The sequence below is a fragment of the Mytilus edulis genome, chromosome 2 (assembly GCF_963676685.1).
Source record: "Mytilus edulis chromosome 2, xbMytEdul2.2, whole genome shotgun sequence".
NCBI lineage: Eukaryota > Metazoa > Mollusca > Bivalvia > Mytilida > Mytilidae > Mytilus > Mytilus edulis.
In genome coordinates, this window is record NC_092345.1 from 54197022 (window position 1) to 54314692 (window position 117671).

Here is a 117671-nt window from a genome sequence, read left to right on the forward strand (position 1 = left end):
ACTGTTCTGTTGGTATATTGTTCAGATCTGGAGGTAAAAAATTAATGAAAGACATTAATTAACTCCCTGTCTTGCATCATTGTGTAGCAAATGTAGCTTATTTGTCTTTTTTATATTGTGTAGTATCAAGAGTTAAATTAGAATTATCTCCCTTTGAGCCAGTATTTTTCAGAGCAGAGTTATTAAGGCTTTGATGCAGATAATGTTGTAAATAAGCACTTTTCAAGTATTTTTACATGCGAATAATTATTTGGTACGTAGAAATAATATATTTATTTCATCATTCAATGCGTTTCTTCAATTCAAAAAATTTCTGTATAACTTTTCAGTATTACATACCCTGCATCTATAAACTGTTGATAAAATATTTGTTTCTCTAATGTGATGTTTGAAATTTTCTAGTAAATACTGTAAATAGTTGCTTTATCAAATGTAATGCAATATATGATCTTACCCAGTCTTATTTTCATTTTCTGCACATTTTTGTACTTCAGTCTTGGATGCCTGTTTTGGACGCAGAAGCCGCCCTGATGTTGGGTGCATAGGAATTTCAGCATAGTGTTTGATACTAACAGATTTTGTCACAAGATCAAAGTCATCCTTGGATAGTCTTTCAAATTTAATCACAGGGAATACAGGTATTTTAGAATTTTTCAATTTAAGTCCTCTGTTATGTGGAATATTTCCCTTCTTAAATCTGTGTTTTTTTAAGTGTACAGCATAACGTCCCATTTTTTAATTAAAATTTTTATGAAATAATTATTCTTATAACAATATTTGTCACTCTCTGATTTCATTTAACAAAAGTAAGAAGAAGGAAAGTGCAGAAACAGGATAAATTTTATTGCAAAGATATAATTTTTATGGTTGACAGTTGAAGAAAAGTCTGTTTTTTCTCTGACTCTACCAGTATGATAAGACATTCTCATCTTTGATAGAGAATGACCCTATAGCTTATCTGTGTGCACTTTAAATGATCTATACAAGATATAAAAACACAGATTTAGTGTAGGGAAATATTAATGTTGATTTTTTTTTGTATGACACTCATTTAAAAGACTTGGAAACAACTTTTTGTGGTATTTTCAAGGTATACTCATTAAAACTTCCATATATGGAGATATTAATCTCAGAATATAATATGACAGATGTTTCTAAGATTAACTGGTACTATTTGTTCAAACAAACACAAAAAACAGTTCATATTTATTAAAGAATATATTTTACATCATTTTTTATACAACATTCAATTTACAACTTTTTGTACAAAATATACATTGGCCGCAACATGGGCTATAGTACAAATTTTCCTTAAACTTTGACAATTTAGCCACTACAGATCTTGTATTGAATCTGGAACTTTAGAATAGGCTAAATTACATAATTAATATAAAAAAAGTATGATTTGAAGAAGAATTGTCTCTTATAGGGGTAAATTCAGTAAATAAATATACGTCATCAGGGACCGCCCATTTAGGGGAGAGCTTTCAGTATAGAATTGAAGACCTGTGCTGCAATGATTGGTAGATAAAGTTTTCAATAATATCTTTTTTATTAGATGGATCAATTCTGAGGTTAAAAAAAATAATTAAATAATGCTGAATGCATTTATTTTTTTTTAAAACAGGATTGAAAAGTGATGGAGTCATTGTAGGAATTAAGTGCGAAACTACAGTGTTTGTAAACAAAGCCATGTGGAAGGCCCGAAAATGCCGCATGACCCTATGTTTTTATGGTTGCAAAAAATGGGGCTATATTTGTACTTTAATGAATGAAATATGAAAGCTCCTAATTTGTAAAGGTAAAAAAGTTATGAATTTAATTGAACATGTAGGTTTACATTGAAGTTAATGGGAGATTTTTTACTGAATTTACCCCTATAGGGAGAATTTGCACCCTGTCACTGTACTTTTTCAAGGACACCTGAGAACCCCAAAGTTCTTTTCCTGTAAATATTAATGCAATGGAAGCTTTTTGGAATCAAATAGCACTATCTTTAATGCAAAAGTCTATTTTTAATTGCGGTCGGCATGGGTGTACTGAGTGGACTGGTGGTAGAGAGCATGGGGTCTATGGGAAGAAGTCAGTTGTGTGGCCTGATGGAAAGAAAAAAATAGAAAGGGTTCACAGGCTCTCCTACATGCATGCACATCATATTATGAGGGATGAAATGCCAAATAAAAATTCACAAGGGGAGCGGTTAGATGTCTCGCACATATGCCATAACCCCATTTGTTTTAAGCCGGAACATTTAATTCTTGAGCCGCACTCTCTCAATATGGATAGAATGGGGTGTAGAATGAGAAATTTATGTACAAAGGATCACTATCCACATTGTTTATTATAGATTAAGGTGAATATTATTTATTCGAAAGCCTGGTAGACTTGCGGAGTCTGCCATATGAGTGGTCTTTTGGGTACATAGGACTGTTTTTAGTGACCGATAAAAGTTTATTTTTCGTATAATCTTTTTCCTCCTGATGCCGTGCATGTATATCATACAGAGCATGCTTTCTTGCATTTCTGTGATTGATACTGTTTTCTGAGTATTTACAATTTCTCATTTGATCACTATGGTCCTCCAATTTTTTTAGAGATTTTGCCACTTTTGTACCTGGTTGTATTGGACTACCAGCAGCCTCACACAAGATGACGATAGAATTGCCTGTACCATGATTGACTTTGTGACATGCCGTATGTACCCGGCCGGTAAAGTTTCTAGCATAGGTAACATTAACTGGTACAGTGCTACGTATGGATCGATTTAGGGCTTCAACTTTTTGTGTATTTGCACTTTTAGCTGTTTTAGCAAGCATGCCTGGACCCAGACGGTAATTGACACATTGGCGCAGAATATTTTCACTGTTTTCATTTAGCTCAATTTCAAAATTATGTCTCTTTAAATATGCACTTTTGTCAATCCATGATTGAGATTTTCTAGATTTAGAACAAACAAATGAATATAGGGAACAATCTGTGTGATCTCCACAGTAACAGCCCACTATGGCATCTGAAACATATGAAAGTTTGGATTTCATTACGTCAGGGGATTTGTGATATCTAATATTAGCCTGTACGAACTCTGCCTGACAGCGGGCTGCCATGTCAGAAGCAAACAAACTTTGTAGTCTGGTTCTTTGCACCTTTAACCGAGCTGGCATGATGTCACAAACTGTGGATAAATTATTTACAAATTTTCTATGGTTAGATGCTACATGTCTAGTGTCAAGAAAATGGATGGGTGTTGTTGATGTTAGTCCCTCCTGATATAAACACTCTGCTGCCCTGTACGCACTGCTGTCTGGGTCAGTTGTAACTTCATTTATTTCTAATCCATCCTCTTTTAGCTCCTCGAAACACTCTCTTGCCCACCGCTCTTCATTTCCTATACTGTCTTGCATGTTGATATTTGCCGTGCACGGACCAGCATGTTCGCCTACATTTGTACTAACTGTATGCTTTCTCTTGGAACAAAGTTTAGACTTTGGTAATGTATTTATAATGCTATGTTTATAAGTTTCATTTTCAGCAACTGTATACACACACTGGGTTGCTGGTTGAAAGGGGGTCTTCCCAATTCCAGAATAAATAGCATTATTGTATACACAGTCAGATTGAATGTTAACAACATCAGGATTTTCCCCCCGTATCTTTTTTATCCTTTTAATTTTCTCCCTTTGTCGTTGTAAATCTCTCATGTTTTCTTCTTCTATCTTTTCAGATATTGCATTAGCAGTGTGTTGCATACCAGATACAGATGGAGGAGGAATATTTGACGCCATACAGATTTTACGGTAACTTGCTGTACTAATTGGAGTATGGTGTAGACCAACTTGTAATCCAAGATTTATTTTTGCTGCGCGTCGTCCCCTTTTTACACTGGCAACCTCTTCGTACAAGTTAAACATTTTCGATTTGTATGCGCATTGTGTACATTTTGCACACTCTCTCCAAGCTGATCCCCACTTTTTTTCCTTTGACAAGTCCCATTCAAGGTTGCCTTTACAGTGAGGGGATAGATTCTGATGTTCCCTAAACACCTCATTCCACATTTCTGTGTTTTTGCTTATTGTAACTGTTCTGTTGGTATATTGTTCAGATCTGGAGGTAAAAAATTAATGAAAGACATTAATTAACTCCCTGTCTTGCATCATTGTGTAGCAAATGTAGCTTATTTGTCTTTTTTATATTGTGTAGTATCAAGAGTTAAATTAGAATTATCTCCCTTTGAGCCAGTATTTTTCAGAGCAGAGTTATTAAGGCTTTGATGCAGATAATGTTGTAAATAAGCACTTTTCAAGTATTTTTACATGCGAATAATTATTTGGTACGTAGAAATAATATATTTATTTCATCATTCAATGCGTTTCTTCAATTCAAAAAATTTCTGTATAACTTTTCAGTATTACATACCCTGCATCTATAAACTGTTGATAAAATATTTGTTTCTCTAATGTGATGTTTGAAATTTTCTAGTAAATACTGTAAATAGTTGCTTTATCAAATGTAATGCAATATATGATCTTACCCAGTCTTATTTTCATTTTCTGCACATTTTTGTACTTCAGTCTTGGATGCCTGTTTTGGACGCAGAAGCCGCCCTGATGTTGGGTGCATAGGAATTTCAGCATAGTGTTTGATACTAACAGATTTTGTCACAAGATCAAAGTCATCCTTGGATAGTCTTTCAAATTTAATCACAGGGAATACAGGTATTTTAGAATTTTTCAATTTAAGTCCTCTGTTATGTGGAATATTTCCCTTCTTAAATCTGTGTTTTTTTAAGTGTACAGCATAACGTCCCATTTTTTAATTAAAATTTTTATGAAATAATTATTCTTATAACAATATTTGTCACTCTCTGATTTCATTTAACAAAAGTAAGAAGAAGGAAAGTGCAGAAACAGGATAAATTTTATTGCAAAGATATAATTTTTATGGTTGACAGTTGAAGAAAAGTCTGTTTTTTCTCTGACTCTACCAGTATGATAAGACATTCTCATCTTTGATAGAGAATGACCCTATAGCTTATCTGTGTGCACTTTAAATGATCTATACAAGATATAAAAACACAGATTTAGTGTAGGGAAATATTAATGTTGATTTTTTTTTGTATGACACTCATTTAAAAGACTTGGAAACAACTTTTTGTGGTATTTTCAAGGTATACTCATTAAAACTTCCATATATGGAGATATTAATCTCAGAATATAATATGACAGATGTTTCTAAGATTAACTGGTACTATTTGTTCAAACAAACACAAAAAACAGTTCATATTTATTAAAGAATATATTTTACATCATTTTTTATACAACATTCAATTTACAACTTTTTGTACAAAATATACATTGGCCGCAACATGGGCTATAGTACAAATTTTCCTTAAACTTTGACAATTTAGCCACTACAGATCTTGTATTGAATCTGGAACTTTAGAATAGGCTAAATTACATAATTAATATAAAAAAAGTATGATTTGAAGAAGAATTGTCTCTTATAGGGGTAAATTCAGTAAATAAATATACGTCATCAGGGACCGCCCATTTAGGGGAGAGCTTTCAGTATAGAATTGAAGACCTGTGCTGCAATGATTGGTAGATAAAGTTTTCAATAATATCTTTTTTATTAGATGGATCAATTCTGAGGTTAAAAAAAATAATTAAATAATGCTGAATGCATTTATTTTTTTTTAAAACAGGATTGAAAAGTGATGGAGTCATTGTAGGAATTAAGTGCGAAACTACAGTGTTTGTAAACAAAGCCATGTGGAAGGCCCGAAAATGCCGCATGACCCTATGTTTTTATGGTTGCAAAAAATGGGGCTATATTTGTACTTTAATGAATGAAATATGAAAGCTCCTAATTTGTAAAGGTAAAAAAGTTATGAATTTAATTGAACATGTAGGTTTACATTGAAGTTAATGGGAGATTTTTTACTGAATTTACCCCTATAGGGAGAATTTGCACCCTGTCACTGTACTTTTTCAAGGACACCTGAGAACCCCAAAGTTCTTTTCCTGTAAATATTAATGCAATGGAAGCTTTTTGGAATCAAATAGCACTATCTTTAATGCAAAAGTCTATTTTTAATTGCGGTCGGCATGGGTGTACTGAGTGGACTGGTGGTAGAGAGCATGGGGTCTATGGGAAGAAGTCAGTTGTGTGGCCTGATGGAAAGAAAAAAATAGAAAGGGTTCACAGGCTCTCCTACATGCATGCACATCATATTATGAGGGATGAAATGCCAAATAAAAATTCACAAGGGGAGCGGTTAGATGTCTCGCACATATGCCATAACCCCATTTGTTTTAAGCCGGAACATTTAATTCTTGAGCCGCACTCTCTCAATATGGATAGAATGGGGTGTAGAATGAGAAATTTATGTACAAAGGATCACTATCCACATTGTTTATTATAGATTAAGGTGAATATTATTTATTCGAAAGCCTGGTAGACTTGCGGAGTCTGCCATATGAGTGGTCTTTTGGGTACATAGGACTGTTTTTAGTGACCGATAAAAGTTTATTTTTCGTATAATCTTTTTCCTCCTGATGCCGTGCATGTATATCATACAGAGCATGCTTTCTTGCATTTCTGTGATTGATACTGTTTTCTGAGTATTTACAATTTCTCATTTGATCACTATGGTCCTCCAATTTTTTTAGAGATTTTGCCACTTTTGTACCTGGTTGTATTGGACTACCAGCAGCCTCACACAAGATGACGATAGAATTGCCTGTACCATGATTGACTTTGTGACATGCCGTATGTACCCGGCCGGTAAAGTTTCTAGCATAGGTAACATTAACTGGTACAGTGCTACGTATGGATCGATTTAGGGCTTCAACTTTTTGTGTATTTGCACTTTTAGCTGTTTTAGCAAGCATGCCTGGACCCAGACGGTAATTGACACATTGGCGCAGAATATTTTCACTGTTTTCATTTAGCTCAATTTCAAAATTATGTCTCTTTAAATATGCACTTTTGTCAATCCATGATTGAGATTTTCTAGATTTAGAACAAACAAATGAATATAGGGAACAATCTGTGTGATCTCCACAGTAACAGCCCACTATGGCATCTGAAACATATGAAAGTTTGGATTTCATTACGTCAGGGGATTTGTGATATCTAATATTAGCCTGTACGAACTCTGCCTGACAGCGGGCTGCCATGTCAGAAGCAAACAAACTTTGTAGTCTGGTTCTTTGCACCTTTAACCGAGCTGGCATGATGTCACAAACTGTGGATAAATTATTTACAAATTTTCTATGGTTAGATGCTACATGTCTAGTGTCAAGAAAATGGATGGGTGTTGTTGATGTTAGTCCCTCCTGATATAAACACTCTGCTGCCCTGTACGCACTGCTGTCTGGGTCAGTTGTAACTTCATTTATTTCTAATCCATCCTCTTTTAGCTCCTCGAAACACTCTCTTGCCCACCGCTCTTCATTTCCTATACTGTCTTGCATGTTGATATTTGCCGTGCACGGACCAGCATGTTCGCCTACATTTGTACTAACTGTATGCTTTCTCTTGGAACAAAGTTTAGACTTTGGTAATGTATTTATAATGCTATGTTTATAAGTTTCATTTTCAGCAACTGTATACACACACTGGGTTGCTGGTTGAAAGGGGGTCTTCCCAATTCCAGAATAAATAGCATTATTGTATACACAGTCAGATTGAATGTTAACAACATCAGGATTTTCCCCCCGTATCTTTTTTATCCTTTTAATTTTCTCCCTTTGTCGTTGTAAATCTCTCATGTTTTCTTCTTCTATCTTTTCAGATATTGCATTAGCAGTGTGTTGCATACCAGATACAGATGGAGGAGGAATATTTGACGCCATACAGATTTTACGGTAACTTGCTGTACTAATTGGAGTATGGTGTAGACCAACTTGTAATCCAAGATTTATTTTTGCTGCGCGTCGTCCCCTTTTTACACTGGCAACCTCTTCGTACAAGTTAAACATTTTCGATTTGTATGCGCATTGTGTACATTTTGCACACTCTCTCCAAGCTGATCCCCACTTTTTTTCCTTTGACAAGTCCCATTCAAGGTTGCCTTTACAGTGAGGGGATAGATTCTGATGTTCCCTAAACACCTCATTCCACATTTCTGTGTTTTTGCTTATTGTAACTGTTCTGTTGGTATATTGTTCAGATCTGGAGGTAAAAAATTAATGAAAGACATTAATTAACTCCCTGTCTTGCATCATTGTGTAGCAAATGTAGCTTATTTGTCTTTTTTATATTGTGTAGTATCACGAGTTAAATTAGAATTATCTCCCTTTGAGCCAGTATTTTTCAGAGCAGAGTTATTAAGGCTTTGATGCAGATAATGTTGTAAATAAGCACTTTTCAAGTATTTTTACATGCGAATAATTATTTGGTACGTAGAAATAATATATTTATTTCATCATTCAATGCGTTTCTTCAATTCAAAAAATTTCTGTATAACTTTTCAGTATTACATACCCTGCATCTATAAACTGTTGATAAAATATTTGTTTCTCTAATGTGATGTTTGAAATTTTCTAGTAAATACTGTAAATAGTTGCTTTATCAAATGTAATGCAATATATGATCTTACCCAGTCTTATTTTCATTTTCTGCACATTTTTGTACTTCAGTCTTGGATGCCTGTTTTGGACGCAGAAGCCGCCCTGATGTTGGGTGCATAGGAATTTCAGCATAGTGTTTGATACTAACAGATTTTGTCACAAGATCAAAGTCATCCTTGGATAGTCTTTCAAATTTAATCACAGGGAATACAGGTATTTTAGAATTTTTCAATTTAAGTCCTCTGTTATGTGGAATATTTCCCTTCTTAAATCTGTGTTTTTTTAAGTGTACAGCATAACGTCCCATTTTTTAATTAAAATTTTTATGAAATAATTATTCTTATAACAATATTTGTCACTCTCTGATTTCATTTAACAAAAGTAAGAAGAAGGAAAGTGCAGAAACAGGATAAATTTTATTGCAAAGATATAATTTTTATGGTTGACAGTTGAAGAAAAGTCTGTTTTTTCTCTGACTCTACCAGTATGATAAGACATTCTCATCTTTGATAGAGAATGACCCTATAGCTTATCTGTGTGCACTTTAAATGATCTATACAAGATATAAAAACACAGATTTAGTGTAGGGAAATATTAATGTTGATTTTTTTTTGTATGACACTCATTTAAAAGACTTGGAAACAACTTTTTGTGGTATTTTCAAGGTATACTCATTAAAACTTCCATATATGGAGATATTAATCTCAGAATATAATATGACAGATGTTTCTAAGATTAACTGGTACTATTTGTTCAAACAAACACAAAAAACAGTTCATATTTATTAAAGAATATATTTTACATCATTTTTTATACAACATTCAATTTACAACTTTTTGTACAAAATATACATTGGCCGCAACATGGGCTATAGTACAAATTTTCCTTAAACTTTGACAATTTAGCCACTACAGATCTTGTATTGAATCTGGAACTTTAGAATAGGCTAAATTACATAATTAATATAAAAAAAGTATGATTTGAAGAAGAATTGTCTCTTATAGGGGTAAATTCAGTAAATAAATATACGTCATCAGGGACCGCCCATTTAGGGGAGAGCTTTCAGTATAGAATTGAAGACCTGTGCTGCAATGATTGGTAGATAAAGTTTTCAATAATATCTTTTTTATTAGATGGATCAATTCTGAGGTTAAAAAAAATAATTAAATAATGCTGAATGCATTTATTTTTTTTTAAAACAGGATTGAAAAGTGATGGAGTCATTGTAGGAATTAAGTGCGAAACTACAGTGTTTGTAAACAAAGCCATGTGGAAGGCCCGAAAATGCCGCATGACCCTATGTTTTTATGGTTGCAAAAAATGGGGCTATATTTGTACTTTAATGAATGAAATATGAAAGCTCCTAATTTGTAAAGGTAAAAAAGTTATGAATTTAATTGAACATGTAGGTTTACATTGAAGTTAATGGGAGATTTTTTACTGAATTTACCCCTATAGGGAGAATTTGCACCCTGTCACTGTACTTTTTCAAGGACACCTGAGAACCCCAAAGTTCTTTTCCTGTAAATATTAATGCAATGGAAGCTTTTTGGAATCAAATAGCACTATCTTTAATGCAAAAGTCTATTTTTAATTGCGGTCGGCATGGGTGTACTGAGTGGACTGGTGGTAGAGAGCATGGGGTCTATGGGAAGAAGTCAGTTGTGTGGCCTGATGGAAAGAAAAAAATAGAAAGGGTTCACAGGCTCTCCTACATGCATGCACATCATATTATGAGGGATGAAATGCCAAATAAAAATTCACAAGGGGAGCGGTTAGATGTCTCGCACATATGCCATAACCCCATTTGTTTTAAGCCGGAACATTTAATTCTTGAGCCGCACTCTCTCAATATGGATAGAATGGGGTGTAGAATGAGAAATTTATGTACAAAGGATCACTATCCACATTGTTTATTATAGATTAAGGTGAATATTATTTATTCGAAAGCCTGGTAGACTTGCGGAGTCTGCCATATGAGTGGTCTTTTGGGTACATAGGACTGTTTTTAGTGACCGATAAAAGTTTATTTTTCGTATAATCTTTTTCCTCCTGATGCCGTGCATGTATATCATACAGAGCATGCTTTCTTGCATTTCTGTGATTGATACTGTTTTCTGAGTATTTACAATTTCTCATTTGATCACTATGGTCCTCCAATTTTTTTAGAGATTTTGCCACTTTTGTACCTGGTTGTATTGGACTACCAGCAGCCTCACACAAGATGACGATAGAATTGCCTGTACCATGATTGACTTTGTGACATGCCGTATGTACCCGGCCGGTAAAGTTTCTAGCATAGGTAACATTAACTGGTACAGTGCTACGTATGGATCGATTTAGGGCTTCAACTTTTTGTGTATTTGCACTTTTAGCTGTTTTAGCAAGCATGCCTGGACCCAGACGGTAATTGACACATTGGCGCAGAATATTTTCACTGTTTTCATTTAGCTCAATTTCAAAATTATGTCTCTTTAAATATGCACTTTTGTCAATCCATGATTGAGATTTTCTAGATTTAGAACAAACAAATGAATATAGGGAACAATCTGTGTGATCTCCACAGTAACAGCCCACTATGGCATCTGAAACATATGAAAGTTTGGATTTCATTACGTCAGGGGATTTGTGATATCTAATATTAGCCTGTACGAACTCTGCCTGACAGCGGGCTGCCATGTCAGAAGCAAACAAACTTTGTAGTCTGGTTCTTTGCACCTTTAACCGAGCTGGCATGATGTCACAAACTGTGGATAAATTATTTACAAATTTTCTATGGTTAGATGCTACATGTCTAGTGTCAAGAAAATGGATGGGTGTTGTTGATGTTAGTCCCTCCTGATATAAACACTCTGCTGCCCTGTACGCACTGCTGTCTGGGTCAGTTGTAACTTCATTTATTTCTAATCCATCCTCTTTTAGCTCCTCGAAACACTCTCTTGCCCACCGCTCTTCATTTCCTATACTGTCTTGCATGTTGATATTTGCCGTGCACGGACCAGCATGTTCGCCTACATTTGTACTAACTGTATGCTTTCTCTTGGAACAAAGTTTAGACTTTGGTAATGTATTTATAATGCTATGTTTATAAGTTTCATTTTCAGCAACTGTATACACACACTGGGTTGCTGGTTGAAAGGGGGTCTTCCCAATTCCAGAATAAATAGCATTATTGTATACACAGTCAGATTGAATGTTAACAACATCAGGATTTTCCCCCCGTATCTTTTTTATCCTTTTAATTTTCTCCCTTTGTCGTTGTAAATCTCTCATGTTTTCTTCTTCTATCTTTTCAGATATTGCATTAGCAGTGTGTTGCATACCAGATACAGATGGAGGAGGAATATTTGACGCCATACAGATTTTACGGTAACTTGCTGTACTAATTGGAGTATGGTGTAGACCAACTTGTAATCCAAGATTTATTTTTGCTGCGCGTCGTCCCCTTTTTACACTGGCAACCTCTTCGTACAAGTTAAACATTTTCGATTTGTATGCGCATTGTGTACATTTTGCACACTCTCTCCAAGCTGATCCCCACTTTTTTTCCTTTGACAAGTCCCATTCAAGGTTGCCTTTACAGTGAGGGGATAGATTCTGATGTTCCCTAAACACCTCATTCCACATTTCTGTGTTTTTGCTTATTGTAACTGTTCTGTTGGTATATTGTTCAGATCTGGAGGTAAAAAATTAATGAAAGACATTAATTAACTCCCTGTCTTGCATCATTGTGTAGCAAATGTAGCTTATTTGTCTTTTTTATATTGTGTAGTATCAAGAGTTAAATTAGAATTATCTCCCTTTGAGCCAGTATTTTTCAGAGCAGAGTTATTAAGGCTTTGATGCAGATAATGTTGTAAATAAGCACTTTTCAAGTATTTTTACATGCGAATAATTATTTGGTACGTAGAAATAATATATTTATTTCATCATTCAATGCGTTTCTTCAATTCAAAAAAATTCTGTATAACTTTTCAGTATTACATACCCTGCATCTATAAACTGTTGATAAAATATTTGTTTCTCTAATGTGATGTTTGAAATTTTCTAGTAAATACTGTAAATAGTTGCTTTATCAAATGTAATGCAATATATGATCTTACCCAGTCTTATTTTCATTTTCTGCACATTTTTGTACTTCAGTCTTGGATGCCTGTTTTGGACGCAGAAGCCGCCCTGATGTTGGGTGCATAGGAATTTCAGCATAGTGTTTGATACTAACAGATTTTGTCACAAGATCAAAGTCATCCTTGGATAGTCTTTCAAATTTAATCACAGGGAATACAGGTATTTTAGAATTTTTCAATTTAAGTCCTCTGTTATGTGGAATATTTCCCTTCTTAAATCTGTGTTTTTTTAAGTGTACAGCATAACGTCCCATTTTTTAATTAAAATTTTTATGAAATAATTATTCTTATAACAATATTTGTCACTCTCTGATTTCATTTAACAAAAGTAAGAAGAAGGAAAGTGCAGAAACAGGATAAATTTTATTGCAAAGATATAATTTTTATGGTTGACAGTTGAAGAAAAGTCTGTTTTTTCTCTGACTCTACCAGTATGATAAGACATTCTCATCTTTGATAGAGAATGACCCTATAGCTTATCTGTGTGCACTTTAAATGATCTATACAAGATATAAAAACACAGATTTAGTGTAGGGAAATATTAATGTTGATTTTTTTTTGTATGACACTCATTTAAAAGACTTGGAAACAACTTTTTGTGGTATTTTCAAGGTATACTCATTAAAACTTCCATATATGGAGATATTAATCTCAGAATATAATATGACAGATGTTTCTAAGATTAACTGGTACTATTTGTTCAAACAAACACAAAAAACAGTTCATATTTATTAAAGAATATATTTTACATCATTTTTTATACAACATTCAATTTACAACTTTTTGTACAAAATATACATTGGCCGCAACATGGGCTATAGTACAAATTTTCCTTAAACTTTGACAATTTAGCCACTACAGATCTTGTATTGAATCTGGAACTTTAGAATAGGCTAAATTACATAATTAATATAAAAAAAGTATGATTTGAAGAAGAATTGTCTCTTATAGGGGTAAATTCAGTAAATAAATATACGTCATCAGGGACCGCCCATTTAGGGGAGAGCTTTCAGTATAGAATTGAAGACCTGTGCTGCAATGATTGGTAGATAAAGTTTTCAATAATATCTTTTTTATTAGATGGATCAATTCTGAGGTTAAAAAAAATAATTAAATAATGCTGAATGCATTTATTTTTTTTTAAAACAGGATTGAAAAGTGATGGAGTCATTGTAGGAATTAAGTGCGAAACTACAGTGTTTGTAAACAAAGCCATGTGGAAGGCCCGAAAATGCCGCATGACCCTATGTTTTTATGGTTGCAAAAAATGGGGCTATATTTGTACTTTAATGAATGAAATATGAAAGCTCCTAATTTGTAAAGGTAAAAAAGTTATGAATTTAATTGAACATGTAGGTTTACATTGAAGTTAATGGGAGATTTTTTACTGAATTTACCCCTATAGGGAGAATTTGCACCCTGTCACTGTACTTTTTCAAGGACACCTGAGAACCCCAAAGTTCTTTTCCTGTAAATATTAATGCAATGGAAGCTTTTTGGAATCAAATAGCACTATCTTTAATGCAAAAGTCTATTTTTAATTGCGGTCGGCATGGGTGTACTGAGTGGACTGGTGGTAGAGAGCATGGGGTCTATGGGAAGAAGTCAGTTGTGTGGCCTGATGGAAAGAAAAAAATAGAAAGGGTTCACAGGCTCTCCTACATGCATGCACATCATATTATGAGGGATGAAATGCCAAATAAAAATTCACAAGGGGAGCGGTTAGATGTCTCGCACATATGCCATAACCCCATTTGTTTTAAGCCGGAACATTTAATTCTTGAGCCGCACTCTCTCAATATGGATAGAATGGGGTGTAGAATGAGAAATTTATGTACAAAGGATCACTATCCACATTGTTTATTATAGATTAAGGTGAATATTATTTATTCGAAAGCCTGGTAGACTTGCGGAGTCTGCCATATGAGTGGTCTTTTGGGTACATAGGACTGTTTTTAGTGACCGATAAAAGTTTATTTTTCGTATAATCTTTTTCCTCCTGATGCCGTGCATGTATATCATACAGAGCATGCTTTCTTGCATTTCTGTGATTGATACTGTTTTCTGAGTATTTACAATTTCTCATTTGATCACTATGGTCCTCCAATTTTTTTAGAGATTTTGCCACTTTTGTACCTGGTTGTATTGGACTACCAGCAGCCTCACACAAGATGACGATAGAATTGCCTGTACCATGATTGACTTTGTGACATGCCGTATGTACCCGGCCGGTAAAGTTTCTAGCATAGGTAACATTAACTGGTACAGTGCTACGTATGGATCGATTTAGGGCTTCAACTTTTTGTGTATTTGCACTTTTAGCTGTTTTAGCAAGCATGCCTGGACCCAGACGGTAATTGACACATTGGCGCAGAATATTTTCACTGTTTTCATTTAGCTCAATTTCAAAATTATGTCTCTTTAAATATGCACTTTTGTCAATCCATGATTGAGATTTTCTAGATTTAGAACAAACAAATGAATATAGGGAACAATCTGTGTGATCTCCACAGTAACAGCCCACTATGGCATCTGAAACATATGAAAGTTTGGATTTCATTACGTCAGGGGATTTGTGATATCTAATATTAGCCTGTACGAACTCTGCCTGACAGCGGGCTGCCATGTCAGAAGCAAACAAACTTTGTAGTCTGGTTCTTTGCACCTTTAACCGAGCTGGCATGATGTCACAAACTGTGGATAAATTATTTACAAATTTTCTATGGTTAGATGCTACATGTCTAGTGTCAAGAAAATGGATGGGTGTTGTTGATGTTAGTCCCTCCTGATATAAACACTCTGCTGCCCTGTACGCACTGCTGTCTGGGTCAGTTGTAACTTCATTTATTTCTAATCCATCCTCTTTTAGCTCCTCGAAACACTCTCTTGCCCACCGCTCTTCATTTCCTATACTGTCTTGCATGTTGATATTTGCCGTGCACGGACCAGCATGTTCGCCTACATTTGTACTAACTGTATGCTTTCTCTTGGAACAAAGTTTAGACTTTGGTAATGTATTTATAATGCTATGTTTATAAGTTTCATTTTCAGCAACTGTATACACACACTGGGTTGCTGGTTGAAAGGGGGTCTTCCCAATTCCAGAATAAATAGCATTATTGTATACACAGTCAGATTGAATGTTAACAACATCAGGATTTTCCCCCCGTATCTTTTTTATCCTTTTAATTTTCTCCCTTTGTCGTTGTAAATCTCTCATGTTTTCTTCTTCTATCTTTTCAGATATTGCATTAGCAGTGTGTTGCATACCAGATACAGATGGAGGAGGAATATTTGACGCCATACAGATTTTACGGTAACTTGCTGTACTAATTGGAGTATGGTGTAGACCAACTTGTAATCCAAGATTTATTTTTGCTGCGCGTCGTCCCCTTTTTACACTGGCAACCTCTTCGTACAAGTTAAACATTTTCGATTTGTATGCGCATTGTGTACATTTTGCACACTCTCTCCAAGCTGATCCCCACTTTTTTTCCTTTGACAAGTCCCATTCAAGGTTGCCTTTACAGTGAGGGGATAGATTCTGATGTTCCCTAAACACCTCATTCCACATTTCTGTGTTTTTGCTTATTGTAACTGTTCTGTTGGTATATTGTTCAGATCTGGAGGTAAAAAATTAATGAAAGACATTAATTAACTCCCTGTCTTGCATCATTGTGTAGCAAATGTAGCTTATTTGTCTTTTTTATATTGTGTAGTATCAAGAGTTAAATTAGAATTATCTCCCTTTGAGCCAGTATTTTTCAGAGCAGAGTTATTAAGGCTTTGATGCAGATAATGTTGTAAATAAGCACTTTTCAAGTATTTTTACATGCGAATAATTATTTGGTACGTAGAAATAATATATTTATTTCATCATTCAATGCGTTTCTTCAATTCAAAAAAATTCTGTATAACTTTTCAGTATTACATACCCTGCATCTATAAACTGTTGATAAAATATTTGTTTCTCTAATGTGATGTTTGAAATTTTCTAGTAAATACTGTAAATAGTTGCTTTATCAAATGTAATGCAATATATGATCTTACCCAGTCTTATTTTCATTTTCTGCACATTTTTGTACTTCAGTCTTGGATGCCTGTTTTGGACGCAGAAGCCGCCCTGATGTTGGGTGCATAGGAATTTCAGCATAGTGTTTGATACTAACAGATTTTGTCACAAGATCAAAGTCATCCTTGGATAGTCTTTCAAATTTAATCACAGGGAATACAGGTATTTTAGAATTTTTCAATTTAAGTCCTCTGTTATGTGGAATATTTCCCTTCTTAAATCTGTGTTTTTTTTAAGTGTACAGCATAACGTCCCATTTTTTAATTAAAATTTTTATGAAATAATTATTCTTATAACAATATTTGTCACTCTCTGATTTCATTTAACAAAAGTAAGAAGAAGGAAAGTGCAGAAACAGGATAAATTTTATTGCAAAGATATAATTTTTATGGTTGACAGTTGAAGAAAAGTCTGTTTTTTCTCTGACTCTACCAGTATGATAAGACATTCTCATCTTTGATAGAGAATGACCCTATAGCTTATCTTTGTGCACTTTAAATGATCTATACAAGATATAAAAACACAGATTTAGTGTAGGGAAATATTAATGTTGATTTTTTTTTGTATGACACTCATTTAAAAGACTTGGAAACAACTTTTTGTGGTATTTTCAAGGTATACTCATTAAAACTTCCATATATGGAGATATTAATCTCAGAATATAATATGACAGATGTTTCTAAGATTAACTGGTACTATTTGTTCAAACAAACACAAAAAACAGTTCATATTTATTAAAGAATATATTTTACATCATTTTTTATACAACATTCAATTTACAACTTTTTGTACAAAATATACATTGGCCGCAACATGGGCTATAGTACAAATTTTCCTTAAACTTTGACAATTTAGCCACTACAGATCTTGTATTGAATCTGGAACTTTAGAATAGGCTAAATTACATAATTAATATAAAAAAAGTATGATTTGAAGAAGAATTGTCTCTTATAGGGGTAAATTCAGTAAATAAATATACGTCATCAGGGACCGCCCATTTAGGGGAGAGCTTTCAGTATAGAATTGAAGACCTGTGCTGCAATGATTGGTAGATAAAGTTTTCAATAATATCTTTTTTATTAGATGGATCAATTCTGAGGTTAAAAAAAATAATTAAATAATGCTGAATGCATTTATTTTTTTTTAAAACAGGATTGAAAAGTGATGGAGTCATTGTAGGAATTAAGTGCGAAACTACAGTGTTTGTAAACAAAGCCATGTGGAAGGCCCGAAAATGCCGCATGACCCTATGTTTTTATGGTTGCAAAAAATGGGGTTATATTTGTACTTTAATGAATGAAATATGAAAGCTCCTAATTTGTAAAGGTAAAAAAGTTATGAATTTAATTGAACATGTAGGTTTACATTGAAGTTAATGGGAGATTTTTTTACTGAATTTACCCCTATAGGGAGAATTTGCACCCTGTCACTGTACTTTTTCAAGGACACCTGAGAACCCCAAAGTTCTTTTCCTGTAAATATTAATGCAATGGAAGCTTTTTGGAATCAAATAGCACTATCTTTAATGCAAAAGTCTATTTTTAATTGCGGTCGGCATGGGTGTACTGAGTGGACTGGTGGTAGAGAGCATGGGGTCTATGGGAAGAAGTCAGTTGTGTGGCCTGATGGAAAGAAAAAAATAGAAAGGGTTCACAGGCTCTCCTACATGCATGCACATCATATTATGAGGGATGAAATGCCAAATAAAAATTCACAAGGGGAGCGGTTAGATGTCTCGCACATATGCCATAACCCCATTTGTTTTAAGCCGGAACATTTAATTCTTGAGCCGCACTCTCTCAATATGGATAGAATGGGGTGTAGAATGAGAAATTTATGTACAAAGGATCACTATCCACATTGTTTATTATAGATTAAGGTGAATATTATTTATTCGAAAGCCTGGTAGACTTGCGGAGTCTGCCATATGAGTGGTCTTTTGGGTACATAGGACTGTTTTTAGTGACCGATAAAAGTTTATTTTTCGTATAATCTTTTTCCTCCTGATGCCGTGCATGTATATCATACAGAGCATGCTTTCTTGCATTTCTGTGATTGATACTGTTTTCTGAGTATTTACAATTTCTCATTTGATCACTATGGTCCTCCAATTTTTTTAGAGATTTTGCCACTTTTGTACCTGGTTGTATTGGACTACCAGCAGCCTCACACAAGATGACGATAGAATTGCCTGTACCATGATTGACTTTGTGACATGCCGTATGTACCCGGCCGGTAAAGTTTCTAGCATAGGTAACATTAACTGGTACAGTGCTACGTATGGATCGATTTAGGGCTTCAACTTTTTGTGTATTTGCACTTTTAGCTGTTTTAGCAAGCATGCCTGGACCCAGACGGTAATTGACACATTGGCGCAGAATATTTTCACTGTTTTCATTTAGCTCAATTTCAAAATTATGTCTCTTTAAATATGCACTTTTGTCAATCCATGATTGAGATTTTCTAGATTTAGAACAAACAAATGAATATAGGGAACAATCTGTGTGATCTTCACAGTAACAGCCCACTATGGCATCTGAAACATATGAAAGTTTGGATTTCATTACGTCAGGGGATTTGTGATATCTAATATTAGCCTGTACGAACTCTGCCTGACAGCGGGCTGCCATGTCAGAAGCAAACAAACTTTGTAGTCTGGTTCTTTGCACCTTTAACCGAGCTGGCATGATGTCACAAACTGTGGATAAATTATTTACAAATTTTCTATGGTTAGATGCTACATGTCTAGTGTCAAGAAAATGGATGGGTGTTGTTGATGTTAGTCCCTCCTGATATAAACACTCTGCTGCCCTGTACGCACTGCTGTCTGGGTCAGTTGTAACTTCATTTATTTCTAATCCATCCTCTTTTAGCTCCTCGAAACACTCTCTTGCCCACCGCTCTTCATTTCCTATACTGTCTTGCATGTTGATATTTGCCGTGCACGGACCAGCATGTTCGCCTACATTTGTACTAACTGTATGCTTTCTCTTGGAACAAAGTTTAGACTTTGGTAATGTATTTATAATGCTATGTTTATAAGTTTCATTTTCAGCAACTGTATACACACACTGGGTTGCTGGTTGAAAGGGGGTCTTCCCAATTCCAGAATAAATAGCATTATTGTATACACAGTCAGATTGAATGTTAACAACATCAGGATTTTCCCCCCGTATCTTTTTTATCCTTTTAATTTTCTCCCTTTGTCGTTGTAAATCTCTCATGTTTTCTTCTTCTATCTTTTCAGATATTGCATTAGCAGTGTGTTGCATACCAGATACAGATGGAGGAGGAATATTTGACGCCATACAGATTTTACGGTAACTTGCTGTACTAATTGGAGTATGGTGTAGACCAACTTGTAATCCAAGATTTATTTTTGCTGCGCGTCGTCCCCTTTTTACACTGGCAACCTCTTCGTACAAGTTAAACATTTTCGATTTGTATGCGCATTGTGTACATTTTGCACACTCTCTCCAAGCTGATCCCCACTTTTTTTCCTTTGACAAGTCCCATTCAAGGTTGCCTTTACAGTGAGGGGATAGATTCTGATGTTCCCTAAACACCTCATTCCACATTTCTGTGTTTTTGCTTATTGTAACTGTTCTGTTGGTATATTGTTCAGATCTGGAGGTAAAAAATTAATGAAAGACATTAATTAACTCCCTGTCTTGCATCATTGTGTAGCAAATGTAGCTTATTTGTCTTTTTTATATTGTGTAGTATCAAGAGTTAAATTAGAATTATCTCCCTTTGAGCCAGTATTTTTCAGAGCAGAGTTATTAAGGCTTTGATGCAGATAATGTTGTAAATAAGCACTTTTCAAGTATTTTTACATGCGAATAATTATTTGGTACGTAGAAATAATATATTTATTTCATCATTCAATGCGTTTCTTCAATTCAAAAAAATTCTGTATAACTTTTCAGTATTACATACCCTGCATCTATAAACTGTTGATAAAATATTTGTTTCTCTAATGTGATGTTTGAAATTTTCTAGTAAATACTGTAAATAGTTGCTTTATCAAATGTAATGCAATATATGATCTTACCCAGTCTTATTTTCATTTTCTGCACATTTTTGTACTTCAGTCTTGGATGCCTGTTTTGGACGCAGAAGCCGCCCTGATGTTGGGTGCATAGGAATTTCAGCATAGTGTTTGATACTAACAGATTTTGTCACAAGATCAAAGTCATCCTTGGATAGTCTTTCAAATTTAATCACAGGGAATACAGGTATTTTAGAATTTTTCAATTTAAGTCCTCTGTTATGTGGAATATTTCCCTTCTTAAATCTGTGTTTTTTTTAAGTGTACAGCATAACGTCCCATTTTTTAATTAAAATTTTTATGAAATAATTATTCTTATAACAATATTTGTCACTCTCTGATTTCATTTAACAAAAGTAAGAAGAAGGAAAGTGCAGAAACAGGATAAATTTTATTGCAAAGATATAATTTTTATGGTTGACAGTTGAAGAAAAGTCTGTTTTTTCTCTGACTCTACCAGTATGATAAGACATTCTCATCTTTGATAGAGAATGACCCTATAGCTTATCTTTGTGCACTTTAAATGATCTATACAAGATATAAAAACACAGATTTAGTGTAGGGAAATATTAATGTTGATTTTTTTTTGTATGACACTCATTTAAAAGACTTGGAAACAACTTTTTGTGGTATTTTCAAGGTATACTCATTAAAACTTCCATATATGGAGATATTAATCTCAGAATATAATATGACAGATGTTTCTAAGATTAACTGGTACTATTTGTTCAAACAAACACAAAAAACAGTTCATATTTATTAAAGAATATATTTTACATCATTTTTTATACAACATTCAATTTACAACTTTTTGTACAAAATATACATTGGCCGCAACATGGGCTATAGTACAAATTTTCCTTAAACTTTGACAATTTAGCCACTACAGATCTTGTATTGAATCTGGAACTTTAGAATAGGCTAAATTACATAATTAATATAAAAAAAGTATGATTTGAAGAAGAATTGTCTCTTATAGGGGTAAATTCAGTAAATAAATATACGTCATCAGGGACCGCCCATTTAGGGGAGAGCTTTCAGTATAGAATTGAAGACCTGTGCTGCAATGATTGGTAGATAAAGTTTTCAATAATATCTTTTTTATTAGATGGATCAATTCTGAGGTTAAAAAAAATAATTAAATAATGCTGAATGCATTTATTTTTTTTTAAAACAGGATTGAAAAGTGATGGAGTCATTGTAGGAATTAAGTGCGAAACTACAGTGTTTGTAAACAAAGCCATGTGGAAGGCCCGAAAATGCCGCATGACCCTATGTTTTTATGGTTGCAAAAAATGGGGTTATATTTGTACTTTAATGAATGAAATATGAAAGCTCCTAATTTGTAAAGGTAAAAAAGTTATGAATTTAATTGAACATGTAGGTTTACATTGAAGTTAATGGGAGATTTTTTACTGAATTTACCCCTATAGGGAGAATTTGCACCCTGTCACTGTACTTTTTCAAGGACACCTGAGAACCCCAAAGTTCTTTTCCTGTAAATATTAATGCAATGGAAGCTTTTTGGAATCAAATAGCACTATCTTTAATGCAAAAGTCTATTTTTAATTGCGGTCGGCATGGGTGTACTGAGTGGACTGGTGGTAGAGAGCATGGGGTCTATGGGAAGAAGTCAGTTGTGTGGCCTGATGGAAAGAAAAAAATAGAAAGGGTTCACAGGCTCTCCTACATGCATGCACATCATATTATGAGGGATGAAATGCCAAATAAAAATTCACAAGGGGAGCGGTTAGATGTCTCGCACATATGCCATAACCCCATTTGTTTTAAGCCGGAACATTTAATTCTTGAGCCGCACTCTCTCAATATGGATAGAATGGGGTGTAGAATGAGAAATTTATGTACAAAGGATCACTATCCACATTGTTTATTATAGATTAAGGTGAATATTATTTATTCGAAAGCCTGGTAGACTTGCGGAGTCTGCCATATGAGTGGTCTTTTGGGTACATAGGACTGTTTTTAGTGACCGATAAAAGTTTATTTTTCGTATAATCTTTTTCCTCCTGATGCCGTGCATGTATATCATACAGAGCATGCTTTCTTGCATTTCTGTGATTGATACTGTTTTCTGAGTATTTACAATTTCTCATTTGATCACTATGGTCCTCCAATTTTTTTAGAGATTTTGCCACTTTTGTACCTGGTTGTATTGGACTACCAGCAGCCTCACACAAGATGACGATAGAATTGCCTGTACCATGATTGACTTTGTGACATGCCGTATGTACCCGGCCGGTAAAGTTTCTAGCATAGGTAACATTAACTGGTACAGTGCTACGTATGGATCGATTTAGGGCTTCAACTTTTTGTGTATTTGCACTTTTAGCTGTTTTAGCAAGCATGCCTGGACCCAGACGGTAATTGACACATTGGCGCAGAATATTTTCACTGTTTTCATTTAGCTCAATTTCAAAATTATGTCTCTTTAAATATGCACTTTTGTCAATCCATGATTGAGATTTTCTAGATTTAGAACAAACAAATGAATATAGGGAACAATCTGTGTGATCTCCACAGTAACAGCCCACTATGGCATCTGAAACATATGAAAGTTTGGATTTCATTACGTCAGGGGATTTGTGATATCTAATATTAGCCTGTACGAACTCTGCCTGACAGCGGGCTGCCATGTCAGAAGCAAACAAACTTTGTAGTCTGGTTCTTTGCACCTTTAACCGAGCTGGCATGATGTCACAAACTGTGGATAAATTATTTACAAATTTTCTATGGTTAGATGCTACATGTCTAGTGTCAAGAAAATGGATGGGTGTTGTTGATGTTAGTCCCTCCTGATATAAACACTCTGCTGCCCTGTACGCACTGCTGTCTGGGTCAGTTGTAACTTCATTTATTTCTAATCCATCCTCTTTTAGCTCCTCGAAACACTCTCTTGCCCACCGCTCTTCATTTCCTATACTGTCTTGCATGTTGATATTTGCCGTGCACGGACCAGCATGTTCGCCTACATTTGTACTAACTGTATGCTTTCTCTTGGAACAAAGTTTAGACTTTGGTAATGTATTTATAATGCTATGTTTATAAGTTTCATTTTCAGCAACTGTATACACACACTGGGTTGCTGGTTGAAAGGGGGTCTTCCCAATTCCAGAATAAATAGCATTATTGTATACACAGTCAGATTGAATGTTAACAACATCAGGATTTTCCCCCCGTATCTTTTTTATCCTTTTAATTTTCTCCCTTTGTCGTTGTAAATCTCTCATGTTTTCTTCTTCTATCTTTTCAGATATTGCATTAGCAGTGTGTTGCATACCAGATACAGATGGAGGAGGAATATTTGACGCCATACAGATTTTACGGTAACTTGCTGTACTAATTGGAGTATGGTGTAGACCAACTTGTAATCCAAGATTTATTTTTGCTGCGCGTCGTCCCCTTTTTACACTGGCAACCTCTTCGTACAAGTTAAACATTTTCGATTTGTATGCGCATTGTGTACATTTTGCACACTCTCTCCAAGCTGATCCCCACTTTTTTTCCTTTGACAAGTCCCATTCAAGGTTGCCTTTACAGTGAGGGGATAGATTCTGATGTTCCCTAAACACCTCATTCCACATTTCTGTGTTTTTGCTTATTGTAACTGTTCTGTTGGTATATTGTTCAGATCTGGAGGTAAAAAATTAATGAAAGACATTAATTAACTCCCTGTCTTGCATCATTGTGTAGCAAATGTAGCTTATTTGTCTTTTTTATATTGTGTAGTATCAAGAGTTAAATTAGAATTATCTCCCTTTGAGCCAGTATTTTTCAGAGCAGAGTTATTAAGGCTTTGATGCAGATAATGTTGTAAATAAGCACTTTTCAAGTATTTTTACATGCGAATAATTATTTGGTACGTAGAAATAATATATTTATTTCATCATTCAATGCGTTTCTTCAATTCAAAAAATTTCTGTATAACTTTTCAGTATTACATACCCTGCATCTATAAACTGTTGATAAAATATTTGTTTCTCTAATGTGATGTTTGAAATTTTCTAGTAAATACTGTAAATAGTTGCTTTATCAAATGTAATGCAATATATGATCTTACCCAGTCTTATTTTCATTTTCTGCACATTTTTGTACTTCAGTCTTGGATGCCTGTTTTGGACGCAGAAGCCGCCCTGATGTTGGGTGCATAGGAATTTCAGCATAGTGTTTGATACTAACAGATTTTGTCACAAGATCAAAGTCATCCTTGGATAGTCTTTCAAATTTAATCACAGGGAATACAGGTATTTTAGAATTTTTCAATTTAAGTCCTCTGTTATGTGGAATATTTCCCTTCTTAAATCTGTGTTTTTTTAAGTGTACAGCATAACGTCCCATTTTTTAATTAAAATTTTTATGAAATAATTATTCTTATAACAATATTTGTCACTCTCTGATTTCATTTAACAAAAGTAAGAAGAAGGAAAGTGCAGAAACAGGATAAATTTTATTGCAAAGATATAATTTTTATGGTTGACAGTTGAAGAAAAGTCTGTTTTTTCTCTGACTCTACCAGTATGATAAGACATTCTCATCTTTGATAGAGAATGACCCTATAGCTTATCTGTGTGCACTTTAAATGATCTATACAAGATATAAAAACACAGATTTAGTGTAGGGAAATATTAATGTTGATTTTTTTTTGTATGACACTCATTTAAAAGACTTGGAAACAACTTTTTGTGGTATTTTCAAGGTATACTCATTAAAACTTCCATATATGGAGATATTAATCTCAGAATATAATATGACAGATGTTTCTAAGATTAACTGGTACTATTTGTTCAAACAAACACAAAAAACAGTTCATATTTATTAAAGAATATATTTTACATCATTTTTTATACAACATTCAATTTACAACTTTTTGTACAAAATATACATTGGCCGCAACATGGGCTATAGTACAAATTTTCCTTAAACTTTGACAATTTAGCCACTACAGATCTTGTATTGAATCTGGAACTTTAGAATAGGCTAAATTACATAATTAATATAAAAAAAGTATGATTTGAAGAAGAATTGTCTCTTATAGGGGTAAATTCAGTAAATAAATATACGTCATCAGGGACCGCCCATTTAGGGGAGAGCTTTCAGTATAGAATTGAAGACCTGTGCTGCAATGATTGGTAGATAAAGTTTTCAATAATATCTTTTTTATTAGATGGATCAATTCTGAGGTTAAAAAAAATAATTAAATAATGCTGAATGCATTTATTTTTTTTTAAAACAGGATTGAAAAGTGATGGAGTCATTGTAGGAATTAAGTGCGAAACTACAGTGTTTGTAAACAAAGCCATGTGGAAGGCCCGAAAATGCCGCATGACCCTATGTTTTTATGGTTGCAAAAAATGGGGCTATATTTGTACTTTAATGAATGAAATATGAAAGCTCCTAATTTGTAAAGGTAAAAAAGTTATGAATTTAATTGAACATGTAGGTTTACATTGAAGTTAATGGGAGATTTTTTACTGAATTTACCCCTATAGGGAGAATTTGCACCCTGTCACTGTACTTTTTCAAGGACACCTGAGAACCCCAAAGTTCTTTTCCTGTAAATATTAATGCAATGGAAGCTTTTTGGAATCAAATAGCACTATCTTTAATGCAAAAGTCTATTTTTAATTGCGGTCGGCATGGGTGTACTGAGTGGACTGGTGGTAGAGAGCATGGGGTCTATGGGAAGAAGTCAGTTGTGTGGCCTGATGGAAAGAAAAAAATAGAAAGGGTTCACAGGCTCTCCTACATGCATGCACATCATATTATGAGGGATGAAATGCCAAATAAAAATTCACAAGGGGAGCGGTTAGATGTCTCGCACATATGCCATAACCCCATTTGTTTTAAGCCGGAACATTTAATTCTTGAGCCGCACTCTCTCAATATGGATAGAATGGGGTGTAGAATGAGAAATTTATGTACAAAGGATCACTATCCACATTGTTTATTATAGATTAAGGTGAATATTATTTATTCGAAAGCCTGGTAGACTTGCGGAGTCTGCCATATGAGTGGTCTTTTGGGTACATAGGACTGTTTTTAGTGACCGATAAAAGTTTATTTTTCGTATAATCTTTTTCCTCCTGATGCCGTGCATGTATATCATACAGAGCATGCTTTCTTGCATTTCTGTGATTGATACTGTTTTCTGAGTATTTACAATTTCTCATTTGATCACTATGGTCCTCCAATTTTTTTAGAGATTTTGCCACTTTTGTACCTGGTTGTATTGGACTACCAGCAGCCTCACACAAGATGACGATAGAATTGCCTGTACCATGATTGACTTTGTGACATGCCGTATGTACCCGGCCGGTAAAGTTTCTAGCATAGGTAACATTAACTGGTACAGTGCTACGTATGGATCGATTTAGGGCTTCAACTTTTTGTGTATTTGCACTTTTAGCTGTTTTAGCAAGCATGCCTGGACCCAGACGGTAATTGACACATTGGCGCAGAATATTTTCACTGTTTTCATTTAGCTCAATTTCAAAATTATGTCTCTTTAAATATGCACTTTTGTCAATCCATGATTGAGATTTTCTAGATTTAGAACAAACAAATGAATATAGGGAACAATCTGTGTGATCTCCACAGTAACAGCCCACTATGGCATCTGAAACATATGAAAGTTTGGATTTCATTACGTCAGGGGATTTGTGATATCTAATATTAGCCTGTACGAACTCTGCCTGACAGCGGGCTGCCATGTCAGAAGCAAACAAACTTTGTAGTCTGGTTCTTTGCACCTTTAACCGAGCTGGCATGATGTCACAAACTGTGGATAAATTATTTACAAATTTTCTATGGTTAGATGCTACATGTCTAGTGTCAAGAAAATGGATGGGTGTTGTTGATGTTAGTCCCTCCTGATATAAACACTCTGCTGCCCTGTACGCACTGCTGTCTGGGTCAGTTGTAACTTCATTTATTTCTAATCCATCCTCTTTTAGCTCCTCGAAACACTCTCTTGCCCACCGCTCTTCATTTCCTATACTGTCTTGCATGTTGATATTTGCCGTGCACGGACCAGCATGTTCGCCTACATTTGTACTAACTGTATGCTTTCTCTTGGAACAAAGTTTAGACTTTGGTAATGTATTTATAATGCTATGTTTATAAGTTTCATTTTCAGCAACTGTATACACACACTGGGTTGCTGGTTGAAAGGGGGTCTTCCCAATTCCAGAATAAATAGCATTATTGTATACACAGTCAGATTGAATGTTAACAACATCAGGATTTTCCCCCCGTATCTTTTTTATCCTTTTAATTTTCTCCCTTTGTCGTTGTAAATCTCTCATGTTTTCTTCTTCTATCTTTTCAGATATTGCATTAGCAGTGTGTTGCATACCAGATACAGATGGAGGAGGAATATTTGACGCCATACAGATTTTACGGTAACTTGCTGTACTAATTGGAGTATGGTGTAGACCAACTTGTAATCCAAGATTTATTTTTGCTGCGCGTCGTCCCCTTTTTACACTGGCAACCTCTTCGTACAAGTTAAACATTTTCGATTTGTATGCGCATTGTGTACATTTTGCACACTCTCTCCAAGCTGATCCCCACTTTTTTTCCTTTGACAAGTCCCATTCAAGGTTGCCTTTACAGTGAGGGGATAGATTCTGATGTTCCCTAAACACCTCATTCCACATTTCTGTGTTTTTGCTTATTGTAACTGTTCTGTTGGTATATTGTTCAGATCTGGAGGTAAAAAATTAATGAAAGACATTAATTAACTCCCTGTCTTGCATCATTGTGTAGCAAATGTAGCTTATTTGTCTTTTTTATATTGTGTAGTATCAAGAGTTAAATTAGAATTATCTCCCTTTGAGCCAGTATTTTTCAGAGCAGAGTTATTAAGGCTTTGATGCAGATAATGTTGTAAATAAGCACTTTTCAAGTATTTTTACATGCGAATAATTATTTGGTACGTAGAAATAATATATTTATTTCATCATTCAATGCGTTTCTTCAATTCAAAAAATTTCTGTATAACTTTTCAGTATTACATACCCTGCATCTATAAACTGTTGATAAAATATTTGTTTCTCTAATGTGATGTTTGAAATTTTCTAGTAAATACTGTAAATAGTTGCTTTATCAAATGTAATGCAATATATGATCTTACCCAGTCTTATTTTCATTTTCTGCACATTTTTGTACTTCAGTCTTGGATGCCTGTTTTGGACGCAGAAGCCGCCCTGATGTTGGGTGCATAGGAATTTCAGCATAGTGTTTGATACTAACAGATTTTGTCACAAGATCAAAGTCATCCTTGGATAGTCTTTCAAATTTAATCACAGGGAATACAGGTATTTTAGAATTTTTCAATTTAAGTCCTCTGTTATGTGGAATATTTCCCTTCTTAAATCTGTGTTTTTTTTAAGTGTACAGCATAACGTCCCATTTTTTAATTAAAATTTTTATGAAATAATTATTCTTATAACAATATTTGTCACTCTCTGATTTCATTTAACAAAAGTAAGAAGAAGGAAAGTGCAGAAACAGGATAAATTTTATTGCAAAGATATAATTTTTATGGTTGACAGTTGAAGAAAAGTCTGTTTTTTCTCTGACTCTACCAGTATGATAAGACATTCTCATCTTTGATAGAGAATGACCCTATAGCTTATCTGTGTGCACTTTAAATGATCTATACAAGATATAAAAACACAGATTTAGTGTAGGGAAATATTAATGTTGATTTTTTTTTGTATGACACTCATTTAAAAGACTTGGAAACAACTTTTTGTGGTATTTTCAAGGTATACTCATTAAAACTTCCATATATGGAGATATTAATCTCAGAATATAATATGACAGATGTTTCTAAGATTAACTGGTACTATTTGTTCAAACAAACACAAAAAACAGTTCATATTTATTAAAGAATATATTTTACATCATTTTTTATACAACATTCAATTTACAACTTTTTGTACAAAATATACATTGGCCGCAACATGGGCTATAGTACAAATTTTCCTTAAACTTTGACAATTTAGCCACTACAGATCTTGTATTGAATCTGGAACTTTAGAATAGGCTAAATTACATAATTAATATAAAAAAAGTATGATTTGAAGAAGAATTGTCTCTTATAGGGGTAAATTCAGTAAATAAATATACGTCATCAGGGACCGCCCATTTAGGGGAGAGCTTTCAGTATAGAATTGAAGACCTGTGCTGCAATGATTGGTAGATAAAGTTTTCAATAATATCTTTTTTATTAGATGGATCAATTCTGAGGTTAAAAAAAATAATTAAATAATGCTGAATGCATTTATTTTTTTTTAAAACAGGATTGAAAAGTGATGGAGTCATTGTAGGAATTAAGTGCGAAACTACAGTGTTTGTAAACAAAGCCATGTGGAAGGCCCGAAAATGCCGCATGACCCTATGTTTTTATGGTTGCAAAAAATGGGGCTATATTTGTACTTTAATGAATGAAATATGAAAGCTCCTAATTTGTAAAGGTAAAAAAGTTATGAATTTAATTGAACATGTAGGTTTACATTGAAGTTAATGGGAGATTTTTTACTGAATTTACCCCTATAGGGAGAATTTGCACCCTGTCACTGTACTTTTTCAAGGACACCTGAGAACCCCAAAGTTCTTTTCCTGTAAATATTAATGCAATGGAAGCTTTTTGGAATCAAATAGCACTATCTTTAATGCAAAAGTCTATTTTTAATTGCGGTCGGCATGGGTGTACTGAGTGGACTGGTGGTAGAGAGCATGGGGTCTATGGGAAGAAGTCAGTTGTGTGGCCTGATGGAAAGAAAAAAATAGAAAGGGTTCACAGGCTCTCCTACATGCATGCACATCATATTATGAGGGATGAAATGCCAAATAAAAATTCACAAGGGGAGCGGTTAGATGTCTCGCACATATGCCATAACCCCATTTGTTTTAAGCCGGAACATTTAATTCTTGAGCCGCACTCTCTCAATATGGATAGAATGGGGTGTAGAATGAGAAATTTATGTACAAAGGATCACTATCCACATTGTTTATTATAGATTAAGGTGAATATTATTTATTCGAAAGCCTGGTAGACTTGCGGAGTCTGCCATATGAGTGGTCTTTTGGGTACATAGGACTGTTTTTAGTGACCGATAAAAGTTTATTTTTCGTATAATCTTTTTCCTCCTGATGCCGTGCATGTATATCATACAGAGCATGCTTTCTTGCATTTCTGTGATTGATACTGTTTTCTGAGTATTTACAATTTCTCATTTGATCACTATGGTCCTCCAATTTTTTTAGAGATTTTGCCACTTTTGTACCTGGTTGTATTGGACTACCAGCAGCCTCACACAAGATGACGATAGAATTGCCTGTACCATGATTGACTTTGTGACATGCCGTATGTACCCGGCCGGTAAAGTTTCTAGCATAGGTAACATTAACTGGTACAGTGCTACGTATGGATCGATTTAGGGCTTCAACTTTTTGTGTATTTGCACTTTTAGCTGTTTTAGCAAGCATGCCTGGACCCAGACGGTAATTGACACATTGGCGCAGAATATTTTCACTGTTTTCATTTAGCTCAATTTCAAAATTATGTCTCTTTAAATATGCACTTTTGTCAATCCATGATTGAGATTTTCTAGATTTAGAACAAACAAATGAATATAGGGAACAATCTGTGTGATCTCCACAGTAACAGCCCACTATGGCATCTGAAACATATGAAAGTTTGGATTTCATTACGTCAGGGGATTTGTGATATCTAATATTAGCCTGTACGAACTCTGCCTGACAGCGGGCTGCCATGTCAGAAGCAAACAAACTTTGTAGTCTGGTTCTTTGCACCTTTAACCGAGCTGGCATGATGTCACAAACTGTGGATAAATTATTTACAAATTTTCTATGGTTAGATGCTACATGTCTAGTGTCAAGAAAATGGATGGGTGTTGTTGATGTTAGTCCCTCCTGATATAAACACTCTGCTGCCCTGTACGCACTGCTGTCTGGGTCAGTTGTAACTTCATTTATTTCTAATCCATCCTCTTTTAGCTCCTCGAAACACTCTCTTGCCCACCGCTCTTCATTTCCTATACTGTCTTGCATGTTGATATTTGCCGTGCACGGACCAGCATGTTCGCCTACATTTGTACTAACTGTATGCTTTCTCTTGGAACAAAGTTTAGACTTTGGTAATGTATTTATAATGCTATGTTTATAAGTTTCATTTTCAGCAACTGTATACACACACTGGGTTGCTGGTTGAAAGGGGGTCTTCCCAATTCCAGAATAAATAGCATTATTGTATACACAGTCAGATTGAATGTTAACAACATCAGGATTTTCCCCCCGTATCTTTTTTATCCTTTTAATTTTCTCCCTTTGTCGTTGTAAATCTCTCATGTTTTCTTCTTCTATCTTTTCAGATATTGCATTAGCAGTGTGTTGCATACCAGATACAGATGGAGGAGGAATATTTGACGCCATACAGATTTTACGGTAACTTGCTGTACTAATTGGAGTATGGTGTAGACCAACTTGTAATCCAAGATTTATTTTTGCTGCGCGTCGTCCCCTTTTTACACTGGCAACCTCTTCGTACAAGTTAAACATTTTCGATTTGTATGCGCATTGTGTACATTTTGCACACTCTCTCCAAGCTGATCCCCACTTTTTTTCCTTTGACAAGTCCCATTCAAGGTTGCCTTTACAGTGAGGGGATAGATTCTGATGTTCCCTAAACACCTCATTCCACATTTCTGTGTTTTTGCTTATTGTAACTGTTCTGTTGGTATATTGTTCAGATCTGGAGGTAAAAAATTAATGAAAGACATTAATTAACTCCCTGTCTTGCATCATTGTGTAGCAAATGTAGCTTATTTGTCTTTTTTATATTGTGTAGTATCAAGAGTTAAATTAGAATTATCTCCCTTTGAGCCAGTATTTTTCAGAGCAGAGTTATTAAGGCTTTGATGCAGATAATGTTGTAAATAAGCACTTTTCAAGTATTTTTACATGCGAATAATTATTTGGTACGTAGAAATAATATATTTATTTCATCATTCAATGCGTTTCTTCAATTCAAAAAATTTCTGTATAACTTTTCAGTATTACATACCCTGCATCTATAAACTGTTGATAAAATATTTGTTTCTCTAATGTGATGTTTGAAATTTTCTAGTAAATACTGTAAATAGTTGCTTTATCAAATGTAATGCAATATATGATCTTACCCAGTCTTATTTTCATTTTCTGCACATTTTTGTACTTCAGTCTTGGATGCCTGTTTTGGACGCAGAAGCCGCCCTGATGTTGGGTGCATAGGAATTTCAGCATAGTGTTTGATACTAACAGATTTTGTCACAAGATCAAAGTCATCCTTGGATAGTCTTTCAAATTTAATCACAGGGAATACAGGTATTTTAGAATTTTTCAATTTAAGTCCTCTGTTATGTGGAATATTTCCCTTCTTAAATCTGTGTTTTTTTAAGTGTACAGCATAACGTCCCATTTTTTAATTAAAATTTTTATGAAATAATTATTCTTATAACAATATTTGTCACTCTCTGATTTCATTTAACAAAAGTAAGAAGAAGGAAAGTGCAGAAACAGGATAAATTTTATTGCAAAGATATAATTTTTATGGTTGACAGTTGAAGAAAAGTCTGTTTTTTCTCTGACTCTACCAGTATGATAAGACATTCTCATCTTTGATAGAGAATGACCCTATAGCTTATCTGTGTGCACTTTAAATGATCTATACAAGATATAAAAACACAGATTTAGTGTAGGGAAATATTAATGTTGATTTTTTTTTTGTATGACACTCATTTAAAAGACTTGGAAACAACTTTTTGTGGTATTTTCAAGGTATACTCATTAAAACTTCCATATATGGAGATATTAATCTCAGAATATAATATGACAGATGTTTCTAAGATTAACTGGTACTATTTGTTCAAACAAACACAAAAAACAGTTCATATTTATTAAAGAATATATTTTACATCATTTTTTATACAACATTCAATTTACAACTTTTTGTACAAAATATACATTGGCCGCAACATGGGCTATAGTACAAATTTTCCTTAAACTTTGACAATTTAGCCACTACAGATCTTGTATTGAATCTGGAACTTTAGAATAGGCTAAATTACATAATTAATATAAAAAAAGTATGATTTGAAGAAGAATTGTCTCTTATAGGGGTAAATTCAGTAAATAAATATACGTCATCAGGGACCGCCCATTTAGGGGAGAGCTTTCAGTATAGAATTGAAGACCTGTGCTGCAATGATTGGTAGATAAAGTTTTCAATAATATCTTTTTTATTAGATGGATCAATTCTGAGGTTAAAAAAAATAATTAAATAATGCTGAATGCATTTATTTTTTTTTAAAACAGGATTGAAAAGTGATGGAGTCATTGTAGGAATTAAGTGCGAAACTACAGTGTTTGTAAACAAAGCCATGTGGAAGGCCCGAAAATGCCGCATGACCCTATGTTTTTATGGTTGCAAAAAATGGGGCTATATTTGTACTTTAATGAATGAAATATGAAAGCTCCTAATTTGTAAAGGTAAAAAAGTTATGAATTTAATTGAACATGTAGGTTTACATTGAAGTTAATGGGAGATTTTTTACTGAATTTACCCCTATAGGGAGAATTTGCACCCTGTCACTGTACTTTTTCAAGGACACCTGAGAACCCCAAAGTTCTTTTCCTGTAAATATTAATGCAATGGAAGCTTTTTGGAATCAAATAGCACTATCTTTAATGCAAAAGTCTATTTTTAATTGCGGTCGGCATGGGTGTACTGAGTGGACTGGTGGTAGAGAGCATGGGGTCTATGGGAAGAAGTCAGTTGTGTGGCCTGATGGAAAGAAAAAAATAGAAAGGGTTCACAGGCTCTCCTACATGCATGCACATCATATTATGAGGGATGAAATGCCAAATAAAAATTCACAAGGGGAGCGGTTAGATGTCTCGCACATATGCCATAACCCCATTTGTTTTAAGCCGGAACATTTAATTCTTGAGCCGCACTCTCTCAATATGGATAGAATGGGGTGTAGAATGAGAAATTTATGTACAAAGGATCACTATCCACATTGTTTATTATAGATTAAGGTGAATATTATTTATTCGAAAGCCTGGTAGACTTGCGGAGTCTGCCATATGAGTGGTCTTTTGGGTACATAGGACTGTTTTTAGTGACCGATAAAAGTTTATTTTTCGTATAATCTTTTTCCTCCTGATGCCGTGCATGTATATCATACAGAGCATGCTTTCTTGCATTTCTGTGATTGATACTGTTTTCTGAGTATTTACAATTTCTCATTTGATCACTATGGTCCTCCAATTTTTTTAGAGATTTTGCCACTTTTGTACCTGGTTGTATTGGACTACCAGCAGCCTCACACAAGATGACGATAGAATTGCCTGTACCATGATTGACTTTGTGACATGCCGTATGTACCCGGCCGGTAAAGTTTCTAGCATAGGTAACATTAACTGGTACAGTGCTACGTATGGATCGATTTAGGGCTTCAACTTTTTGTGTATTTGCACTTTTAGCTGTTTTAGCAAGCATGCCTGGACCCAGACGGTAATTGACACATTGGCGCAGAATATTTTCACTGTTTTCATTTAGCTCAATTTCAAAATTATGTCTCTTTAAATATGCACTTTTGTCAATCCATGATTGAGATTTTCTAGATTTAGAACAAACAAATGAATATAGGGAACAATCTGTGTGATCTCCACAGTAACAGCCCACTATGGCATCTGAAACATATGAAAGTTTGGATTTCATTACGTCAGGGGATTTGTGATATCTAATATTAGCCTGTACGAACTCTGCCTGACAGCGGGCTGCCATGTCAGAAGCAAACAAACTTTGTAGTCTGGTTCTTTGCACCTTTAACCGAGCTGGCATGATGTCACAAACTGTGGATAAATTATTTACAAATTTTCTATGGTTAGATGCTACATGTCTAGTGTCAAGAAAATGGATGGGTGTTGTTGATGTTAGTCCCTCCTGATATAAACACTCTGCTGCCCTGTACGCACTGCTGTCTGGGTCAGTTGTAACTTCATTTATTTCTAATCCATCCTCTTTTAGCTCCTCGAAACACTCTCTTGCCCACCGCTCTTCATTTCCTATACTGTCTTGCATGTTGATATTTGCCGTGCACGGACCAGCATGTTCGCCTACATTTGTACTAACTGTATGCTTTCTCTTGGAACAAAGTTTAGACTTTGGTAATGTATTTATAATGCTATGTTTATAAGTTTCATTTTCAGCAACTGTATACACACACTGGGTTGCTGGTTGAAAGGGGGTCTTCCCAATTCCAGAATAAATAGCATTATTGTATACACAGTCAGATTGAATGTTAACAACATCAGGATTTTCCCCCCGTATCTTTTTTATCCTTTTAATTTTCTCCCTTTGTCGTTGTAAATCTCTCATGTTTTCTTCTTCTATCTTTTCAGATATTGCATTAGCAGTGTGTTGCATACCAGATACAGATGGAGGAGGAATATTTGACGCCATACAGATTTTACGGTAACTTGCTGTACTAATTGGAGTATGGTGTAGACCAACTTGTAATCCAAGATTTATTTTTGCTGCGCGTCGTCCCCTTTTTACACTGGCAACCTCTTCGTACAAGTTAAACATTTTCGATTTGTATGCGCATTGTGTACATTTTGCACACTCTCTCCAAGCTGATCCCCACTTTTTTCCTTTGACAAGTCCCATTCAAGGTTGCCTTTACAGTGAGGGGATAGATTCTGATGTTCCCTAAACACCTCATTCCACATTTCTGTGTTTTTGCTTATTGTAACTGTTCTGTTGGTATATTGTTCAGATCTGGAGGTAAAAAATTAATGAAAGACATTAATTAACTCCCTGTCTTGCATCATTGTGTAGCAAATGTAGCTTATTTGTCTTTTTTATATTGTGTAGTATCAAGAGTTAAATTAGAATTATCTCCCTTTGAGCCAGTATTTTTCAGAGCAGAGTTATTAAGGCTTTGATGCAGATAATGTTGTAAATAAGCACTTTTCAAGTATTTTTACATGCGAATAATTATTTGGTACGTAGAAATAATATATTTATTTCATCATTCAATGCGTTTCTTCAATTCAAAAAATTTCTGTATAACTTTTCAGTATTACATACCCTGCATCTATAAACTGTTGATAAAATATTTGTTTCTCTAATGTGATGTTTGAAATTTTCTAGTAAATACTGTAAATAGTTGCTTTATCAAATGTAATGCAATATATGATCTTACCCAGTCTTATTTTCATTTTCTGCACATTTTTGTACTTCAGTCTTGGATGCCTGTTTTGGACGCAGAAGCCGCCCTGATGTTGGGTGCATAGGAATTTCAGCATAGTGTTTGATACTAACAGATTTTGTCACAAGATCAAAGTCATCCTTGGATAGTCTTTCAAATTTAATCACAGGGAATACAGGTATTTTAGAATTTTTCAATTTAAGTCCTCTGTTATGTGGAATATTTCCCTTCTTAAATCTGTGTTTTTTTAAGTGTACAGCATAACGTCCCATTTTTTAATTAAAATTTTTATGAAATAATTATTCTTATAACAATATTTGTCACTCTCTGATTTCATTTAACAAAAGTAAGAAGAAGGAAAGTGCAGAAACAGGATAAATTTTATTGCAAAGATATAATTTTTATGGTTGACAGTTGAAGAAAAGTCTGTTTTTTCTCTGACTCTACCAGTATGATAAGACATTCTCATCTTTGATAGAGAATGACCCTATAGCTTATCTGTGTGCACTTTAAATGATCTATACAAGATATAAAAACACAGATTTAGTGTAGGGAAATATTAATGTTGATTTTTTTTGTATGACACTCATTTAAAAGACTTGGAAACAACTTTTTGTGGTATTTTCAAGGTATACTCATTAAAACTTCCATATATGGAGATATTAATCTCAGAATATAATATGACAGATGTTTCTAAGATTAACTGGTACTATTTGTTCAAACAAACACAAAAAACAGTTCATATTTATTAAAGAATATATTTTACATCATTTTTTATACAACATTCAATTTACAACTTTTTGTACAAAATATACATTGGCCGCAACATGGGCTATAGTACAAATTTTCCTTAAACTTTGACAATTTAGCCACTACAGATCTTGTATTGAATCTGGAACTTTAGAATAGGCTAAATTACATAATTAATATAAAAAAAGTATGATTTGAAGAAGAATTGTCTCTTATAGGGGTAAATTCAGTAAATAAATATACGTCATCAGGGACCGCCCATTTAGGGGAGAGCTTTCAGTATAGAATTGAAGACCTGTGCTGCAATGATTGGTAGATAAAGTTTTCAATAATATCTTTTTTATTAGATGGATCAATTCTGAGGTTAAAAAAAATAATTAAATAATGCTGAATGCATTTATTTTTTTTTAAAACAGGATTGAAAAGTGATGGAGTCATTGTAGGAATTAAGTGCGAAACTACAGTGTTTGTAAACAAAGCCATGTGGAAGGCCCGAAAATGCCGCATGACCCTATGTTTTTATGGTTGCAAAAAATGGGGCTATATTTGTACTTTAATGAATGAAATATGAAAGCTCCTAATTTGTAAAGGTAAAAAAGTTATGAATTTAATTGAACATGTAGGTTTACATTGAAGTTAATGGGAGATTTTTTACTGAATTTACCCCTATAAGGGAGCACAAATATGTTAACTTGTGTAACTTTTGTACGCGGCATGAACGATCATAAACTGCCTGCACGGAGTTCTTAAAATTAAAAGCTATCGCATGAAATCACAGGCACTTGTTTCTGTCAATATGGGGTTTACTATCCATGTACGGGTATGGATAGTAAACCCATATTGACAGAAACAAGTGCCTGTGCATGAAACATCTTGATGTTCACCTCATGCAATCTTTTATTCGATGCAGATACAAAAATAGACTTCGCGATATGGGTAAATTGACTCAAAATTTTATTTTTATTTTGCATATAAAGCAGTGCATAAAATTGAACGACTTTTGTCTTTTCTTTGGACTTAATGGAGCAAGTTGCAACGGACTTGACATATCACGGAATATTTACTGAAACTATCCGTCAATTATTTTGATTTTACAATAAGACTTTTCTGACAAAGTATACTTGATGTTTTATAACAAAAAAACATAGAATATAAACATATACAAACAAAGTATGTGGCATATATGTGCACTTTAATTGAAAATATGTGTATATAATAGCGAAAAAAGTAGTAATTTCATATATCAGTTGAGAGCAAATTATTGACTAATACACAAAATGTGACGGGAGGCAAGTGATTAAGTTCCGTGTTAAAATTGAAGTTTTTAGTCCATTCTTTTTTCATTGATTTCTTAAGGTTTTTTTTCATATTGTGGTTCCGAAATTTTTATCATTTATTAGTTTTATGAAATAATATATGCTTAAAATATTATGGGATAATTTTTATTACTACTATGAAGAAGAAACTAAAGTTCGTGTCTGAATTTGCAATTAACATTACCTCAATTTTAAACTGGCAGTCAAAACTTCGCAAAGTTTATAGATTGGAAGAAAATAAAATACTTAATAGAATATTTTTACATATAAAAATGGCTTCAGGAAAAACTGTTTCAATTAAATGTAAGCAAACATACACAATTTTTCATTTTGAAAAAAGGGGGTTGAAACTCTCAAATATACTATCTGTCATTAAAACGACTTTTTAGAAAAATGTGACCTTACGAAATTCTGACGACAGGGCAAAAACTAAAGAAGACATATTTGTCTTTAAGTTAAGACCATTTTTAGCCGTGTGTTATTTGGGGAGATTAAACTCGCGATCTAGACGACTTTTTACACTTCTGTCACCGCACTACCGTGACCTACAACAAAAACAACATGCCAAATTATTCACGGTTGTCAAATAAGTAAGGAAAAGGATATTATAACCTAACAAGTTTATTGAAGTCCGTACAGTGATCTATATTTTTCATTATTTCTACGTCATTTTGGTCTCTGATAGTGAATTGTCTCAATTACAATTGTTCCACGTCTTCTTATTTTTATATATTTTAAACAGTACATCAGAAAGTTTAACAAATTAACGTATTTTACTTAAATCCGGTAGCATGGGTATTATTATTATAAAATCTACAAAATACAATCGAAATTGATATACAAATTATTTGTAGTATCCAGAAATGTCTGAGTACGTATATTTTTTGCAGGTTGCAAGCTGTAGGTTGCAATATGCAAGTCAGTTGAAAATTAAGGAAGGAAAATAAAAGTTTTTTTCCCACCAAAGCATATTGTTAATACCGATACAAGTTTCTCTTGAAACTATGGAAAATAGTGTATTATTAATATTCATTATTTACGCACTTTTAGGGAAATATTGCTGAAAATGAATTTGCTTTATCTTGTACTATTTGTATCATTTATAAATTATTGTCCAAATATATATAAAATAAAAGTACAGAATATTAAAACAGAGTTTCTGATCAAATGTCACTTATTTATTTACAGTGCTGTTTCTACTTTCTTCGGTTTAGATTTGAGAAGAACTAGTTTAAATAATAAAATTATATATTTTTATACAAAGAAATGTTACAACTTGGACGACAGAGACGGTTTAAGAATCATAAGCTATGAATGTCTTGTTATCCTTACCCCCCTCTTTTTTTTTAAAGGTAAATGGTCGTTCCCTTTTTTTTCTGGGACTGTCACTGTTTTTACTTTCATATGCACGTAAAAGATTTTGCATGCGGACTTCTAAGATACCAAATAAAAATGATGTTCATATGATGAAATCATAATCTTTCAGTCAGTTTAATTGAAGTCTGGAGCTGGCATGTCAGTTAACTGCTAGTAGTCTGTTGTTATTTATGTATTATTGTCATTTTTGTGGACTGAATTTTAATGTGCGTATTGTTATGCGTTTACTTTTCTACATTGGCTAGAGGTATAGGGGAGGGTTGCATTGAGATCTCACAAACATGTTCAACCCCGCCGCATTTTTGCGATTTCAAAACCTTTAAAACACGATGTTATATCTTCATCATTATATATTTGGCCGGACAAATAGCGAAAAACAGTAAAAATGCTATTTGTCCGGCTTGCCGGATGAATAGACATGTTTGACTATTTGTCCGGCTAGCCGGACGAATAGCCACTGCCTATTTTAAACGAGGGATTTATGTCCTTTTGTCCAACTTATTGTACAAACTTAATGAAAATACGATCTGATAGTTGAGTACAACTCAGCATCTTTATGCATATATGAAAAGACGTTTAGAAGGCGTTCATTCTTATAAAACATTTATATGATAGTTTTTTAACGAGTACCAACGTTTATAAAAGAGAAGCCATAGATCTCACAAAACATGTTTAACCCCGCTGCATGTTTGTTTTTTTAGTTCATTTATATGTTTCGGAGTTAGGTGTGACATTCATTTTCATTGAACTAGTGCAATGTTCGTTTAGAGGCCAGCTGAATCCCGCCCTAGGTTGAGGATTTTCACGCTGTGTTAAAGACCCATTGGTAGCCTTGGACAGTTTTCTGCTTTCTAGTCAGGATGTCAAAGATTTTTTATATTATCATCTTTCTCATTCCCTTAAAAAACTTTCACATTCCATTTGCAGAACTGTCAGTACAATGTTTCGGCTGCCTCACTTCTTTGCTCTTGGAATAAATTATTCTTGAACTACGAGGGGTTTTTCTGTAAAAAAAAAACCAGGTCAATTCGGTCATACGCATAGCAGGTACGAAAAGGAAGAAAACATGACAGACTGACAGCTATACTTCATTTGATGTATATTCGGATAATGAATATAGTTCACACTGGGTTAAATCAGTTTGTCAAAAAACTATTTTTTTCTATAAAAAGGAAAAATAAAACTGCTTCAGAATGCAAACAAGATCATCTGAACAAAAATCACATTAAAGGAGAAGATGAATAAAAAACAGATGTTATTCGGGATGTTGATTGTGGCTTTTGTTGATTGTGGCTTTACTGTTGGAAGTCGTAGCTGCTGCACGAGGAGGTAAGAAAGTTCTTCGAAGTATAACTTTATTCTTTGAAATGTTTGCTTTTAATTTTACAAATTGTTTTCTTACTTGTAAAATTTGGTTGATTTTCAGTAAATGTCTGTTTTAACTTTAATTGCTCAGTTTCTGCTAAAGTTATGTCCCTTGGACAAATTAATGTAGGATTCAAATTCCCTCATCACTATTCCATCAAATTGTATTAGAAGCACATATTTTAAGCAAAACATAATCTCGTTTGAATTGTTTTACATTGTCTTATCGGGGTCTATTGTAGCTGACTATGCGGTATGGGCTTTGCTCATTGTTGAAGGCCGTACGGTGACCTATAGTTGTTAATATCTGTGTCATTTTGGTCTTTTTGTGGATAGTTGTCTCAGTGGCAATCATACCACATCTTCTTTTTTATATAAAGAAAACAAGCGAATTTATTAGTGTATATTGGTTTGTCTTATTCGTTTGAATATTTTTAAACCGTTTGATTCTAAACAAACGAAATCAAAGAAAGCACCCGGTTTATACTCATATTGTTTAACTACTTTAATATTTACCAGATGTGTAATAACATAAGCAACACGACGGGTGCCACATGTGGAGCAGGATCTGCTTTCCCTTCCGGAGCACATGAGATCACCCCAAGTTTGTGGTAGGGTTCGTGTTGCTTAGTTTTGAGTTTTCTATGTTGTGTCTTCTGTAATATTATTTGTTTGTTTGTCTTTTTATTTTAAGCCATGGCGTTGTCAGTTTACTTTCTATCTATGAGTTTGACTCTCCCTCTGGTATCTTTCGTCGCTCTTTTTTAAGATATGTAATATCTTTTTGTGTTTTATATATCATTCTAAAATTCTAATAAAACATTTTTTTGTAGGAGAGGAAAGAGAAGAACGTAGAGGAGGAGGATATCGACCTCGTTATAACCAACGACGTGGACCACCTAAACAAAGAAGGAGATTTAGGAAAAGTATAAGTTACTTCGTCATAAGATGATCATTTTCACCATACCACTTTCTTCTTACTTCTTTATATTATAAATCTTAATTAGGAGTTCATTAGAAGAACTGTTGCCACGATTTGTACCCTACCAAAAACAAATGCACCGAAGTAAAAGAAAATGAAATGTTTGAAATGCAACAAATGTGTTGCGTATTATGAGTCCCTTTTCTAGTCGATGCTTCCTTGCAGTCGTTTGATGTAGATAAGATAAGAACTGCATAGAATACATATCATGTAATACATCTAGAGAGTTCATGTTTCCTTGCATTCATCATATGACAGTATAATAATTTCTTTTAATTTTTGAAAAACTAAGGTTTGTCTACCTTAGGAATAGATTACCATAGCTGTATTTTGCAAAACTTTAAGGAACTTTTGGTCCTCAATGCTCGTCAACTTCTTTCTTTATTTGGCCCTTTTAAACATTATTTTGATTTGAGCGTCACTGACGAGTCTTTTGTAGAAGAAACGCGCGTCTGGCGAAAATATAAATTTTAATCCTGGTATCTATGATGATTTTGTTTTTTGATAGCATTGTCGTTAGTAACGTACATGATGAGGGAGATGGCAATTGATTCCGAGAAATTGTTTACTTAAATACACAAAGTGAATCTTTTGTAATCTTATTTTCACTTGGATATATCATTTTGGGAATTGTTGACAAATAAATATAACAAAGTGGACACTAAAAATTTGCATTCGGATTTCTGAACCCCTAAGTTGGTGCGTGTGGAAACAGACTCTCTTACATGTCCGGTCTATCCTAATTAAAATGGCGTACAATTATCTATCAAGTTGAAGGTCTTCCAGTTTATACTTTTATTTTCATATCTGTCTTTTTATTTTTCAGTTCACAAAGTTCCCCATTTCTAATAATCAAATTGATCACAACGGGAGTACTCATTGCTGTTAGAAATGGTATAGTTCACCGGTTTACTTTCTATTACATTTGCAAAATGCATGTTAAGCAAAAAAAGTTCACAGCGGTCAATTGTAATGTTTTTATTTTATTTTCAGATGGCAAATAGTTTGGATGTGAAGACACAAGAGGATGGGGTCGTGGGATTGGAAGCAGTAGTGCTGACACCAGCGACGACCTTAGTGATAGCTTGATTAATGAATGTTTTGATTAATAGATTTGTATTAGTTTTAAGAAAACTATTTAGTTTTGTTATGTTTTTGTTTTGTTATTTTTGTAAACTCAATGCCGTTCTGATAGGTCCATTGGATCAGTCAAGATTTTTACCACTAATTTGTATAGTTGCCGAAGGTTCACAGAGGATTGGCAATTCACTACAATGTTTAACCTATGTGTCAGTTCTAAGTTGGAAGCATGCAATTCATTAGTTGGTCGTTGGTTGAAGTTTTATTATCAGTTTTCGCTGCTTGTTTATTTATGACAGTGGCTCGTATCTGGAAACATCATCATCCATTAATTTCTGTTAGATAATTATCTCATGCTGTTAACCTTATCCAACCTTTTTATTTGAATAGATGTAATACAGAGCTTTTGCTATTTACCATGATCAGTCCCGATTGTCAAATATGACCGCTCTTTAAACTTATCCAATCAAAAGTTCGTCAGACATTGGCCCTGAATAAGTGGTTGGTCTTTTTTTTTTTTTTATCTTTCGTGGTGTTTAATTTTGATTAGAAATTAATTATATATCAAAAAAGGCAACAGTAGTATATCACTTTTCAATCGTAGTGAATCGATTAAACGGAAAGTAATCCGGGTAACAAACAGAAACCGAGGGAAACACATAAACTATAAAAGAAAACAATGGAACAACAAATACAAACGCCAACATACATACATGTATAAATAAAAATGCATATGAACTTTCCATTCTGGGATTTGATTTTTTTCAAAACTTCATTGTAAAAGTGGTACAGTTTTAGCCGTTAAAAGAGTTCCAATGGGAAATTGCATTTTCAATATTAACAGAAACGCAACTTTTATTGGGAGAAAAGAGAACAAGCAAAATTTTACCAAATCTGGTTTATTATGTTTTAATGAAATTAACTCAAATATAAAGTAATATAATATTTTATGAAAATTGAGAAGTCCTTGATCTTAACTGTGATGACTCAGCATAAATTTTCCCAAAAATTCTGATTACATCTGTGAGAACTCAAAGAAAAGTGGTTAAGTCGTTCGAATTATGAAACACATCTTGTTTGTTTACATATTTAATGCTATTGAAATATCGAGGAGCAATCTGCCTATTGTAGTTTTGCAAGAACGGTTTACTGTTAAACCTTGATTTTTCTCAGATACTGATCATTATGTTGAACCATTTTGACAAACATATTTTTTTTCAAATTTGTTCGTGTAAATAATTCATTATTTTATAATTAATTGACCTTGTGTATGTCTTCTCAATATGATGGAATTCACGATCAAATCATAATACTTGACCACCGTTAGGTATCTTTTCACGTTCTTTTTCTCGATATGACACCCGTGATGAAGTAGATTTTCTCTAATTTTTGTGCTATTTTCACATTTCCTGACCGGTGTGAGAAAAATATTTCTCCTCACTAGTGAAAAATCTGTTCTCGGCAAATGATTAGTCGAAATTTGATTATGACGTCAAAATGTTTTGTTTTCTTCTCAATTTTCCTATTGTGACGTCATGAAAAAAGGCGACCTTGCCTGATGACGTCGCATATAAAGAGCACAATTTTCTGAAAATCTTTGAAAAAGAACGATAAAAATCATTAGAGAAACAGATTCCGACACTATAACTCGTGTATTACGATATTTCTCCACTCTCGACAGTTAAATTTTATTATTTAAAGGGCTCGGCAAGCCTCGCGCTTTAAATCATAAAATTTAACTGTCTCGAGTGGAGAAATATCGTAATACACTTGTTGCAGTGTAAGAATCTATATTTCTATTACGGCAGGTATAAATATGTCGGACTAATGGGGTGGCGGATCAATTGGGTGTCGAAATATTGGGGTGTCGGAGTATTGGGGTGTTGGAATATTGGGGTGTCGGGCTAATGGGATGTCGGAATATCGGGACGACCCAAAAAGTAAAACCATTCAAACGGGAAACAAACGGTATAATCTATATAAAAAAAACGAGAAGAGACAACTACGGAACGCCACAGCTGTATTATGTGGAACTCTGATATTACTTTATGTTGTTTTATTATTACTTAATGATATTTTGTCTTTTCTTAATATGGTTTTGACACTACGTAATGATGTTTTGATATAACTCAATATGGAATAGTCATTACTTTATATTTCGATATTACACGAAATGGTTCCGTTTTGACTTGATATAGTTTTGTCATTACTAAATATGGGTTTTTATCCTGCAATTGGGCGTTCTACTATACAGATACATCCCTAAAGATATCGCTATGCTGTATCTGTATACTATACAGATATCGCTTAAAAGCTCCGCCCACTGCCGGACTGAGTATTGTATGAACCTGCGTGACCTCAGAATGTGTATTGCAATCGTATTCCAATGACGTATCAATTGCGAATTAATGATTACTTTTATACGCCCTGTATGTTTTCAAACATTTCTTTAGAGCAATAAAAATCACACCAACTTTCTGATAATATACACACATGAACAGCAGTCTTTTTCTACGATGACAACTATCGATTTCAAAACTTGAATGTGTATGAATGTGTAACAAAAACAACCATGTCAATTTCAGCATGCATGTTTAATGAATGTCGAGTCTGAAGCGTAGGACAACTCGTACACTCCTGTTTCAAATTGGACAATGTTTTATTATTTGTTTTTACTGTTGAAATTAGTTATGTTAAAATAGATAATAAATCACTTTGAGCGATGTATTATTGTTGACGATTCGAGATTCTTTTTTTGTGAACCCATATTCAGCTGAATGTGTGATTACTGAATCGTATTACTACACGGGCCTCAAGGGATTTCAAATCGAAAATAAATGCAAAACATGTGTTTTTGTGTCTTTCAAAACACAAATAATATACAGAATTAATTACAGGATAAAGACAATAACTTTTTAGTGTCTTTAAATATCAGCTGTATTTTTACTTGGCTCGAAACAGGTGTAATAGCTCGCTAAAAGCTCGCATACACCTTGTTTCCTAGCCTCGTACAAATACAGCTGATATTTAAAGACACTAAACAGTTATTGTCTATGTCATTACTCAATATGGTTTTGTCATTACTCGATGTGATTTCACCATTAATTAATATGGTTGTGTCATTAGTCAATGTGGTTTTAACATTACTTGATGTGTATGTGACTTAACGTAATGTAGTTGTTTCATTACATGATGTGGTTTTGTTATTTCGTAATGATGATTTGTCTATTCTTTATACGGTTTTAACTTTACGTAATGATGTTTCAAAATTTGACGATTTCACGCTACTTGATGTGTTTGTTTCATTATTTGATGTGGTCTTGTCATTCTTTGATGTGGTCCTGTCATTCTTTGATGTGGTTATCCCATTACTTGAATTGATGAGGTAGAACCACGTGACCAATTCGAAAAAACCTGTTCTATTTTTAGATAGATTTCCATGTTGTATGTGCCTTGAATGATCTAATTAGTGTTCAAATTAAAGTTCGGGTTACTGTTTGAATTAAACTTTGAGTTAGTTTTCGAATCCAAGTCATGCTTAGAGCTATAATGGTTTACTTTTTTAAATTGTTATTTGGATGAAGAGTTGTCTCAAATAGTTTTATAAATTGACCATAAACCCACTTATTCATGGTATGGTATCAATATTTCTGACCTGACACTACGTGCTTTTTATTGTTTAATTCTTAAAGAACCCGAAACTTTGCATATTAAATTCTAAAGAATTAAGCAATAAAAAGTACGTAGTGTCAGGTCAGAAATATTGATACCATACCATGAATAAGTGGGTTTATGGTTAATTTATAAAACTATTTGGATAGAGAGTTGTCTCATTGGCACTCACACCACATCTTCCTATTTCCATTAGAATTAAAGCTCTAGTTAGCATTGAGTTTCGAGTTGGACTTCGAGTTTGAGTCACATTTAAAGGCAGAGTTCTAGTTACAAGTTTGAATTTGAGTCACTTCTTGAGGTAGAGTTTGAGAAAGATTCGAATTTAAGTCTCGTTTAGATTAATTGAGATTTCGAGTTGAAATTCGAGCTATTTTATATGTCTTTTGGAGTTCGTAATTAAATTTTCTATCGCGGAACAAGGGCTTTTGCTCGGGCTTCCGATAAGAGGGCTACGGGATATGCGTACTAAATTAACAATGTTGCAGTAAACAAAACCCAACATATGAGTTGAAATAATTAAAAGTTAAATGTGGTGTGATTGCCAATGAGACAACTATCCACCAGAGTTTAAATGTAGTGGGTGTAAGAAATCATAAATTGGCAACCGTACAGCCTTCAAGACTCCGTATACTCAGCTACAAAAGGCCAATATGCACCATATGAAAAAAAAATCAAACGAAAAAACTAACGGTCTATTTTACAAAAAAAAATATGACACATATGTGTACAACAATAACAATTGAACTCCATGCTCCTGACTTGGGGCAGGTACATAAATAAAGTGCACGGGGCGGAGTTAAACACGTATGTGAGCAAACATCGGACTGTAACAGAGGTGTAACAGCACAACACGAGAAAAAATGTAAACTAGACAAAGTGATGCCCCGCACTCCACTCATTTAACCGCTTATACCCCAAAAAGGACAAAATTCAAATTTTCTCCCAACAGAAGAAAAATAATAAAAAGAAAAAACCCTGACCACATGCACACCTTCGATACATGTACAAACAGCTAGCAGAGTGATAAATTCCTAGCATTCAAACTGTAGGAGGAGTTATCTGGAAACGCCCTACTTATGCAAGCAACTTTCCCAAAAATGACAAAGTTCAACTTTCTCCCAAAAGAGCACATATTAATAAAAATTAAACCCTGACCACATGCAGCACACCTTCAATATATGTACAAACAGACAGTAAAGAGAAAACTTCTTAGGATTCAAACTGTTGGAGGAGTTATGCGGGATAACTATATACCCCTAATGGGACGGAAAGACCGACGGACGGGCAGAGATTAAACACTATGCCCAACTTTCAGTGGCGGCAAAGTTGTGGTGGCTTAAAAAACAGTTTCAATTGGCTGACTCAATAGATCAGTATGACTGGGTAATTTAAATCCATCGGGGTGATCTCGGGTTCCACAGAAAGGTAAGGAGATTCTGCTCAACGTGTGGCACCCGTCGTGTTATTCGCGAAATTACAAACCGAGTGATTTGGTTTTATTTGGAAGTTCACATTCGAGTAAAAGATGAAGGTATTATGGTTGCGTCAACTGGAACATGTTCGTCGTCACATGTGAAACAGTTATTCCAGGTAAATCAGAGAACTCAATTGATTAAAAGTAAAAGATTAATATTCGTATATATGTTCAAATGATCATTAACGCTAAACAAAAATCGGAGAATTCTTATTTTATAGTATTGATGCTTTGTCGCTTAATCCGAGCCCCCTCCCCGATTTTCTTGTGCCCTAAGTGTAAGTTGATTTGAAGTATTAGTCTTTTGATTTGCGTCGAGCCTGCGACATCAATGTAGCGGCAGTGAGACACAACAACGTCGTCGAAAGTGTCGTCATTTTGCGACCTTTTATAGCTTACTATGGGGTATGGGTTTTGCTCATTGTTGAAAACCATACAGTTGTATTTTAGTTAAATAAAACCGAGTTAAACTTTTTTGACAAGATAAATTTATTACCTCCATGAAGTGTAATACAGGAGTTTCCCTCAATATCAAGAAAAAGCATCTACAGAAAAACATTTTTTAATTTATTTTTTTTTGACCGATGAATGTACAGCCGATCAGCATTACGCTTTTACACTGAAAGCAGCGATATCAGGCGAGACACAGCGTTCCGTGGACTTTTTTACAAATGTATTATAATACTACTTCTATTTGAGAACATCGGATCAAATAACAGGACCAAGTGGTTTGGGGATATTCCAATTATGTCCGAAATACTGTAAAATGTTTAGGATTTTATTTTTTTATTATTGTCTGCCGTTCCCTTTTTTCATATCAAATAACTCTAAACAACCACTCGAACTTTAATTGGAACTTTAACTTTGGTGATACCCATCCAAAGCACTTTCAACAAACGACATATTGAAATCTGTTAACAAATAGATTTTTTTTCACATAGTGCATGGTGGCCTTTTGTAGCCGACTATACGGAGTGTTGAAGGCTGTACGGTTGCCTATTTATGATTTCTTACACCCACTTTCATTACTGTTGTTCAGTATGGGGAAACTGTAACAGGTTTTTAGTTGACAGTTTACTAAAATTGCAAAAAAGGGCAGCTAAAATTAGCTAGAACACAATATTCATGAACCATCTATTGAACTATTTAAGGAATCTGGAATTATTCCTGTTCCTAAGAGAATATTTGATCACAAATCATTATTAATGTATAAATCAAAACACCAACTGGCACCAAAATATTTATCCAATCGTATTGTGCAAGTAGTAAACAATCGTACAATACTCGACTTTCATCATCGGATAATTTTATTGTCCCTAAATCAAATACAGAATTATACAAATCAAGTTTTTCTTTTAGTGGTCCAAAAGTGTGGAATTCACTGTCCAGTGAAATTAAAAAATCAAAAAGTATATCTGCATTCAAAAACTCTTACAAGTCATTTTATTTTTAAAAGTGTTAAATTTATAAGTTAAGCCACAACACGCCTGGTAAACCATCTAATCTCAACCAAATGGTTGAGACGGAAAAAAGTATTCTGGCACTTCCTGTTGAGCTTTTCTGGTTCAAAATATTCAAAATAAACACATGGTAGGTCGAATTTTCGTCGATTTACTGAAAATCAATGACTTTTTTGTAAAATCGGAGAATGTCATGCCATAGATAAATAATAATTGTAACTAATATGTCTCTTCTTGGTTTAAAATATTTTAAAATGAAGTCACGATCACTTTTCTCCTACGGATTATAATGTTTACATTCTTTAAATCCGATAGAACTGCTATGATATTAATGACTTAGCAAGAAAATATGTCAATTATTAGTGTATTTTTAGGCTTTACGATAACCACGTCTGTAAATTGCACAATTATTTGTTTGTCAAGCCTAGTCTACTCTGAGCAGAAAAATTAAAAAAATATAAATGGTTGAGATATAAAGGTATTGGTTGAGTCTTTCTGTCACAATGTTGAGACTTTCTGGTTGCGCTGTACTATTCGAGTTTACCTTTTTTTTTACGGTTAACCTGATTCATGTTTTCTGTCTGTGGTAACATAAAATCTAAATACAGATACAATTTTAAGCATTGCCGATAGAAAAATGCATGCCTTACAAATATAAATAAGATTATTTTACAATGGTTATTTATTAATATGATTTGGATGAATTCGATTCCTAACAGACATTATTTAATGCCGAAAATGCGTACATTTATAAAGAAATAAAATAGTTAAAAACTAAACAATCGAACAGGACCCCTTTTCTAGGTTTATTTTTTCGTACACATTATTTCAGGTGGTGATAATTTAAATGTGAGTAAAAGATGTCATTTTTGTCATTATAATACTTATCACAAAAAAAATATGATTCGATTTTAAAATTGCTTTGTGAGTATTATAAGTGACGTCCAACTTAGTGTAATCACAGGTGTTGTATTGAAATAATTAAAACTTAGATGTTTGTTCACAACTGTATTCAGGGCACATCCTTAATATTTGGTAGCATTCAGCAACATTTATATTATAACCCGGGCCCCGTCACACTAGGCCGTGATTGCACTACGATCTCTAAAAAAAATAATGCTATTGACGATCGTAGTGCAGTATGGTCGTGTTACGGTCTTGATGAGGTCTTGGTGCTCGTGTTGAGAGTAGCAAACTTTAAACATGTTCAAAACAATCGTGATGCGTTCGTGGCGAAATCAGGTCGCAGACTAAATGCCAGTTCTGTTCTAGTCGTAGATTTTTTTAGCCGTGGAACTGTCAGGATCAGTTCCAGGTTGAACTGTGTAAATCAGTTCTAGGTAGAACTTACCAATGACCAAATCAGTTCTTGGTTAGAACTGTTCTAGCTAGAACTGTCTTAAAAGTGTCAGGAGATAGTTCCATATTTGTCCGCTAGAACAGTTCTCCTTCAGATTATGACAGTTAGAGGTAATCTCCATTGTATGTACATCTCCTTTGCAATTATCTATTTTAAATGAAAATAACTTTTGATGAAATGAATGAATTTAATGATTATCCATTTCTGAATATTAATTCAGTTTTCTTTTTAAATATTTTAAAACTGGATTCGACGTAGGTAAATTGTGGGAGATAGTTAGTTTGAACTCTGGCCTGGTCAACATAAATTCTAAAAAAAAAAATTGTGTGTGTCTATGCTAAGCATGCGATATCTGCTAAAAGCTGTGGTCACACCTTACTAGATAGCTCGAACGAACGCCGAAAGGATAAACAAAAGTTTTTCATTTACAAAATTTGCATCCGTTAGGAGTCCGCGATGTAATGACCAAATAAAACGGACGTGTAATATGCCAAAAAAATGGGGTGGAAGAGGAATAAGAAAAAAAAATGTCAGAATAAAAAGCCAATAATTTTGCCTGATCATGATTCAGAAATTGAGCCAAAAATATTCATGATACTAAAGAAAACTAACATACCAATAATTGCTTTTTCTTACGCGATTTGTTTTCAATTTGTATGTAACCGTTTTATTATCAATGTTCTTTCTGTGGTACGATTGCCAATGATACAAATCTCCACAAGAGACCAAAATGACACATAAAGTATCAACTAGAGGTCGCCGTAGGGCCTTCAAATAAAAGCAAAGCCCATACTGCATAGACAGCTATAAAAGGCCCCGAAATGACAATGTAAAACAATTGTAACGAGAAAACTAACGGCCTTATTAATAAAAAAAAAAACATGAACGAAAAACAAATATGTTACACATAAACAAATAAATAAATTCTAGCCCTGGAGATGTCAATTACAATATTATTGACGTTAAAGCTTCTGTGCAAAACTGCATCTCAAACGCTAGACTTAATCTCCAGCGTTAGAACTTTAATACTAGTACTTAAAAAAACACAGCTATTTACTATTTAGACTCTATTACAACCAAAGGCCTCTTTAGAAGCTGCTGTAATAACTACAGACAAGATTAAAATGACTGTTGAAATGTCAAGCAATATACGGCAAGTTTATGAATTTTGACAGTTGTATATGTAATTGATACTAAGCTACACAAGGTCATGTTTTTCGCTGACTGTTTATGACGTCTTTACACTAAATTCATTGGATGTTGGATGTGTACGGATTGATACTTTAGTCTTAGATGCATGATTTTTTTTATTAGTTGTTAGTGGCTTTGAACTAGCTGTCAGATAACTGCGAGTACTCTCAGGTTTGTTCCTAGTGTATTTTTGTTGTCGGGATGTTCAAGAACCCGGCCACGTCCAATTGTATTTTTGTCCATCTGATGAGTTAACACTGTCCCAGGTAAGGGGGAGGGTTGGGATCCCGCTAACATGTTTAACCCCTCCACATTATTTATGTATGTGCCTGTCCCAAGTCAGGAGCCTGTAAATCAGTGGTTGTCGTTTGTTTATGTGTTACATATTGAATCATATTTGTTTTTCGTTATTTTTTTTTATTATTTTTTTATATATAAATAAGGTCTTTAGTTTTCTCGTTTATATTGTTTTACATTGTCATATCGGGGCCTTTTATAGCTGACTATGCGGTATGGGCTTTGTTCATTGTTGAAGGCCGTACGGTGACCTATAGTTGTTAATGTCTGTGTCATGTTGGTCTCTTGTGGACAGTTGTCCCATTGGCAGTCATACCACATCTTCTTTTTTATAGTTGAAAATTTCATTCACCAGAAGATCTCAACATTGTTCCAGAATATCTCAACCGATACCAGAAAATCTCAACATGACCTACTTTATAACACATTTAGCTCAATGAAATTATATTAGTAAAGAAAAAGAACAAACTGTAATTTTATGTTTATAATGTTTTAGAAAAATACTAATTTACTGATATATATGCTAGTTTATCAATGATATCACTGTCATTTTGTCAATAGCTGACTGCGCTGGCCACATTTACCTGCTGGAGAAAAGTCATTACGATGTCATTTTAAATAATATTCATTTGTGTTATACACGAGATAAACCGTAATTTCAATATCTATGGCATGACATTCTCCGAAAAATGCATTGATTTTCAGTAAATTGACGAAAATTCGACCTACCCTGTGTTTATTTTGAATATTTTGAACCAGAAAAGCTCAACAGGAAGTGCCAGAATACTTTTTTCCATCTCAACATTTGGTTGAGATTAGATGGTTTACCAGGCGTGACAATGTATACCATAGGTGTTTTTGTTGTTGTTGTTGTTATATTACTTTATATACGTCTATTGTTTACATGTGTGTAATAGTAGATTAATTATTATTTATTCATATTGTTAACATTGTATGTAGAGAGCCTTATTGAAAATTGGTTTAATCAAAATGAGTGACTCTCTTTAAATAAAGATATTATTATTATCATTACTGCATTTAAACTCTGGTGAATAGTTGTCTCATTGGCAATCACACCACATCTAACTTTATTTTAACTCAAATGTTGCGTTTTGTATACTGCAACATTGTTAATTTAGTACGCATATCCCGGAGCCCTCTTATCGGAAGCCCGAGCAAAAGCCCTTGTTCCGCGATAGAAAATTTAATTGCGAACTCAAAAAGACATATAAAATAGCTCGAATTTCAACTCGAAATCTTAATTAATCTAAATGAGACTTAAATTCGAATCTAACTCAAATTCTACCTCAAGAAGTGACTCAAATTCAAACTTGTAACTAGAACTCGGCCTTTAAATGTGACTCAAACTCGAAGTCCAACTCGAAACTCAATGCTAACTAGAATTTTAATTCTAAGCATGACTTGAATTCGAAAACTTACTCAAAGTTTAATTCAAATAGTAACCCGAACTTAAATTTGAACACTAATTAGATCATTCAAGGCACATACAACATGGAAATCTATCTAAAAATAGAACAGGTTTTTCCGAATTGGTCACGTGGTTTTACCTCATCAAGTAATGGGATAACCACATCAAAGAATGACAGGACCACATCAAAGAATGACAAGACCACATCAAATAATGAAACAAACACATCAAGTAGCGTAAAATCGTAAAATTTTGAAACATCATAACGTAAAGTTAAAACCATATAAAGAATAGACAAATCATCATTACAAAATAACAAAACCACATCATGTAATGAAACAACTACATTACGTTAAGTCACATACACATCAAGTAATGTTAAAACCACATTGACTAATGACACAACCATATTAAATAATGGTGAAACCACATCGAGTAATGACAAAACCATATTAATTAATGACAAAACTATATCAAGTTAAAACGGAACCATATCGTGTAATATCGAAATATCATAAAGTAATGACTATTCCATATTGAGTTATATTAAAACATCATCACGTAATGTCAAAACCATATTAAGTAAAGACAAAACAACATAAAGTAATATCAGAGTTCCACATAAGACAGCTGTGGCGTTCCATAGACAGCCACTGAAAATCCGGTTCAAGACTTAGGACAGGTGCAAACAATTTCAGAATTAAACGTTTTAATGGTACCCTTAAACCTATCACTTTGTATGACAGATGTTGCGTTTTCACTGGTGTCAAAATGCTCTATGTAAGTGCCATGCGGCTATCTCGCAATAAACTCGGTAGAACAAGAATGTGTCCATAGTACACGGATGCCCCACTTGCATTATCATTTTCTATGTTCAGTGGACCGTGAAATTGGGGTCAAAACTTTAATTTGGAATTAAAATTAGAAAGATCACACCATAGGGAGCATGTGTACTAAGTTTCAAGTTGATGTAACTTTAACTTCATCAAAAACTACCATGATCAAAAACTTTAACCTGAACTTCGCACTATCATTTTCTATGTTCAGTATTCCATGAAATTGGGGTCAAAACTATAATTTGGCATTAAAATTAGAAAGATCTTATCATGGGGAACATGTGTACTAAGTTTCAAGTTGATTGGACTTCAACTTCTTCCAAAACTACCTTGACCAAAAACTTTAACCTGAAGCGAACAGACGGACGGACGAACGGACGCACGAACGAGGGCACAGACCAGAAAACATAATGCCCCTCTTCTATCGTAGGTGGTGCATAAAAATACCATTTTCTAAGTTTTTTTTTTATTTTTACGAAACCAGGGATGAGGCAATCACAATGAGAATGCATTTAGGGGTTGGTCAGCGTTAGAAGAGAGTCGGCAGTATTTGACCCGAAAACTTCTATTTTCTGGTCTAGGCGATCTATCAAATTACATGTTATGATTGTAAATTCATTTTGATATCATCTCGCCATGCATCTAAAGGTTTAGTATCCGTTATGAGGAATCATGGGCAATTGAACAAAACCAATGTATGTGTTTGTATATTTATTAAAAAGATCACCCATATAAACAAAATCTAAACTAGACAATACTAGAACATAATAATAAGGATTCAGATATGAATCAAACTTCATTCATCTATGAATATAACAGTCGATTCCAATAATTTCATCAGTCTGACAAGTCGAATTGATAGACATATGACCGAAGGAATTACCGGTCATCAATTTGCCGGTTTCATTTTGTAAACAGGTTATGGAAGTGAAGGCTGGCTACTATACTAGTTAAGTAGATAAATATGCCCGGTATATATCTATTCCGCTATGAAAATATACTGAATTATAATTATTAAATTCTAGTTAAATGGAACCTAACAAAAATGATAGGCCCAATTCAACTTGAAATCAAAAGTCTCAAGGAGTTATATGTATCTCCGAGTTTTCATCTTGTACGTTAGGTAAACAAAAGTTTGAAACCATTTTAAGAGAATTCATGGTTATTCAGGACATCTGAAAATTGCAACTATGATTCTTAAACAAAATGTAACTTCTTATTGAGCGTTTCTTAAATTCGGTAGTTTATCTTTTAAAAGAAAACTACATCACCTTGAAGCCTATATTTACAAACATTTGTCTGAAAATGTTATGACAAGGATTAAACTTTACAAAATACCAATTCCTCTGTTCGTGATGTTTCTATAAGTGTTTCTCAAGAGAATTTGCTGCAATAAAGTATGAATTTAGGTCAAAGACAAAGAAATACTGTCTTTATGTCATCGGATGGGCCTTAATGAGTATATCAATAGGAGGTCGCTCTATAACGACATTTTCCCCGCACCCTTTCTGTAATCTTGAGTATGGGCTCAATCGGAAAGTCTTCTAATGTTTTGTTATTTTTATTTTAATTGTCAAAATCAGAAATAATATCGTATAAAATTGCATGGAGCCATACTTAAATTTAACAAAACGACAGTAAATAGGAGTCTACTGTATAATAATTGTAAACTATTAAAAGTTTCAATAAATGAGTCTTAGTTTTACACGTTTCTTGAGATTTGATGTTTGAAATAAGGTCATTATTTTTTTAACCTCATGTTCGTGATGATTTAGTTGGATGAAAAACGGTAAGTGTGTATTTCAGTTTGAAATCAGTGTTTGTGCTTTAATAAAATTTGTCAAAGTTCGGAAAAGATCCGGCGATTCATGGCTTTAAGTTTGTAAAAACATTTATTTAATCAAGACAACAATAAGATATTGTAAAACGTCTGCGTCCCAATCCTCCCGTTTGAATCCGATTCTGTTCTGATTTGTAATTATTGCATGATTAAAAAATGAATTAATCTGTCTCTTCTCTCGAGTTCGATCAAAGAATATCAGACAGTGAACCGATGTTTGACATTGTTCCGAATTTGATAGTCACGATTGTAAGTCAACTAGAGAAAATCGGCTGAGTATTACGAACAACACGAATGCATCTAACTATCAAGAGTACTTGGCTGACCAATACCGATCATTCCCGATCATTAAGACTTAGTAACGAACGTACATGAAGCTAGGTTCACACTGCCGATCAGATCAACTCGATCAAGCCAGATCAAGACAAATTACGTGATCGGGAGACTGGTCTGACTCAATCGACAAGGATGTTCGGGATAGTCTACCCTACTCGTCATCGATCTGACCATCTACCCGAGAGTTTTTGACATGTCAAAAACAATCGAGTAAGCACCGAGAAGCAAGTAACTCGAGAAGAGATCGAGAATTCGTCGAGTAGCGGTCGAATTGATCGGGAAAGGACCGTGTAGAGATCGAGATTGGTCAGACCAGTGTCCCGATCACGTAATTTGTCTTGATCTGGCTTGATCGAGTTGATCTGATCGGCAGTGTGAACCTATCTTAAATTACTGTGTTCAGACAATGATGCCACATTTCAGATTATTGAGGATAATTATACGTCTTTTTCACTTTTCGTATCAAATCTTGTTACACAGGAGCCATAATCGGCTATGTTCAACTCCGCATTACATTGTATGAACAGTGTTGTTTTCAATGGACGAGAATGTAACCCACTAAAACAATGCAATATAAAAGGACATGTGTGGGTTTGTAATATATGTATCCTATCAGTATGAAAGAAACATATCATTAATACTTCTGTTCAGTTGACCCTGTCAAACAGATCAGAAATTATTTCAGGTATTGTGAAAATGAATGTTTTTATTCATTCTAAATAATCACCGAAAACTGGACTTTTGTATCTAGATGATATGAATGTATTGTGTAATGTTGCATAATTAGGCAATTCTTTTAAACCTAATATCTTATAAACATTTTTGCAATTTTTGTCAAATGATTTAACGACTTTAACATTGATATATTTTCTCCATAAATTGGCTGTTAATGTTGAATTTCTTCTGACAGTGTCATAGTATCCATTACTGTAGCCTGCCTTTGTATGACTTCCTAGCCACGATTCAAAATGTGCTGGTTCAGTTAATCCCAAAAATCGAAAAAGACTCCTTGCTGCTTTTAATGGTTGTTCTGCCACTGTTTCGTACAATATTGTTTTTATTCTGTCGGGATAAAGTGCTTTTAACCTGAATCCAACTTTTAGGTCTGACTTTAAATTATCACAATTACTTCGTGTAATCGCATCTAGGTCATTTTGATTCTTTAGGAAATATCCATTTTTCCTTGATTGATAAGAACCTCTAGGATCACGAATTAAATGTATAATCTTCAACTGTGGAAATTCTTCTATTAGCTTTTCTGCTACTTTCATATTCATTCTAATAGTTTTAATCATCCTTACGGATTTTCTACATTTATCCTGGAAATCTAAAAGACAATTGTATTGTGTATTATAATGTCTGCAATGGTCAAACCGATGCATTGTGCTACTCTTGTTTGAGGAGCGGAAGTACGAAATTGGCACATGAAGTAAATCACATTTATAAAATTTGGCTAAGTCATCTAAAATGCCATCGATATTCTCTCGCCTTCCCTTTTGTTTCCTGAAACACATAAAAAGCGGAATGTTTAATTAGAACATGACATTCATAGCAAGTTTACCTTAACTTGACATTTTGCTTTATAAACCATAGATACATTCAGAAAGTCAAACAACTGTTTACTGGTAACAACTATAAGTATGTGCAGGTTTGGACAAGTTTGATTAAAAAAAATGTGTCACTTTGAGAAGCTAATAAGACAAAAATGCACGTGTTGTCAGGATAAGCATAATTATCACAATTGTAACTCAAAACATGGAAAAACAGATAAAAAAAACACACACACACACACTTAACACATGTTTTATATATTTAATCGTTTGTTTTTCGTGGTTTTTCGACTTGTAAGATACACATGTACTAGTATTGATTAGGAAATATGGTTATTAAACATTATTACTATAGACGATTTGTAATTCAGACCTATTTAGACGTACTTCATGTAAAAATGTCAATTTTAATGGAGTCAAAGTATGTTGCATGTTGAATAGTTCCTACGTCATTTGACTTATATAATTATAGAATAAACCATTATAATATTGAATACTTATGTTCAATCACATTGCTCTATTTGCAATACTATATCACAAAAGAAGTTGAATAAATTCGAACATAACAGTACTTTAGCGTTATATATTAGACTCAGATCGACGCCCGTATCTCTAATAGTTTTTTATATAGACGTCCAATGTTATTTTATGTTCTAAATTATTACTATAAGTCGAAGTAAATGTATGGTAGGGATTATCATTTACAGGAGGAAACTATATCATGTATATATAGCTATTCTGTTTATGAATTGCTCAAAAAACGAGAAACAAATGCTTTGAGTTCTAAAGAGATGTCTGGAGACGCGACTGTTTTTTTCCCTCCAGTTACTGGACGACACAAGTGTAAATATTTGAATCGAAGTTGAAACATTTTTAGCGACATTAATACAGTTCGTCTCCCCTTTCAAAAAATTTAAATCACAAATATTCTCTTGACCAGAAGCTTTATTTTTCGAATGATGTATATTAAAATTAACAGTGAAATATTATATAATTATAAATTTAATACAATAAATACCTGCATGTTCCGTTGATCGTGTGACAAACTGAGTCCATTGTAAAATAATGCTGACCTTTCACATAAGGTTTTAATGGTTCATATATATAGAACATATCTGCTGCTTGCTGAATAAGGTCCGCAGTGAATGTTGATCCACTGCGCAAGTATGTTACTAATAAAACTAGAGTTTGATTGGAACTTTTCATTTTCTTTAGAATTGATGAAATGTTAGAAGAATGTTTTTGAAATTCATTTTCTTCTTTTAAAGGTCTCTCTTTCTCTGTATAATTATTGGTCAAATGTTGTCCAGGTCTGTAATTTGATGTGTTATCCAGTAAAGGAATTCTTTCTTTCTTTTTCTTTGACAACATAATGTCAATATTTGAATTTACAATATCTTGAAAGTTAATAAAATTTCCATTTGAATTTCTATCTTTAGATGAAAAGTTTAACAGTTTTGATCTCTTTGATATGGATGAAGTTGTAGATTTCTCTATTGTAGGCCCTGGATTTGTAGATTGACTAAACTTTTGTAAATTGTTTTCATTAAACGTTTCAACATCAACTACTGAGTGAAGGCTTCTAGATTCAATGTCTTTTACGTCATATTTGATGTAACTTTCAATATGGCGGTTCTGAAGATAACGCATTTGTTGAACTGAAAAAAAGGAGATAGTTAAATTAATTGCAGGATGCAGTACGTGTACTACTTGTATACTTTTGGCTAATGCTCGTTTTGATTTTAATTCATTTCAATAAGATAAAAGAGGGGTGAAAGATACCAGAGGGACAATCAAACTCATAGGTTGAAAATAAACTACTGTAACAACGCCATGGCTAAAAAATAAAAAGACAAACAGACAAATAATAGTACACAACACACAACATAGAAAACTAAAGATTAAGCAACACGAACCCCACCAAAAAAATGGTTTTAACATGTACTACTTAATAGAATAGAGAATGTTAGAAGGGAATAATCAAAGAGACAACAACCCGACATAAAGAAAACAACTGTCCGAAGCCATCAATGACATCAATGGGTGATCAACCTAGCGAGAAAATACCTCACAAAAAGGCGGGCTTGAGAGCTGGCTCATTACCAATACTGTATACCTTCTCAGCTAAATGAACGCCAAAACAAACACTGAAACATGCAAATGAACCAAAATTTTAAAAAATTCCACAAGACTATCATGCTAAAGGTTTTTGACAAAGTTTTTGTTCATTTTACGTGTCTTTAAATCGTATACTTCGCTTAAATACGGCAAATTTCAACGCAAATAGACGTATACCTACAAATTAAAAATGATACTGCATATTCCGCTATTTACGTTTCTGATTTATGGGCTTTTATTCATTACAAAATTCGTAAGGGTTCCGCTGAACCCGGTGTCTTGCCTACTTTTGCTGATAATCGCAGGCTAAACAAAATTGAGGGAAAAAATCAATGAAAATATTACTCTCGATACTATCTTTTGATTGTAAGAAGCTTCTTATCTGTCCAAGTGTGGTAAAAATCCAGGATAGTTTTTTAATCTACTAAATGTTTTAAAAAAAACTTTAACTGTAGACTGAATGTAATATTAACTGGAAGAAAAACTAAGGTCAATTATAAGTAAAATACGGATAAACAAGTACAAGATTTTAACAAAATTTCAAAAACTTTAACCACATAGTGAATATTTCTTTGAAAAAGCGACGGGCGTGTCATGCGCTCATATCGCAGCTTTTTTGTTGTTGTAATTTTGCCTTTCGGATCATTTAAGGTGTTAAAGTTTCTTTATATATTATACTTATCTCAGATTATTAGTAAAAAGGACACAAAAATGGGGAAACTTTGGATATTTATCTGATATTAAATCCTGTACGGGATCGGCTAAATTGTATGCTTATCGGGATCGGTAGGCGGGGTCATCGGACACAATTTTCAAACTAAATACCCTACTGATGATTGTGGCCAAGTTTGGTTTAATTTGTTTCAGTAGCCTCAGATGAGAAGATTTTAAAAAAAAAGATTTTAAAAAAAAATGGAAAAAAATGACTGTAAAGAGCAATTATTCTTTAATGGCTCAATTTACAATATTTGGTCGTGTTAACTGATTTGTATATCTTAGTTTGCTGGACATTATTGCTATGTACAGTTTATGTTTATCCATTTATCTATAATAATATTCAAGATAATTATGCAATATTTTCTTAAAATTACCAATTCAGGGGCAGCAACCCAACAACGGATTGTCTGGTTCGTCTGAAAATTTCAAGACAGATAAATTTTAACCTGATGAACATAGTTACCCCTACATGTATATAAGATTTGCTCTAAATGCTTTAATTTCAAAGATATAAGCCAAAAACAACATTTTGATTCTGTGTTCTTTTTAAGCCATGAAAGCCATGTTGGTTGGAAGGCAGCCGATGTCGGACACATTTTTTAAACCCGAATGATGGTTGTGGCCAAGTTTGATTAAATTTGGCCTAGTTATTTCAGAGAAGATTTTTGTAAAAGTTAAAGCCTCGGTCACACCTTAACGGATAGCTCGAACGGATGCCTAACGGATAACTTTTTTTCAATCCGTTCATGTCCGTTAGACGTCCGTTCTGTACCGATTATCAGGGTGTCTACATGTTGATATCGTAAAATATCAGCTGCGAGACATAATATGAAGCTTTGTGTCGAGTAAGCGCAGCGAACGAGATCAAAAAGCCTTCATATTATGTCGAGCAGCTGATATTTTACAATATTAATATGCCGATAACCTGATAATCGATTTATCGGGCTGTATTTGCGTCTTTTGGAAGTATTGTCTTAGTTTCACCAGCAACCGGAAGTTGACTTGATAAGTTCGGGTCAAACTTATCAACGTCGGTTCAAACATTATGACGTCACTGATATGTCCGGGTCAAAGTTATTAAGGCCAGGTCAACGTATTTGACGTCACAAAGCCGTGATATGGAGTTTTATTAAGAGCTGAGCAGATTGATATAGACAGTTGGACGACCGATAATATCCGTTGCATGTCCGTTTAGCGTACGTTTTATCTGTCGACGTCCGTTCTGTCCGGTGGAATATTTTGAGCATGTTCAAAACTTTGAACGTCCGGTAGGCGTCCGTTCTGTACGGTACCAAACTCCATACAGCGTTATCGTTCGGGTCATACTTCCCTTTCTCTACAAAGAAGCGCAGCCAGATGTCACCACTGTTTCGGAGTTTGGTACGGTACTCGTCCGTTTCGTTTCCGTTTAGTATCCGTTACGTGTCCGTTATACATCCGTTGGAGGTCTGGCAGATAAATTCACCAATTGATTTCTAACATACGTCTAACGGATAAAACGGTTGTTGAACGAATGTGAAACGGACTTCTACCGGACGTATAACGGATAAAACGGGATGATGAACGGATCTGAAACAGATAATTGCCAATTGAAAATTTCGCGTCATTAATTGCCAGATATTTTAGGTTCATGAATTCTTGTTATTCATAATCAATCTTAGAGTAAGGGCACGTCTTCACAATCAAGCAGCTTTTATTCAGGCCAGACACTGCCTTTTGGCGGCATTTTGAAGAACAAACCAAAACCAGTAACCCAGAAACATTTTGAATATTTATGCGATTTACATGTATTATTATTGTCGCCTTTAATTTTTCCGTAAATCTTGTTCATCCGTTTTATCCGGTACACTTCCCTTAGGTGTCCATTTAATGCGGTACTCGTCCGTTGGATGTACGTTCGACATCCGTTCTGTCCGGTACGTTTCTGTTTCTTATACGTTGCATATCCGATGTATGTCCGTTATGTATTCGTTACGCGTCCGTTTTATTTGATCAGTACATCAACCGACTCCCAACGGACAACAATTTTGTCATCGGACTACTTTTATTTTCTTCCGTAAGGCGTCCGTTCGTGCTATCCGGTAAGGTGTGACCGAGGCTTAACGTACGACGACGACGGACACCGAACGCCAAGTGATGAGAAAATATCGCTTGTCCATTTGGGTCATTTGGGCCAAATGAGTTAAAAAGATTGAAAGAGTCCATATACCAGGAGTGAAGAGTCAAATAACTTCTAGTCTCACCTTGTACGTTTATCTTTTTATATAGATTTTCATCATTTTAAATTGCGGAAGTTTGTTGAATCAATTTTTTTATGGAAGATTAATCATAAAAGAATGACTTTTGTATTAATTAAACCGACAGAGATGATTTGAGTTGTGTAAAGAATTTACAAAGCTATTTTACGATATATATAAATCAAAGTTTAATATATGTTTTTGTAACGTAAATATGAAATAAATTGACCATTAATCTGTCTTTTCTACTTGGCATGCATCAATACATCTACATTTTGTAGTTTGTAAACAAGCCAAAGTTTAGCCCACTAAAACAGTAAAATCTTTAAATTTCACTAATTTAAAAACAACTCTAAATTTAATATATTCTGTATTATTGCATAGCAATATAATATTTCCCACGGAAAGCAATCAAAAGTTAGCGTGCAATAAATTCTAATATTGCACTAGTGCAATAAATCTTCAAAAATTCATGACGTCATCAAAGACAAAATCTAAGTTTAAACCAATTTTTAGTTTCAAATATTATATTGCTATACAATAAAAGGGTTATTGCATGAATATTGGGGAATATTCATGCAATAACCCTATATTATTAGTTCAATTCAATTCAATATTTTATTTAAGTCTCATCTCTCAATAATATATAATACAACATTACATTAAATGTAAAAATATATAAATATAAAAAAGAGCCATTCTGTACAGAATTACAAGAGACTATAACATTAAAAATTATATAAAGAATTTATATATTATAAAACATATTGACAATAACATTATTTACAGCATAAAACATTTCTACGTCTATTTGAAATAAGATAACAGGCTTTGGCACAGCTACGAATCCTATTATTATCTGTAAACAAGGATTTGTATAGTGAGAAGGATTGGAATCTCGCGAGCAGTTTGCATTGGCTGTATATAAAAAGCTATACAAATCCTTGCTGTAAATAAAAACACTATTTTCAGTCTGTTTATCATCAAAAGACATAAAATCACCATGAAAATGTGTTGCTTCATCAAATATTTTTTTTCTATAATCGTCATATAGAGGACACGACAAAAATAACATGGGCTTCATCTTCTGAAATATTCATACAATAAGTTATAGTCATTACCGACTTATTGTTACTATTGCATGGCAATATGTCGACTTAGGTAGATATTTTCAACTGTTATGGAATTTCCCGAGCCCTCGGTATCACTGCACGCAGCTAATAAGAAGGCTAGCTTTTCGCTCGAATGCAAATGATGTAACTGCGAAGGATCGTGCACAATCAAGACGTGCAAACGGTTATGGTACCGTGTGGAAGTAAATGCCCCCCTAAGCGTAAATTTAAGAAAACAATTCGCGATGAAAACTAGCTGTGGCATCAATATTTGATTTTTATATAGCCTTTGAATTATAAAATTAATACATTTTTATGTAAACATCATTGGTTTTTTTTTAGATAAAGTTTATTAATATTTGAAAAAAATTACTATATAGTCCAAATACTCATATGGTCCGGTCCGTTAATAACCAAACCAGCATATATACTCATATGGTCCGGAACATATATATATATATATATATATATATATATATATATATATTCAAACACGGAAAGTTAAGGCACGGACCACAAAAGGTGGCATGAAAAAGGGGGGGGGGTGTAAATTTGAAAAAGAGAATGCGTATGTAATGTACATGTTCTAGTCTAAATTACCGCCTTCATTATTCACTGTTATTTCAACTGCAAGGAAATGTTCACCGATTTGATCTCATAAACAAACGACATTAATAGATGTTTTCAAAGATAAATTACATGAAAACGGATGTTATGGAAACAAAAATAGCATCAATTACAATACATCTTCTTATTTTTGTATATGAGTGTTATATATGTATCAACGAGAAAAATCTGAAAATTCCGGAAGTTTAATACATGCATGCATTGTTTTATTGCATATCCTATTACATGCACGAATAGCTGTAGCCATCTAGTCGTGTTATATAACCCCCTGCGAACATAGTTATTCATTTCCAAGTGAGCATCTTTACGATAAACAAATTCTTCATATCTGAAAATAGTATTTTATCCCTCAATACCCTTGGTACTTAAGCATTCTTTTGCTGAACTTCCACTTTATAGTGGCATTTTAATACATGTCAAGTATGAAAAACAGCCTGATAGCCATTTAACTCTCATCTTTAAGGTTATTACATACAACCTATAACTTATATGTGACAGGTTTTATCTGTAAAATACCTACTGCTGGAAATTCCTTACACAATTTAAATCATCTATGCTAAACTATTTGGTAAACTATTTCATTCATGTTGGATATAAATATTTTCCCCATCATAAACACAGATAATTTATGTTTAAGATGCTAAAACGTTTGAGGGAATCGGGAGACTCGCCTCAACTGCTTTTGTCTTCCTTGGTCATTGTGTTGGTTGTTGCCTTTGTTTTCTATACTAATATTATCTATATGAAAATTGTTTACATCTCATAATTTTACGTCTCCTACCCAAGAACAAAAAGTAAAAGACATGTTAAACCCCTGAGCCTCTATCATAGAACATGCATGTTAAACATATTGTCTCCGTTATAAAACAGTCATTTGAACTAAGGGCAGACGTCTTATAATTTTTTTCCATGTGTTCATTTCTTATAGAATTGTTATTTCTTTGCTATTAAAATATTATGTTTGTTTTTGTTTTTGTTTTTTGTCACAAATTAATTATGTTTATATGACAATAAAGCTATATATATAATTTATAGATACTCTTGTTTTTGTAACTTCATAAATCAAAACAAGTCTCAATAGACATTTGCCCCTCAACATCAAATTGTTTGTAAGGAAGATTTTATATCTCCTCTCAAATTGTAGTGTTATAATAACTGTAAACATTATAAAATTTGTGATTCGTTTAATCCTTTGGTCAGATATTATATATATAAAATTGAGAATGGAAATGGGGAATGTGTCAAGGAGACAACAACCCGACCAAATAAAAAACGACAGCAAAGGGTCACCAACAGGTCTCCAATGTAGCGAGAAATTCCCGCACCCGGAGGCGTCCTTCAGCTGGCCCCTAAACAAATATATACTAGTCCAGTGATAATGAACGCCATACTAATTTCCAAATTGTACACAAGAAACTAAAATTAAAATAATACAAGACCAACAAAGGCCAGAGGCTCCTGACTTGGGACAGGCGCCAAAACGCGGCGGGGTTAAACATGTCCGTGAGATCTCAACCCTCCCCCCATACCTCTAACCAATGTAGTAAAGTAAACGCATAACAATACGTTATATATTGATTATACATGTGTGTTCAACTGTTTCCTCAACAAATACCATTAAAACAGTTGATTTTAACATGTATACGAATATTTAGAAAGAGGGCAAATTACAAGACAAAAGGTTATTTTACCATTTAACAATAATAATAGTTTCCTTGTCACAATAAAACATGCCACTGGTGACATTCATTAAAGGAAATACTAACAATAAAGTCACAGAAAATGATGTGTATAACCATGGAAGTATTGATATAATATATTTCCATGGTATTTCACATCATATTCTTTTTCTTAAGGGGTGGGGGTGAGTGGGAGTAGGCAGTTAAATGATATGATGCAGTTACCAAAAATAGATTAAAAATTAAGGATTGCGCAGATTAAAAACAAAATATCAAGTCTACGCCAATCCATCTAAGTTATATATTTATATGTGAATCCGTTATAAGTAAACGAGTCAAGATCTGAATTTTGAATACTTTTTGGGCCTTTTATAGCTTGCTGTTCGGTGTGAGCCAAGGCTTCGTGTTGAAGACATTGACCTATAATGGTTTACTTTTATAAAATGTGACTTGGATGGAGAGTTGTCTCATTGGCACTCATACCAGATCTTCTAATATCTATCGGTAAAGAAAGAAGTATATCGCTTCTTTTACGTATATTCTGTTAATCTCGCTAGCTTTTTTCTTCGTATTTTTAACACTCATATATTAAAGTGCCTAAACATTTTGTAATGGGTGATGAAAGTTATAATATACAATATACAAACAAATACATGTATCAGTGTGTACATGGAAGTTTTAAAATCAATGCTTTTACTTTCCACTTAGTTAGCTGAGTGCTTAATTAATGGTTGAAGTTCATATTCAGTCCTGCTAGTAGCCAATGTTTCGGTCTTGGATTAGTTGAAATGGTTATATGTACCTTTTTATTGTAAAGTTTCATTTAACAGATTTTTGTTAATGTTAAAGCTTATTCTGCACAAGTAAATTTTACCTGGTGAACAAGAAACGGAGATGTAGTATAAACTTCAGTGAGAATCGAAGGTAACCGTAGGAACAAATTATAAGACAGACATACGAAGAGCAACATTCAGGCAGTTGCATTGGTATCTATGTGCCACTAAATGCCGCCATGTTTACTTACCACTCAAATTTAAATGAGTAATATCCCAAGAGTAAATTCTATCAAGGATTATACTAGTTTTATAACTTTTAGACTAATTTTAGTTAAATTACTAATCTGATTATGATATCTAAAAACATAGTTATGAAAAGGGTAAATTGTTTTAATTAGCCTAGAGAGTAAACCATGTCACTCAATGTCAAAACTGAGTATTAAATTACATATCAAAGCATGTGGCTATGAAATAAAATTGATCATAAAACAAAGAGAATTAAAGTATAAAATATCAAAATTGTGAATTTTATATTAAAGTCCTAAATATTTAAAATGAAGCTGTATTTTCCCCTGGTCACATACATTTGTATATCTGTAGAGGACCATATTTACATAATTCCTTTTATATTCGGTAAATTGACCGAGTGATTAACGAGAAGGTCTAAAAGATACACATGTGATTTCCCATATTGTTTAAATAGGGTCTATGTGCTACAAATGCGCGCAATGTTTTTCTTCCGATAAACATTTAATGATGGTAGTTTTATAAAGGTCTCTCAATAGTCTGTCCAATAAATATTTCGTCTTGCAGTTGAAGAGGAGAATTAAAATTAAAGATTGCCTCTGTTGGCCATACTTAATTGTCCTCCCGGTCAAAGCCAAATGAAGACAGTTTGACCTTCAATACACCAATCCTACAAATATTTGATAAAATTTGTCTAGTGGTTTCAGGAAAGTAAATGATTGCAAATGTGAAATGTAAAACGACGACAGATGACAAGTGATTGCATTAGCTCACATATACAAATTTAGAGATGAGGTATGATTGTCGATGAGACCACTCTCTACCGGAGTTGAAAGGGGATGATAGTAAAAAAATCATATAAATAGACCACATTCAACAACCAAACCACCCGGCCAGCCCGTATGGCTAGCCCTGAAATGTGAAACAATTTAAAAAACGAGAACTTAAAGCCTAATTTATAACAAAACAATTTACGAAAATCAAACCGTCAGACATGAACCAACGATAGGCTCAATGTGACTTCAAACAAAAACAAAAACACATTTAAATGTATTCAAAAAAAAATAAAGTATAATAAATTAAAAATATTACTTACCATGATGTGTTGATAAAACGAAAATCCCAGCAATACAAAAAGAAACAAGAATGGCCACTTTTTGATGTCTTTTCCCCAGTAACACTATATTCTTTACACGTGTATGAATGCTCATACTGTACTGTCATTCTAAACACATGAATATGACATTTTATGTTATTAATGCTATAATAATATCATAAATAATGCGTATTGTATAAATATGTGACCAATCCTTTAATAATTAATGCATCAATGCGTGGAAAAAACATTCATAGTATTTTCCTCAATTACTGTTTTTTTTTACAATGAAGCTATACTGACTCTAAGTTACAGCCTGCAACCAAAATTAAAATTGAAATAATACTTGTAAGCCCTGCCTTCGCCTTGTCTTAAAAACAATGTACTAGAACTTTCAGTAAAATCCTGATTATTGACATACCATCTGTATATATACTATATATACATGCCAAATATGTTTTATTATATCTTAATTCAGCGTCGTACATTTTATAGTTTTTTAAAAGATCAAAGTGCATATAAACAGGTCACCAGGTCTATTGTTAAAATTAATGTTTTGGAACTCAAACAGCAAGTAATGTCAAATTCCAGCGTATTTTATAGTCTCTAACACTGTTAAATACTGCTATCTATCTGGATGCTGGGAAAAATTAAAGTTTATTCACCATCATTGATTCCAGATCAAAAACGTTTAATCCGGACTCAGCTAAATATACGCGTAGTTTATGTTATATAGGTTATCTTGAAAAAACAATCCTTTTCACATTACCTAAAGATCTTACAAAAAGAAACTTAATAGACTGTAGGAAATTTGCATGAAATTGAAACACATTTGAAAAAAGATAAAATGTTACTATAGGGAGTCTGTCCATTTTAATTAACCTGTAGCTAATTCAATAAGTGAAACTCTAAAGCGATTTGAGTACATACATTTAGATAATTTATGACGACGAGAAATGCTATGAAACACACTCATACATAAATAAATGGGATACAATGGATAGGGGCGCATTTCATTTGCTGCAAGTTTTTAAAAACATGAAATAATTGCGTCACTAGGTATTATTTCATTTGTCCTTAAAAATAAATACTGATTTATAAATACAGGTCAAATATAACAGAAACATTTTATATAAGATGTGTCATGAATGCGAGAAATTGTGTAGGGTATCCCCCGGGATAATTTAACCAAATGAGAGTTCATAATCATTTTTTTTACAAAATGGAGAGTGAGTGATGGGTTAAGAATTGCACAGTGTTCATATGTACACGGTGACAAGGTGGATGTGACTTATTTGGAGACAAATAGAGAAGGAAATACGTGTGTATATTTTATGACCACACATAAAAGATATCTATTGTATTGAACAAGAGATACATGTACAAGTCGTAAAGATATATATATAAATAAAAATTTGTAAAACCAGAAACACAATTGGCGTGGACAGCGAAACCACTACAATAACACTGAATGAAAGCAATCAACCACTGTTGAGGGGGAGGGAGGGTGGACGTATATCGAGACTACGGGGTCGAGTGTTTTTAAGCTCGGGATTTCGGAATTGATCCTTTAGGGATCCGGGAATTCTTTTTTCGAATTTCGGGATGTTGGGATTTAAATTTCTTTAAATTCGGGATTTTGGGATCAGGAATCCTCCTACCCCTCACTGTTTAGAGCCGCAGAAAGTACAATCTCAGCATTTAAAAAGTAAATCAGTTATTCAGTGTTTAATGTGATTCGATTTCAATATATATCTATAATTATTCATACTGTATACCTGTACATGTAACTCATATATATATGTTCCGGACCATATGAGTATTTGGACCATACGCGTCTTTTTGATGAACGGTCATACCATATGAAGAGTTTAGAAGTATTAAAAGTAAACTGTATAACAGAGTGTAAATTACCTCGACCATACGCGTACGGTCGGACCATATGAGTATATACCCATATGGTCATGACCATACGCGTATGGTCCAAATACTCATATGGTCCGGAACATATATATTATATATTTTATACTATTTACCTGTAAAACTGGGGCAAATGAAATGTTTTATTTTGGGGCAAATGAAATATGGCTTATTGTGAGAATGAAAGATTGGTTTGTCAAAAATGATATGCTAATTGACTCGCATGCAAAATACTAATATCTACAAAAATGTAGGATAAACAATTGTCAATACAAGCGATCGAACGAAATGCAACACCATTTTATTTTTATATTATATAATTATTTGCAATTAAAAATGGAATGGCAAGTATTTCTAAGTTTTAACCTGTTATAAAATATTAGTAGCTTATTTCTGTCACACCAATTTCGTTCTCACTACGCTAAAACAAATGTAACCGAACGATCTTAATCTTAATGGTGCTCAAGATTTTTACGCCTATGAACCGAATTGGCTTTTCTAAACTTGGAACGTACTTTAAATATTTGTGCTGTGGTGGGGTATAATTCCTTAATGTCCTGCTCTACGCTCATTTTAACATGAGTAGGCATTATATTTGTCGATATTTTACATTTTATATGCGTTAGCGAGGTGTAAAATATGATGAAACATAATGCTTCTCATGTTAAAATGAGCATAGAGCATGACATAAAGGAATTATCACGACACTTATACGACAAATACAATAATTTTGTAGGTCGAAGCGCACGAAAATACCCCAAAAATATTATTTTTTAAGCGACGAACGAGTATCAGAACTGCCAAAAACGTGCTTGTTTTTTATAGACGTCAGGCCAGTGCAAGAACTGTTAAAAGAACGAACTTGGATCGCATTGTTGACACTACCCGATCCGGCCAAGGCTGTATATTCATTTAAGCAAGACCAAAACCTGTATTACGGGGGGGACTGGTTCGGACGTTTTGAGAACTAGTTTGGTGTAACTAAACCTTAAATAATATTGGTCGTCATCTGTATACAAAATATCATGCTACTCTATGGATGATTTCATTCTGACTAATTCATAATACAACAAGAATGTGTCCATAGTACACGGATGCCCCATCCGCACTATCATTTTCTATGTTCAGTGGACCGTGAAAATGGGGTAAAATCTCTAATTTGGCATAAGAATTAGAAAGATCATATCATAAGGAACACGTGTACTAAGTTTCAAATTCATCAAAAACTGCTTTGACCAAAAAAAATTAACCTAAAGCGGGACAGATGAGCGGACAAACGAACAAACTAACGACCGGACGAACGAACGAACGGATGCACGTATGTAGACCAGAAAACATAATGTGCATAAATGGGGCATAATAAATGGGGCATAAAAATTAATATCAATATGATTATCAGAATTTCTGATTTTCTCATGTAAAGTTATTTTTCGGATATATCCAATATATAATTAATGTAAATCATGGATTTTGTTTCCAATAGATTCAACAGTTGAACAGCTTGGTGAAAAGACGGAAGATATACTTTATAATGTAAAGATCAAAGGAAAAGATTTAAATAAATCAGCCTATGTGTTTTAGTACAAAACAATCGACAAGTTAGGAATGGGTTATATGAAGGACGCACTCATAGTTTTAATAGAATTAAATTAATTTTAACATACGTAGATAATTATGATCAGTAATAATACATTTATAATTTCATTATTTGTATACTTCATTAAAATACGTTGTTACGATTGGCTTAAAGTAACTTCCCGTCATTCTGAAATCAACATTCATTTCAAATTGAAATGAAGCAGTCGTGAGGACATGAACTTCCACAATACAGTTGAATAAAAGAAAAACTTGATACATGCAAGGATTTGTATAGTTATGACTATACTAACTATACAAATCCTTGATACATGTAGAAATCGTGTTTTCATTATCCTAGCAAAGTATGTAGTTATAAGTATTGAATGCTACTTTTAGTAATTTTATCATAGTGTTGTAAAGGCGTTGACTGCGTACATTTTAGAACGAAGCGCTTCGGCGCTTCAAACATAATGTTCTTTGGTCAACGCTTTTATATCCCAATAAATTTACAAAAAGAAGCATTCAATTCTTAAATAATTTATATTCTTAATAATTTATCTTCGTTCTAATTAATTCTACTATGTGAAAAAAAGACTTACCTATTTTTAGTAATCAGTAGATAATGGCCAATTCTGTAAGATAATAGTAATATCCATTAGTGAACATCCAAACTACAATTATCAATGACATTAATGTGGTAGCTGGTCATCACCTAATTATCGTTTACTAAGGTGTCATTTAATGTTAGATAGTCCGGCTCAGATGGTCATCACATAATAATTTCTCATCAAGTTGTCATTAAACACATATCCTTGAACTGACTCCCTGACTTCTGATCACTTCTTGTTATATGTATCCATAAGTATTAAATAAAATGAGTCGTATATGATTTATCGCTATTTGTATTACACCTGATTTCTTTAAATAAATCAACCTTACAAAAAAACGTAATAAGAATGGATTATGATAAGACTGGGACTTTTTATATAAACAGTCCAAAGATAAGACCGAGTGACACGATTTTTATTTGCCATGGGTAACACGATGGGCTGCACCGGGGGATCAGATACTACTAGAGCCGTGGTGTAGTGGTTACAAATGTAGTTCATCGGACTACTAACAAAAAAGTTCATGGTTCGATTCCCCTACCGGAATGAAAATTTCAGGGACTGAATGTTCGGCTCTCCATTGACTCCATTTGCGAGTATGGTCTTAAGAAAACGGTGATAGTCTGTCAGAATGGGACTACAAATGGCTGACCCGTGTTAAGAGAGCCATATCTTTTGCACGTTAAAGACACCCTTGTAGATTTCGAAAAAGGCAGGCTATGCCGCTACAAGGCAGCACTCGCACCCGCAAAGTGGAAAAGGATTTATATAAGTTGCAAAACTTGTTTCCCAATCAACTATAAATAAATATCATGTTTAAACTAGCCGATCTAGAACGCCCTAATTTAAATTTTTTTGGTGAGAAATGCATTTTTGGAGTTTAGATAACTAATTTTTTGGTTCTATTTAGTGTGTGTTAGTACTACTGATTTTTTTTATAAATTTTGAAACGGTTGTCTTCGTTAAAATAATGGTGATACCATAAAATAAAGATTTTATACTTACTAGAATATAATAATTCAATTTTGATAAATGTAAGTATACACTTACGTAAAAAACTATGGACATAAATTTGGAAGTTAATTTCCCACACTTTCTAAATATAGATATACTCGTGATACCAAGCAAAATAATAACCAATTTCAGTTCTTCAAAGATATTTACCTAAATAAACTGAAATTGGTATGTTTAATATTGCCATGAAAGCGGGAGGTTTCGCAAGCCACAAAACCAGGTTCAACTCACCATTTTTCTTAAAATATCCTGTACCAAGTCAGGGAAATGGCCATTGTTATATCATAGTTCGTTTCTGTGTGTGTTACATTTTAATGTTGCGTTTCTGTAATGTAGTAGTTCTTTCTTATATTTGATGTGTTTCCCTCAGTTTTAGTTTGTAAGCCGGATTTGTTTTTTTTTTTTTTCTCAATCGATTTATGAATTTAAAACAGCGGTATACTGCTGTTGCCTTTATTTACAATAAATTTAACTTAACAAACGACTAGTAATGATTAAAATGTCCACCTAAACTAATGAATCATAAAGTGACATGATTTATAATTTACCTTCTTAATTCTCTGTTGATGAATTTAGTAATTATTAAGAAACAAAGGAGCAATTTTGACCGTTAGATAGAATTGACCATTCTTTTTACGTCTATTTTCGTTATATTGTTTTTCATGTATTCAAACACAGTCAATATGTACACTCTATGTTTTTGAAGTTTAGAACTAAAACAATACCGATGAAAGCAAATCAATAAAAAGAAATCTTTAAAAAAAAAATAATAATTTTTCTTTAGATTGTTCGATTTGGCTTCAAAGGATTTAAACGCTCATGCCAATGATCTGTCAATATTGAAGGCAAAACGAACCCAAAGGATAAGAAAATTGAGTATATTGTCATTACTTTCATTTAGGCATCACACATAGATCTAGAAACCACAGACCTCACAAAAAATGAATTGTTGTGGCATGATAAGACCATAATTGATGAGAGCACGTCAAGTACGCCATACTAAAATTTAACGGTCAATAAAAATGCGACTGTTTTAAATAGATATTAACGTAACATCGAGATCTTTATAAATATATTATTATACGTCATACAGACTAACTTTAACTTAATTTTTATAATCTTGTTTGTTTATAAATTGAATTTGATTGGTCAACACCTACTGTAACAAAGTATATGTCCAAAGTACATATTCAAATTAATTACTAATTGGTGACCATTTAGAACAAGTGTCAGATGACATTGTTTTGATTTATTGGGTACAAATGTACATATCTTCTTGTATGTTTACCGATAAAATGACTGGACGTTTTGTTCTTTTACGGAGGTCAACGAACGGACCCTCACATTGTTTGCCCGATAACTTACTATATATAACGTATATTTTCTAAAGTATATAAATATCTCCACAATAGACCAAATCTCACAGAAATTGATACTATAGGTCACCGTATGGACTTCAAAAATGAGCAAAGTCATTTATGAAAAGTCCTGACAGTACTGTACATCATTTCGAACACTGTACAATATAAATCACTCATGCTATACAGATATATACATATATGAAACAATACGATAAACACACCAAAGACTTTTATTCGCATGACATCGAAAACTATAGGCATTTTAATGAAATATTATAATGTTGTTTTTAAATAAAACTAGCCATCAGTAAAATTTTAAAAAATGGAGGCATATTTACACAAACTGAGACGAAGAAAATGTAATCGGAAATAGATTAGCCATATACTACCAACAAATAAGTTAAAATTAACTCGTTAACATTAATTGTCCTTAGATAATGACTTATCTCCCTTTCTGCGTATTTTTGTTTTACATTAACAAAATTGTTGTTTTATAATAAAAACTATACAAGTGTGGACACAGATTAGTGTGGATAGTATATTTGGATGTTTGGCTGTGTTTTCTTACAAATTAATAATTCTCTGCTAATTCGCATTATCCAGTTCACATTAGAAATATGTTAATAAGAACTAGTTAATTCGCTTCAATTCGAATCAAACTGTGGTGTAGACTATTTATAAATTATAATTCGAATAAAATTAAAATGAATTAATTGATAATGCGAATTAAGTTTTAACGTCGTTCTGACAGTAAAGCGAATTTGAAGTGCAATTAGAATTTACGTTCGGATGTAAAACGTTTCGAATGCAAAGTAAACTAATGCGGATCAAATTCGAATTACTTGTAAACGCAACAATACAAAAAACGATGTTAGGTGACTAACTCTAAGCTTACATTTATTGTTATTAATATGATAATTTTCAGCCTTACCTTCAAATGGTCATTGATTTAGCTTTTTGAAACCAATTTTTAATTGAATTCCCATTATTTACTCACAAACTTCCAATAATTTTTTTTAACTTTTAAGTGACACTACTAAGCTTTCATTTATTGTTATTAGGATAATGTCCAGCCTTACCTTCAAATGGTCAATGCTTTGGTTTAACTTTTTGAAACCAATTTTCAATTGAATTCCAATGATATTTACTCACAAACTTCCAAAAGAACTTTTAAGTTTTAATTTTTTGTGATAAAACTTTAACAAGGTAACACTGCCTTAGAGCTGTTGCATATTTATGAAAATCAATCTACCAGGTAGTTTATAAAAAAAAATAATTTTATATTTTTTTATACACCAACTGACAATGATATTTTATCTTTTTTACAATTGTAAAGAAATGTCAGCATGATCCTTTCTAAGTACGGTTAACATGGTTTATTTCCAATTCAGGACATAAACTATTATTATAATGTCTTTAACTTTCTAAATCTATTATTTGGATGGAGGTGTCTCATTGGCACTCACACCACATCTTCCTTTATCTATAAACGGACATTTTTTTATTTGTTTCCCCTTATTCTTTGAACATTAGATACAATGTATCTCAGAGCTCTAATGCAACATCGTTTGTAAAGTTCATTTTGATTGTATAACCTCACCAATTTTCATAGTATCAATTTAAGATTCACAATGATGCTATAGTTTCATCAGAATGAAGATAACAATTGATTTTAAGCTCCATGGTGTTTTTAATGTAAAAGACCTAATCCAATACGGTATATAGACACCCTACATAAACTTGTCCGCTGAGATTTGTTGGTATTGATGGTTCAGTTGACTGGTGTGGTTTGTAAAACTAGCCGACAATAATATGGAACGCCGTAACTGCCTTATGGTACTTCCTTCTTTATCTTGATGAGGTTTTTCTTTATCATGATGAGGTTTTTCTCTATTATAAAGAGATTTTTCAATATCATGAGGAGATTTTTCTCAAAAATAATGATGTTGTTTTCTCTATTATGATGAGCTTTTCACTTATTATGATGAGCTTTTCACTTATTATGATGAATGTTTTCTTGATTATGATGAGGTTTTCCTCTATTATGATGAGGTTTTCCTCTATTATGATGAGGTTTTCCTCTATTATGATAAGGTTTTTCTTTATTGTAATGCGCTTGATACTCAAACAGTTCCCATGTCGTTGCACTCCCCGGTACTATATACTCCCCGAGCTGCTACCAAAATGGCACAAAACTGCCGAAAGATAAAATAGATTCTTGAAGAATTAGATATTTAATTATACCCAAAATGCTGAATAAGAATAAATATAAGTCCCAAATGGCCTTGACTCATGACCTTGAAAATTAATATGGTATAACGTCTTGCTGTGGAAATCCATTGTACTAAGGTTTTTTCAAATCCATTGAGAGCTGTTTATTGTAGAGTGTTCATAAGGATTTCTGCTGAAAATTTAAGTCCCATAACGACCTTAACCTGACGCATGACCTTGAAAATCAATAGTGTTCAAGGTCTTTGTATGGACATTCATTGTACCAAAATGGTTGATATCCTTTTAGCAATGTTAATTCTATAGTGTTCACAAGGATGATATTCGATGAAAATTCCTAAGTCTCAAAATGACATCGACCAATGAGCTTGAAATCATTAGAGTTCAATGATTTGCTATGGACATCCATTGTACTACGTTTGGTTTACATTCATTGAGAGGTATTGATTCTAGAGTGACTGTGTTCATAAGGATTTTCGCTGTAAATCTTAAGTACCATAACGACCTTGTCCTTTGACGCATGACCTTGAAAACCAACAGGGTTCAAGGTCATTTTATTGATATTCATTGTACCAAATTGGTTGATATCCATTTAGCAATGTTCATTCTATTGTGTTCACCAGGATAATATTCGACGGAAAATTCTAAGTCCCAAAATGACCTTAACCCATGACCTTGGAAATCAATAGGGTTCAAGGTCTTGTTATTGATATTCATTGTACCAATTTGGTTGATATCTATTTAGCATTGTTAATTCTACAGTGTTCACAAGGATAATATTTGCTAAAAAAACTTTGATCCATGACCTTAAAAATCAGTAGCTTTCAAGGTCTTGCTATGGACATTCATTGTACCAAGTGTGTTTGAAATCCAATAACGGATGTTGGTTCTAGTGTGTATACAAGAATTGTTACGGAAGGATGGAGGCATTCATATACGTTTGCATCGGGATAAAAAAAAAACGAACCCCGAAATACTTGGACAGCATCGGGTACTCCGGAAGCACATTCACTCTAGAATCAATATCTCTCAATGAATGTAAACCAAACGTAGTACAATGGATGTCCATAGCAAGCCATTGAACTCTAATGATTTCAAGCTCATTGGTCGATGTCATTTTGAGACTTAGGAATTTTCATCCTTGTGAACATTATAATATAAATGAAAATCAAACAACTTAGTACAATGAATATCTATAGCATGACCTTTCACCCTATTGAGTTTCAAGGTCATGCGTCAAAGACTAAGGTCGTTATGGGACTTAATTTTTCAGCAGAAATCCTTATGAACACTCTACAATCAACATCTCTCGATTGATTTTAACCAAACTTAGTACAATTAAAAACCAATTCTTCAGAGAACAATTGAAGGTCTTTCCACCTCGATAGTAAGAATGAAACGATGTTAGAAAATGTCACTCCTTGTTGATGTAATTTGGTTCTTCAAATTGATATAAAAGAATAAGATTAATAGGTATATGCAGAAGACTAAATTGTTTTATTGTGAACAGAAAATAATTTTTAGCAAAGGTCAAAATCTAGAACATCAAATTGACCTTTGACCTTGACCTCAATTTCAAGGTCATAGGTCAGTGATCTCAAATCAAAAGACCCAAGGTCAATCATTTGTATGGTTGTGGAGAAATACTGATTTCAAATACATAAGGGGAGAAAACTCCTATAAGGGTTAACCAAAACACTTCGACTGAAATAGGTTGAAGTTGCGCCTTTTTGTAAACAGTAATTTGACAAACAAATCATATCATTAACTGTAACAGTTTCTGTGGAATAACGATAACAAGCAAAATTCAAAATTTATAACATGACCTTGACCTTTGACCTTGATCTCAAGGTCATAGGTCAGTGAACTCAAAATAGAAGACCGGAGGTCAATCACTTGTATGGTTGTGGAGAAATATTGATTTGAAATACATAAGGGGAGAAAACTCCTATAAGGATTAACCAAAACACTTTGACTGAAATAGGTTGAAGTTGCGCCTTATTGTAAACAGTTATTTGGCAAATACATCATATCATTTACTGTCACAGTTTCTGTGGAATAACGATAACAAACAAAATTCAAAATTAAGAACATGACCTTGACCTTTGACCTTGACCTCAATTTTCTTCTAATGGACCAAGGACTTCATATCAAAAGACTGTAGACCTCTACGACTTATAACGTAGGAATTTATCCAACAAATTGCCTATCTTAAATTTTCAAAGGGCAATAACTTGTATAAGATGTCTTCCGATCACTCAAGTCAAAATAAACTAAATCATTCTCAAGAGTAGACAAACAATTTGGTGAAAACAGTTTGCTAAAATCTTTTACGGTTTTAGAGATATAGCGATAACAAGAAAAAGGGGACGCGGGGAGATAACTCCTATAAGAATAAGTGTTCGGTCACACAGGGTGAGTTTTGAAACCCCCATTACTGTACAACATCATTGGCCAAATATCCATTCGATATGTTGTAAGACAAAAAAGCATCTCAGACGGCAGAAGAAAAAAAAAAAAAAAAAAATTAAAAACCAATTCTTCAGAGAACAATTGAAGGTCTTTCCACCTCGATAATAAGAATGAAATTTAAAAAACGATGTTAGAAAATTTCACTCCTTGTTGTTGTTATTTGGTTCTTCAAATTGATATAAAAAATAAGACTAATAGGTATATGCAGAAGACTTGAAATTATTTTTAGCAAAGGTCAAAATCTAGAATGTCAAATTGACCTTTGACCTTGACCTCAATTTCAAGGTCATAGGTCAGGGATCTCAAATTAAAAGACCCCAGGTCAATCATTTGTATGGTTGTGGAGAAATACTGATTTCAAATACATAAGGGGAGAAAACTCCTATAAGGGTTAACCAAAACACTTCGACTGAAATAGATTGAAGTTGCGCCTTTTTGTAAACAGCAATTTGGCAAACAAATCATATCATTTACTGTAACAGTTTCTTTTGAATAACGATAACAAGCAAAATTCAAAATTTATAACATACCTTGACCTTTGACCTCGATCTCAATTTCAAGGTCATAGGTCAGTGAACACAAAACAGAAGACCGGAGGTCAATCACTTGTATGGTTGTGGAGAAAAACTGATTTGAAATACATAAGGGGAGAAAACTCCTATAAGGGTTAACCAAAACACTTTGACTGAAATAGGTTGAAGTTGCGCCTTATTGTAAACAGTTATTTAGCAAACACATCATATCATTTACTGTCACAGTTTCTGTGGTATAACGATAACAAGCAAAATTCAAAATTTAGAACATGACCTTGACCTTTGACCTTGACCTCATTTTCCTTCAAATGGACCAAGGACTTCATATCAAAAGACTGTAGGCCTCTACGACTTATAACGTATGAATTTATCCAACAAATCGACTATCTTAAATTTTCAAAGGGAAATAACTCCCATAAGATGTCTTCCGATCACTCAAGTCAAAATACACCAAATCATTCTCAAGAGTAGACAAACAATTTGGTGAAAACAGTTTGCTAAAATCTTTTACGGTTTTAGAGATATAGCGATAACAAGAAAAAAGGGACGCGGGGAGATAACTCCTATAAGAATAAGTGTTCGGTCACACAGGGTGAGTTTTGAAACCTCCATTACTGTACAACATCATTGGCCAAAAAATCCATTCGATATGTTGTAAGACAAAAAAGCATCTCAGACGGCAGAAGAAAAAAAAAAAAAAAAAAAAAAATAATCAGAAGAAAAACAAAAGGTCTTTCCACGAAAAGTGGAAAGACCTAATAATCAGAAGAAAAACAAAAGGTCTTTCCACGAAAAGTGGAAAGACCTAATGAATTTCCATAGAAAGACCTTGAACCCTATTGATTTTTTGAAGGTCATGGGTCAAGGTCATCTTATATATTTTTTTTAGCATTTTGGGTTTAATTAAATTTCTTATTCTTCAAGAATCTCATCATAATAAAGAAAAACCTCATCATGATAAAGAAGGAAGTACCATAAAACAGTTACCAGCTGGTTACGGCGTACCATAACAACACATCCAAAACCGTATTAGAATGTAACTTATCTTGTTTTTGTAATTACGGTTTTCCTTTTAGGATATGATCTGAAAATGAACAAGAAAACGTGTCTGTTGCAGTCCACGTGTTATACACATGAGGCGAAGGAAGCATGATTACTGGAAAAGTACCCACAACCAACAGATAGAAAGTCTTCGAAGAGACATATTTAAAGGCGTTCTGTGTTATTTTTACAAACTTTTCTATCATATGATATCTAAATTATCAATGTTTGCGGACGAGTCATTTAATATTTTAGAATGACAAATCCTTACTGGTAGGTGAATCAGAAAGGATCATACTGACCAAGTAACAAATTCTAAGGTCTGTATACTGCTAATTCGGAAATTAAAGGTCAAGATCAAGGTAAGAATGATGGTTCTTGGTTGTTAAATGTCGGCTATTTTCGACCTACTGTGATGGAATCTATTGATTTTAATGACAATTTAAGAGTCACTATATTCATTTTAAAACACGCGCATTAATTGAATAAAGAAAGAAACATACTAAAGTTTACGCATTGTTGTCATTATAATGGAATTTGATGCGACTGTCATACAAGTGCGATGTTTCATTTTAACAAGCTATAAAACCAAGTCGATCCACCATATTCTACATGAGAAAATGATTGTACCAAGTCAGGAATATGATACTATAGTAGTTGTTATCCATGATTCGTTTCATGTGTTTGAGCTTTTGATTTTGCCGTTTAATTGGAGTCTTTCCGTTTTAAATTTTCCTCAGAATTCAATGTTTTTGTAATTTTACCTTTATACTAACTAAAAGATAAAAAATATATATAAATAGTGTCACATCTTTGTTCTTCTGTCTTTACGAATATTGTCTCATACGCGATCATACCACCTCATACTAGTTTAGTTTTGACTACAATCATGTCACAGGCAAAATTGACCTTCGATGATTATGGCTCTTTTTAGAGCCTCTTCTGGTCATATGTAGCTGCTTACGTTTTACCGTATATATAAATTCTTGGTTATCAAATGTTATATTGAGGGGGATAGGAGGGGTCCTGATCCCGAAATCCCGGGCTTTAAAACACGAAATCCCGAAACCCGGGCTTAAAAAAACAAAATCTCGAGGTCCCGAAATTCGAATAAAGAAATTCCCTGATCCCGAAATCCCGGGCTTAAAAACGCCCGATCCCGGAGTCCCGATAAAGGTCCTACCCCCCCCCCCCCCCCCTATATTGGTTTGGAAAGCGTTCCTGATGACAGTGCTTCGAGCCCTCGATACTTATCAAGTCACGTATCCTACGTGATTAAAACACCAGTTAGTTTTTTAAATTATTATAGATGGTGTATTGCATTTGACCATTGCTCTCAAGCTTTCTAACATTGATCACTTGAAAACTATCACGTACAAAAAATATAAAAGATATATGTCATATATAACTACCAAATACTTACAAAACTGCCAGCATCTGTAAAGTCCATATTACACTGTATTGCCCTGTATTTTGATTCTCCCTCTGTCACAACATCTGTCAAACTAAATCCGCTTTTCTTAATTTTTGTTCATGGTTTAATAATGCCATAATGTCGTCTTATAGATACAATGGTCGAATAATAATGTCGACAAATTGACAGGATTTAAATAATGTATTCAGATTTTTATATTATAACTAAGCTTGAATAAATTTCTGACCTTTTGGTCGAAATAAACTGTCATTAAATTTTACGAGTTTTACCACCTACATCAATCTATTTTAAATAAAACGATAATAATTCTGCATGTCAAACTACTATATATATAACCGGGAATTCACCTTGATCTGTGATAATTTCAGTGTTTCTATGGTATGACTTAGTGAGTCGGCAATACATCCTGAGTTATCCGAAATTAAGTGTTAAACTGAGAATATAAACCCCTAAAAATCATTATTCATTTGAGATTAATAATTCCATTAATTCATTTTAATTTAGGCCTTAACATTTGGCAGCAATAAATTAATTATTCAGAATCAGACTCTTGTGTGTTCATTTATCATTTTAGTCTCCCACGTCAAAGAATAGGTGTATTTAACGTTATTTAGCAATGACGATCGGTTAAGAACTGAACTTTACAACAATAGAGATGAATTCCCACTATGAACCTTCAATTTTAATTTATCAAAATCGCAAGCACCATTTTATCTTTATACGAGTTAATACGAATAGCTTATATAGTTTTTTTTTCCTAACTGAAGTGTCCGGGACCCCCTGTCCCCCTCTAAATAAGCCTCTGCACTCGACTCCAATCTTAATTGACTAGTATTAATAAGCTAAGAATGGAAATGGGGAATATGTAAAAGAGACAATTACCCAACCAAAGAACACATAACAGCCGAAGCAACCAATGGGCCTTAAACGCAGAGAAAAAAAAACTACCTGGAGGTGGGACTCAGCTGGCTCCTAAATAAAACTGTGTACTAGTTCAGTGAAAATGGACGCCATACTAAACTCCAAATCATATAAATGAACTAAAATTTAAAAAAAAATACATACAGACTAACAAAAGCCAGAGGCTCCTGACTTGGGACAGGCGCAAAAATGCGGCGGGTGTCCGGTTTCATACCCAAGAATGGTGGTTCTCTCAACAAACAAAAACACAAAAACATACAAAATAGCACAATAGTGTTGAAAGTGGCGTTGAAAACCAATCAATCAATCAATCCAAATGTCCTTTATATTGTTGTACGTTCCCCAGATTATATATTAAGGTAAATACAGAAAGTATGGTGTTTTCATCATATCATCAGTAATTACATATATACAACCTATACAAATGATAGAAAATTTACATTTGGTACATTCAGGAACAAAATAAATCCATAGTCCTACTTTCACGTTAAAATGTTTCTAGTATCCACGTTTCTTGAGTTATCTCTGCATACATGACACAGGCACTTGTTTCTATCCATGGGAAGGTCGACTATCCATATAAATAGAAGTATATGGATAGTCGACCTTCCAATGGATAGAAACAAGTGCCTGTGATACATGATTCAGTTGGCAAAAGTTTTACAGTTTAATCAATAGAAAAGTTGTTGAACGGTTTACTGTTTTATAAATGTGAACTAATGATGGCGATGACATTTATGAATCGTGATTAAATACATGTAGTTTGTGACAAAGCAAAGTAACTGAGGTAAACTTAAATAAATATATCAAAGGGTAATTACTAATATAAATATATCGAAGTGTAAAACGTTAAAAAATATTTTAAAAAAAGTCGTGAAAAGGGTACAAAATCTGCCCTCTAATGATTTGATAAAAGATATCAAATAACATGATAACAAACACTGTTCTTCACCAATTGTGAAAAGTTATCTATATTGACTTCTTCGTCGTCAAAGAATATAACTTTTGTGTCTGTACTTGTTGAAGCCATTGTATCTACTAACACGGGACCATCTGTTTCAATGTCATTGGTGTCATTTTCTACATTAACTTTTCCACGTGGTCCTGAATCTAACATATCACCTTTGTCTACATTTATAAAATCCTTTCTGCCATAAAATATATCCAAAAATGTTTCTGCTTTGTCATATCCACAAATGATAACGTTTCCTTTCCTTGCATATTTGTTCGGCACAATTTGAATGTCGTCAGACTTTTCAATAAACACATCAGCAAGTCCAAGCCGTTCTATTTCAATTAAAATTGTTTCCATGTTCATCTTTGATGGTCTGATCGCACTTATAATAAATAATTGGCATTTTAAGTCATTCTTCCACTTTAGGAGTATACTCCTGTCGACTCCAGTCTTTAAGGTGCGTTTTTCTGGATTGTACTGCTTCAGAGTATTGTCCCAATCAAACACTACTGCAGAGGAGGATGAGACGGTACTCTCCTTTACATCCCCTATAGATATTTTATATATACTTGAAGAAGGAGCGGTTGCCATTCGATGCGTTTAAAACAATTTGCTCATTTGTGGACTTTCGGGACCTGTAATTCAAGGTATATGTGTAAATTAAAAAGATATATAACTATGTTTAAGAACGTGGAGTTGTATGCTGCGACTGTCATACAAGTGAGAGATTAAGCTAGCTATAAGACCAGCTACTTAAGAAAATACCTATACCAAGTCAGGAATATGACATTTATTGTCCATTCGTTTAATGTGTTTGAGCTTTTGATTTTGCCATTTGATTAGGGAGTTTCCGTTTTGAATTTTCCTCGGAGTTCAGTATTTTTGTGATTTCACTTTTTATATAGGCACTACATTATTTAGTCTTAGATGTAAGGTTTTTTAATTGGTTGTTATTGGCTTTGGACTAGCTGTCAGTGACTGCGAGTACTCTCAGATCTGTTCCTAAACTCTTTTTGTTGTACAACTACCCGGCCACGTTCACTGTTTTTTTTTTTTTTTTTTGTTAGATGTATTTCTATTTGAATCTATCTGATAAGTTAATCCTTTTTCAACTGATTTTTATTTTTATTCTCTAACTGCATGTTAATGTACACTTAACACATGCTAAATACATTGGCTGTTTGATGTGTGCTTATTGATATTATTGTCTTAGATGTATGTTTTTTTAAGGTCTTTCCTCTACGCGAGGAAAGACCTTATTGATTTTCTAATGGTTTTTTTTTCGTTTTTTTCTTTTCTTCCAGCATTTTTTTGGCACGCCCTCCTACCGCTTCTATTGGAGTTATTAATACCAAATTTGAACCATCGATAGACCTCATCATGAACTTTTACAAGATGGACTTTTGTAGGATTTCATCATCCGCTTTAGAAGTTATCTCCCTTTTATTGGTTTTTTTCAACATGCCCCCCCCCCTCTTTGTTTTTAAAGATATCATGACCTTTTTTGGAACAATAGGTAGATCTCATCATGATGTATTACCATAAGAGGCTGAATAAGATTTCATCGTTCCCTATGAGAGTAATATCCCCTTAAAACAATTTCTTTCCTATGCATTTTTCTCAAAAAGTATTAGAGATAGAATCGATTTGAAAACGGCAACATGTACAGGAACAGATGGCAATGTTAATGAACACATACAATCATTTTGTTATAATAATTAACCATTATAGGGAGTTATTTCTCTTGAAAGATTACACATAATTTTTGAAAAATTCTAATTCGAGAACGGGAAGTCATAGCGACTTGGAACCTTCACCAATAATCTTTAATTCATGTGACCTTCAATATGCACCAAGGTCAAAGGTCAATGAGTGCAAAAACAAATTACGCTGTAATTTCAAGCTTACATATGAAGAAAACGATAAGACTTTGCTGCACACATACAGCGTATAAATGTTCCTCTCAACGAGCCCTACATTTTATACAATGAGCCCAAAAATGTCCGAATGTCTGTTCAAAAGTTACAACGGGATGATTCTTAAAAGTATAGTATTGTGTGTATATATATATATCTTTTTAAATGTAACAGATATCAACCTACTATAAACTGCAAAGATTAACAGTAATTCAAGACCTTTAATTTGAGGTCAATGTTAGGTCATGATGAAATTTCACCTTGACCTTCACAGTATACTGTGACTTTGAACTTTGATATTTGAAAGGTCAAGTGGTCCTGAGTTGAATGGTGGTAGTCACATGTCTCTATGACTTCCGGTTCTTAAGTTTGGTATTGCATCATATATTTGATGATTAATAGTGACCTTGATGAACTTTGGAATTGTCCCATTTTTTCGACAATGTTTTCCTTTAACTGCAGATCATTTATTACTTAACAGATTTGATATATCTGCTGTCGTTTTAGAGAAAATTCAGTTTGAGGTTTGCGAGCGGATAGATTACATGTCTTTCTGAATCAACAACAGGTTACCAGCTAAAATGATTTAGAAATTGAAGAGGTAAACAATGTTATATGTTTGACCAAATACCAAAATAATTCTATGAAAAAAACCCCAAAAAATCAATTTGAAATTTTCATGTTTTGCATTGACTTTGCAAGTTTCATAACCTCTATTAATATAGTTGATATTGCATCATTTTTGGCACTTTGTCAAATAGGGTCATTTGATATATCAATTGAAGGTCTCAATAAACCCACTTAAAAATGAAAATTTTAAACCCCTTTTTCATCCAAGGGGGAAGGGTGGGTCATTTAGTGCAAAAATTCAAATTTCTCAGATGGTAAGGTTGTCGCATATCAAATGATAGAACATAAAGCGTACATTTCAAATTTCAAATTGACGTCCCCCAAAAATGGTTGGGTGTGGTTATTGAGTGCAAAAAATAAATTTTCTTTTAAGATAAGGTTGTTGTATTTCAAATGAAAGGTTATGATGTGTACGGTACATTTGAAATATCAAATTCCTGACCTCCAAAAAATGAGTTGGATGGGGTTATTGAGTGCAAAAATCAAACTTTCTAGAACAATGCGTTGTCGCATATCAAATGAAAGATCATCAAATCTAAGTTACATATATCATACTTCCGAACTCGAAAATGTAGGCGGATGAGATCATTACGTGTAAAAAGCGAAAAGTTTCAGAATGTATGCTTGTCGTATATTTTTTATATGTTATTGGCTTTGAAGTAGTTGCCAGTAAATGCAAGTGCTACCATATCTGTACTTTGGAGATTTTTAAGAGAAACCTACCACGCGTCCAATCTGTGTTTTTGTTAAATTTATTACTGCTTTGTATCGATCCGATGAGTAAAGCCCTGTTCAACTGATTTTTATAGTTTGTCTTTATCTTGTATTGGTACACCTCTGTTCAAGCTTCAAGGTTAGGGGATGGTTAACGCCTTCAAACTAGTTTAACACCGCCACATTCTGTGTCATGTCTATAGTCAGGAGTCGGTTATTCGGTGGCTGTCGTTTGTTGCTGTAACATATGACCTCGGGGGCATTATTTACTATTTCTATTTACTGTTCTGATATTTTTTTTTACTATCAATGTGCCACCCGAGGTCTTCGCATTCAAAAAAAATAAAAAATGAAAATATCAGTATAAAAACGTTAAAAATTGAATAAGAATGCGAAGTCATATGTTATAGGACTAGATCCCAACCCTCCCCTTAACCTCGGACAGGTGTGCAACAGTACAACATAAGAACGAGCCGTTGAAAAAGACTTAACTTATCAGATGGATACAAACAGAAATACATCTAACAAAACACAGAGTGGACGTGGCCGGGTACTTGTACATCCTTACCATTCTTACAGCAAAATAATGAAATGTTAGTCCTGTCTCATACAACCTTTCGAATCAAAAAGCACAATGCAACTAGTTACTAAAGATTCCCTGAAATATTATTATTGAATTTTAGAGACTTACATTGATTGAGAGGACGAGCGGGGTAGCTCATGTACCATTCTAACAAATTGATTGTAAAAACGAAATAGTGTATTTCATTGTGTAGTTGAAACAACAGAGAATCTATAAATAGGAGGTGAACAATGCATTAAGTCTGTACACGAATAAAGAATCCTTGAAACTTTCAGTCCATTTAACGGTTTTAGATGCGTTACAAACGAGAGAAGCCTACTCTTGACAAGCAAAAGGTGTACAAGTATATATATATTTCCCTCCGGTTTATATGATCCGTTCATCCTATATTGACTCTTAAAATTCAAGAGTCTATTTAAAAATGAGGGTACACTTTATATGGCCTTCCAAAAACCGTTTCGATCCCTAACATCACTGAAGAGACATTTATTGTCGAAATCCGGATCTGGTGTACAAAAAAATATTAACACCTTATGTTTGTGGCATAACATCGTGGCCACAAGTTACTTGTTTTCTGTTTAGCATGCATTAAATTTATATTAAGATCCATTTTGTTACATCTTGTGATCCATTTTATTTGGCAATCGCCAATGGCAGTCAGCAGGGTTAAAGAACGTCAGTTGTTCGACCTCTTAGTCAAATGCGTTTTGTTTAAATATACTTCTTCACTTTTTTGGTCTTTTGGAAAATGTTGTTTGTGCTGTATTTAGACCCTTCTACAACGAAATTTGTTTTACATGCACACGTATAAAAATTGCGGTTTTTATCCAACGCAATCATAGGTTTGAACGTAGTTTTCAATTTAGACGCGTTTATAATTCTAAATAGATATAGGAAGATGTGGTGTGAGTGCCAATGAGACAACTCTCCATCCAAATAACAATTTTAAACAAGAGGCTGTCACAACGACAGCAAACCGGATTTATTAATATTTATTTGTGTTCTGGCAATATCACAAGAACCATTACTGATGAATGGTGAAAGTGAAAATCGTCAATATCAAATTTGACCTCCATTTTGTCATCAGTATCAACATATTAAAATTTGAAAAGCTTAGATTGAATGGTTCATGAGTAAATGCAACAACGTGAATGGAAACGCCATTTTACAATCTTTCAAGAACCATAACTCCTGAACGGTAAAAGTCAAAATCGTCATTATTGAACTTGACCTCTATTTTGCCATCAGTAACAACATATAAAAATTTCAAAAGCTTTGGTTGAATGGTTCATGAGAAAATGCACGGACACGACTGGAAACACCATTTTTCAATCTTTCAAGAACCATAACTCCTGAACGGTAAAAGTCAAAATCGTCTTTATTGAGCTTGACCTCTATTTTGTCATCAGTAACAACATATTAAAATTTGGGAAGCTTTGGTAGAACAGTTCATGCGTAAATGCACGGACACGACTGGAAACTCCATTTTTCAATCTTTCAAGAACCATAACTCCTGAACGGTAAAAGTCAAAATCGTCATTATTAAACTTGACCTCCATTTTGTCATCAGTAACAACATATTAAAATTTGGGAAGCTTTGGTAGAACAGTTCATGCGTAAATGCACGGACACGACTGGAAACTTCATTTTTCAATCTTTCAAGAACCATAACTCCTGAACGGTAAAAGTCAAAATCGCCATTATTGAACTTGACCTTCATTTAGTTGTCAGTAACAACGTATTAAAATTTTAAAAGCTTTGGTTGAACGGTTCATGAGTTAATGCACGGACAACATTTGATTGCCGCCCGCACGCCCGCCCGACTGCCCGCACGCCCGCCCGACTGCCCGACCGCCCGCCCGCCCGCTTGCCGGCCGCCCGCTTGCCGGCCGCCCGCCGCACATCCCCAAATCAATAACCGACATTTTTGTCACAAAAATCCGTTTAAAAAGTAAACCATTATAGGTCAATGTACGGCCTTCAACACGGAGCCTTAGCTCACACCGAACAACAAGCTATAAAGGGCCCCAAAATTACTAGTATAAAACCATTCAAACGGGAAAACCAACGGTCTAATCTATATAAAATAAAAAAACGAGAAACGAGAAAAACGTATAAATTACATAAACAAACTACTGTACATCAGATTCCTGATTTAGGACAGGTGCAAACATTTGCAGCGGGATTAAACGTTTTAAAGGATCCAAACCTTCTCCCTTTTTCTGAAACAGTAGCATAACATCACAACATAGAAAAACACACGATAAAATATCAATTGGCAGGCGTAACTCAATCAAAAAACGTTACTTCTGCCCAAGAAGACCCAGAAAGCTGCCAAGTAAAAAGAGGATATAGCAGATTACTCACTTAACAACGGCCCTTTTCAGGGCCACCAATATTTTTCAAAAAGAGTCTAAAATTGTTGTACATCATAGTAATACTTTCTTCCCCATACATGATAAAAAAAAAATATGATCTCCTACATAACAAATAAAAAATATCTAAAAAGTCCATTAAAAAAGTTGAAATCAACTTAGTCTAAAAACTATATGCAGTTTGATCGAAAATAAAATACAAAGTAAAAAATGTATTTTTTTTTTGAAATATTGAATGTCATTGAATACTTTATTGCAAGGAACATATATATGCTGTAAGAACGTAAACATATTTACAACATGACAAATGGTAAACAGCTCAGAACATTAACTAGAGGCTCTAAAGAGCCTGTGTCGCTCACCTTGGTCTATGTGCATATTAAACAAAGGACACAAATGGATTCATGACAAAATTGTATTTTGGTGATGGTGATGTGTTTGAAGTTCTTACTTTACTGAACATTCTTGCTTCTAACAATTATATCTGTAATGAACTTTGCCCATTAGGAACAGAGAAAAATATTTGGTAAAAATTTACATAAATTTACCAAATTAATGAAAATTGTTAAAAATTGACTATAAAGGGCAATAACTCCTTAAGGGGTCAATTGACCATTTAGGTCATGTGGACTTATTTGTAGATCTTACTTTGATGAACATTATCGCTGTTTACAGTTTATAGCTATCTATAATAGTATTCAAGATAATAACCAAAAACAGCAAAATTTCTTTAAAAATTACCAATTGGAGGGCAGCAACCCAACAACCGGTTGTCCAATTCATTTGAATATTTCAGGGCAGATATATATTGACTTGATTAACAATTTAACTCCTTGTCAGATTTCCTCTAAATGATTTGGGTTTCAGAGTTAAAAGCAAAAAACTACATTTTACCCCTGTTCTATTTTTAGCCGTGGTGGCCATCTTGGTTGGATGGCCAGGTCATCGGACACATTTTTCAAACAAGGTACCTCAAAGATGATTGTGGCCAAGTTTGAATTAATTTGGCCCAGTAGTTTCAGAAGAGAAGATTTTTGTAAAAGATAACTAAGATTTACGAAAAATGATTAAAAATTGACTATAAAGGGCAATAACTCCTTAAGGGGTCAACTGACCATTTCGGTCATGTTGACTTATTTGTAAATCTAACTTTGCTGAACATTATTCCTGTTTACAGTTTATCTCTATCTATAATAATATTCAAGATAATAACCAAAAACGGCAAAAATTTCATCAAAATTACCAATTCAGGGGCAGCAACCCAACAACAGGTTGACCGATTCATCTGAAAATTTCAGGGCAGATAGATCTTGACCTGATAAACATTTTTACCCCACATCAGATTTCCTCTAAATGCTTTGGTTTTTGAGTTATAAGCCAAAAACTGCATTTTACCCCTATGTTCTATTTTTAGCCGTGGCGGCCATCTTGGTTGGTTGACCGGGTCACGCCACACATTTTTTAAACTAGATACCCCAAAGATGATTGTGGCCAAGTTTGGATTAATTTGGCCCAGTAGTTTCAGAGGAGAAGATTTTTGTAAAAGATTACTTATATTTATGAAAAATGGTTAAAAATTGACTATAAAGGGCAATAACTCCTAAAGGGGTCAACTGACCATTTCGGTCATGTTGACTTATTTGTAAATCTAACTTTGCTGAACATTATTGCTGTTTACAGTTTATCTCTATCTATAATAATATTCAAGATAATAACCAAAAACAGCAAAATTTCCTCAAAATGACCAATTCAGGGGCAGCAACCCAACAACGGGTTGACCGATTCATCTGAAAATTTCAGGGCAGATAGATCTTGACCTAATAAACATATTTACCCCATGTCAGATTTCCTCTAAATGCTTTGGTTTTTGAGTTATAAGCCAAAAACTGCATTTTACCCCTATGTTCTATTTTTAGCCGTGGCGGCCATCTTGATTGGTTGACCGGGTCACGCCACACATTTTTTAAACTAGATACCCCAAAGATGATTGTGGCCAAGTTTGGATTAATTTGGCCCAGTAGTTTCAGAGGAGAAGATTTTTGTAAAAGATTACTTATATTTATGAAAAATGGTTAAAAATTGACTATAAAGGGCAATAACTCCTAAAGGGGTCAACTGACCATTTCGGTCATGTTGACTTATTTGTAAATCTAACTTTGCCGAACATTATTGCTGTTTACAGTTTATCTCTATCTATAATAATATTCAAGATAATAACCAAAAACAGCAAAATTTCCTCAAAATGACCAATTCAGGAGCAGCAACCCAACAACGGGTTGACCGATTCATCTGAAAATTTCAGGGCAGATAGATCTTGACCTGATCAACATATTTACCCCATGTCAGATTTCCTCTAAATGCTTTGGTTTTTGAGTTATAAGCCAAAAACTGCATTTTACCCCTATGTTCTATTTTTAGCCATGGCGGCCATCTTGGTTGGTTGGCCGGGTCACCGGACACATTTTTTAAACTAGATACCCCAATGATGATTGTGGCCAAGTTTGGTTTAATTTGGCCCAGTAGTTTCAGAGGAGAAGATTTTTGTAAAAGTTAACGACGACGGACGACGACGGACGCAGGACGACGACGGACGCAGGACGACGGACGCCGGACGCAAAGTGATGGGAAAAGCTCACTTGGCCCTTCGGGCCAGGTGAGCTAAAAAGGGAGGTTGTTGTTTTCGTCTATACCATAGTTTTTCATTGACAAGTCTCTGTATCTTCCGATATTTGAGTTTATATGTTTTGTAGGATTTATCCTTTCATTGTTCATTAAAAGCATAACAATTTTATATGACATCATAGCAAATCGATCGTTCCACTCAAAAATTTGGCAGAATAATTAATCAGCTGCTTTGGAGCCGGAGTGGGACACCTTTTATTGGAACTATTTAGCACTGTTGTTAATAATATACATGGTGATGGTGATGGTAAATTTGAGGAAACTGGAGTATAGATTAATTCTAATTATAGAGGTAAATTCGGTTTTTTTTGGGGGGACTCTCTTTTGATCTCTTTTCATAAAACTGAAAAAAGTTATTAGACATATACAAATGAAGCTGTCAGTTAATATCACTACATGTTTAATAATAACTTGGGTACGACTTCTTAATTACTTTTATTTTCTCCGATTTCATGATGCCTTTCTGTGTCATGAGCATGCTAAATCTCAGGCGGTTTGGGGGGGGGGGGGGGGGGACTTCAATACTTATTCGTTAGGGGTGCCGCTGGGGTTTTAAATTTTGTTTCTTACCCATGCATTTCATATAACTTAGATCTTAAAAAAATATACCGCCTTTTAATATGATTGCGTAGTTGTAGAAATGTACTCTTTTCTCATATTGAACGATTAATAGTTGATCACAGGCACTTAATTATCTCAAATTAAGGAATATAGAAAACAAATATTCTGAGACATGTAAGTGCCTGTGTATTTGATGCTAAGATTCCTTACATGTAATGTTTACTCACGGCGGCGATCGACTTTCGGTTGTAAAAAAATGACAAACTTTGAAAGCTCTTCATATCATAAGCAGAGACATATAATACGTTATATTATATGTCTCTGTCATAAGTAATTGAAACTTTATTGGCCGCCGCCGTATAATATATTTCTGATATATTTTTCTCCAGCTATTTACAGTGATAGAGCTTATGTTTACGTCAGAGGCATATGTACAATACAGTCAATTGCAATGTCTCTGCTTATACATGTACGTCTACATGGTCTGTAAATAAGACAGCTTCGAGCTCTATAAACAGTATTGCTCAACTGAGTCATATTAATACTACTGCTAGCTAACCTACGTTTTATATGTTATATTTTGTGGACGGGGTCGGGCAGTGGCGGATCCAGAACTTTTTGTTTAAAGGGGGCGCTGAGTGACTGACCTAAGGGCCGGGGCCCTCTCCTGTCATGCTTCAGTAATTCCCTATATAATCAACCAAATTTTTCCCACAAAAGGAGGGACCCGGGCCAGCCAGACCCCCCCCTCCCCCTGGATCCGCCTTTGTCGGGATCTTTTGATATCTGTTTTCCAAGGAACATATATTTTGTCAGGATTCCGAGCTACTTGGCCAAATTTATCCGGATGTTGTTCAGGGTGAAACCGAAAAGTGTTTAGTTTTACTTTTCAAATACTGTCAATCTTCCCTTAGTCTTAGATTTGTCAAAGACACTGTTGCCTGTAGACGATTCTTTTTTTTTTTACTGTAGTAAGTATCATATCTACCCCTTAAACAATATACTTACGTGGGCACTTCGCTGATTGCTTTATAATGACACGAATCAGTAGTTAGAAAGCAAAGGGAGATAATTTTAACCAACAAGGCTGACGTGTTTGGTCGTATGATTGTGTTCGTAACTAAATTATTTAACAATGCGTTTTACTTTATAATTATATAAATTTAAAGGGGCATTAGCTGTCAAGTTCATGTTCACCCTTTTGACTGAAATTCTCATATATTCGACTTCTAATACGAAACATGCTAAATTATAGAAAGTCTTAATAAAATTTAGGGGGGGTATATATGGTTTTGGCTAATCCAAATAATTATGACGTCTGGCAAGGCTATTTTAATTTTTTTTCTGGGACACCTTTCTTATATATCCTTGCCAGACATCATAACTATTTGGACTTGGTTTTGGCTATGAGTATGATAATATTCTGGTCAAGACTGGCATGACTCGAATTAGTCCAAATAATTATGACGTCTTGAAAGGCTATTATAATTTTTTTCTTTGACGCCTTACTTCGAAGTAAGGCGTCAAAGAAAAAAATTATAATAGCCTTTCAAGACGTCATAATTATTTGGACTAGACTCGAATTTGCTTATTTATCATTTAAACTCTGCTGAACAGCTAATCAGACTACATGTAGGAATGCTACATTTATATACTCATATATTGTCACGTCAAATTACAAATTTAAATCTTTATTGGTTCACACAGGGACTTTCTATACTAGTATAGAAAGTCCCTGGCTCATATTGTTTGCATTTGATGTTTTTTAACAATTTTTTTCTTACTATAAACAATGTATAGATTTGCCGATCCACGATATATCTATAATAAAACAAAAAAATTGATAAAAAATGTAATAATCAAATGTCTATGAACAATGATGAACATGATGAACCGGCAAAGGATTAGGACATGTATGATATATACATTTGTGTATAAGGACTAGAAACACTCATGAACGTCTAGTATTACATTGTATAGAGTGTGGCGCGCATATTCGCCGGGGACACAATTTCACCGTTTTATGATTTTGAGGTGTAAAAACTTCAAAGGATGGCTGAAATGGAATAAATATGCCGGTAAATCAAATTTCTAAAAAAAGTATGATTATTATCATGATTATTTAAACTTTGAAAAAATTTCAGCACTTAGGGACGACATCAAAAGTTCAATGTAGGATAAAAAACTTAATTCACATAGTTTTTTCGCTGACCCCCCTACCCCCCTTTTTAACTTAATTTGGGAAAAATTGATTTACCTATATGGATATATGTAAAATCGATTTTAGATTAACAAAACTTGCAGCAATGTTGACCCCCCCCCCACCCCCAAACTATTCGATTTAAGTTTTTTATCCTACATCGATCTTTTGATGTCGTCCCTTACTGCAAACAACTGAAAAACGAACAACAATTTTCAGCCAATTTCCTGAATAAATTCATGATTTCAAAGAAGTATTTCTTTGTATGAACTCTTGTTGCCCTAAATTTCAGTTGTTTACACCTTTGAAATGTCTGCTATTTATCTATAATGAAATTGATTTGATAAATATTGTTTAAAGCTGCAGTTTTAAAATAGATGCGTAAAAACAGCAAATATGTGTCCCCTTTTGACAAAACATCAGGAAATTTCAAATAGCTTTTAATCTTAACTTTTCAGATATTTTTTTTCAAAGAAACACGTTTTTAAACATGTTAAAGCTAAGAATATTTTGCTTTTGATGTTATCTTCATATAGAAATATCAGTATACTTCAGAAAACATAAAGACCTGAACATAAACTGCAGAAAACATGGAAAACAATGACAAAAATGAGCACCCCACTTAAATTTTATAACATACAAGACCCCCATACAAATACATACATGTACATACAATGTAATAATTACTTTAACAATATGAAAACAAGAAGACAAATATCCCACAGGACCAAATATAAAAAATGTGAAAATCTTTAGGTCACCATAATATATAGCTTTCTACAATAAGTAATCAATACCTTATAGATATTAGCAATGGAAAGGCATAATATATATAAACAGGAAACATTTCATATTGTTTTATCATACCAACAACTCCGCTGTTGTATTTAATAATATGTTTATAATTACAGATCCTGAAAAACATAAACGACTTTTAACGTGATGGTTTCTTTGAGAGGTATGTTTTATTTATTTATGGGGATTAATTTACTGTCACAGACTATTGTGTATATGTTCCAGACCATATGAGTATTTGGACCGTACGCGTACGGTCCGGACCGTATACGTATACTCGTACGGTCCGACCATACGCGTACGGTCGGACCGTATGAGTATACGCGTATGGTCCAGTACGAGCTAACCAGCTGACTATATATGTTATTAGATCATATGGGTTAAATTTAAACAAATTAACATTAATCACAATCTTTTTTTTTTAGGTTTACTAATTAATATTATTACAATTACACGGATAAAATGAACAAATGAACAATTGAAATTAAATATTTGTTTAATTGTATGTATCTTGATCCTTATTTTGGTACTCTCAACCAATACTGAGTGATCGACATGCTAAATACAAGAGATTAACAGATTCAATTAGCGTGAATTTTTTAAATCAATAAAATATAAAAGTGGTTTTTTTTTCAATTACAATTAAACTTTTTTATATCAATTTGAGAATTAAGCTATATTGATCTGTTATATGCATCTAATTAACTTTGCCAACTTCTTAATATAAGTCAGACCGTACGCGTACGGTCCGACCGTATGAGTATTTTGAAAAAGTACGCATACGGTCCAGACCGTACGCATCGGTCCAGACCGTACGCGTACGGTCCAAATACTCATACGGTCTGGAACATATATACACAATATTTACATGTATATTTTTGTAATTTCATTCCTTTTAAAACGGGCAGTGCATAAGAATGAAATTAGTTTCTCCTGGGTGTTTTCATCATATGTAGCATAGAGGGTGTTAGGTTTTTTCACTTCAAAATTATTTTTGCGGTATTTTATCATGTTTATTGCCTATGTAATCATTTAGCATGACACTGCCAATTTGAACAATCAAATTTTCTTGGTAAATTTTATTTCTGGTTAAATTTTATTCAGTTTTATATTTGAAGAGATTTTTGTTTGATACTGATGTTTGAATTATATATTATATGTGATTGAATAATGTTTATTTCATATTAAATATAGAGCATCAGTGTTGTCATACCACTATCCACTTTACAGTCTTTGGTATTTATTATAGCCTTTTATGGGGTGTATATTCAGAGTGTTTATATATACTCAGATATTTGGTATAAGTATTGGTTGTATCAGTCTACATTGATGGGTGGTTAATAAAGGGAGAACTGATTTTATCTTCATACATGTATCTGGACAGGGAATTTTATTGTTCAATGAAGTAGTCTATATAAGTTATCTCCCTTTAGCATGTTTAGCTAGACTTATTCTAATCTTTAACCAATTTTTTTTTCATTTCTATTTGACTGCAAATTTTTTTTGGGTTCGTATAATGCTATTTTCTATGGTCGGGTTGTTGTCTCTTTGGCACATTCCCCATTTCCATTCTCAATTTTATGATGTAATTGTCGTCTGCGTCGTCGTCCAAAGACACATTTGGTTTCTGGACAATAACTTAAGTTTAAGTGAATGGATTACTATGAAATTTAAATACAAGGTTTATAACCTCAAAAGAAAGGTTGGGATTGATTTTGGGGGTTACGGTCCCAACAGTTTAGGAAAAAGGAGCCAAAAAGTGGCCCAAATAAGCATTTTTCTAGTTTCCAGACAAAAACTTTTGGAATGTTGTATGGATCTCTTTGAAATTATACCACAAGTTTCCATACCACAAAGGGATGTCTAGGATTGGCTTTGGTGGTTATGGCTCAAGGTTATACGGGCAAAAAAAGGAAAAAAACAGGGGTTTCCCTGTTGTTAATGGGCAATTGCTTTAAATGTACAATGTTGTGTTTGAATTACCTCCCTTACACTGCTTTTAAATTATGTATAAAGACTTGTTGTATTGTCTTGAGGTGATTAGCTGTCAATTTAATTTTAGAACTTGCTGTTTTGAAAATGCCTATTAAGGCATATTAATTTTATCCATGATTATGTATGTCATTTTCTATTTTATGACTTATTATGTATTTAAATTGGTAATTATGGTTGCAAACTCCATTGGAAATTTGGATTGAGATTATGACCAAATATTGAGGGAAAGAATTTGGTAGAAAAAAAGGGGGGATAAAAGAAGAAATTGTGAGAGGGGGACAATTTTGCCCAAAAAAATGGGGGAAGGACAGTCTGGGGTGTCAATTTGCAACAGCACAGTGTATTGCTCAAAAGCAAAAAAGAAGGGGTAGTCCGGTCAATCTAGCAGAAATTTGACCCTAATCTTAAAGTAATTGCAACAGAAGATTTTTAATCTTTAGCATTATACCCCAAATATAAACAGAAAAAAGTCTCATAAAATCATACTTGAAGAAGACTAAAAACATCACCATTTAAAATCCTATGGAGATTTGCATTGAAAAGGGAGATAACTCTGCAAAAAAGGCAGAAATATCAATAAAATTACAAAATTATAACTTTACCGCTTCTATTCATCATAATGTATTGATTCTTGATATTCAAGCCATCTCTAGAGTATACTATAACAAACAACCCTAACGGTGTTTTCATATCCTCTATCAAGCTACCATCTAGATTTCGTAATTCATTAGTTCACCATTTATTGAATTTTTCAATATGTCAAGGTAAAGAATCTCAAATTTAATAAAAATAATTAAGCATGTCTTCTTCTTTTTGTGGTTTAAAGTTTCTTTAAACAAGTACAAAATGAAGTAAGATGCTGAAAAAATATAATATACAGTTATAAACAATACCAAATTTTCATATTATTTTTTCAAAATAGTCACAAAGCCACAAATTTGCAATTTCTTTAATGAAAAATGCACACAAAAAATAATAATACCCATAACACTTCAGTTTTGTTCATTTTATGAGCAGAAGATTATATAATTTAGTCAAATACGAACTTGTAACCCCATCAAATAATATACTTTAAGTTTACATAAATTTTAAGAAAATCAACCAAAAACTGACCAAAAAAAGACTCATTTTTGCTGAGTTAACTCCGCTTCCAATCAATTTCCATAGGTATTTTAAAATGCTGATTTTGCAATTAGTTTGAGGTTAAATCTAGTAGTTTGACTGGACTAGGGGGGGTAAAATTGAAAAAAAAGAAATTGGAGGTAAAAATTAAAAAAAAAATTGTGGGGGGGGGGGTCAATTTGCAACAATATAATTTCAACCCTTATATGCTTATAACCAATTCTATGTTTTTTGTCTACAGTTATTCTGTGTCCGAAACCTATATTGTGGCAAATATTGTGGCAAATATTTAATTACAATCCAAATTCAGACAAAAATGTCTACATACATGTACCGTATATTCAGCTGATAAGTCCTACAATAGAGTAATGTCCAACATTCAAAACATTCTCAAATAGTTTGTCAATTTTTAATATGGTAATTAAGAAACATAACATTAAGTTTAAGTGACTTTTAAAAACTATACAGGGTATGTAGAGGTTAAAGTTATAAATGTATTAATAATGTTTGCAATAGCAAATTTGAATTTATGCATTTTTAATTCAGACAGATGACAACTGTATTAAGACTCAGTACCATTCATTTCCATGTTGAATTTATATTGTCTTTGGAACAAGTATTGAAAAGAAGGTAATTTAGTTATAAATCAAAATTTATATTTTGTAATTCTTGGTAGGTATTTTTGAAAATCAGAAGATGTGGTATGATTACCAATAGGACAACTCTCCACCAGTGACCAAATGACATAGAAATTTGTCATGTTTGTGCAAGCTTGCAATTGGCATATATTTATAAATGCAAACATTGCAATGATACTGTACAATTTTTTTTACATACAGTTAAACATGTTAAATGAGTTGATATATATACACTAGAAATGGTTATGTTACAATTTACCATATCCTTAACACTTATTGCACCTAATTCAGAGGCGGATTTAGAGGGGGGGCCCAGGGGGCCCGGGCCCCCCCTTTTTGGGAAAAAATTTGGTTGCTTATATAGGGAATCATTGAAGCGTGACTGGAGCGGGCCCCCTCTTAGGTCAGTCAGTGGGCCCCCACTTATGAAAATTTCTGGATCCGCCACTGTAATTCATTGCATTGAAGCTTAAGACTGCTGTTAAATTGGGAGAAATACCAGTAACATTTGGAAACAATGAGTTTTTCTTTTTTAGATTGAGGCAGGGAAGTGGCAAGTTTTATAGGTTTTGATTAAATGTCCTCTGAAATTTTCAATAAATACTATTACATGTTCTGACTGGGATATGATTTAAGAATTGAACCAGAACTTAGACATGCATTACAGTTAGTTTTTGCTGACTCTTTAAATTTCATTAATTAATGTATACCAGGCATACAGAATGAAAATCTGCTTTAGATTAGATTCATTCAATCGGCTGTGAATGTATTATTTGTTGTGGCATGTAAGATCTTTGGCATATTATCAAATCTGTCCACTACTTTTACTATAAACTACAAAAAATATTATTGGGTAAACCACAAAACTAATGCATGAAAATTTTACATTCAAGATCTTTACCCCAAAAAAACATTTAGCATTCTGATTCAATACAGTTGGATGAATTCCAAACCAACAAGAATTTTACTACATGTAAATGAGACATATCAATTACTTTACCAGTCAAAGATAAGACGTTCACTTAATTATTTAATCAGCCCATGAAAGTCTATATTGCACACAAAGTGACATATTGCCATCATGATCAGAAAGTATTGTTGAAGTACAAACATTCTTGTCTCATGTGAGCGGCCTGATGGGGTGGTCTCATCACGATTCACAAGTTGATTTTTTTGTCAATCACGATTCACGGAAAATTAATTTCCATGATCACGGAACATCAAAATATACACACAAAAAATCTGTAGAAAAACGGATCACAATAGCGAAAATGTGCCGATCACAAAGAACAAAAATAACCCATCAGGCCCCTCTCATGTGTCTTCTGACCAAAGTATGATTTTCACATGTACATAGAATACATGTATAATGTAATAATGGTTTGAGTTGATAATTAAAAAATTGAAAACAACACGTTTAATAATTTCATGTGTGCGAAGCACTTTTCTGGATTTACCTTCATCATTGAGGAATGCTCAAAGCCAAACATTTGAAATCCTAGGGATGTATAAGTGTAGAAACAGTTGAAGAGCTATATGACAAAAGTACCTAAAACAAATAGCTCAATTCATCTAAGGACAACTTTGCCTGAGGGAGTTAAAACCATTAATTACTTTCAACATACAATGTATATATTTATATATCTTTTTAACAGATAAAGAAATGAGTGAAGAAAATTGTTTTAAACCTACATACACAGAACAAAGGGAGATTGAATGTCAAACAGAATTAGTAGATGCACATTATGATGAAGAAGAAGATGATGATAATGACGATGATGGGTTGTATGGTCTGCTTAAACTGCCACAAGACAATGATGACAGTGAGCAATACCTGTCAGTACAAGTTATCTCTAACTTTAACAAGGAACAGTTAACAAAAATGGAAAGCTTGAAGAAAAATGACTTCACTATAAATTCAAAGAACTTATTGCGTTGGACTAAGGTCATTACCCCGAGTAAATTTGCGGAGCAACCAGCAGAAGAAGCAAGCTGGGAAATTTTATCTAAAAATTACTCCAAAAAGGTCATTCATTCTGCCGGGAAACATAAGAAAGTGATAACAAAGAAAGCTAAAACAGCTAGCAAACACTTACAAAATATTTCACTATTCAATAATTTACATGCCAATGATATAAAGATACAAGAAGAAGGAATGTTTATTGCTGAACCAATGGTTGCATTAAATTATCAAACTACTCAAATACCTACTCAATATTTGGACAATCAAAATACTCAGGCATTTAATGTTCAAAATATTATTTCATCAGAATCCATTTTGGAACAAAATAATTCATTTCAAACCACACCTATCGAAAACAAACAGTTTATTGAAGAAAACATTAATCAAGTTGTAATACCGTTTGAAGAAAACACTGTTACACTTGGAGAACAATGCATTGAAGAGGAAAATAAACTTTACCAAACAGTTCCCTTTCAACAAGAAACCATCACAGGAGTTGGAATATCCCAGCAGCATTTGAAACAAGAAAACAACTCTCATGTTATGAAAAACATTCATACTAATGTTCAAAATAATCAGAATACAGAAACATACCCAAAGCAACAACAACCTACATTAAATCTTGAAAAACTTATTGAGACCCTTAGGAATCATGGTAAAGGTATAAATACACTAGATCACTTCCTGTCAAATGAAGAAGGGGAAATAAAAGTTAATGGTGCACCGCTAAAATTTATTCTTGTAGAGCAATCATCAGAAGATTCAAATTTACCTAACACAATCAAAATTTCTGCTCCATCAACTGAACATGATACAACTGGAAATATAAAGTATTTTGTTCATTCAAGCATAAAAGCAGACAACATTTCAGACATTGCTTCCAAGACAAATTCTAACAATATGAAAGCGGAAAGTGATGCTAATATAGGGTTTTTAGAAGAGGTACCAGATGAGAATCATTTATTGAAGAAAAATTTAATATATAGTAGTATGGACAAAAATAAACTGAAAGCAGATGAGTATCATGAAATGCTGAAAGCTGCAAACAAGATATTGCGAACAAAAGTCAGCGATGATAAAAACATGACCGACAAAGAGAGAAAATACAAATGTGACGTATGCACAGCATCATTTAAGAAGAGTTGTAACTTATCAGCTCATAAACGCATCCATAGCAACGATAGAAGATTTTCCTGTCACATATGTAGTCAGAAGTTCTATGTTGGAACTAAACTAAGATCCCATATGAGAATTCACACAAATACTAAGCCTTTTGTATGTAATATTTGTAAGAAAGCATTTCGTGAAAAATCTGTATTGAAAAATCATATCTTGACTCACACTGGAAAGAAAGAGTTTGAATGTTCTATCTGTAAGAAGAAGTTTTTCCGTAAAAGTAAATTGGATATACATATGAGAATTCATAGTGATAATAAGCCCTATAAATGTGAACACTGTAACAGATCATTTGCTGTCATTTACTATTACAGAAAACACGTAAAAAAACATGCGGTAAAGAAAGAATTTGAGTGTCATATTTGTAAGAAGGGCTTTCATTTAAAAGAAAATTATAACTGTCATCTTTTATCACACGATGAATCAAAAAGAAAACGGTGTGAGAAATGCTTGAAAACATTCATAAAAGACTCACTATTAAAGAACCACAACTGTTTAGGCATGCCTGTAAAGTCTGCAATGAGTCAGTTCCTCTGTGGTCAATGTAGTAGGAGCTTTAGTAGCAAATCACAACTATTGATTCATCTCAAAGAACATCGAGGTGAAGACGTCTTTTATTGTAAGATTTGCAATAAACCATTCCTTCATGAATACTTACTTAAACGTCACAAGGTTGTCCACAGTGATAAAAAACCTTACAAATGTAGAGTTTGTAAAGTTGAATTCAGTTGGATATCCAGTTTGCGTACACATATCATGACAAAACATAAGGACAAGATCATGGAACAAGAAAAAGAAAAGAAAAACGATGGTGAAAAAGATCTGGACATAGAAAGAATAGAAGTTGAAACTGAGTTAATGGAAGTGAAACCAGATACCCACTTGGATAGTCAGATATCTTCTCAAACAGAAAATGTATGTGCTGTATGCAATCAATGCAATTTAACAGAAGAATCCTTAAGAGAACACTATAGAACACATAACCTAGATTGGACACCATCAACTAAATATAATCCGGAAAAATTACGACAATTACATCAGAAAGATAAGTTTGAGATGAAAAAAGTGGCTTCATTTCAGTGTGACAGATGTAAAAAAGTGTTACCTGAAACTGAAAAAGAATCCCATTCATTGATTCATGCTAGATATCCCTTTACTTGTGATTTTTGTTTCATGAATTTTGAACAGGAACACTATTTACTGACACATTTGGAAATACATAAGGGAGATAAACCACACAGATGTAATTTATGCGGCGAGAAATTTGCAACATTGCAGCAATTATCAACCCACAGGAAAAATCATGAGGAGGAAAAAAATAAACCCATCAAGTGTGATGAATGTGGGAAGAGATTCCGTAATAATTATAGTTTGAATTTACACAGGCATATCCATACCAACGAGAAACCATATAAATGTGATGAATGTACAGAGACCTTCTCCAGAAATGATTATCTCAAAAGACATAAGGCAAGATTACATTCCGGGCAAGTCTTCCAATGCAACTGTTGCCCAAAAACATTTAACGAAAAATATGAGTTGACCAGACACATTCAGTCCTCTCACGTTAAAGACAAACCACATGTTTGTACAGAATGTGATAAGAAATTTGCTTTTCAGTATGAGCTTAAGAAACATTTGGAAACTCACAACAAAAATCTACCTTTTAAATGTAATGAATGTCCTAATGCGTATGAAAAAAAGAAACAGTTGAACAGGCACTTCAAAAATAAACACCCTCATAATGAAAAACAATCGGTCATGATTAATAAACTTATTTTATATACTGAGACTGAAAATGAGAATTTTGGTGAGCATATAGAAGAAGAAATAATGGAATTTACACCAATACAATCATACAAGCATGAAATGATAAATACTTTTGAAACTGAAATTAAATCAGAAACATCAACCAATCAGATTAAAGATTTAGGCAGAATTATTCAACAGAGCACACAAAGTGAAAATGTGAAACAAAATGATTCTGAATTGAATGTAAGTCAATCTGATATGCAAACACAAAGTAATTCTCCATGTTTGACTATCATCAGGACTGTTGATGATGAAGTGATTACGAATGATGTAGATAAAGAACCTGGAGAAATTGTTGTTGGTTCAATCAATCAGTCTGTACAGGAAAACTCAAATAATGAACATGAAATGTATATGACTGTAGACCAAAGCACAGTAGAAACAAAAATAGAACTTCCATTAGAAGTGTATAGTGACATGAACAATAGTGAAACTCCTTTTCAATACCTTGACCCTAAATCTGGGACTCTTTACCAAGCATCATCTGAAGTATCAAACACTTATGAAGTAGTAGTTGGAACTGAAGATAGTGAAGTTGTTAGTAAGGATACAATATCTGACTTAACAGAAATTGGCAAAACTGATGAAAAAGAACATAGTTATGTTAAAGTGTCTAATGTATTCATTCCATCTACCAAGTAGGAAAACTCTAGTTATAAACTGATAAGTTATTTTAATGAATGAAGTTAGTATATTTTCATTTATTAAAATACTATTGTTATTGGATTGCTCTTTCAAATATTGTTGGGTATAAAAAAAAAAGTGAGGTGCTGTTTAATGATTGCCAATGAGATAACTAATCACCAGAAATCAATGAAGGAGATTGTTGTAGAGCCTGCAGCTTTTGCCGCAGAAAGCCTGACATAGGGAGTGATTCGGCGGCGGCGGCAGCGTCTACAGCCGTGTAAGCTTACTTCTTTAAAGCTTTATATAATAGAAGATGGAAGATGCTTCATACTTTGTATATAGATGCCTCATATTACGAAGTTTCTGTCAGTCGCATGTCCAATTTCCTTGACCTTATTTTCATGGTTCAATGACTACTTAATAAAAAGGTCGATTTTGTATTACCGGTATGTTGAATTCTCTCTTATTATAAGTAATGTGATAACTATATTTGGTATGTGCATACCTTGCAAGGTCATCATGCCAGTCAGACAGTTTTCACTTGACCTCATGTCAGGGATCAGTGAACAAGGTTAAGTTTTGGTGGTCAAGTCCATATCTCTGATACTGTAAGCAATAGGTCTAGTAAATTCAGTGTATGGAAGGACTGTAAGGTGTACATGTCCAACTGGCAGGTTTCATCTGACCTTGACCTCATGTTCATGGTTCAGTGGTCAAAGTTAAGTTTTTATACGACCGCAAAAAAGTTTTGCATTCGTATAATGGTATGATGTTGTGGTCTGCGTCGTCCGAAAACTTATTTGGTGTCTGGGCAAAAGTTTAGTTTAAGTTAATCGATCTCTTTGAAATTTAAAAAGAAGGTTCAATACCACAAAAGGAAGCTTGGGATTGATTTTGGGGGTTATGGTCCCAACAGTGTAGGAATTTGGGGCCAAAAAAGGGGCCCAAATTAGCGTTTTTGTAGTTTCCAGTCAATAACTTGTCCGGACAATAACTTTTGTTGAAGCAAACGGATCTATATGAAATTTATTAAGAAGGTTCAATACCTCAAAAGAAAGATTTGGGATTAGTTTTGGGGATGATGGTCCTTACCATTTTAGAATTGGGGGCCCAAAAGGGGCCAAATAAGCATTTTTGTAGTTTCCAGTCAATAACTTGTGTTTAAGTGTATAAATCTCTCTGAAATTATACCACAAGTTTCCATACTACAATGGTATGGTTATGGGGGTTATGGCTCAAATTAGTTAGCAATTAGGGGCAAAAAAGGGGGGAAAACAAGGGTTTTTCTGTTTAAAGGAAAAATTAGACAAGGTTAAAGCACTGTAAGGGAGTTAAGCCAATTCCATTTAAAGAATACTGTTATATATATGTTTTATTACCTCCCTTACAATGCTTGTAAATTATGTATTAAGAAATGATGATTGTCCATAGATGATTAGCTGTAAATTTATATTTAGACATGTTAGAAGTTACTATTAATTAATATTAATTTTAACCATGACTGTAAGTCATTTTATATTTTGATATTTTATGATGTATTAAAATGATTAGGTATTTTTGCAAACTCTTTTTAAGGGGATTGATATTCAACAGCATAGTGTATTGCTCAAAAGCCAAAAAAAAAATTAGGTTCATTAGACCACATTCATTATGTGTCAGAAACTTCTTCTGTGTCAACTATTTAATCACAATCCAAATTCAGAGCTGTATCAAGCTTGAATGTTGTGTTCATACTTGCCCTAACTGTTAAGGGTTCGACCTCTGCGGTCGTATAAAGCTGCGCCCTGCGGAGCATCTGGTTGAGTTTTGGTCTGTTTTTCTTCTACTGTATGCAATAGGGCTACTATATTTGTTGTATGGAATGATTGTAAGGTGAACATGTCTAGCTTGCAGGTGTCATCTGACCGTGACCTCATTTTCATGGTTCAGTGGTAAAAGTAAAGTGTTCATACGACCGCAAACAATTTTTTGGGATCATATAATGGTATGATGTCGCCATCGTCATCTGCATCGTCCGGAAACACATTTAGTTTGCGGACAATAACTTTAGTTTACGTGAATGGATCTATTTGAATATTTAATAAGAAGGTTCAACACCACAAAAGAAAGGTTGTGATTGATTTTGGGAATGATGGTCCCATCGGTTTAGGAATTAGGGGCCCAAAAGGGCCCAAAAACAAGCATTTTTATACTTTCAGCATAATAACTTTTGTATAAGTATTTCAATTGCTCTTAAATTGTACCACAGTGTTTTATACCACAGCTAAATAGTTTGGATCCATTTTGGGGTCTAATTAAGGGGCCAAAGGGGGCCACAAACAATCATTTTTGTAGTTTCTGGACAACAACTTGTGTGTAAGTGTATGGATCTCTCTGATATTATACCACAAAGTTCCATACAACACAAGGAAGGCTGGAATCAAGTTTTGGCATTAATGTCCCATTCATGCAGGAATTAGGGGCCATAAAAAGGCCAAAAGAAGCATTGTTCTAGTTCCCAGACAATGACTTGTTGTAGTTTACAGTCAATAACTTGTGTTTAAGTGTATAAATCTCTCTGAAATTATACTACAAGCTTTCATACTAGAAATGGATGGTTACGGGGGTTATGGCTTAAATCATTTAACAATTAGGGGTGAAAAAGGGGGAGGTACAAGGGTTTTTCTGATTAAAGGACAATTTAGACAATTTAAAAGCAGTGTAAGGGAGGTAATCCAATTCAAATTTAAAGGATACTGTTAGATATTTGTTTGATCACCTCCTTTACACTGTTTGAAAATTAAGTATTAAGAAATGATGATTGTCTTATTGTCATGAGATTATTAGCTGTAATTTTTTTTAGAAGTTACTATTCATTAATATTAATTTTAACCATGACTGTATGTCATTTTATATTTTAATATTTTATGATGTATTTAAATGAGTAGTTATAAAAAATGGAGGGAGGGTACAATTTTTCTCATTTCAGATTTCAGCAATTAAAATAAAAATGTCTTCAAATATTTTTTTTTGAGGGGATTAATATTCAACAACATAGTGTATTTCTCAAAGCAAATATATTTTGTTTAGTTCATTAGACCACATTCATTCTGTGTCAGAAACATATGCTGTGGCAACTATTTGATCACAATCCAAATTCAGAGCTGTATCAAGCTTGAATGTTGTGTCCATACTTGCCCCAACAATTCAGGGTTTGACCTCTGCGGTCGTATAAAGCTGTGCCCTGCGGAGCATCTGGTTGAGTTTTGGTCTGCTTTTCTTCTACTGTATGCAATAGGTCTACTGTAATTAGTGTATTAAATAATTGTAAGGTGTACATGTCTAGCTTGCAGCTGTTATGTGACCTTGACCACATTTTCATGGTTCAGTGGTTAAAGTTAAGTTTTTGTGTTTTGATCTGTTTTTCTTCTACTGTATGCAACAGGTCTACTATATTTGGTGTATAGAATGACTGTAAGGTGTACATGTCTAGCTTGTAGGTGCCATCTGACCTTGACCTCATTTTCATGGTTTAATGGTCAATGTTAAGTTTTTGAGTTTTGGTCTTTTTTTAAAGTGTTATACGCAACAGGTCAAATGTATTTCGTGTATGGAAAATTTTTATAATCTATATGTCAGTCGCGCAGGTTTAATTTTACCTGGTTCTCATTTTCGTGGTTCATTGCTCAGTGTTATTTTTTGGTGTTTTAGTCTGTTTTTCTTAAACTATAAGCAATAGGTCCAACTATATTTGTTGTATTGAAGAATTGTCAGCTGTACATGCCTGCCAAGCATGTTTCATCTGACCTTGACCTCATTTTCTTGGTTCATTGGTCAATGTTTAGTTTTCTTGGTTAATGTTAAGTTTATGTGACAGTTGTAATTAAGCTTTATAGTTAGGACTATCGAAATATAATCAATGATTAGTAAAGAAGGCGAGACATTTCAGCGTGTACACTCTTGTTTACTTCCAAAGCAGTATGACTTACTTCCCCTCAGTTGTGTAAACAGGGGCAATTTGCTTGGAGTCTTTCCAGTCGAGTTTAAGCTTTTTAGCTCACCGGGGCCGAAGGTCCTCATGTGAGCTTATGCCATCACTTGGCGTCTGTCGTTGTAAACTTTTCAAATATCTTCTCTGAAAATACTAGGCCAAATACCTTCAAACTTTCAATGAATGTCTTATGGTATCTAGTTTATAAATTATATCCGAAGTTTTTATCCACTAAAACATGGCTGCCATGGCTAAAAATAGAACATTAGGGTCAAATGCAGTTTTTGGCTTATATCTCGAAAACTAAAGCATTTAGAGCAAATCTCATATGAGGTAAAAAGTTAAACAGGTCAAAATCTTCCAGCCCTGAAATTTTCAGACTAATAAAAAACAACAGTGTTGGGTTGCTGCCACTAAATTGGTAATTTGCGTCGTCTAACGTCGTAAACTATTTCTAAAATCTTCTCTGAAACGACTGGGCCAAATACCTTCAAACTTAATCTGAGTGTTCATTATGGTATCATGTTTGAGTATTGGCCAGCCGAACCAGTGGACTGGACATGTACTGGCCCGGCTCCAAATCTACTGGTCCTGCAAAAATGACTCATTTGACAAACACTAATGTAAATGATAAGATGTTTACTTTAATTTTCCTCGGGTGATTTCCTCTTTTTTATTCCGGTAGATTTTTGTGCTGTTCTTATTGTTCAGGAGCAATACAGAATCTAACTTAAAATTTGAAGATCCTGTTACAAAAATAAAATTTTATTTTAGGTTTGTCAATGCAAATTTTTCACATGTTATATATAATCTAGCCATTCACGTGTCCTTTTTTCAGTTTCATAAACTTTATACCGATCTTCCTTTTGTAAAGGACACTCAACCAATATGTTAATTAACTTGATCAATTGTAATACTATTCCCCCCCCCCCCCCCCCAGTACCTTCTTTACAATTTCGCTCCTGAGTCCTTCCATCTTTCTAAAATTTACATTTTGATATAGATATTTCATATGAATATTTTGTGTCGTTTCAAATTTAATCAACTTTAGTTTATGTTTATAACATTATAGATTGCTATTGATGAATGATACCTGTAATTTTGAAAGACTTTGGCAAAATTTAGTAATTATCGACATAATGCATGAGATTGACAGTCTTGGCAAAAACAGAATTCTATTTCTAAATAATCATAAATGCCTTTCGTGTAAAAAAAAAAAAAAAAGAAGATGTGGTATGATTGCCAATGAGACAATTCTCCACGGAAGATCAAATGACACAGAAATTAACAACTTTTATAGGTCACCGGACGGCCGTCAACTATGAGCAAAGCCAATACCCCATACGGCCAGCTATAAAAGGTCCCGAAAAGAAAACGTAAAACAATTGAAACGAGAAAACTAACGGTCTATTTTATGTTAAAAAAAAAATGAAAGAAAAACAAATATGTAACACCATGAACACATACACAAACGACAACCACTGAATTATCACAGGATCCTGATTTGGGACAGGCACATACATAAATAGTGTGGCGGGGTTAAACATGTTAGCGGGATACCAACCCTCCCCTAACCTTGGACAGTGGTAAAACATTACAATATAAGAACACGGCTAACCGAGAGATTGGTCGGTTAATCTATATTGAGTATGCGGCTATATCGGCAGTGGGTCTGTTAATCGGGTTGGCTAAAGTCTGTTAATCAGGTGTTATCGAGAAAATCATTGAAAACTCAGAATGTTTCATTGTATAACCTTTTAAATAGATGTTTATCATAAAAAATATTTATGTCTGACAAATCTATTCAATGTACTGAATCCAGTGGTGTAATTATTATTTTTCTAGCTTCTATGTACGATCTATAAAATGAAAAGGCAAATTACTCATCAGTAAATTCATACACATTTTACACACACAAAATGTACACAAAATGACACTTGGGTTGAATTTACTTGCATGCACTATTTTGAACATCGAAAAAAGACAGGCATTATGAGTGTTAACCAAATTGATATCATTTTATGAAAAATCTACACGAAAATCTGTATTTTGGTGACATAAATCAATCTTTATTAAAAACCTGGTCTGTTAATGGGTCGAATGTATAAAACCCGGTCTGTTAATTAGTCTGTTAAGAGTTATGAATGACAATAAAAGTATAATTTTATTACTTTATGGTGTGTTCATTTGGTAGGCTCAAGACGAGCGGCTAAAATATACGGAAACAACACTTGAGCAATGGAACATAAAATATATACGGAAACAAAACATGAGCAATGGAATATAAAATATACGGAACAAAACACATGAACAATAACAATATAGGCAATGGATATTGAAAATTGATAAAAATGGTTTCAAAAAGTGTTAAATTAAAGTAAAATTGATTTTATCCGAGAATGGTCGCATATATCATGTGGATTCTGTTTAATTGTCATGAATGACACCAATTTGTCATCTACATTGGTAACCAGTAAATAAATCAGAGATTAACGTCGTAATGTAACTAAACATCAGTATATTGGGATGCCTAAATATAAAGAATAGAGAAAGAATAATGGGTAAGATAAATAAAATGTAGAGAAAAGTAACATAACCATTTAAAGAATACAGAAATAAACAACACCCCCCAATCCGTACCCTCATGGTATACACGAGAATCTGGATGGAGATACAGAATACAAAATAAAAGATAAGGACAGTAGAGAGTGATGCATTGCTAAAAAAGACAAGAAAACAAATTGTTTGAGAATAAAGACATGAAACCCCCCTGGGTGTTGAAACAGTAACGTATTGCGATGTACTCATATTGGTGACAAATGCTTGACGTTTACATGTGGACACCTGCAGTTCTCCTCTGCACATATGTAGAAAAGGAACTAAACGGAATAAAATGAATTAAATTTTAATACAACCAAATGTAGCTGCATTCGCTCCTTTCCATTTACTTCTTTAGAATGATTTGTAAACAACAGATGATTAAGTAATACAAGAAGAAAAAAACAATTGGATGATGCTGAGGAATTAGGATTAAGGTGGTACCGAACACTTTCACTAAAATCAATGTGGTTCGTTTAATTTGGATAAAATTTTGACAAAGTATTTAATTTGAACCTTTAACAGAAATATAAAAATTTCATAAAATTTGAACCAACCGTTTTGTCAGTAAAATTAACTGGTTATATAGCAGTTTGACAAACACCAATTTTGATCTTCGAGAAGCTTATTATTCCCGTTACAACACAACGTAATTAAAACGTATCACTGACTTTACAGAGTTATCTCCCTGTAGTGTTGGGTACCACCTAAACGTCCAGTGACAAATGTCATGTGCATATGAAAACGACAACACGTTATATATGTACCCTGTGTTGTATTAGAAAGACATGTTCAATCGGATTTGAGAACATGCTACTTTGAGCAGACACAAAAATTAAGGCTGATTGAAATCGTTAATAATAAATTCATGCATATTCCAGCGACCAACCCAGATCACGCTATATTGAAGTGACACACTCTTGAGTAAAATGCAAAGAAAGTCAAAATAAAAATGCTTTTACTGGAAGGATAGTGTTGCATCGTATTATTATTTTTTGTCGAGCCTTCGACTTTAGTCGAAAAAGCGAGACTAAGCGATCTTACATTCCGTCGTCGTCGGTGTCGTCGTCGTCGGCGGCGTCCACAAATATTCACTCTGTGGTTAAAGTTTTTGAAATTTTAATAACTTTCTTGAACTATACTGGATTTCTCACAATCTTGGACAGAAGCTTGTTTATGATCATATTAAGATTGTATCCAGAAGTAAATTTTGTAAAAATAAAATTCCATTTTTCCCGTATTTTACTTATAAATCATGGACTTAGTTTGTTCTGCGGGGAAACATTACATTCACTCTGTGGTTAAAGTTTTAAAAAAATTAATAACTTTCTTAAACTATCCTGGGTTTGTACCAAACTTGGACAGAAGCTTATTTATGATCATAAGATAGTATCCAGAAGTAAATATTGTAAAAAGATAACTCCATTTATTCTGTATTTTACTTTTAAATGGACTTAGATTTTCTTCCAGTTAACATTACATACAGTCTGCAGTTAAAGTTTTCAAAACATATATTAGATTCATTCACTATCCTAATTTTTTACTAAACTTGGACAGAAGCTTCTTACAATCATAAGATAGTAGAGTATCAAGAGGAATATTTTTATTGACTTTTTTCCTCATTTTTGTTGAGCCTGCGATTTACAGCAAAAGTAGGCGAGACACTGGGTTCCGCGGAACCTTTACAATATTTTTTTTTACTCAAGAACATCTCATTTTTAACATTTTCAATGGGAAAATATAAAGGTAGCACAACTATTTTCGTGGCTAAATAACTCTTAACTGACACAATTTCAATTGTCCAACCCATTAACAGACTTTATTCACATAATTTTCACTAAAACGTGGTATTACTCACGTTATATTACAATTATGAAATATTTACTAATGTCAATTTATATTTAAGAACCAAAGTAGTATTTTGTGTCTTTTAAATGATATCTAAAATTGTTTGTTTCGCCTTTTATTAAAAAATTGCTATGCGTGTAATCATACATACTACATACTTGCGCGACGCCTTTTACTTTTACTGAAAACTGCGCAGACTATGAAATGTTTTTAAAGGTGGAAAATGTTCTTTGATAGATATCATTTTGTCAGACACTTTTCTTTTTTTGATTTAATTCTTATAATATGCCAAAAATCTGTATATTTGATCGAGTTTAACATTAAATTGTGCGTTTTACTCTTAACAGACGTATAGCCAACCCGATTAACAGACCCACTGCCGATATAGCCGCATACTCAATATAGATTAACCGACCAATCTCTCGGTTAGCCGAGTGTCGGCCGTGAAGAACGAACTATAATAATAAAGTACTGAAGTATTGAACATCGGATTTTGGATGGTCACAAACACTTGTCTCAGAAACAAAATCGAATCTCTATACCGGAAAGTGAGGTTAATGTTCAGATTTCTTTTTTTTTCTTAAACAAGTTCGTGCGTGGATGATTAATAAATGACAGGGAATTCATCCTCACCGTAATGACTTTTATATTATAGTGATACAAATCAGCAAACTCTAGTTTGTTGTAATATTATTTTAATACTTGTGTATTACAGTTACATGTATATATACTTTTAATGCATTTGTATATCATTCTATTCTTACTACTACACAGGCAAAATTTGCTCACATGAATTTCACATGAAATTCACATACAAAATTTCACGTGGGATTCACCTCAATCGAGCCTATACATGAATGAAATTCATGCACGTGAAAATTTTCATGTGAATTTCACGTGAATTGAGATTTACATGAATCTGATTTCACGTGAAATTTACAACAACAAAAAATTGATATTTTTCATGATTTTAATTAAATTTGAAAATTTAGATGTTATTTGAATTACTCTATTTTAAAAATTCACATGCATTTTACATGAGATTTACGTGAAACTCACAAAAACTGATTTCACGTGAGTTTCACGTATAAGCTCGTTTGAGGTGAAATTCATGTGAATTCACGTGACCCATGAATTTAAATTCACGTGAAATTGATGTGAGTGAAATTTGCCTGAGTACATTTTTACAAGTGCATTGACATGGACATTGTGGACAGTTTTCAGCTGGCCCCAATACAAATAATAAAATATGTGTACTAGTTCAGTGAAAATGGACATCACACTAAACTCCGAATTTAAACAGTTATTATTTAACATACATATTATGTTTATCAAATGTTCTC

The 117671-nt window shown here is 33.5% G+C and overlaps 2 protein-coding genes across 2 annotated transcripts; one reads left to right on the plus strand and one right to left on the minus strand.

Moving 5' to 3' along the window:
* Window positions 1-58473: 58473 nt before the first annotated feature.
* On the minus strand, window positions 58474-96685 carry LOC139510257 (carbohydrate sulfotransferase 1-like). Its single transcript, XM_071296747.1, has 6 exons — window positions 96593-96685; window positions 84236-86758; window positions 74154-74186; window positions 70057-70185; window positions 60467-61106; window positions 58474-59401 (listed from the first exon to the last, which is right to left on the minus strand). Exons 4-6 carry the CDS (start codon window positions 70169-70171, stop codon window positions 58609-58611), a joined length of 1548 nt encoding a protein of 515 aa, XP_071152848.1. The 5' UTR covers window positions 70172-70185; window positions 74154-74186; window positions 84236-86758; window positions 96593-96685; the 3' UTR covers window positions 58474-58608.
* Window positions 96430-108011, plus strand: LOC139510256 (zinc finger protein 62-like). The gene is made up of 4 exons (XM_071296746.1): window positions 96430-96555; window positions 98696-98742; window positions 102243-102326; window positions 103990-108011. The coding sequence occupies exon 4, from the start codon at window positions 103998-104000 to the stop codon at window positions 107925-107927; it is 3930 nt and encodes a 1309-aa protein (XP_071152847.1). The 5' UTR covers window positions 96430-96555; window positions 98696-98742; window positions 102243-102326; window positions 103990-103997; the 3' UTR covers window positions 107928-108011.
* Window positions 108012-117671: the final 9660 nt, after the last annotated feature.

Excerpts from the sequence above, each read along its gene's own strand:
- LOC139510257 (XM_071296747.1), bottom strand. The coding sequence starts at position 70,171 with ATGAGCATTCATACACGTGTAAAGAATATAGTGTTACTGGGGAAAAGA. Across the intron at positions 61,107-70,056 it reads CGTTTTATCAACACATCATG|TTCAACAAATGCGTTATCTT; the intron begins GTAAGTAATATT and ends CCTTTTTTTCAG. Across the intron at positions 59,402-60,466 it reads ACGATCAACGGAACATGCAG|GAAACAAAAGGGAAGGCGAG; the intron begins GTATTTATTGTA and ends TATGTGTTTCAG.
- LOC139510256 (XM_071296746.1), top strand. The coding sequence starts at position 103,998 with ATGAGTGAAGAAAATTGTTTTAAACCTACATACACAGAACAAAGGGAG.